Below are 144179 nucleotides of genomic sequence, written 5' to 3' on the forward strand. Positions count from 1 at the left end.
GCAGTGTGCCCAGGTGGCCAAGAAGGCCAATGGCATCCTGGGCTGGATCAGGAACAGCGTGGCCAGCAGGTCCAGGGAAGGGATTCTCCCCCTGTGCTCAGCCCTGGGGAGGCCACACCTCGAGTCCTGTGTCCAGTTCTGGGCCCCTCAGAAGGAAGGATATCGAGGTCCTGGAGCAGGTCCAAAGGAGGGCAACCAGGCTGCTGAAGGGACTCGAGCACAGATCCTATGAAGAGAGGCTGAGGGAGCTGGGGCTGTTCAGCCTGAAGAAGAGGAGGCTCAGGGGAGACCTCATCACTCTCTACAACTCCCTGAAAGGAGGTTGGAGCCAGGGGGGGGTTGGTCCCTTTTCCCAGACGACTTTCAACAAGACAAGAGGGCAGGGTCTTAAGTTGTGCCAGGGGAAGTTTAGGTTAAATATTAGAAAGAATTTCTTTACAGAAAGGGTGATCAGACATTGGAATGGGCTGCCCAGGGAAGTAGTGGATTCTCCGTGTCTGGAGATATTTAAAAAGAGACTGGATGTGGCACTCAGTGCCATGGTCTAGCAACCGCAACGGTGGTTCAAGGGTTGGACTCGATGATCTCTGAGGTCCCTTCCAACCCAGCCAATTCTGTGATTCCATGAATATCAGCATTGCTCACTGCAGTCTGCAAAAAACTTCCATGGGACAGGAGAGGCAACCACGTCAGGTCTGTGAGTTCCAGGAAACATAATTCAACAAATGTAGGATTGGATTTATAGTGTATATTATGCAAGAGAAGCAACTAATAGATTTATTTAATTACATGAGTTTTGTAAAGATAAATACAGGATTAGGTTCGTGGCATTTCCATCGATAGAAAGTTTATGATAGGAATAACAGATTTTTTAGTTGAAAGATTTCATACCAAGTTGGAAATTGTTCTGTAAAGCCAAAGCTCAGAAAAGAGTATGACCAATTTTTTTCAGACTTTATAAAAACATATTTGGTAGTTACAATGAATTCTGACACGAAACATTTTTCACTATTATATAGAGAAAAACATGGGGCTTTACAGGGCTTTACTTAATAAATACTTAGATTTATGTTTGCACAGTCATAGAAAAGTCATTTCAGCTTCCCTCAGTTTTCCCACTTGGATCCTGTTGTTATTTGAACAGCTTGAAATTTTGGCACAAACTGATAAAAGTTAGGAATTTTGTTGAATTATTCTGATAGGTTTTGACAAGAAGAATCTTTTTTCCTGCATATATGGACAATATACTTATACAAGTAGCATGAGTCCCTGCCCTCATTCAGGATCTAAAGACATTATTCTGAAGTCAATCATTGTTATTATTATGATTTTACTTGAAAATGGATCAACTATGATGACATGATATTTCATTAGGGGTATTCTTCTGTCTAAAATTGAATTTATATGGAAAATAACTTGTCTTGAAATCTTCCCATTATTGGCAACAGTAGGTGGGGAAGTCTGGTTTGCTTTCAGGATGTTGGGGGATATAACAAAGAGCAAGAGCTCTTTGGGATTAAATTTGAAACCAATAAAAAATTTCTACAGAGTATATTTGTCATTCTACACATACAAATTTAGGCAACCAGACCAAGTTAGTCAACTAGACTTTTTCTACAGTCATCAGAAAGAAATGAGTATCACCAAAAGAAACTTTTAGGAGAAAGAATCTTTGCTGCAGCACCAACTGATCAACTTTCTGATGCTGGAAGAACTCATACAAACCTGAGACCACCAGGAAACCTTCCAACAGTATTATAAAAATCAGTGTTCCTGAGATTTGTAAGTGTATATACACATATATATATATTTATTTGGGATATGTTTATGTAAATATACATATGTAAAAATAAAGTTACTTGAAAAAAAAAAAAGCTCCACAATCTTCTACTCATTCAGACTTTTATGAAAACATTATCTACAGTCTTCAAATCTTTTTATTTCTCCCCAACACCACTGCAGTGTTTTTGTGACAGGTAAAAATAAAAATCTGACAAGCAGCTTATTTTATTCACTATCAAGCAGGTTTCATTAGTTGGTACAGTTTCTTTAATACCTTATTTTTATTTATCTTCCACAGGTCACCCACTAGGTTCACTTCATATTTCTTCACTATGACATTTCCTGATTCTCTTTTAAGTAATAGGTTTAATTTGTCCACTGACAGGCAATTCATAACCAAGATAATATGCTGAAGTTGCACTAAGTAACTTGATTAGTAGAAACTTCAGTTTTTTGTGGAGATGTGGCTTAAATTATGTATGTATTTCAGTAGGTGATGAATCCCATCCAAAAACAATATCCTTTTATTAATTGATTAATTACCAGGAGAAAAATAGAGCTGAGAAAGCAATATTACACAGTCTCTCTCAATGACTAATACATTGCTTCTAAGATGCAATTTATTCCTTTAAATATAAAAATTTAGATTGCAGCTCACAGAGCATATAGAGGTTATATTAATTTTCATGTAACTACTTAAGCAAACACTGCAAACTGAGTTTATGTCAGTATTTCTGGATTTCAGAGGCATGATTCATTTTCCTGCTGCTATGAAGAAAAGTTCAAGAAGTTTGAGGTTTGTAGGACTCCAAGAACTCAAGAAATTCTCTGTTGCTGACACAGTTTTGTCCTAAGTGCATTCATCAGCCCAATTAATGAAAGTTAATACCTAAAGCAAAAGAAAAAATAATTATTATATTTGTATTTAATAGTAAATACCTACAAAAAAAATATGTCTTGGGTTATTTGGCATTTGGCTTATAGCCCTGAGTTTTGAGTATAATTATTTTAGTATGATCCAGCAGCTACCTGCTGGATGAGATGTGAGGAGATTTTTCCTCTATGCAGACTGTTCCTGCAGAAGCAATTATTTGTGGGAAATTTATCTTACCTGACTTTAATCTCTAAAGGATCAAAGATCATTGCCTAGGCTAAATTATTTGTTAGCTTTCCTGTCATCAGTGGAAGCAAATAGGTGAGGCAAAGCTCTGTTTGGATGCTGCTATATTAGATGCCTACCTTAAGAAATGAAGAATCTGTAGATACTTTTCTCTTCAGATTGCCTGTATCTAGGTGAATAAATTGCCTTTAACTTTGAGATGGCAAAAGTTCACTGTAGGACATCTTCTCTTAGAGAACAATCTGCTAACTGGAAAAATTGGCATAAATTAATATGGTAATTTATATGCCTCCCAGTTGGTCAGATGTGGACTAATGAGGACACAGAAGTACCCTTGTGATAATGGAAGTAACTTCTTGTCAGACTTTCATCAAGTATTGCTCAAGTTGCTCCCAGGCCTCCAAATTTAACACACTTGTGTATATTTAAATATTGATGGTTTTAAGGATATTTCATTCTGGGTGTAGAAAACCTCACTGTATCACAGAGTTCTTCTACTTATACAAACAATAAATATTAATTTGTTTCTTTTCAACTTCAAAGCACCTGTCAACATCCTGAAGGCAATACAAAACATACATTATTTGTGGTAAAATAATCTCTGTGAAAGAATAGCTCTGTTTATATTGTGTTAGCAAAGCAACAAAAAATACTGAGTTCTTGAAAAACATAAATAAACTACAATTCTCAGAAGGTTCTAAGGAGAATTTTTAGCAAGAAGAAAATGAAGTTTCTAGAAATGAGTGAAATGTATGAAGGAAACGTACCAGCAGTCCCTTTCCTCTCTCTGCTTTCAGTGTTATCCCTGAGCTTGGAAGACAATGGAAAGGATTTAAAATTGTTGAGTTGGAAAACAATCATCAGGCACCTTAAAACTTGTGAGGTGCATATGGCAATTTGAACTTCACATTATCCTCCAAGCCTGAGAACAAACACCATCTTCCATTGTTTAGTATTAATTTAACTGCTTCAGCACTGAGCTCAGTGCCTGAGACCCCTGTGTGTCACTACAAGCTGCTGTGTACCCTGCCTGTGCTAAAAGCCATCCTTGACTATCATTGACAAAGCAATTTTTTATGATTAATTGTGACAGGGTCACTTCTCAGAAAGTAGAGCTACTCACATCTAGTGCTTTGGGAGGCACTAAATCTGCTGTCCAGTGTAATCAATGAAATCGGGCTTGACTTTGTTTTTATAATGCTGAGATAAAGGAGTTGCTCCCCATCCCAGGAAACATATGTGGTTTGAATTCTGAGTGTCTCCTGTGTGTAAAATCATTGTACTAACGTGTGCTTTTAAGCAGCTTTCATCCTGTTAAGCAAAGGTTGCCCACTGCTCCTTTAGGACATGGTAATCATGTTCCTTACCTAATGCTGTTCCTATTTGTCCATCATTTAAACTGCTCCTACAACTGTTTCTGAGCCTGGAGTAAACCCTGGGGACACAGACACATCAGCAAAACAAGATGTTGAACCTCAGCCCCTGCCAAAACTTTGTAGGAAAGTCCAACCACTGCATCATTCTCACAGTTCCCCATATGGGGAGACTTAGCAGGTAGTAGAGACTATTTACTGTACATATTCACACAAAAAACCTGTCTTCTGATTACTTACCTTTCCCATCTCTGAAAGTTGGTGTCATGTCAAGTGTTTTCTAGCTGCGATTGCTCCTCTTTTAGCAACTAAAAATGCCTATTCCCAGTCTTGATATCTGTTACACCTGTTTACTTCTTGTAGTAATCTCCTTTTTACAAAACTACTCAGAAATGGGAACCAGCTTAACAATCTCTTTTCATGTGATTCCAGCTCCTAAAACTTTGCAGTAAGAGAACTCCAGGTGTTACAGGGACTGTTAATATGAGACAACTATAAATAGGTCTAATAATTACTATGTTTTATATCAGCAGTATTGTTTATTCTGGTCATACTAAAGATACTAATCCACATTAACACAAGGAATTTCTTTGTTAACAATCCAGAGCAGCAGAAAAGACCCCTCTCCAAATTTGATAGGAATACTATAAAATTATTTGTACTAGGAATTGTCTATAAGACAATCCACATTTCTAAAAAATATCTGACAAAAATGATATTTCTTGCTATCCCTACTATGTACATTAACTGGTTGTGAGCATCTAACAAGTAGATAATTTATCCCCCCACTGGTTTTCTATTCAGGGTTATTGTATTTCTCTTCAAGAAGGCTTTAGAAAAACTTCAATGAAGTCTTCATATCCTTCTTTATTTTTCCTGCTGCAGAAGTATTAAAGTATATTGATAATTTTATGAAGTAATGATTTGTCTTATTTCTTACTTTGGCCTCAGGATTCACCTTCCACCGATTCAGTGCATTTACTGATACATTTTCTAATCCTCCTGTGGCAAAAATCTTGTCTTTGCAAATGACAGCTGCTGAGAGATTATACCTTTTTTTTATCTCTGCTACTTTTCCCACTGTTTTTTCCCAAAAAGGACAAGCTAAGAAGTTTGCTAAGGTTTATGCTGACTTGTAAAGGTAATCTGTAAAAAACAATGATACAGCTAAATAAAAAAACATGATAAAACATGATAAAAAACAATTGATACAGCTTCAGTTAATACAATGAGTACTTTAATGCACTATAAAATAGAGACAGCACTTGGAACATGATGGGCTACTAACCTTCCATTTCAAGGATTTATCCCTACCTGACTGATGCCAGGGATATTTTTCAGAGTGAAACTGATTTAAAAAAATTTTTATTTGCTAGAATGTTGGCATATAGCATGGATGTTGGCTTAACAATATTTAACAGTCAACAGAGTGAGCCAGGCTCTCCAGCAAAGGATTGATATTCAGGAATTGCTGCTCTGCCTCAAACACAATCCAAGAAGAGTCTGTGCCTCTCCTCTAGACATAGAAGAAGGACAGAGCAAATAAATCAGATAATTTAGAAAAGCTAGGTACTTAAACGTTAGGAGGATTGACTGTCTTTATTGTATTTCAATCTGAAATAAACAACCTTGATCCTGAAAAAGTAATTTTTTTTTCCCAAAAGTTACAGTCACTGCAGTAACTGGAAGCACACTGCTGTCTGCTGGAGCTGCAGTCACTGCACCCTGCTCATACCTTACTCATGACTTTCTTTTTTACTGTAGAAGAAATTGTTTACAAAAAGAAGTCTCCCGGAACTGTTTTAGTGGTTTAAGGAGGAGAATCTGAGTCTTCCGCTTTAAAAAAAGCAAAGCTGAGGGTTTGTTGCTAGGGGGAGTGCTCTGCTTGGCTCTTGCCTGCACACCAGCAGCTGCTGAATAAGAAAACACAGGTAGGAAACGAACATTTTCCAACATTTTCCTTCAGATCTGTTTCAGTATCACTGCATCCTGAGTGTTTTCATGAAAGAGCCAATTCAATGATTCCAAAATCCTCTAAATTGTATTTCAGTTGCTTTTTGATGTAGTTATTTTTTCGTAAGAGGAGCGAGAGAAGCTTCACTGTGTTTCTGTTGCCAGTTTTAAGTGCTTTGGAAACAGTCTCCACGCAAAGAGAGAGCTTTATAGTTCTTGCATCCAGTTGTTTATTACATTTTAAAGTGCCTGCTATAGTACTTAACTTCAAGAAATGCTAGAAAATTGTTAAAAAAAGAGACCTTCTGCTATGTTGCCAATGCTCTCTATTTACATGTGCCTTTAGGAAAGACTTTAAATTTGATACATAAAGCTTGACATGAAAAAGGTTTATGTGCCAAGCAATAAAAATGCTGCCACTTCTTGGAGTGCCATTACTTTTTTCTGCTGTGAAGAGGGTCATTACATGAACCTTGCCTGCAGCAGGGAAACGTGGACATTTTCAGCTCCATCACCCTTAACCTTGGTGTGAGATACTGAGGGTCCTGGTGCTGAGGCAAATGCCCAGGTGGTTTGGGAGATTAGTGTCACATTAGTGTAAGAAAACCACTTGTTTAGGGCAAATTCAGCTAGGTAAGACTTAAAAATCCTCAAAATCCTTGGGGCTAATAGCTGGAAAGGGCTGAGCCTTGGGCAGGACATAACCATGTTGCTCCTTGGCTTCTTCCAATTTTTGAGTAGGTGTTTCCTAAGGATAAAGAGGAATATAAAGGTTACTCTTCATATTTTAGCATTTTGTGAGGCAAGTGTGCACTAGCCTGTAAATATCCAGGACAAAATATGTCTTGAGGAAACAAAAGGTGACCTGTGCAGGCCTCAGCTGGTCCTCTTCCTAGAGAATATTTATCCAGGTGCAGGAAAAGGTTGATTATTTTACTCTTCTGCATTGTTTCATGGGGATTTTGAAATCCAGAATAAATTATGCATGGGTGCAGCTACATTGGCACAAGCTTTGTGCAGGAAACAAGTGTACCTGAGGTCACTTTACCACTAAAGTGAAGCAGGACAGGAACCTGGAACCTGCAGTAATAGTAACAATGGACTGAGCCGTAAATGAAAATGCCACAAATGAAAAATATTCCTAAATGCTTGTAGTCAAAGAAAGCAACTTTCTAGCTTAAGCAAAGCTGAAGTGATTTGGTGGGTTCCATATTTGGTAGAACTGAAACCCCAACCAAGCCCAGTGCTGGAAGTGAAGGAAAAAAAGGATTGCACATCTCTGTGCAATCTCTCTGACTTCATGGACTGTAAGTGGATTGTTTTATTAAAAAAAAAAACAAAGTTACAAGAGTGCTCACACAGTGTGAACAGGCTCGCATTATTCACTATTATATGGAATTGTTAAATGAATTGATGCGTGTGTTTTTGAACCATTCCATTCTGAAAAAAACCCCACTTTTTTAAGTACTAAGGCTTTATGTGAGTGTTCAGGGTTACATGGAATGCAACTCATGAATGTTATGCACATATTATATTTCTCATGAATAACTCCTATGTTATTTGTGACAGTGAGGTCTCTGCCACCCACCAGATGAATCGTGGAGAAGAATCCCAGATGATAACCACAGAGGTTCGTATCCAGTTGGTTCAAAAATGGTGCATGAGCATTTTCCACTGAGGGTAATAGGAAACTTTTATAGATGTGCCTACAAAAAAGTGTTATCAGTAAATCAGGAGTGTTGTGAAAGCTGTTGTTAACCCTGGATCAGCCACTACCATCCTACTTCATGTAGGTTTACTTAATATTTCTATTCAAATACACTGCAACCATGGATACCATATGATGTGGACCAGATGCCTTTAATGTGTATTTTTTTCATTCTATTTCATATTGATCCAACAATCAGTTGATTCATCTTCACAGCACTGGTTAAATGTACTCTTCAGTAAGCAGCAAAAATAAGAAATTACCCCGTTTTCCTCATCAGTAGAGATGCTTTGGAAGTGACCACATTTAAACTGTGATCAGTGCCCTCAAAAAAATGTCAGAAGGGGGAAAAATAAAAAAGCAAACAAAACAAAACTTTTGTGATACACAAACTGCAAAGATGCAGCAGGATGCTTTAGAGCTGCCTGTGGACTTTAATCTTGCTAAGAAAACAGCTGTGTGTGCTAGATTCAGTTTCTATTAAGCCAGCAGCCTGCCAACAGCCTCGGTGGAACAAACTTCTCAGGAGAAAACTGTTAAAAAAACGGGTATTTTGATCAACCAGAGATGACTTCTGTGGGTGCGGGGACAGGGCCAGCCTCCACCCCACAGCGCGGCTCCCTTTCTTTCTCTCTTTGCCAAAGGAGGAGCTCCTGGATGAGGATGCTGCCCAGGTGGAAAGGCTGAGGAGGACGCTAAGAGCTCGGAGACAGAGCAGAAAGAAGGCGGTGAGCGCCGTGCCCATCTCCCCCCTCACGGTGCCCATCTCCCCCCTCACGGCCCCTCATGGCCGCGCTGCCGTAGGCCGCATGCGCAGGGGTGTGTGTGTGGGGGGGGCAGCGCGCAGGCGCTCCCCTCACCTCAGGGTCGGGGTCTCACCGGCGGCGGTTTCCATTCCCCTTCCCCCTCCTCCTCTTGCTCCTTCTCCTCATTTCCACTCACTCATACGCCATCCTTTTCCCTTTCTGCCCCTCGGCAGCTCCCGGAGGCTCTAAGTCCCACCAAGCCGCGGGCTGAGGAGACAAACGGCGGCAGCATGGCGGCAGCCCCGCCCGGCGCTGCCCCCCCGGCCCTGCGCGGTGAGTGCCTAAGGGCGGGAAGGGAGGGAAGGAAAGGGCGGACCTGCCGAAGGGGTCTGGACCCCTCAGTGGTGGCGGTGGGAGGGGAAAGGGGCAATGTGGCTTGTGTTAAGGGCTTCCACTCTGGGCGCGCCTGCAGCTGATGAGGCAGAAGTGCCGCGGGATGCATGGGGAAGGGGAGGAGCGTTGGGCTGGTCGCCCTGGGAGAGCTTCCCTCTGCTCCGCTTCTTGTTCCTGGGATTGGCGATGTCTGCCGTGTCCCAGGTCGTTTCGGAGCGTTGTGCATGCAGCCTCCGAAAGCTGTGCCCCTCCTGGGGTTTAAAGGGGAGGAGATAGTTGAATATTGGTACATAAAGCATACATAAAACAACGTTTTCCAGAGGTGTTAGTGTTGACATGGCGGCATCCGCACGTGTGTGAGGTTCCTGTGTTGCATTTGGTGGGTTATTCGTGTTTATGGTGGTGTATGGAATTACTGATTAGTTATTAGGGAATTAATAACGTGTGTGAAGTGCTCATGAAGTTGGAGAGAATCATGGAGTCAGCCTTGTTGGAAAGAACCTCTGAGATCACCAAGTCCAACTCTTGATCCCCGTGGTTCCCAGCCCATGGCACTCAGTGCCCCATTCAGTCTCTTCTTAAAAACCTCCAGGGATGGAGAATCCACCCCCTCTCTGGGCAGCCCCTTCCAGTGCCTGATCACTCTCTCTGGAAAGAATTTCTTCCTAATATCCAACCCAACCTTCCCCTGGCAGCGCTTAAGCCCATGGCCTCTTGTCTGACTGATGGAGAAGAGCCCAACCCCGCCCCTGGCTCCAACCTCCTTTCAGGGAGTTGTAGAGAGTGATGAGGTCTCCCCTGAGCCTCCTCTTCTCCAGGCTGAACACCCCCAGCTCCCTCAGCCCTTCCTCACAGGACTTGTGCTGTCCCTCACAGCCCTTCCTTCACAGCCTCCTTGCTCTTCTCTGGACCTGCTCCAGCACCCCAATATCATTCCTGAACCAGGGGTCCCAGAACTGGACACAGGACTCAACATACTCAAGAGCCCAGGAGGTGGATGGTAGTGGGAAGGTGTTGGAAGAGAATGTGTAGTGTGAAGCCAGGAAAGAATGGAGGTTGTTTGGTACTGGAAAACTGATCCTTGGTTTCTTCATTAGGTTCTGCAATATTCCAGTTAAAGGATACCCTGAATGTTGAGAACTGTACTGCATGGTTTTATGGGTTTACCTAGATAGCATGTATAAAAGAGCTAATAAAGAACAGAGTATTACATCCTTAAACCCAGATCCAGTCAAATATAGACACCCTTCACACAGTATTTCATCAGTATCAGTTTTAGAAGTAAAATATATGCATTGACCTTAAACTCATTTTAGCAAAATATGATATATTACAGACATCTACAATTTAGGGCTGTTTCTAGCTCTTTCAAGTTCTGCGTGCTTTTCTTTTGAATGGTTTTTTTTTTTGGTTTTTTTTTTGGCTCTCACTGTGCCAGCTTCAGCTAGGAAATGACAGATGGATTCCAAACAGTTTTCAGAATCAATTGGATGGGGAAATAAAAAGACACCTTCTAGGGATGATTGTTTTCTTTTACAGAAGCTCATTTTCCAAGAATAAACAGAACAGCACAGCAGTACTCTGAGAATAATACTAGCCATTAGTTCCTTTATGTGATAAATGTATTTAATATATATTATTTAAAATATTTAATATAACGGGGCTAAGTGTTTAGCTATATAACTGATTCTTGTTGCTGCTGAAATCCCTGTTCTTCTGCATATTTTTTATGATCAACTGAGAAGGACTACATGTGCTATTCTGAACAGACTATGGTTGGTTAACTTAATTACAGTATAGTTTATCCATCTGATTTTTTTTTTTTTAATTATATCTAAATTTAGAGAAAGACTGTACCTTGAGCTATCCAAATCTTTTTTTTTTTTCCTTCTAAAATCTAGTCTGACAGATTGGTCAATCGTGACACATTTCTGTCTTCTATATGTTAAGCTGTTGAATATACTGACACTGATGTGCTATTGTGCTGCCCTGTCATAATCCCATGACCACCACCCCACCATTTTGCAGGTGCCACTGAAAAAACTCTACATAGACCATTTCCTCTGCTCTCTACTCTCTTGGTTTGGCTTTATCAATTTGTCATGTCCCTCAAATACTTGGTGTATTTTATGCTAGCATAGTTTGATCATTTTCTCATTCTGGCAAGCTCACTGTGGCAAAGTTATTTTAAATCATACCCATCAACTATTTCCTCACTTAATATCAATCATATTCTTTTTTCTCCTGGTTAGTCTCTCAAGCAGTCAGTCTCTGCTATTTTTAATGTAATTAATTGGCAGAAATTTACTAATTTATTGTGATCTAATTATGTGTGTGCTTAGATGCCTAAATACCTTTTTTTTAATAGAAATTTGCTGGATGTCAGCCTGCTAGTCAGGCTGATAAATAACAGGTGCAAAAGAAGAATTGTTATACCTGAAAACTCCCATGTCCCACAGTTAATCTCTTGTGAAGCTTATTCCACTTGCCCCGTGTCACAAAGTTTTTTTCTTTATTGAAACCATAAATTACTTGGCTGCAGATCTTGGAACAAAAGTACATGTACAGAGAAACAAAGTAACAAAAAATGATTTTATGCCTTTTTTTTTTTTTCAAGGAACCACGTAATCCTGCAGTAATTGATGCACTGAATTAGTTTCACTGCAACTATTAAAATATTTTTTATGTATGGTAAGGATAATTCTTAAAGTTGTAAAATATGTTGATGTTATTTCTCCATTCCAAAAATTCTTCAATGTCAGTCACTGATGAACAAATATCTTTCTGACAGTTCTTGCCTGCATGATTTATAAACACATAGACATTATTCCATCATTCAAACCACTAATGAATGCTTTAAAGGCATTAGATTGAGGCAGACCCTGAAAATATCTCCTCAGTATGGGATTTGAATTTATTAGCTGTTACTTATCATTTCAAATATGATTTTCCAGTAATTTGCTTGTGCCCCACTCACCCCATCAGTTCATCAAAGTATTTCCTACTGGGAGATTCTTTCTTTAAGGCAGGTTCAAAAGTTGAGATGGATGCATTGAACAGGAGCCAGCAGTGTGCCCAGGTGGCCAAGAAGGCCAATGGCATCCTGGCCTGGATCAGGAACAGTGTGGCCAGCAGGTCCAGGGAAGGGATTCTGCCCCTGTGCTCAGCCCTGGTGAGGCCACAGCTTGAGTCCTGTGTCCAGTTCTGGGCCCCTCAGCTCAGGAAGGATATCGAGGTCCTGGAGCAGGTCCAAAGGAGGGCAACCAGGCTGCTGAAGGGACTCGAGCACAGATCCTATGAGGAGAGGCTGAGGGAGCTGGGGGTGTTCAGCCTGGAGAAGAGGTGGCTCAGGGGAGACCTCATCACTCTCTACAACTCCCTGAAAGGAGGTTGGAGCCAGGGGGCGGTTGGGCTCTTTTGCCAGACGACTTTCAACAAGACAAGAGGGCACGGTCTTAAGTTGTGCCAGGGGAAGTTTAGGTTTAGATATTAGAAAGAATTCCTTTACGGAGAGAGTGATCAAGCATTGGAATGGGCCGCCCAGGGAAGTAGTGGATTCTCCATCCCTGGAGATACTTCAAAAGAGACTGGATGTGGCACTCAGTGCCATGGTCTAGCAACCGCAATGGTGGTTCAAGGGTTGGACTTGATGATCTCTGAGGTCCCTTTCAACCCAGCCAATTCTATGATTCTATGATTCATTTTCCCATTTTTCACAAGAATGGGTGGGATATGCACTAAAAAACATTAAACTGGCTTGATAGATATTAATTTTAGCTAATTTAGGCTCTCTGCTGCTTGTTATTTTGCGGGGGTTTTTTACAAATAGGTTGAGTCTTTTTTGTGGAGTTGACTAGGGCTGACTTGTGCATGGTTCTGCAGCTTCCTCTTTCCCATTTCTTAAAAACAGGCACTTGCCCAGGTTTTGGAACTTGCCAGTTGTCTACCCCTTCTCAGAATCACTGACAATTCTGATATTGCTGTAGCCAGTGTGTTGATACTCTGCAATTAAGCTTTTTTATGGGCTCAGTCTGAATATTTATCTAGATTTGTTTTTTCATCAATTCTTACCCTGTATTACTTGTATGCAAAATGCAGACAGGCTTTTTTGTGTGTCCCCTCTTAGTGTCTTTCCTTAGTACTTGCTTGTTTCTGTCTCTAGGATGCCTGTGGCTAAGGAAGTGGTTAAGGGATGCTTGTTGCTTTCTCATCATTGTCTCAAGGCAGTGATACTTTGTTTCTTGTTCTTTCTTCTGAAAGTTTCCAAATAAAATGAATGCATCTGTTTATGAATCTAGGTAGTAGATTGTGTAATTTGAAAATACTAGGATTCTCCCAAATCTTTTGATATTTCTAAGCAGAATCAGTATTAGTGGGGTTAATCTTAATTTGTTTTTCTTTTCTAAATGACAGTGGACTAAGGTCATCCAAGACATTAGCTTGCACTTTAACTTTGGTATAGTAGGTAGCCTTTAAATGTTTAAGTTGTATATTCAACATACAGTATTTTCTGCTGCTAGTAAAGGTCTTGTAATAATATTGAATCAGCCATAGTGTGATATATGTTGTGTGACATTACCACTCCTAAGCCCTTACCCTTTACTGTTTTATCTCCTTTTCATGAATTTAATGCCTCATATAAGCCTGAAATCACCCTTTACTTAGACCTTGGCAAACAGTGTTCTTTCGTAAGGGCAAGGAACAAATCAGTGTTTGGCTCAAAGAACTGCCAAGTAATATAATTCTATAAGTGAAGATAACTAAAAAAAAGCTTATTTACCTAAAATGCCTTGTGTTTACAGATTAAAAGTTAAGGAGAAGGGGAAAAAAGGCCATGTACCACAAAACCCACATGTGAAAAGAGCTACAGTTTTCTCCTGCCATTCACCTTACAGTCCTTCCAATAAAAGGGCCAGTGTGTTCTCCAAGGAATGGTGGAGCTCCTTCCAAAAATAAAAGCTAGTTGCAAAAGTTTAGATGACAAGATCTGAGGATTCCATGAATAAGAAAGGATGTAAAGCATTTCTCTTTAAGAGTTGATATTGTGTATTTTAGTTAAAGCTTCAGTAAGCTCCTGAGAATTTCCAGGTGAACTTCAGGGCTCTGGTGAGACTGAAGTGGCCTGTGCAGATGAGGGGACAAGTATGTAGGTAGAATCAGTTTTATTAATGAAGAAGTGAATTAGATTTTTCAAAACAAGAAATACTTCTGTGATGAATTTCTAAACTATTAGTTATATAGAACTATGTTTTCAGCTAAAAAGATTTCTGGAGACTTCTGTAACTGTGTCTCTTTTACAGTGGTAGTGCAATCAAAGAGAGGAAGATGAGTACCTTCTCAAAGTATCATGCAGAAAAAACAATAATTGTGTTTAGTACATAAAACTGCTGGAAGTGTGCATGTAAAAATGTTTAAAGTCTTTTTTTATTTGTGTATATTAGAAGATGGGGTATATCCACTTCTTTGCATTTCTGATCCTAAGAGCATAGCTTCTCTGTAAACAACTGGAAAAACTCACTCTTAATCTGGGTATTGGGGAATACAGTAGAGTCCAGGGTGACCCTAATACTTCCTGAATCTACCTGAGGAAATAATAATCTAAGAGGATCTGGTCTGTGGAAGATAAGGGGGAAGAATGCCATCAGTCCATCAAGGGAAAAGGTGACCCTGATAAATATAGTTATCAAAGACACATTCCCATTTTAATTATGGAAGAAAAGCCTGAGCTTTTGGGGAACATCAGTTCAAAGGCTTCAACTGACAGTAATTCTCCTTTTCTGTAGCCACAAATTTATCCAAGTCAGTGTCCAAACCTGGTATTGCCCATCTATCACAACACCTGGGCACATACTGCTGATTTGAAACTCAGATTTGTATGTTTCACAGGACCAGCAGAGAATACTTGATCCTAAAAGATGTAGAATTTTGATGAGTTCTTGGGGTTGGAGGGTGGGCTGTAGAATTTGTTTGTTTTAAGTTGGTCTTAGAAGTATATATCTATCTGTCTGGGTTTAGCACTACTGCTGACAACCCTTTGACACAGACATTTCAGTCAATTTCCAGTGTATCATCTTATGCAGTCCATATTTCACCAGTTTCTCTGTAAGGGTGTTTCAGGAAATGGTGAAAACACTATCCACTGCTTTCCCTTCATCCAGTTACCCAATTACCTCATCACAGAAAGTTGTCTCAATGGTCAAGTAGAAGTTTTTCCCCTCCATAAATCCATGTTGATGACTCTCAATTTTAGCTTCTAAATACATCTGACTGGTTTCTAGGATTGTTTGCTCCATCACCTTCTTGGGCATCAAGATGAGGCTGACCAGCCTGCAGTTTGCCAGACTGCCCTTGAAGGCAGGGCTGATGTTTGCTCACTTCCAGTCCTCAGGAACCTCTCTTGATCATCACCACAGTCTTTTTAATTAATCTTTTAATCTGAGTGGCCTTGAGCTCACATGGAGCAGCTTCCTTGTCTATGTGTTTTTTACTCTTCCAGTCACACCTGTATCAGGGTTTAGAGCACATCACAATTCAGAGGTGTATTTAGGCAGCTCTGGCTAAACAGTTTATAATAAGCCAGGTACTTAACATATTTTAAATAGAAAAAAGTGTATATACACTTTACTTAAGGTGGTTCATAGTGCATAATGAAAGGGAGATCTTATGCAGCTAAAAAGCATTTAAGTGGTAGTCTAAAATTTCAAAAAATGTTTCATTCACATTTTTTCATGCAAGTTCTTTCTGTCAGAACATGGAGCTCTGGTATCTATAGTTTTGTTTCGCATAAATTTAACTTTATTTCATAATATAATTTAAATATTGCCATGTTTTCTGTGTTTCAGACTTGCCACCTGCTCCTTCTACATCAAGGACAACAGGCTTGGCAGAATCTTCTGTAAGGGAGCGAGTGAGAGAGAAACTAAAAGCAGTAAGGGTGAGAATCCTTCAGAAGATCTATTTGGTTGACTTTAGTCTTACAAGTACCACCTACTTCATTTTGCTTGCTTAGTGCTATGTGAATCTGATTTGGGATATCTGCTTTTTTATTTCTAATGCTGAAAAAAGAATTGCTTCATCAGTACAGTTATTTTCCAGTGTACATCTGTTTGGGGTTTTTTTGGTAATAATATAAAAGTTACCATGCTTTATAATTCAAATTATACAGTCATTACAAGATCCTCCTGGCTTTTTGTCAAAAATTCCTTGCACTATTCTGAAATCAATGCATTTCCTTGTAAGCTTACTGTGCTGTTTCATAAGGGGCATTAACATCTAGGTCTGTGAAATCACTTAAGCTGCTTATATAGTCAAGATTCTGTGCATAACAGAAACGTGCATAAGTTGTTGCATTCCTGGGCATTATTGTAGCTTTTGTTCTGCTATATTTCTGTTACAGCTAAGCTACTTTTTTTTGTTTCTTTAGTCAAAAACAGACACTAATTTATTGCAAAGACCAAGGCGTTTAAAAAGCCTCAGAGAAAGGAAAACAGAAGTCAAACTGGATAAACTGGTAAGAAGATGCATTAAGTCTTGTTATTCTGTTAATTAAAAAGTAAAATAAATCATAGCCTACATGTAGTCTTGAAAATCAATTTAATGTAGTTTAGTGAGATCAAAATTATATTGTTGTAGGAATTAGTAACCAGGAAAGAGCCTTCCTGATTATTGCTTTTGATATACATATTTAACAATAATTACTTGCTTTCACTATGGTATAGCCATATATGACAAACTTCTGTCATTTACAGACTGTTTCTTAAGCTGCTTTGAAGTATTTAAAAGTTACTGTAGCAGAACCACTGTACCATAGCTTTATATAAATTTGCACAGTGTAATTTTCAAAGCCTGGGTATTAACTTTAAGTCGTTGTACTGTAATGGATTACCTTCCTACTACTTTAATATAAAGTTTTGGGGTTTTTTAGTATAAGCATGTTCTTTGTTAGAAAATTAATTTTGTATTAAAACCCAGCCTGCACAGAGCTTGCACCCAGATACTTCCAGAATTCACAAAGAGATTGGTTGCCTGTAGCAAATGAGCCTCAAAGAACATGTATGCCCAGGAAATAACAGCAGGTTGCTCTAACAGTTTCTGTGGAATTCCAAACAGTATGAATTAGCCTGACTAAATTGGTTTTCTAAGGGAGAATTACCTATTCATTTTGGTTGTGAGGAGGCTTTTGGCAGTGTTTTAATATCAGTGAAAGTAATTGTTATAGTTTTCCATTATGCAGTATTATTTTTAAATGTTTGTTTTAGGAAAATGTGGAAGTTATGCCCTTAATAAGGTTGTTTATTAATTTTCTATAAAGTATACCTGAAATCTTCCATGTGTTGATTCAGTTTCCTCTGCTTATTTACACATGTAGGAATTATTGTTTTGTTGTTAAAGAAGTGGCAATCAGACTGCCAGGCTCTTAGATTTTCTTCTTGCTGTAATTATTTTGAAGTTTAGATGGAAGAGATGCAAACTTGAGAAATGCCTGAGTTCAGACCCCAAGGAGGAAAACCAGATGGGGATGTCTGATGTGTGTATTTTCTCAGGGCCTGAAGAAAGTCACTTAGAAGCACTTAAGTGAATTTGCTGAAGTAACCTCAGGAGCTGTGTTGGGACAGATGAGGATTCAGAAAGCTGGAAATGGATAATAACCACACTACCCTCCTCCCTTGAAACAGTAGAGGGGTATCAACCAGGGAGTTTTAGAGCTTCTTTGATAGAACAAATCAAGCCTGTTTAATCACAGAAGCAATGGACTCAGTTTTTTTGAGTATTACCAAATAGTTTTTTCCTGATAGCAGCAGAGGCTGTATGAGAAGCTGGCCTCAGCTCCTTGGTTCCCATCCCTGACCAGCAGTGTCTGTCAGCACCACCCTTGCTGCTGCTGCTGGCCTTGTGCTTTCTGTCAGTGCTTGAAAATAGGGAGATTTCTCTTTTCTCCCCCTTGTGGAGATGAGGATGTGGGATGGTTGTGTTGGGGAGTGGAGAAACAATGGTCTCATCAGCAGTGAAGTAAATTAACATGTATGCAATCAACCATTTCCTGATCCTCTACAGGAGAAAGAAATTAAGTGATAAATAGATAAACCCTCTTAAAATAAACACAAAATCAGTATAATTGTTACCACAGTGACTGTGTTTCTTTTTTGTTAACTTTTTGTTATAGAAATCAAGTATCTAACATTCAGCTATTCATCTTTTCTTTTATGGATCAGTAAATGTATGTTCTAAATTATATACATATTTTTATGCTGTGTGAGAATGATAAATTCAGGGCTATGCAAGAGAATGAACCTCACTTACCATCCAAAATAAGGTTTTGTGATGATGTCAAAAACCTGAAGCAAAAGTCAGCAGTAAATATCAATTCATTCATGTCAGTAATTAGTTTCATTTAAACTTTATGTGGTTAAACAAATCTGTTTGAAGAAGCAGAAATGATGTGGTCTTAAGCAGTTAAGAGAGTTTTATTTTGTTTAAAATTTACAAACAATATATGCCAGCTATTGAAGTATAGAAAGGGAACCTTTCCCCCCCCCAATAAAACACCCCCCCCAAAAAAAAACCAACCAGGTAAGGCCTTCTAGAGACAATTGCTGGATCTTAGTGTTTTCTTCTGCTTAAATAATTTCCACTGAATGCCACCAACTGGCAAAAAGTTTATGGATTAATAGAATGATAAGTGCCACAAAATGGTACAATTAATTCTTTTACTAGAGGATTCATCCTGAAGACACCTGAGGCATTCAGAAGCAAAATGATATTAGAGATTTCTCTTCACCTGGGTATTTGCATTATGGCCAGAATTTAAACTTTACCATTTTCTCATTCAGAGATTTTTTTATATTTAAAGCAATAAACTTGTTAAAAGTGATCCAGGTAATTTTTTTAAAAGACATTTTGCAATAAATATTTAATTAAATAATAGTATATCAATGGAGAAAGCTTCATGTATCATTTAAAAATTTCAATCAGCTTCATTGGTTGGGTGAGTTCTCTTTGAGATAAAATAATTACTATCCTGTAACAAGTGTCTGTATGTGCTGTTGCTCCTGTTATTAATAGAAAGACATCTTTACTCACCCTAAATCTCTAAAATGTCATGTTAAAGTATCTTTGCCTTCTTTTCTTAGGTCCAGAATGATTTTCCTTCTGCTGAAGAAGCATACAATTTTTTCACCTTCAATTTTGATCCTGAACCAGAGAATATAAAGACTGAAGCCAGGAAAAGAAACGAAGAAGAGGAGGCAGAAGAAGGATGTGTAGAAACCCTTGAGGATGAACAAGTGGAGGATAAAACAGTATGAACTATAGAATAAATGTTTATGTTTTTATTTAGACTTCTTTAGACTTCTAATGCAAAATGGCAACTTTTTTTCCTAAAATAATCTGAAAGTATGCTTTCTAAAGATACCAGTTTCATGAAATAGATGAGCTAACATGTTTGCATTTGAAACTATAGGATGAAGATGAACGCCTGGTTAAAGATAATGATTTATTCATTATAGGACAGACAGATGAGGATATTATAGTAATGAAACCTGCTGAATGTGAAAGCTACTCTGAGCAGCTGAAAAAGGAAAAAGACTTTCTCTTCATTCCCAGCATGCTAAGAGGTGTGAAGATTGTGTTTACCTGTTTTGTTCCTGCCTTTTGCATAGCATAACACCCTTTATCTGCTGAAAACTCTTGTACCAGACTGTCTCTGGCAGCAGAGTGACACTTAATTGTGATTCTCTGCTCATCCAGTCTGAAAAAATCTGACAAATGGATTAACTAGGAACATGCACACCTCAGCAGGTCACCAGCTGGTGCTAGCAAGTGAACTCAGGGCACATCAGTTGCTCTGGGGTAATTAGCTTGATTCTGTCTAAATGCAAGGTGGTTGGCTCCTCTACACACAGGTAGCTACTAAGAGTGCTTTATGTACTGTACATTAGAACTTACACTATTTCCTCACTGTGTCACATCTGCACTTTTTTCCATGTAGTAAGTTTGTCAAGGCTCATGTAAGGAATGTAAGGATTTTTGTGGTTCAAGGAGCCTTTTTCCCAAAATCTAATTTTCTAGTTGAAATAGTAAACAGTGGTCATATCTTTGCCTTCTTCCCATAGAACTGCAAAGTCTTAAAAAATTGCTGTGTAGTATTACTTGCTATTTAATATTTGAAATAGAAGAAACAAATGAGTCTCTGGGTAGTCTGTAGCAGAATGGCATCTGCACACCTTTCAGTGTGATGTCAGAATAATTGACACTGGTTGCCTCAGTTTTTTCATGTCTTATAACTTATTTCTGACTGCTTCCAGTGTGGTCCACTGTGTTCTGGTTTAAGGGATAACTTCTGTTGTAACCCTCACTACAGTCTCTCCCTATTTTGAGATTGCTGCTTTAAAAATACTGAGCCCATACACACCAGTGAAATAATCCTACAGGCAGGCTTGAAGGAATTCTACCTGCTGTTATTGGGCTGACTTTTTATGCATGTTCTGTATTTTCACAAGAGCAGCTTAAGCAAGCTAGTAACTTTAGTTCAGATTAATTTTAGTTTCCCTTTATATTGGAAAGGCTTAGAAATTCTTGTCTAGTCACTTGCTGCTGCTAAAGGGGTTTTACACTGTTGGTCAAGCAACCATTAAAACTGAACTCCACTAAGGTATTGTAAATATTTGTTTATTGGGGGAGTGTTTAAATATCTGTTTAGAAGACTTGTGCCACTTTTATGATAGATTTTTGTCAATCTGTCCTGATTAAGAAAAGGACCTTTTTTGGTTATATGTCTTCTGTCTTTTTCCTAGTTAGGAAAAATATCTCTAAGAGCATGCTTAATATGCAGTGCTATTCACTTTAGGAGTGGCATGGCCTCTTGGAGAACTAATAAACTAGAAATGCAGTTACAAGATATTTTACATGCTTTTCTATTTAATTTCTCATTAGTGCCTGCTTCTGAGAAGATACCTGAAAACATGCAGCCCAGGTACCTTGAGGATGAGGGTATTTACACAGGAGAAAGGCCATTTGTATCACAGTCTAACCAAAATATTTTAGAAAACAGAATACTCAGACAGGAGCGAGTAAGTCTTAGTTGTCCTTTTAAAAACCCTTGATTAATCACTATTTTGTTATAGTTCAGTAAATAGATGGTCATGGTAATGATGGGTGTTTCATCTTTAAAATGTTTAGCAGGATCAGCCATCAGGAAATGTGGATTTTTGTGGGAGTGTGTTCTAGCATATCCCAGGAGTCAGCACTAGACTGGGTGTTAGAGAAATATTTTGTTTTCCTGGCTCTGCCAGCAGCTTGCTGAGAAACAAATCATTTCACTTGTCTGTGCCAGAGTTTAGTTGTCCCTACAGTAAATCAGGGATAAATTTATAAATCAGGGATTTATAAATAAATCAGGTTTTTTATAAAGTGGTGTGAGAGCTAGTGGTGTTCATAAAGACTTGTGCAAGAGCTGGGCACTGTTGTTATTATTTACTGTAAGATAATAACAAAAGTAGTAATATGTGATGGATGCTTTCTGTGTCCTCTGAAGATAAAACTATTAATAGACTTGGACAAATTCACTGCTTGGACTGTAAGAGTAACTAAATACTAGTCTAGACTGGTCTAGGCACCAATAATTACTAGTCCTCTTTTCTTCCAGAATTTCTTTTCATAAGAATTATAATTTTGCAAGTTATTTCTATATAAAATAAGAAACATTGTAAAATGATGTTTTTATTTGAAGGGGAAGGAGTGGTTTGGTGATGATGGCAAAATCTTGGCATTGCCCAATCCAATTAAGCAGTCTCCTACCAGGCCTCCAATATTCTCACTGGAAGAAGGCATTGCACCAGAACTTGAGACTGTGTATACAAAGGTAGGCACATTGCATACACGTGGTTCCTGTCACCCACTGTCCCACTTCATCTGCACCAGAAAGCCTGCTCAGCTGGAGGGTTTTGTGCTAAGAACCCTGAGTACTGACTGCTTTTTGGGGTTCTGCAGTGGGTCTTTATATGTGCTTTACTTTTTTCAAATATATTCAAGTATATATTATCTTTCTGTAATTCATATTGTCATGTATATATTATGTCTCCCAAAATAACACATACAAAAGGATGAAAATTAAAGCTGGTAGAACTGGTTAAAACAATAAAGTGACAGTCCATGGCAAACTGCTTCAAGACTGAGTCACTAAGGTCTCTGAGGGGATATTCTCATGCCAAAGTTGGATGCTTCCTCTGTTACTGTGTCTGTAAAGCTGCTTGTGGTAGAAGCTGGTAGGCAGACTTGGTGATCAGGGCAGAGGTGCTCTCTGCAGCTTGGGAGAGAAATAATTGAAAAGTATGTGCATTATGTTTGTCTTACAGTGATGAAATTCCTCTGAAATAAGTGGTTTGCTCATGTAGAAAGCAAATAATTTTAAGTAATGCTGCATCAGTTCATGTCTTTTGTTTCTTTCCCTCAACCACAAGATACCTACCCTGTCAAACAGCAGTTGCAGTGTGTGCAGTCAGTACAAATCAAATTAAGTTTCAATTAAAACCATTCAGCAAGCTTTAACTGTTGTGCTTGTTAGCACTCTATTACCCCCTTGGAAAAAATGTGACTTTTTAGACTTTGCAGTGGATTGTTCCTTTGGGACACACAAGTGTTTCTGGCTGCTGCTGTTGATAGAGATTTGAATGTTGCTAGTTACAAATAAACAATTCTCAGGATCCATCCAGTATCACAGATCTGTGCAGGATGTTTCTGCATATGGGAAGAAGTTGCTGCTTAGATCCTAGTAAAAATAGGCCAAGAGAGCTTATGTTTTAAGAGCACTGTATTTATAGGGGTAGTGACATGTAAATACCCATATCACTGTTGGAAGTAAGACATTAGGGTCCTTATGAGCAGAAAAACAGTCAAAGAGTAAGGAATTAAAAAATTTTCTTTTAATTCCAGGTTATGTCATTTAACATCTTGATGAGAAACTCAGTGAGGAAGTGCAAGGTGGATTTAAGTGTTTTGTGCCCATGTATACCAGCCCTGTAAAAGAGCTACAGAACAGCTGAAGTTCCCTCTCAATCCCCCTTTTACCAGTTCTTGTGTAGTGTTCATTGCAGCTCCTTCATAGCTTAAAACTTCATCTTTTATGGTACCAGGATATTTCGGATTAATCTCTCCTGAAGAGCTGTAGGAGGGGAGCAGCAGCAGCAGACAGGAAGCACTACAACTCTTCCAGTTTCAGTACCCTGAGGATACAAGCCATGGTGGCCCTTCATTTGCAGTGTGTTGAAGCAGACTCCCTTAAGTTGTGTTGCTGAAAGGTTTCTTTAGGTTTGTTGCTATAAATTTCCCTGGTTCTAGAATGGGGAAGCAAGGAACTTATTCTCTCCTCTGCACAATCTAAGTGGTCTACAAGAAAAGCTGCTCTCTGAAAGCTGGACTCTTTCTTTCTGAGCTCAGCTCTAAGATGAAATAAAGTGACAATAAACCAACAGGTAAAAAGAGATCTATCAGAGACTTTTCTCCATTTCTTTGTCATTGTCTTCACTGCTTAGCAAAATCTGCAGTGCAGGCAGATGACTTCTTATTTCAGCCTCATATGGGCTATCAAAATTCTGTTGTGTAAAATACCTGTGGTGGCTTTATGCCACCCACTTGTCAGTAAAATAAAGATTTTATTGCAGAAGCCTTTGTGTTTAAGATTAAGTGGCTAAATGCAGGCAGTGCTAAACAGGTTATTTTCAATCACAAACTCTCTATTCTAGATAGTTTTGTCAGGGCTTTTAAATCCATTTCTTTCTTTTTTATTTTCTTTGCAGGCAATAAAAACGACAGTGGCCAACCAGTATCTTGTTGGACCTGGAGAGTCTCAGGGGCCATTTCAATTGGATATGGATATTTCTGGGCTCATATTCACCCATCATCCCTGTTTTAGCCGTGAGCATGTGCTAGCAGCTAAGCTGGCTCAGTTGTATGATCAGTATTTAGCAAGAAAACAGAAGAATCTTACTGAACTTCTCACAGGCAAGGTATTTCTGTTGTTTCATCATAGCTTACTGAGATGATGATGTGACAGTTTAAAGTATTAGCTAATTACTAAAGTAATTAGTATTTCTTCAGAGTAATTCTAGTTATATGTAACAAATAGGGGTTTGTCAGTATATAAAAAACAAAGTATTTCACCTAGGTTGCTATGTGTTGAGTGCTGAACTACACTTTTTTAGCATAATGGACTTTTTTCATCTATTTAAAATTAGCTCTGCACAGGTTCTGAGGTAAAGGGAATATAATTGTGAGGATACAATAACATTTACATAGCACTCCTTAGAGTACCCAAAATACTTCCCAGTGGATGACAGATAAGACTTTACAGAATTCTGTACAGCAGATGTGACAGACAGCAGAAGGTAATGTCTGAGAATGGAGGGAAATAAATGAAAGTTAGTTTGTTGTCCATTAACAGTAAAAGGATGCAGTGTAATTTCACCAGATCCTCAAAAATCAATGACCCATGTCCAGGTCTATATCTGTGACAGATGCTGTGTTTTAGGTGCATACTTAAAACTTTGTCACATTCTTGTGACATAGCAAAACTCTTGGCTGAACATAGACTTCCTTTTTCTGGCTCAGTTTCTGACTTGCTGGATGACCTTGGCTGGGCTCCTTACCCTCTGCATCCCATCCCTCTTCCTCCAGCTGTACACTGGAAGTCGTGGGAGTGGTTTAACAGGTGTAAATTTGTACATGAACATTTGGCATTAATCTGTTCCCATCAGAGTGCACAGGAATATTTTTAAAGCACTTTAAAAGGCTGTTAAAATCTGAAAGGATAACAACTGTTTAGAAACGTGGAGTAAATATTGTGATACAGCATAACTCTGTGTAGTAGGGCTGCTCTGTTAAAAATTAGTTTGATTATAAAGTAGATATAAATTCAGATTTTCATAGATTAAAGCTGGTGAGGATTCTCTATGCTAAAAGGGTATTATAAGGGAAAAAATAGTCATATGCAAGGTCATTTTTATATCAATGTAATGAGGGTCAGTAGGTGCTAAACAGGTACTTCTGACTTTTTGTAGAAACCATTAGGTTTTAGTTAAAATATTTCATACAGTGTCTCAAAAGAATTCTTTGGTATACTTTAGTCTGTCTTTAGTTTTCCATGAAACACTGAAATAAGACATTTGGGTTTCCCATCCCTGTATTCCATGCAACTATGTGTAGAGAGGATTTACTGAGTGTTGCCCACAATACTTTGCCAGTATCACAGGCAACTACATAACATATTTTTCATGAACAGATTTTAACAATTAGGTATTTTAATCACCTGACAGGCTCCTGACAGGCAGCTGTAAAACCTGTCTTCTCTAGCACTCATTATTTCATGGCCAGATTGTTGCAGACAGATTGCTTTTAAGCCTGAAGAAATATTCTTCTCTTTTCACCTCCCTCCCCATTGTGCCCCAGTGGACTTTTCTTTATCCATTTCTGATGCTCTTTGTAGCTTAAAATATATCACCTTGCAGTCCTCATTTTGGCAAGCTAAAGAAAATACATTTTCTATCTCATTTAGTAAACCATTCAGTCTGCCCCAGATGATACCAGTAGCTTTCCAGGGGTGCAGTTATTTTTTTTTTAATACCATTGAGTTTCATTTTGTGTTTTCAGCTCTATGCTTCCTGCATACGTTTTCTCTCCATTTTGATAGACTTGTGTACAAATATTTGCTCCCTGGTTTGTGATTTCTTTGCTTCTACTTTGGATGTGGTTGCTTTTCTCTCCTGCAGTGCTGTAAACCATTCTGGTTTCACATTCAATAATATCCTTCAGGAGATCTACAGGAACATAAATACCTAAAATTTTTGTTCCTATCCTACTGGTATTCCTTACTTTTTGCTCTTCTCCTAGCCTGTTCTTTACATTCTCTTCTCAGCCATCTATATTTTTGCATTATTCTGAACTAGGTGCCCATTTTCCACATTATTTTATTGTTTGGTGCCTGCCTTGCCTCTTGGCTTGACAGTGTGGCTTCTAAAATGCATTTCAGCTGTACCATTGTTCCCAGTTCTGTCTTGTCCTTAGAACCTTCTCTCTTCTTCCAGTGGCCACATGCAATATGTTATGTTTAAACGGTCTGCAAAGTATTCAGCTTCTGTGAGGCACTTATCAAATCCACAATCCACTCATTGATTTTATAGGGTTACCTTAGTGGCTCCTTTCTAATCCCAAAAAAACATTTTATAGAAGTTGGGTTTTTTTGGTGACTCACTTCCCTTCCACTCACTTCTCAGCTCTCAGAATGATCCCTAGGTCATTTTTCCCCCTTGCTTAGCTCTGTCACAGTGACCAAAATCAGTAAATCTCCCTCAGATATCCAGAGATCCTAATTAGAATTTCATCTTGCAGACTTAGCACCTTACAGAAATGGCAAACCCCTGTAAATACAGACTCAAAACAGTCCAGATTGTTCTGTTATTTAGTAAGTAGCACTGTCATGTCAAGGTGCATTAATTACTGTTAATTGTGGATTGGTTTTTTTTAGCTGCATGCTTTGAGGAGTGCTGTACAATGCAGCACAGAGGGTGGTGGTGCTGGTGCTCCCAGTCCTGTGGCACAACAGAGGATACCTGAATACAAAATTGAGATCAGGTAGGTATGAATTCATTAAATCATTGCTTTTTAAAACTGTGTTCCTTTTGTCCTTGCCTTGCTGGTACAGCATGTGAGTCATGTTACTTAAATTCTGCTGTAAATTGCCCTAGAAGAATTGTGAGGGCTTAAGACTGCTTCAGATGAAAAAATAACATGAAGAAAATGCAGCTTAGGCTGAAATCTTCATTCAAAAGTGGTTTAATTTGTTTGCCTTTTAGTATTTAGTAACTATTTGCTGGTGTGTTTTGCACAATTAAAATGGAGCTGCATAAAGCTCTCATAATACAAGTGACAATTTTCTGAATAGACAAAAGCCCTCTTTTTTTTCATTTTCCTCATTACACAACTGTTCTTGAGTCACTTCCCATTCTTAGGTATTTTGGCTATGTTTTTGCCAGTGGGTTAATCTAAGTAAAATGGTAGAATTCTGTTTTACAAGATTACAGTTATTGTTCTTGGACAGTAACTAGGTAGTAAAAATATATATTAGAGGTCTGGGGTTGGTAGTGAGAGTATTATTTTTGACAGATGGACAGTGTTGAGCTGTAAGTGTAAGCAGTATGGTTAAAAATTAAGTTATTTTGGAGATTTATGCCAGACAGCCTTTAACTGGTAGATACTTAATAAAAATCTGTATGTTTTTCACAACCTGAAAGTAAGCAATAAATTTATTAATTCATACAAGGAGAAGTTTAGGCTGATGTAATGAGTCACATGATAATACAATAATTTTTAAATTTTTATTTTATTTTAATAATCTCCTTTCAGCCTTGAAGTCCACATCTGCTTACACTTACACATCCACTTGTTACTCTTAAATTTGGGAATTGCTTCTGCAGATTTTTCATCCTTCAAGTACCTTGTTTTATACATTGGGCTCTGTCCAGGACATGTAGAAGTGTAAAGTGTATTATTTTATACTGAAGGACAAAGTCTACTTTACATTGAAAAAAAAAATTAGCTTTTCTTAACATTTTCTTAACAAATCTGGTAGGGACCTAGGAACAGGTGGTGAGCAGTTACCTTCCAGTACCTTGGAGACAGGAGCTGTCACCCTGGAAAGCACAAGAAGTGAAATTAAATGGTTCACTGTGGGAAGGAGCTACTTGGATTTTGGCACCAGTGCTGAGCCTTTTTTGATAGTTAATTTTAATTAATAGAAGGCAGAATGTTTCTTCTGGATATCTTGAAGTGTTTTTCTAGGTCTTGAGTGCTTTAGTTTAGTGTCATACTTAAGAATCAAGAGAAACTGAGCTGAAATCAGGATGATCAGTGTTGCATGAGTAATGTGAGATGATCTGAGTTGGGATTATCCTAGGGCTTTTCATATCTTTAATTCTTTTTGGCCACAGCTCTGTTGTTGGAAGCTATTACACATATGATGCTCAGATGGGCCTAGGAATTTTTACTGTTATGGTGTTTAATACTAACTTGGTAAAAACATCTGACCTGCCTATTCTCTTCTTAGCATTGCACTTCCCTGATGGCTCATGCAGCACACTTATGAGAAATTACAGATGTGAAGAGAGTGTAGCATGGAAAATGACATACTTGTTTCCTCCACCCCTCAGTAATGTAACTGATGTGTCCTCCTTGCTGTCTGAAGACCAGAGCTGTAGTTTCCTCATCTGTTTGAGGAAGAAATATCATCTGAATGCAGAAAACTCGGGCAAATAAAAATCATGGGGTTTTTTATTAGACATTATTTATTAGACAATTGGTTATTTATTAGTTGTGGAACCAGTCTATGCTTGTGCTGTATAGACATTTACATCAGAAGTGTGTGTTGGTCATTACAGGTGCTGTGAATAGCCCTTTTACAAAGAGATTCAAGGGTAAAAATGTGAAATACCAACTCTGAGGCAAAAAAAAAGCCCTGTTAATTCTGTGTTAAGACACTTCTAGAGCTGTCAAAGGGCTTACATTACTTCATCCCTGCAAGTGCTTTTTATTGGAGCTAGAAGCATGTTAGGTTTAAAACATAATTTGTAATGTATGATTGTGATGAGCATTACTTCATAGCAGTGTAGTTTCCTGGGCTGTTGTTTACATGAATTGGCTTTACAGTGTTTATAATGATGTACAGCTGTAACAAACAGTTCAGGAAACTGAGATCTCTTGAGAATGAACTGTAATTGGAGTCAGATTGCCCAAAATACAAGAGAGTACAGAAGGAAATCAAATCCTGCCATCTTCAACTCTGGGGTTTGTGCTCCTTGGATTTAAACCACTGCAGCCATCATTTGAAATCGAAACCCACAGCCTTGGCTTTCAGTATAGCAAGTTTTCATTGTATTACTCACTGAGTTACAGAATTCTGATTGATCTTGTGTTTCTGGATATATATTTCTAGGCAAACCAGAAGACTTCGTGATGCTGAACAAGAAAAAGACAGAATGTTGCTTAAGACCATTATAAAAGTTTGGAAACAAATTAAATCCCTCCGTGACTTTCAGAAGTTTACTAACACACCCCTGAAGCTTTATTTGAGGAAGTATGTTTTGATAACACTTTTTGTACTTCAGTTCCAGCAGTAGTTTTTTTTAATGTTAGGCAATTTGGGGATTCATTCTGATATGAAGTGTGCAAAAGATTTTGAGTAGTGTCTGGCACTGGTTGAGCCTGACATTGCTCTTTTTAAATTTGGAGAGGAAAGAAGATTAAAAGAACAAGTAACAGATGGGAATTTCTAAAGACTAATGAGTAAAGACAAAGTAATTGTCTTCATTCTGGATGGTATCTGCTTTCAACTTTTAGGGTATGCAAGTATTTTTAAATGTAACGTGCTTTTGAAACAATGAAATTAATTCATGTAGAAGTACACTTCTGTTATATATTATAGAGTTAATTGTAGCTCCTATGTTAATTTATGCAACATGTTGATAACTCCTGTTTTGAAGGGAAGAGGTTGATCAGAAATCAGATGAAAAAGCATATGAAGCAGAAATTCAGGCTGAGATAAGTGAATTACTAGAAGAATGTATGGAAGAATATGAGAAGAAAATGGAAGAGTATGAGACTGAGCTACAAGAGTGGAAATCCTGGAAAAAGACTCAGGTTTGTTTAAATAAATCAGTTTCCCCCCCTTTAGTGGAACATTGTCTTCCTGCTATTGCTTTTCAGCACTTCAACAATTTTTTCATTAAAAGTAATGAGAAGTCAGCTAATAGCCAGAATCTTCAAGAAACAGGTGTATTTTGTAAGTTGGTACTGTAAGTTTGTTGGGAAGGTAAATAAATGTTTTGTTTGAAGCACTTTGTGTTTTCGAAACACATGAATGGAATGGCATTGGCCAATCCTGAGGTAATACTATAGGAGAGAAATCCTACTTTTATGTGTGGTGATTTTGAAATCATTCAGTCATTTCCCATGCACGTTTATCACTTCTAAATGAAGAGACCAAGAGAAAAAAAGTCTGTTGTTTGAAAGAAGTTCAGAAAGAGTATTATTTTTATACACAGAGGTCGAAGAAGAAGAAGAAGAAAAAAGACATTCAAGAAGAAGAATCAGTAGAAAATGGTGACGTTGAAGAACGTGTAAAACCCATCCCACCCAAAATGGTCAATAATCTGGAAATTGAGCAGCAGGTTAGAGAAAAAGCTGACAACTGCAGAAGGAAACCTGGAGAGCCTGCTGTAATTCCTGAGCTGGTCCTGTCAGGAAGCATAACCCCAACTGAGCTCTGCCCTCGGTAAGATAGATGTTATCCTAATAACTGCTTAATTCGTTATTTTCTGATGTTATTTATTAATTGATTGGACAGTTTTAGAGACCTGTGCTCACCATTCTCCTCAGCCTAGTGATAAAACTTCTGCTTCTGAAGCTGATAAAATTTATTTTTGTTTTCAGTTCATACCTAATCCTGTACAAATTGGGCTTGGAGAATGCATGTCCACACATTCCCTTTAAACCTTCTGCTGTCCCAGTGTTCCATGAGCATCTTCATGGAACAGTGGTGTATGTAAAGAAGTTCTTTTCAGTGCAAAGTCTGTTCCACTGTCACTAGCTAGTTCTTTACATTAGGTCTGAGCTATAATCAACAAAAGGAATATAAAGAACTTCAGTAGTAAACCAGAGATTTCACTGTGGGTAAAATAAATATTTCCTTGTTTGTGTTACTTTCTGCATTTACTCATTCAGCATACATCTAGCAGATCATGGTCATTTAAGACAAGCTTTGTTTCATACTTATTCAGCAAAAGCCTCATCAAGGAATATTTCTTGGCCATTCTACTCCCAATGACTAAAAACTTCAAAATCTTAACTCAGTTTGACCTGGAGGAGTAGAATGGAATTAACAGTTGTCAAATAGTGGTCTTAAAAGTCACTCCTGTGTAGTGACATTTTTAGAAGAACACCAGCTTTAATTAGGTGATTTCTCTTTCCCCTGTAAGAATCAGATTCCCATTAAAAATAACCAAGTCATAAAAATGTTATTAAAAATTGTAAATGGCTCATTTGACATCTCTGCAGAGGAGAAGTTTTGAGACGAGAAGATGTGAAGAAACGCTCAGTGTATACAAGAGTCCTTTTCAACTCCAAAGAGGTATCAAGGACTGTTACCCGACCAATAAGCTCAGATTTCAGAGTTCACTTTGGACAGATTTTCAATTTACAGATATTCAACCTGCCAGAGAGTTTGAAACTACAGGTAGAGATTTATCTAGTAACTTTTATCTTGCACTACCTCTTTCAAAAGTTAGTATAAAATGTAATTACTCCTGTAATGCTTTTATTTTGCTCTATGTTAGAGTTGTAAAGATTGCACAACCTTTGAAAGACTCTTCATAAATGATAAGTTTCACACCCTGCCTTACTTCTCCAGTCACAATCTATCAACTTTGCTGCTACATTTTTGGTGCTTGTGCTTTATATATGTGTGTGATGCTTATAAAATTACTATTGGCTGCTTGGGGGAGATCAATTAATTGGGACATGGTTAAATATGTTAGTGAAGCAGCCTCTTAATTTTAGAAAAAGTTATTTATGTTGCAGCTAAACTTGCCAAAAAAAAAAAAAAGATTTCTGCAAGGAGATAAGAAAAAAATTAATTGCTGGTCATGTCCATAACTGCACTTGACTTCATCAACAGTACAGTTAAGTCAAATCACCACCACCACTCCTATTAAAGTATGAATTAATGAATGAATTACATGAATTTCAGAGCCAATATGATATTTTTATGAGGAACACAGTCATGATCCTACTCCTGTTAGATGACTTCTATGTTAGGTAACTTACCACTGGCAGTTCAGGGGAGGATTTTAATATCCCTTGCCTATTTCCTTTATGCAAGGCACAAATTGAAAGGGTAAAGGAATACCATTTTCTTGGGTTAAAACCATCTGAATGGAGAAGTCACTCTGAGCATGCAATTGGCCAGGAAAAAGAGAAATAGCCTGCAGTACTGCCAGAAACAGGACTGTGCCTCACCCCTCTTTTGTGGTAAGGGAGATTTAGGAGGGCAGAATCCCTCTGGAATCTTCCCATGATGCCAGTATCTATCACAAGTGGTCAAAGATTGTACCATGATGTTCTCTAAAGCCTGGAGCTTGTCATGCTCTTCCTATGTGCCTTAGAAATGTGAGGAGGTTATACTTTTAAGAAGAATTCAAGTTTTCTGCTCCTAGCTGAAATGTCTGCTGATTGGAGAGGTATTGGAAAAATAGCCAAACCAAAAGTAACCATTTACTTTCCCAAATATTGGAAAGTAAACAATACAGTTGCCTTAAATGAATTATTTCATGGTTAAATGATAGCAAAAGCTTTTGCCTGATTCCCCTTCAATGTTTTCTCAACTTCTCATGAATATATGTGTAATTTTTATGATGTCTTGTCACCATGGTCTGTTTTTTTTTCTAGATCTATGAAACAACAGGTATGAGCAGTAACACCTTGTTGGCTGAAGTGTTCATACCTGTTCCTGAGACTACAGTTCTGACAGGCAGTGCTCCTATGGAAGAAATAGAGTTCAGCAGCAACCAACGAGTGATGTTGGACCATGAAGGAGTTGGGAGTGGTAGGAAATCTCAGGTTTTTTTCAGTTCAATGTTTCTTGTTTTGCTGAAACCATGTGGCAGAACCAGGCTGGCCTAAGTTTCAGAGTGAACCCTGTTCAGTGTTTCCAGCTTCTGTAACTGAATCTTACAAAATAACCATGATTCTTAAACTTAACTGTGAAATTTTTGTATCTTGCTAGTTTTAATAATAAAAATGTGTGTTTATTATTTGACTTGTACTATTAGTGGAGCTCTACTATCTGTAGAAGTTGCTTGGGTTGTTGGTTTTTTTTATTATTGAATTAATTAGTCCTCTGATACTGCAGAGTAAGCAGATGGTGCTAATCAGTATAGCCCCAGTGATTTTGATGGCTTAAACCACTGAAGAACTAACTGGCTGTATAAGTTTATATGTAGAGTAATTATTTGTCTTCCTATTTGCTTTGTTGACATCCTGCAATACATTTTATCCATGGAACTTTAAAAAGCTAAACCAAGGAATAGATGGGAAAAGGGAAACAAGAATAGTATGTAGTAGTATATGGAAGTTGCAAGTTTATAAAATAAGTTTGAACAGCATTATGAGATAATTGACTGGCATAAATTTGCCATGTATGAAATAAAAATCAAGCTAGAGCAGAAGAATAGATAAAAAGCTGTGAAAGAAACGAATGTGCTTAAAAAATCATCAAAATAAATGTGTGTGTGATTGTCATTGAGCATGGTGCCTGCATGTACAGTTGTGTATCACAAAGCTTCAGGACTGATTTTTCAGTCATGCAGAATTTCTCTGCATTTCTCTTTCATTAATAACAGTACACTGAATCAGAAAACTAACAGAAATATTAAACAGTGTCCATCTGGGAAGGGAAGAAAAGCCTTTGGCATAGCTTTCAAGGCATAGCTTTCCCTTCCAACCCAAGTGGCAAAGCCTTTCTGTAGGTGGAATGGAATCTTTCACTCCTGTAAAGCAGCCCTTCCCCACAGCAGGCAGCAGAATCAAACTGTCATGTTTTCCTCTTTACATAAAGTTATCTGACTACTGGTTTTCAGGAAGTATTTTTAAAAACTTTTAGTCATTTTTGAATGCTTAAGTAAGCTACTTTGTGGTTTGTTTGTTTTTTTTCCCTTGATAGGTGTGTCCTTTTCATTTGAAGCTGATGGTAGCAACAAAATGACTTTAATGACCTCTGGGAAAGTATTCAATAGTGTTTCTTGGGCAGTTGGAGAAAAAGGAATCCCATTAATTCCTCCAGTATCTCAGCAAAACACAGGCATTCCAAGGTAATGTGATATGAATTCTCATTAGTTCATGAAAAAAATGTTTTAGTAGTATTTAAAAAAAAAAGTTTTCATAATCAAGAATTCTCTTAATTTTTTTCCTTAAGTTCAGATATTTTACTTTGTGCTGTAAGTCCCTGCAAACATCTTAGAATAGATACACTTTGTTGGTGAGCAGATTTTAGTTAGAAATTTTACCTTTTAGTGTATTATTTATAGGCAACATTAAAGATACACTCAAGCTGATTATTTCATTTTTTTTGTTTTCTAATAGATGATGTACATATTGTTTTCCTGTAATAGTTTTGTTAAGACCAGGAACTCCAGCTCTTACTTATCCAAAGTGCATTTGTGGGGGCTATTAGGAGACAAGCTTTACATGCCTTTTCTGTAATAAATGATAAAAAATACACTGTAAAAGCAGTAGAATTTAGTGTGGGGTCTTGACACTATTAGTGAAATCATGAGTGGAAAATTCTCATCTCATTGCAAGATAATTACTCTTTCATGGGTTTTCTCCACAGAAACCTGTTGACCTGCAGAAATGAGTATATTATTCCATTCACAACAATGGAATTTGCCCTGGGTCTGCAACCCTTTGTCCAAGGGTTTTTTGCTTTTATATGAACACAGTGAAGTGAAGGAAATGGTACATAAAATCTGATTTTTGTAAGGTCCTCAGGTAACTTCATTGTAAAGCCTGAAGGGTTTTCCCATACTCAGGAACACTGAGCAAGTACCTCTTCCAGCTGATGAGACTGGGTCAGGTTTATATTTGTTTAGAGGCTGGATGTAGGTATCCAAGTCACCCTGTTACTATTTTTTACTCAGGCTGCTGCCATCAGAGTAAGTTGCTGATCAGCATCTAAGTAACCTCCTGGCTTGAATGTGACCAAAATAGCATGAGACTAAAATATAAGGATGCATTGCCAAAGTCTAACTTTAAACTCAGCAGACTAATCACTCTAGTAAATGGTGGGAAGTTAGGTGTAAAACACTCTTCTTTGAATCACCCTCTAGAGATGAACAGCCCTCTGTGACTTTGCTTTATCAGTTGTGAAAGCTGGGGACAGATTTTCAAGGCTAAAGTTGTTTTTTGCTGCCCATTCAGCACAATTGTGATTCAGTGTGCATTTGTTAAGGACTGGTGCCTAAAGATGAAACCTTGATCTACTGCTCCTCCAGTAACTGCTGGATGTTTGGATGATTTTAAGCAAGCAGAAGAAAGTCCTGAGGTTCTTAAAGCTTTCTTGAAAATACTGATAAGGGACTCAAATTAGCACCCCTAGAGACAGAAGGGGCAAAAATCCACCTTATGTGGTATTTGGCTAATAACTTCTCCTGGTGTATTGGGTTTACCTGGCAAAGTTTTGGGGCTTCAGGGGTGGTTCTTGTGAGAACCTGAAGCCTGTCCAGCAAGTCAGTGTACAAATGGCCTCCAGAATACCTATCAGGCTCCCTTGCCTACTGTGAATACAAGAAAGTGAACAAGAGCATCCAAAGGAGGAGTGGAGCAGTGATTTGTAGTGTCAGGGAGGACCAGAAGCAGGGCTGCATGGCAAGGGAGAAGGCTGCAAGGGTGTCCCTGCACAGACAGTGCCCTTGCCAGCCTACAGCCCTAGGGGAGCTGCACAGGACAGGCAGAGCAGGGTGCTGGCAGCAGTCCCAGACATGGCCAGGGGAGAAACTGGGCCCCAGAGTCTGTCCAGACAGAGAAAGGAAGGGGGTGGAGAGCCAGGCTACAGTGCTGGTCTGAGAGAGACATCCAGGGCACAGCTAAAATACGGGATTTTGGACAGCACAAGCAAAGACTGTACATCTGTGTCCTTTTCAGGATGGATTGTCAGAACTTTGATGTTAACTTTCATGCTGTGAGGCAATTTGTCATCTTGCTTCCTGCTAGTCAGCAGCATGGAGTAGTGTAGGTGTATCATAAACATATCAGTAAGAACCTTCTTACCTTGTACAAAAATTCTGTATTTCCCCCTTTCCTTTGCAATTCATCATGCCCTCAATTGCACAGCTGCAACTAAGAACTGTAGTGGAGTTTACTACTCAGGTTGTGGGGAGCTTTTTGTTTTATTTTTTTTTTCCTCAGATTGCTTAAAATACTCTTAAAATAATGATAAATCATATGTGGCTTGGGTATAATTTCTGTCAATTCTGTCTTTTTAGTGCTTTAAAAAATATTGATGCTATTGCATCCATTGGCACATCAGGCTTAACTGACATGAAGAAACTAGCTAAGTGGGCAGCAGAAGCAAAAATTGATCCAAATGACCCCAACAATGCAGCTTTGATGCAGCTGATCATGGTAAGTAACTTTCTCAGAGCTGTAGGGCTGTTGGAGCTGTGAAATGCCTCTACCTGTACCCTTTCAGGAAACCTACATGCATTCCTGGAAAGTAGTAGCATTTATATCTGTGATGGACATACTTGTGTTAAGAAGCAAAATGTCTACTAAAAATATGATTTATTAATCCATCTAGTAGTAGGTTAATGATTTAATAATGCATGTGATTTATTAATCCATTCATTAGTATTCTAGTGGTGGAAAATAGGTGTAATGGAATATACAAACTGATTAATTTATAACTTAAAAAAACTACAGAATGAGTTTATTTCCTTAAAGTGCAGGGGTATTCCCAGAGTACATGTATGGCATTAGAGATTGCTCATTAGTGACAAATGCAGGAAAAGATTTAATATATTGTAGAAGTTGGCACTTTTCTAAAAATGAAACTGAGGAGCTGTTTACATAACTGAAGTTGTATAAGTGAATCTTCTTTTTAGAGAAGCTTCCTAGGGTTACTCTGCCATTTTACAGTTTTTCCACTCTTTAATGTTCTCTAATGTTACAAAGAATTAGAATTGTGTTGTATTCTTAAATATTATAATCTCAAATACTTTGCTAACAAAGACCTACCTTAAAACACTGAGTGTTTCAGTCTGTTTGATCCATCTCAGCTGCTTTTGCTTAAAATCAACATTCTTGCAAAATATATGTAAGAGTTACAAAAGTTACAGACTTACCACTTTGCGTGGAAAGGTTAATTTTATCTTTTTTTTATTTTAATTTAGGTTGCCACAAGTGGAGAGGCACAGGTTCCTGATTTCTTCAGATTGGAACAATTGCAGAAAGAATTCAATTTTGTTTCTGATGAGGAATTTAATAAATCAAAGAGATTCCGACTCTTGCAGCTCAGAAATGGGGAAGTGGCAGAGTTCAGAAACTACAAGCAAGTCCCCTTGTATGAACGAGAAATCAGTGAGAAAGTATTCCAGGTAGAATTTTATTTATTTATTCTTTCTTAATTGTATTTTATTTTTCTCTTTTTCGTTCTAATGTTATTTGACTTGCAGTCATGTCTGTTGGACCCTTACAGAATGCACAGCTATCCTGCTGAGTAAAACATGATCATTTTATTCCTTCCATCTTTTCCATGTAATTCTAGTCTTATTAAGATAACTCCCTTCCAAGGCAATATTTCTACAACTATAATGTGAAAAGAAAAAAGCCAAAACACTCCAGCTGCTGTAGACACATGTTTTGAGGTACTTCTTTTTTTTTTCTTTTTTTATAGAAGGTGTTTTCAAATGAAGAAAGGTAATGGAAAGATAATTCAGGCTTAGGTTATTAACTTTTGAGCCCTCTCTGTGGAGACTGCTGGAAGCAATGACTCTAATGAGAATTAAAACCTTCTTATGTTTTACTACAGCCTACGCTGCAGTTTTTTCTGGTTTAGTATATTGTTCCAATTAGCTTGCCCTGTCCTTGCCTGTTAATTACCTTACAGAAATGCAATGTGTGCATTTTTTATTTCAGTCATACTTCAGTTATTTTTAATCTCAACTCTACTATTAGTGTTAAGTCACACGTTCTCCTGTTCTTTAGCAGTTCATGTGGCTAAGGAGCATTTTAGTGTATTTATTCCTTAGCAGGACCAGTATCACATCAGCTTCTTGCAACAACTGTTTTATCCCTACTTCTTACATGAACTTGTTTGAAAAAAAAATACTTTTTTATATTTCTTTTGGTTTAGATCTTTTCTCAAATGTATGTATTAATTCAATCATGTCTGTTTTAAACACATACTTTTCCTTTTTAGATTTTAGATAAGTTTTTGTATCTTCTGGTTAAAGATATGCCACATCATGGATATACATTTCTGATCCAGTTACTGCACAGACTAACTTTGTTCATTTCGTGTTATCATTCAAAATTTAAAACCACTTTTTAAAAACTGTTATGTGGTGTGGGTTTTTTTTTTTTTCATTAAGGATAAATTAATAGTAAACCTAGTTGGGTTTTTAGATGTTTGGGAAAGAAGTCTGAAAATTCATATTGCAGTAAAGACTTCTGAAGGGATTAGTACCTGTTTATGTACCAGTCAGCCATTCAGCTCCCATTACTTGACTTTGGGATTTTTATTATTAGCTCTGCCTAAAAATTAACATTTCTGAATCAGAAGAGCTGGTTTTATTTTATTTATTTTATTTGGTTGCTAATCTGAAGTAATTCAAGAAAATTACTGTGCTGTGTTCCCCATACATCAATATTAATGAAATATTTGCTATTTTTCATGTATGTAGTAAATCACTGAATATATATCAAATCACAAACTCTAGTAAATATCTTTAGGACTACGAGAAGAGGCTGCAAGAGCAGGATGTGATTGACAGCAAAAATTACCTAGATGCACACAGAGCAGTTGTTGCCAACTATCTACAGAAGGTGAGCTGTGAAAAATACAGATCTGCCATATTTCTTTATGCTGCTTCTATACTTGGATGCTTTATTTCCATGAATACTAAAAGCTGGTTCTTCTCTAAACATGACTCACAGGTAACTTTAAATTCCAAGTTAAGCCTCACTCCTAACTGGGGTAGTGAATGTGTGGAGATTTATTAATTACTTATTTCATGTTATTGAAAAAAATGAGCATCTAATGAGCAGCCATTCTGGATATTTTTCTAGCAGTTCTGTAAATTCTTTTTTGCTGCAGTGTCCCAGAGATTTGTACTGTTTTGCAGATATTCACTGAGTTCCCTCTGCTCCTTATTTTCCTTATGCAAGCTGTGATGCTAAAAAACTTAATTATCTCCATAAAAGTGGTCCTAACCACTTATAAATCATTTAATGCAATGCAGAGTGTCTTGTCCTGCAGCCTAAGGCAGAGCTCGTATCTTCCATCACATTAACCTCTTTGTGTTATTAGAGAACATCTTCTCCCCCTTATCTTGATTTCATTTATTTTTCTACTCTGTTCATTCTACTAGGATGGCATTTTTATTTACTCCTTAGGGGAAAAAAAAATGTACAGGACTGTCCTGATTTGGTCTTGTAATTTTGCTTTCAGCTGAGTCTCTCTTCTAAGTAGCTGGATTTTGGGAAATTAACAGCAAATTTCTCAGTGTCTGCTTCTAGAACTGATAACACTCCATGTTTGTAGTTAAGGCTGCAGAATGGTCTGCAGGGCACTGGTTGTGTAACCAAGAGAAGTTTACAATTTCAGACTATTTTGGCAAAATAGCAAGTGGAAAACATGGCCACCAGTTTCTTACCAGTACTGGAAATATCAAGAATAGTTTGAAAGAATGGTTTGTGAAAGGAACCTACACTGCAAAGGGGGTTTAAATCTTCTTGTTGTGTTTGAAGAAGTGTCTGGTGGAAAGAAACTTCCCTGGAATGGTGATTTATTTAAAAGTGGTAAAAAATAAAGACTGTATATGTGGAAATTTTGTTTAGTAGCCAGCATACAAATATTTTCAGTAGGCTGGGTTTAGAAACGTACTCTTGTCTCTTCTCCCTCTCAATTCCCAGGTTCGGGAATCGGTAATTAACCGTTTCCTCATAGCAAAACATCATTTCCTTCTGCCTGACCTTGTCACTGAAGATGAGATGCCCAGCCTGGGGTAAGGGAGCTCTTTTTATTTGTTCTAAATCAAAATAATTAATGTAAAACTGTCTCTCATCTTTTTTTGCAAAGTGTATTTGTGTGACTAGCTGATGAGACCATGCGTTCAGTGCAGTATTTAAACTTCCAGTCCCTGTGTACACCTCCACCAGCAGAGACAGTGTATTCATACACAAAGTATGTCAAAACTTCTTAAACCAAAAGTTTTGGCAGAAGTAATGTGACATCATGTAATTAAGATTTAGCAGGATGCAATGTGATCTGATGAGATGAGCATTGCCCTAGCTGGTGCCAGATCAGACAAATGCCAGAGATAGGAACACTACCACTGGTTCTATAGGTGATGCTCACTTAGGGTCAGTGCATACACAGGCACTGCAAATAATGTGGAATAGATTTTTTAACAGGCATTTTCTTTATTTTACCTCTGGTGTATTTCTGTTTGCTGGATGTCATGGGATGCTGTTTACATTTATAAATGTTGCAGAGTTTGGAAGTGACTTATTTTTAAGATTATTTCTTTTGTTACTCAAGCACCTTCTTGGAATTTTTTCCAAGTTCTGTATTTGTTGATTTGGACATTTATCAGCCATCACAGCATAGGTGACTCAGTGTTGCTCACTTAAAATCTGTGTAAGTAAATAAGTTGTGAAAGATACTTATTTTTTTCTTTTATGTAGAAGTTGCTTTTGCTATAAGTGTGAGACCCTAAAAGTACACACAAAGCTTTTACTATCATCAGTATAAATCTAAACAGTCCCATCTACTGGAGATAGAGAGATTTGCTTTCTTACAAAAGAATTCATCCTGTTTTTTAGTTCATCTTTTCACATCAAGGAATGAAAAAAAATGAATGAGAATGCAAACATCTTTTGGAGATGTTTGAAAACAAACACTTGATTGATGTTTTCTTACCCTGAATGCTAATTCATATTGGGTTCTATTTGCTAATTTATGTGGCTAGTGAATTTAAAATACACCAGGATTTTATTAAATTATCTGCTTAGTGAGATACTTCAGCAACTTGTGTTATTTCAACAGCAATTACTGTGATTTTTAAATTATGTACAAGGGAATAATGGAGTTTGCATTTTTTAAGTACATTTGAGAATATCTGCAGTTAGCATCAATGATATGTAAAAATATAATCTGCTTTTTATTCTTTTCCTGGTTCTTTTTGTTTTGTTTTTCCTTGGTTCTGCTCTGCCTTGGGTTATAAGTTCTGAGGGCCCAGGGTATGTTGTGGACTATTCATTCCACTTTCTGTAGCCTGTTTTTTGTTGTACATAGCTTTGTAATTAGATTTTTTTTACCTATTCCATACAGTGGTGGTTGTAATCTGCTAGATTCCTTGTTTATAGCACTCTAGTTTAGATCTATCCTGAAACTGTAGTTTAGATCTATCCTGAAGCTTTGTCATTGTCTTATTTGTACCTTGCTTAGTTTTGGGAAAAGAACCTTTTTCTTCAAATTGAAATTATAATATCTGAAATATAAGACTGAATGGATTGTGTCATACTAAACAAAACATTTGGACATTTCATATTGTTTTGTATGGCACTAACAGGAACTTATTTCCTGTTTCTGTTAGTGCATAAGCTGCATGTGTGTCATGGGAACATGAGAATGCTGGATTCTATGCAAAAATTACTGAATATCTGTTTTATGATTATTAGGCTTTTGGGACTCAGCCTCTTTAAACTGACAGAGACAAAACGACCATTAAAGCCAAGAAGAAAAGAAAGGAAGAAGGTCACAGCACAGAACTTATCAGATGGAGACATAAAGCTGTTAGTGAACATCATTAGAGCTTATGATATTCCAGTGAGAAAATCAGCAATGAGGTAAGTTTACATCCCTGGTTCCAGTCGAGACTCAGTTTTGGGTTGCAACTGTTTTGAGGACAAATGAAGCAACTGATGTTGCAATTTAGCCATGCATGGCCTTTGATCCTCATGGTAAAGACATATATACATTTATCTTTTTAATAATAATGATAACTGCTGTTTGTAGGTTTGTAGAATAATACCATGTATTGATATCTGCTAAATTTAAGAGATGTTTTACCAAAAACTGTATTCATCTGCTTGAGAAAAAAAGCTGTCTGGAAGGTGACTTACAGCTCTGACAACACTGTAACTCTGGTTATAAATGATTGTACTTTAAGCAAGTCTGTTAGTTATACTCAGGGCAATTTTAATCCTTAATATCTTAATTAGATAAAAAACATAAGCATGAAGGAAAGCCTGTTCTTCACTGGGGGATGTAATATTTCCTTCCTAAGTGTAGCATGTTGGTGTTCTCCTTCATGAACTGTTTAAGTTACTGGGCTGAGCCTGTTTTGGCTCTGGCTAATTTTGACCATTGCCTTCAGGGACATTAAGGCACTGCCTGATGCTGTGTCCTGTAGAGGTACAGGAGTTCTGAGCAGTCTGGTTCACTTCCAGAAGCAATATATTTGTGCAGCATTCTGTCTGTCTCCCCAAATGAATATACCTTGAATTGAACTCAAAGGTGTTTTCGAGCTGATGAATTCCTGTGCACAGAATTTAGCATCTTCTGCTGTTTTATCTCTTCACTGTAAGAAAGATTCTGTTGGATTTCTGTAAATAACTTCATACTGAGAAAAGCAATTCACATTAGAACTATGTTGCCAAGAAGGAAAAAAGAAGATTTTTGCTTCATTAGCACTATGACAAAAACAACTAAAAGCCCAGTCTTTTTGCATTATGTATGATACCTTGTTTTGAGCTGCTTTCTCCATGAATAGTTATTATTTTATAATCTCTACTGTGCTGTTATTATAAAAAAGTTATGTGGAAGCACTGTAAAAATAAACATGCTAGCTTTTGTTTCACTCATGTCTTGCCAATTCTGTAATATTCATATGGGTTTAATTTTATCACAGAGGCCTTGCCTGGATACCATGAAGTCTACACCATTTATTAATTCTGTGGGGATTCATCTCCTTAAACTGAAAAACCTGTAGCTCAAGGAGATTGTACAGGAGAGGCAAAAAAAAAAGAAGTTTGGTGTTAATAAGCTTTTCAGAAAGGCACTCCAGGCACAAAGCACTCTGTTGGCACTCTGTTGGCACTCTGTTGGAATGTGGCTTACAAGAGCTATGCACTCATTATTCCTTTCTAGCATTCTTTTTCTCTTAGTTGATTTTATAAATATCTTTCCAAGGTTGAAGTCATAATATAAAAATCTCAGAAGTATTTCCAGCATTCTGTATGGTTAACACACAACAAGAGGGATTCACAGTTTGTAATGTGTTTCTCTGTTGTTGTTGCCTCTTCTAGCAAACTTCAACAACCATCCAAATCTTCAAGGTCCTTTAATGAGATGTTTGCAGCCTCTCCATCCCCTCAGAGCCCAGCTGACAGCCCACACTGGGCATTCAACCAGGTGTGTTGCAAAACCAACATTTTCTCATGTGAAGAAGTTGTGAGCATTCCTCTTTCCCACAGACAGTAAGGTTAAACCTCAGAAAAATACCTTGTTAGTGAGGCTGGCACATTTCCCACTCCTTGATCTCCAGAAAGACAGTAAAACTGCAAAAGAGTCAGAAAAGGACAATGAGGATATCAGAAATAGGGAATGGCTACTGTGCAGGGTAGGACTTTTCAGAGAGAAAGGGACTACCTGCAAGTAGAGCAGGAAGATTGTGGCAGAGAGGCACAAAATGCAGAGACTGTGGCTTGGAATAGACTGTTTACTGCTTCTTTCAGTATAAGGTTGAGGGATCCTCAAAGGAACCTGGTAGGAGATAGGTGCAAAATAAACCATAGGTTGTGATTCTTCATGCAGCAGTGAAGTAGCATTCCCAGAGAAGCTGCTTGTGTTGTGGAATAAAGAGAATTTGGAAGAGTGATCCATTGGGAGTTACAAAGCAGAAACATCATTGCAGCTTAGGGAAATCCTTCATCTGAAAACAATTAAAACCTGAAAGAAGAATAAGGGAAAATGTCATATGTGCCTGCTCTGCTCCTAGGTATGTCTCACTTCTGTCTGTCTGCTGGTGGCCATTTTCACAGCCTGAATTTTGGGCCCAGCACACTCTTATTCTAAACCAGCATGGACATTCTTATGTCTGGTGCTGAAAAAACATTTGCTGCTATTGAGAACTGTGCTTAACATCCTATTGAGTGAAGATGGAACCCCCCAAGGGACTTTTTCCCATTTTTCTTGTAATACTCCTTCAAAATCTCTGCTTCTTGGAAAGCAGGAGAAGTTCTGCATTTGAACCTAATGAAATGCTCCATTAAGGCATGCTTAATCACACCAGGGGTTTGTTGTGTCTGGTAGGGGTTTCTTATCTGGACTGGGGACCAGCTCCAGAGCTGGCCAGGATTGTAGCAGAAGGCTTCTTGGATTACAGATAAGAGGATAGGAGTGCACTTTTTTCCACTGGTGTCTGGTTCACATGTTCTATTTCAGTTTCTTTGATAAGATAGCCAGTAGGTTTCCCACTCTCAGAGGAAAAAGTGGTTTTGCTGGTGAATATAAATACATTTAGTAGTCTGAATACACATAATCTTTTGGAAATGCTGACATCTAAAATATATTTTAAAGCCTCATAAATATTTAGAAGCAATATTTAAGGCATATTGAAGTTTTATCTGGGCAGGACAAGCCTGATCCTCCACGAATATAGGTTTATTTTGCTAAATATATGAAAATGTGTAATTTAATACGTTCTGATGAATTTTTATAGGGATCTTTTTCCTTTGGTTTGATCCCTATTTACAGGTTTTAGTCCGCCCTTTCGTAGAGGTCTCTTTCCAGCGCACAGTCTGCAGGACAACAACAGCAGAAGGTCCAAACCCCAACTGGAATGAGGAGCTTGAGCTTCCATTTAGGTATGGCACAAGGAAACTCTACTAAGTCTGACTAACAATTTAATTTAAGCATGCAGAGTTCTTCAGATTTTCCTGTTCCTGTTTAAAATCACTTCTTTGGTTTGTTTCACCTTTTCAGAGCTCCCAATGGTGACTACAGCACCCACAGTTTGCAGTCAGTGACAGATGAAGTCTTCATTAATCTTTTTGATGAAGTTCTTCAGGATGCTGTAGAGGTGAGTTCAACATTGAAGGACAGTGTACATTACAGAATATTATGAGCTGGAGCTTTATTATGAGCTTGAGCTATTATGAGCTTTTTGAATTTGAGAGAATCAGATTTTTCAGAGTAATATCTTTCACCCTCTTGTGCCTCTTTGTCTTCTTACCCTCCTGTGCCTCTTTCTCCTCTTTTGTTGTTTCTTATTATACCTAGTCAATACTGCAGTGTTGCTGGAGGGAGCAATCTTTGGAGTGTGAACCTTTTTACAAATTAAGGCTGTACTTTATAATCTGCTGCTCGAGTTGAATGTGTATAGAATCTGTTTTACTGATACTTAGTGCCATTGGAGATACTAAGATTGAGAGGCAATATATGAACTGCAGTCTGAATTCTGTTCTTAATCAGAATTTTTTATTAAATTCCAGATTAATGTTCCTAGTTTCCATATTTTCTGTTCTCTATCTGTGCTCAGTCTCTTCCTGTTTTACAAGCTGCTCAGTGGAAAAAAAATCTTTTGGTTGTTTATATTAATTTTTTTGAATGAGATAAAATTGCAAATACTAGTAAAAAGAAATGGTTGTAAGCTTTTAGTGTTGGCATAACTCCTTGTGTTGAAACCATTGAAAGCTTTCCCAGTAAATTCAGCATGTACAAAACTAGCAGCACTCAACATTCTTGAAAATACAACCCAAAAAATAAATAATGCAGACATTTCACCAAGAACAGAATTCTGTCCTCAGAACTGAATTTGATGCAGAAGAAGGAAGAAAGATACAGTCTTGAAACTCAAATGTCACTCTGTCCTTTAGAGATTTTGTTGTTTTTTTTTTTTAATTATTATTTCATTTTAAATAACTTGTAGGCTGATCATACCAGATTTGGAGGCCCTGATAGGCCAATGTTTCTATTTTGCAGGGTGTCATTAGATTTTCATACTGGTTTACCTTCAAAATCTTTTTACATACAAGGAAAATATTTCATTAGAAGACCACATCTTAATTTACTTTATCTGAGAAGAACCTTGTCAGATTTTGGAGTTCTCTGTTACAGGAATTGAACCCTGAAGTGCAAGCACATTGTATCATGGACCAAGGGTGTTCTTGTTATTTGTTTACCATCTGGCATGCTGGAAAGGCATGCTAGTGACTGAGCTTACATTTATAGTGAATTATTAAACCCAAACAGAATGTGTATTAATGCCTTGATTAAATTATTGATCAAATTAAAGGAGATAAAGCTGCCTTACAAAGTTTTATGTTGGGTAACTTTCTAATAGGATGATCATGAAAGAGGAAGTGGAATCCGCACTCACGTTGAGAGACACTGGCTGGGATGTGTTAAGATCCCTTTTACTACAATTTATTTTCAAGCAAGGGTAAGTGTCAATAACTTGGAGTAAATCTCTTAAACTGGAGAATGGAAAAGGGCTGGTAATGGAATGTCAGATTTAATTATGTTTTCAGTATCCATTAGTTTATTTTTAAGGAATTATTTAAAATGTCCTTGAAATCACTGGGGTTTTTGTCAGATTTGGTGAGTATTTGTCAGTCAGTTCAACACTTTGAAAGCAGAAGAGACAGACATACTTCTGCACCACCAGTGCAGCCTGGCTTCTTCAGTAATGGGGTTAAAAGTGCAAATTCTGTAGATGGTTTTGTCAGTGGCTTTTGAGATCTCTGGTATTGCACAGCCTGGGTGAGTGAACTAGGAACAGGAATATCACTTAGGTGGTAAACTTGACCTGATTCTTTTTTCACACTTCCCATGAACCACCAGATTTTCACCTTTGCCTCTCCCAGTCTCCTCTTTCCTCTATTTTTAGAACTTTCCAAGACAAGTTTTCTTCAAGAGGTATCAACAGTTAGTCATGGGACTGATAGTAAAACAGGCAGTTCCTCATAGGGGAAAGGCATTTTTTTGTCCAGCCAACCATCCTGGACTTCTGTTAAGGAAAGTAATTTTTCAAATCAATGTTCCTATCATATTGTAATCTTGCTCTAGGGCTCTTTCCATGCAGGGCAGTTACTTTCCTGTGCAGATCAATTCAAATCACAGAAATTTCTTACTTCATTAAGATTCTGATGTCAGCTGCATACCTAATGACATTAATTTGCTCTTCTCTGGCTATATGGGGCACTTCTTAGAACATTACAGGCTTTCAGACATCCTGTGAGTCTCTCTCTGTAGAGGTCTCATTTAATTTAAGAGCAAGTGTTTCAAGTTCAGAGCTGTTTTCTTGGGCTCTCCATTTGCAAGGCATAATGGAATGTAATTATCATGGGATTCTTTTCATTGCTGAAAAGTTCTGAACAGTCTGTCTAGCCAGTGCTAGCTTGTCTAACCAGCAGAACCACTTGGTTCTGCTCAATCATTAGTAATATTCTATTTTCAGCTTGGGAGGTTGTTAAAGGAATATGGAATATAGGTGTTTGAAAGTTGTGGTGTCCTACAGAATGAAACTCATGATGTAAGTAGTAAGAAGGTCTCCTCATGAGTCTGTGGCCATCCAGTGCAGAGTCACAATGTGACCACCATTGTTAGAGGTCAACAAACAAGAAAGAACATAAAACTTTACTATTTTAGGAAATGTCCCAAGCTGAATGCATGAAATTCACTTAAGAAGTTTGTCTGCTCACATTCCTGAGAGACTTAATGGCTGAGAGACTTAGACATTTTAGCAGACTGCTTAGCATGAAAACCTATAATCCATTTTTGAGGATTACCAATATTGATGCCACCTTCTCTTCTTCAGAGACTTGATACTTCTTGTCAGAGGACCAATCTTGCTGTTGTAGTACCACAGTAGCTCCAAGATTCCTGCCAGATGCTGTCCTGCCTCTCTTTGAGGAGGTGTTGCAGTTTGTGATTATTCCATGAGCACAGTGTGAGTGCCTGCACAGATCTTCCCAGCATTAGAGATTCTTTTCCTTTGAACAGGATTTCCTACTGAATTTGAAAAGCCTGATTAGTCCAGCAGTTCTATCAGGGAGCACCTAGCAATTCAATTTCAGTAGCAAATGAGGCATTTCTTCATGCTCTCACACTGTACTGCAGCAGAAATTCTGAGTGATTTATTTAGACTTTTCTTCTCATAAAAACTTAATTTTATTCTTAAATGTTTGATGGGCCAGTCCAGTGAGTAGTGTTTATCTTCCACATCTACTGAAGATATTTCTGCTGGCAGTCATCTGAATTCTGCCCAAATCAGGTTAATCTTGCTTTTCCCTTACAGCCATGTACTTCCACTCTTGAGAGAAGAGTGCCAGAGTGTGGGGTGTGCCACCTCTTGCCTGACACAACCTTTCAGAGGGACTTTATTTTCTCTCTGTGGTGGCAGAGTGTGGTGCAAAGGGCTGGTGAGTCTACCAGAGCAACTCTGCCATGGGGAACATGGCTGAAGGGCCCAGTTCCAGTTACACCCATGAAGCACCAGCAGCTTTTGCATGGAAGGAGTCTCTGTGAGATGCTGGAGTGTCATTCCCTCATCACTCAAACACAGACAAAGGCCTGTTGGTGTGTTGCTGCCTTCAGAAGCATAGACCTGAAACCTGTAGTGAAATGAGGCAACCAGGTGCCACTAATTGCCAGGGAGTGAGCATGAGCTTGTGTCAAGCCCACCCTATTAGGCACAGGTGGGCTTGACACAAGCTCATGCTCACTCCCTGGCAATTAGTGGCACCTGGTTACCTCATTTCACTACAGAAACCTGTATTTTGTCATTTTTCCAGGGAAAGAATGCCACATGGAAATTGCTCTTTGAAAGAAAAATAATGAAAGGCTGACACTTGTTTTTTTTCCATTAAGAACTACTGTGTGTGATTTCCATTATATGAAATATTAGTGCCCATAATATGCAAGGGAGGCTGAAATCCAGTTGGAATCACTACATGTAACAACAATATTCCTCATGTTTCCCCCACAGTTAATCATAGAATCATGGAATAAGCTTGGGTTGGAAGGGACCTCTCAAGGTCACCCGGTCCAACCCCTGCAGTATCAGGGACACCCTCACCCAGATCAGGTTGCTCAGAGCCTCCTCAAGCCTCACCTTGAACATCTCCAGGGATGAGGCCTCAAGCCCCTCCCTGGGCAACCTGGGACATTTTTCCACTGCCCTCATGGGAAAGAACTTTTTCCTAACAGCCAATCCAAATCTACTCTGCTCTCATTTAAAACCATTGCCCCTGGTCCTGTCACTCCAGGGACTTGCACACTGTCCCTCTCCAGACTTCCTGGAGCCCCTTCAGGTACAGGAAGGCTGCTGTCAGATCCCCCCAGAGACACCTTTTCTGCAGGCTGAAGAATCATCATTTCATATTCTCTCATTTTATTGTTGTGTTAGTTCAGATAAATAAATCAAAGGAATAAAATATTTTAATACAAGCAGTAAGTATATTTGAGATGAAGCTTTTGCTTTTTTTGCTTCTAATGAGAAGTATTTCTCCACATTTTGTAGATTGATGGTACATTTAAGGTGGATATTCCTCCAGTTCTTCTTGGCTACAGCAAAGAGAAGAACACAGGAATTGAGAGAGGTTATGATTCCATGAGAAACCTGAGTGAGGGCTCCTACATCACCCTGTTTATTACCATTGAACCACAGCTCATTCCCGGAGAGTCAGTCAGAGAAAAGGTAACTACTAAAAGGTAACCACTAATTAATCCCATTCTTGCTTTTTTTGTTTCCAGGGGTGCAGTTTGTGAGATGCTTAGTTTATAGGACATGAATTGAAAATGTATGGAAGGACAAATTCTGAGTGTTCTGCTTCAGATTTTTAGCTCAGCTCAGTCTCACTGGTTGCACCATCAAGCTCGATGGACATGTGCATCTATGAGAAATCATAGAATCATAGAATTGACTGGGTTGGAAGGGACTTCAGAGATCATCGAGTCCAACCCTTGAACCACCGTTGCGGTTGCTAGACCATGGCACTGAGTGCCACATCCAGTCTCTTTTGAAATAGCTCCAGGGACGGAGAATCCACTACTTCCCTGGGCAGCCCATTCCAATGTCTGATCACTCTCTCTGTAAAGAAATTCTTTCTAATATCCAACCTAAATTTCCCCTGGCACAACTTGAGACCCTGCCCTCTTGTCTTGCTGAGAGTTGCCTGGGAAAAGAGACCAACCCCCCTCTGGCTCCAACCTCCTTTCAGGGAGTTGTAGAGAGTGATGAAGTCTCCCCTGAGCCTCCTCTTCTTCAGGCTGAACAGCCCCAGCTCTCTCAGCCTCTCCTCATAGGATCTGTGCTCGAGTCCCTTCACCAGCCTGGTTGCCCTCCTTTGGACCTGCTCCAGGACCTCAATCTCCTGCCTGAGCTGAGGGGCCCAGAACTGGACACAGGACTCAAGCTGTGGCCTCACCAGGGCTGAGCACAGGGGGAGAATCCCTTCCCTGGACCTGCTGGCCACGCTGTTCCTGATCCAGGCCAGGATGCCATTGGCCTTCTTGGCCACCTGGGTAACTTTGCCCAGGTATCTCATGCCTGTGTTGACAGAAAGCATATTTTCATTTATTATCTGTGAGCATATAATCTTCCCATATTCGTGTATTTGTTAACAGTGGACAAAAAGAGGGTGGTGGCAGAGCTGCAAACATAGCATTTTCTTGCCTCTGTGTTTATACAATTCAGTACAGTATTTATTATTCATGGTTTCATGCTTTCCTCCAGATCCTGAAGATAATTATTTCTAAACAGCAGCTGCTGGGGTTTGTTTTTTTTTTTAGTTATTTTACTAAACCAGAAGTGCCTTACACTACCAGCAACAATGTGTAGTTAAAATGCATGCACCACGTTTTATTTTATGTAACATTATGCAATGAATTTGAGATTCATTCAGCAAGGATGTCTGAATTCTGTGCACAAACAGCAGCAGTTCATTCTTTGCCAGTGCTTTTCTTTTCCAGTACACTGGTCACTTATTAGAGACAAGCAGGAGAGAAAACTGGAGAAAAAGGTCTATTGTAATTTATTTTTCAGAGTAAATATAAATTGTATGATGCTTTTTAAAAGGTGTTTTTCCTGTTAAATCGTAGTCTTGGTAACTACCCAGTCCTCTGTTTTCTTGCTCTCATTCAATAGTCTGGGAAGTGTTACAGTTTAGTTTAGGACTGTTGAAAATAAATTTATTAAAGTGCATTCATGGATGCCTTTTAGGGTTAATTAGTTTGAATGATAAGATTATTACTGGGACTCAAAACCATAAGTAAACTTAACAGCCTTGAAGTATCTTGAATAGATGAATTGTTTGTTCCTATTCCAAGTCATTTGAAATACTTGTGTTCTGTTTCAGGGTGATAATGCTTAATTTTAGTTTAATTTTTGATACCTCTTTTTGTTTCTTTAGCTATTTTTCCTCTCTTTCTTGCTGTCCCTCCTGAAACTCTGTATAGATGAATGAAATGCTTAAGAAGGTACAATATTAACAAACTAAATCAGTTTAGATTCCTGTTGTTCCCTGTTTTAAGATTTAGTTTCAGTTTGTGCCATTCAGCAATATTTTTGCATGTTGTGCTGTTTGATATAGTTTATTTGTCACTAATATTTGCAGTGGATTACTACAGTTAACTTAAACATCCAGAAGCTGTATATTTTGGCTGTTAATTGTGGTTGAGAAGAATCACCAATGTTTGCCTTCTCTGCTGATTTGGAGGATTAGCTCTAGGGCACAGCCCAGCTGTTCTACCTCTGGTTAGTTTGAGAAGGGTAACAAAAACCAAAGGGGTTTATTTTGAACCAAAATACTATGCAGGATGATCTTTAATTGAAATAGCCAAAGGATTCTAAGTAAATGTAAACAACTATTTTGACTGACCCTAAGACCTTGAAAAGATGATATATTAGGTGGCAAATGAGCAAATAATTGTCACTGTCATGTAACTGATGTGTCCTTTTGAAGCCAAGAGCTGCTTCTGGGAAATCTCCTCTCAAAGCATTAAAACTTCAGACAAGTCTGAATTACAAGGATTCATCTGAAAATCACTTAGACCTTCTCTGCAAATATTTTGGCACTAGGCTGGCTTGTCACAGTGTAATTTATATAACAATTACTGGGATTTTGTGCATAACCTCAACTGTGGTTTTAGTGGAGTGTGATGTGAGTCTCGTGTAGGATTAGTACTTAATGAGTTTGCCTTGGAGTTAATATGTGGTGTTACATACTCACCCCTCCACTTTTACTTGGCCATAACTTTTCAGTATATTTTTCAGTGCTCCAATAAAGCCAGGTTATAGGTGCAGATCATTATGTGCACTCAGAAGTAAATGCAATTTCCCTGAGTTTTTCCATTACCTTCACCTTCCTTCTGTGTCTGTGAGCCAAAATATACACTACAAGGAAAAGTTCAAAATGCTATTAAATAGAAAATAATTTCACACTCCCTTTCTGCACCTATAAATGGTGAAATAAGGCTGAATGCAGTAAAGATTTAAGCCCAAGCTATAAATAAAACTCGTTTTTTGTATAAATTCTACTGTCTTTTTGAAGTTTGATACCCAAGAAGATGAGAAATTGCTCCAGGCAGCAGCAAAGTATGAAGCTGAGTGTACATCAAAGTTCCCAAGCCGCCAGTGCCTAACAACTGTCATTGACCTCAATGGGAAAACAGTTTTTATTACCAGATACATCAAACCTCTGAATCCACCACAGGAGCTTCTTGATGCCACCTCAAATAGTTCTCAAACAGCAGCAGTAAGTACTTAGAAAAGGTGCTGAAGTTTCTGGAAAAATACAGATTTCAGGGTAGGTGTGTGTGCATGTAGGCACAGAACGTTTCTGTGTTTGCTGTGCTTTTTATAAAGGAATATAGAGATACAAAATAAAGTGGTAATGACTGTGTGTGGGATGCAGGAAGTCTGTCCAGGAGTCTGGAAAAGGGTGTTTGCCTTCTCTGGAAAAAAATGAGGTCTGTTTGTCAGTATTGTTCTTTAAAAGACAAAGAATTACGCCAAAACTCAGTGAGCATAAGTTATATCAATCTTTGATCAAAAATCTAAACTGAGGTAGCTGCTACTACAGTGAGGTGAGTCAGGTTTTGTCATTGATGACATCACATCTGGTGTAACACTCCTATTGTTAGTACCCATCTCATGAATGTTACCTGTGACCTGCTCTGTTTTGTTTTCTTGCAGGAACTGGTGGCTCGATACGTTGCTTTGATCCCTTTTTTGCCAGATACTGTGTCATTTGCTGGAATCTGTGATTTGTGGAGTACCTCAGATGTAAGCAGTGCATTAGACAGAAGTTCTTCATCCTCTTGCATGAGATGTAGCATCCTAGTAGCTGCTGCTTCAGGGGGGAGCTTGTACTAAATGAGCTCTTGAGATCCCTTCAGATCTGAATTGTTGTAAGGACTGTTTTTCTTTATAAACCATTTCTTTCAAAGGAGAACCAAAGCTTGAGAAAAGTTGTTCATCCTGACTTGAACCACAATTTTTCTCTTTGATAGGTTGCACTTGACTAAGAATGCTTAAGGCTTTAAGCTCTTCCTGCTTTTTTTTATTTATTATTATTTTAGTTATAAACCAATCTTAAGTAGCTACTCAGTGCTGACTGATAGAGACTTAAAACTGATCCATTGCACATAGAATAAAAACATTGCAAGTAATGTCAGCAATAAAGGGAGGTTTAGTGTTTTGTCACATACAAATAAATCTTGTTTCCTGTAGGATAACAACAGACATTAAATTAATCTGAGACACTTTGAACATCTCAGAACCTTTCTGCAAAATTCAGAGTAACTCCAGAGACAGACCTTGGTTCATGAGGTAGAATTCCAGATCTGCATCATGGATTTTCACAGCACTCACTCTTCCTCCTGCATGTAGAAGCAGTGCCCAGTAAATAAGTAGTTGCAAAGATCTGAGAGGACTCTTTTGCTCCAGAACTGTTAAGAAATGAGTGTTGAAAACACAGCTGACACCTGCTAAAACTTTTTCTTTTTTTTTACCTCATTAGCAATTTCTTTACCTTCTGGCGGGAGATGAGGAAGAACACGCTGTGCTCTTGTGTAATTATTTTCTTGGAATGGGGAAAAAAGCCTGGCTTATCATTGGAAATGCTATTCCTGAGGTAAGAGGGTTTTTTTTAGTTTGGTCTGAATATTCACTTTGATTTTCTCAAGTCTTTGGTTCCCATTAATGCATAGAATTGTTTCTTGCTGGAAGGTTTTTCTAGGAAATTACCAAAGTATTGGTGCTGCTGGAACTGATCCTTTCCAGAGAGGAACAAAAAGTTGAAAGTTTATCTTAGTATAAATATAGTTGGGTTTTTTTTTCCTGAACCTATGCATCCAGGCTTCATCTGGAAGTAGCTGTCATCCCTGCTGGTAGAGTACTTTTGGCTTTTGTAGATGCTGTGTCCATCAGTTCATGGCTGAACCAAGAGGACTTTCAGAAAATCTGTGTTTTAGGAACAGCTCAGGGCTGTGGATGTCCAGCACTGCCATGTAACAGAGACCACATTGTTACTTGGTTGAATTGCACTGAACTTTTTAAAATTCCTCCAGTTTGCCCCCAAAAGAAGTATTAATCTAATAGTAAAAGTTTAATATTCCAAACAGTACAAAGCATACTGTCTTGGTAGCCAGTTCTGAAACATCTTTCTCATACTTTTTTTTTTCTTTTCCTTCTTAGGGAGCAACTGCATATGTATTAACTTTGGAACAAGGTCGATACATAGTCTGGAATCCAAGTACTGGATGTTTTTATGGGCAGTATGATACTTTCTGCCCTTTACAAAATGTGTACTGTCTGATCAGCTCTGATAATGTAAGTGCACCCATTACTGTCACATTTCTATCCACATAAGAACTCATAATTCATTATTTTTCTTGACCTTAGGTGTCTTTTGTTCATCAGTTATGCTGCCATGATATGATTTTATTCAATCTTCATTACGTTTTCCAGCTACTTTAAATACTTAGGGTTTTTTATAATCAGCATTTAGGTGAATCCTGACATCCATTCATAGCTTTAATTACTGTTTTATTTATGTTTCCCAAGTTGGATGGCCTAAATTTACACTGCTTGGCTGAGGAATTCAGTAAAACTAATAGTGTGCAGGTGAAATGTAACTGAAAAAGGAAAAATAAAGCATAGTGGGAGGAGAGTCACTTGAGTTGCACAGGCTGAATGTTCCACCATGCAAAACAGAGCTGCCACTATAAGTCACAAAAACTGGTATTTTTCTACCTGGTGTCAAGTCCTCCTGTTTATTTGCTATAAAACACACGTAATATTAATGCCTGTTCACAATCTGGTATTTATTGTGTGGCTGGGAACCCTCAGAGGCAGCAGTGAGGAGAGGACACAACGAGCTGCAGAGCTCAGGGCAGAGCTGAGTCTGGGGGGACAGGATCCTTGGGCAGGTTCCTGCCAGCAGAATTGCTCCCCACTTGTTTTGGAACCACTGTGTCAGTGTGCACCAAAATACAGCAAACATTTGCTTTTATTTTCTGTAGTGAAAACACACCTGGAGAAGGCACCCGAAGTGCCATGCATTATAAGAAAGGCTTTTAATTATAAGAAAGGTTTTAATCTGCAGGGGTTTTAATCGAAGCACAACATTTTGGGGGAGAATTTAATACTTTAAAGCACAGTTATTTTAAAAGTGTCAGTTCTGGGGCTTTGTCTTTGAATTGGTTTGGGGTTTTCACAGAAGCAGTACTAAACCTACAGTTAAGAAAACTGTAACTTAATTAATTGCTGGAAGGAGCAGCTAAGGACTTCAGCCCTGACACCCTCCTCAGCTAAACTTGAATTACAGAGCCCAGCACCATCTTTTCAAGGCAGCTGATTCTACTCTTCATGTGACTCTGAGCAGCTGGGCTGCCAGCAGAGCCTCCCCACTTCACCTCCACCAGGGGCAGGAAAAGCTGTGCCAGGTTACAGAGCTGCCCCCAGAACTGTTACAAAGGTTACAACTCGATTGGTACATTTATTTATTAACTCCTGGTACGTTTTTGCAGCCTTAGCAGTGGTTATTTAAAGGTTGTTGTGGAAAAGAGAAGCCTACAGTGCTACTCGTGCTTCAGGCTAGGCTCAAACAGACCAAATTAAACATCTCTAAAGAACTGGAGTGCAAGAATTGGGTTCCCCTAGATGGTGAAACATTACATAGGAGCTGTGTGTGTCTGCAAGCAAGGGGAAAGGCAGAAAACATTTCTGAAAACTTAAAATACTGCCCTGGTGCAGAGTGGATAGGAGTGGAAAAGGAAATACTGGAGAAAATGAAGAGCTGCCAAGTGCAGACAGTAATTCTGTCCATACGTTGATCTCAGCCCCTATGCAGAAGTACAAGACACAGCAAACCAGGACCATCCCTCTTGCTGGGAGAATGCAAAAGCTGCACATCAGTTTTAAAACAAAATTGCCTTGTTCTGTATGAACTCACACTGCTATTGCTATAGAACTCAGGATAACATGTTCCATTCTATGTTGAATGCTAAATCAAACTTGTTTTCTTGTAGATTTGGTTTAATATGCAAGAACATGATTCTCCAGCACGGATCAGTTTTGATATCAACAAGCCAAAGTTTTGGAAATCTTTCTTTTCAAGAAGCTTGCCCTACCCTGGTCTCTACAGTGTTCAGGTATTAGATCTATTACCAACTTGATTAGAGGGATCACAGGCTTGGTGTAAAGAAGCAGAGACTGAGTTATTTGGAATTCTGAGGTTAAGTATATTTATCTAATAGCATTAGGTGTTAAAGAGATCTTCTCAGGCACTTAAAAACTGAAAAGTATTTGGTTTTGTACAGAATGAATGCACATCTGTTGTCCTCTAAATATCTACCTGGCAGCTCAGGACAACAGTGAAGTGAAGTGAATGGGACAAATCTTTAAACCAACTCTGTCCCAGGCAGTAGCTTTTTATTATAAAGTGTCACCTCTTGCCTCAGAGCCAGGAAGCCATTATTTCAAGCTGTACACCCATCCTTAGCAAACCACCAGAAAATCTTCTAGTTTAAAGTATAAGCAGTTGAAATTTACTGGGAAAAGAAAAAAAGAACAAACAAATCAATCTGGGACTACACAAACACCTCACCAATGTTGTCATTAAAATCCTAAATACTTCTCTACTAAGTAATAGATTATTTGCACATAATCATCATGCAAGTACTGTTACAGGAATGTAAACATCATCGTACCCTCAGTGTAACTCCTGCAGTGAAACTGTTGACTAGCTAGAAGAAATGGCACTTTTTTAATATTTAAACTTTTTATTTATCCTAGCCTGAAGAATTAGTTTATCAGCATTCAGACAAGGCTGCTGCAGTGGAGCTGCAGGGCAGGTAATTCTCCCTCAAGAACAAATGCTCTCAGTGCTGCTCACTAGAGGTGGAGCATCTTCTCACAATCCCCTCAAGTGCTAAATACCTGCTTTGAATACTAGGAATTGAGAATGCCCTTTTAATACAAAAGAAAAGCAGAAGCTTTTTAAAATTCTCTCTCTTAATATAAATTACCAGAAAAAAAAAGGGCTGCACAAGCCCCTGGCCTCCCACTGTTACTGAACATGGAGGCACCACCCAGCTCTGCTGCCATAACCTGTGCTGCATGTGTTAAGGGAGAGGAGGTGTCCAGTAAATACCAGCATTGTAATAATCAGTGTATTATTGCAGGATTGAAAAAATATTAAAAGAGAAGATTATGGAATGGAGGCCAAGGCATCTCACTCGTTGGAACAGATACTGTACCTCTACCCTGAGAAACTTTTTGCCCCTGCTGGAACAAAACCAAGGCAAAGATGTGGAAGATGATCATCAGGCAGAGCTACAAAAACAGCTGGGAGATTACAGGGTACATTGTAAACATTTATATATGGCTTGTGCACAGAAGCAGGACACCAAAACTCATGGGTTTAGTATCACACTACTCAGTGGCAGAGTGTTTTAAGCTATCTATTTCCTCTACAACAAATATAAATTACAAAAGCTTTTATAACAAAGATAAACCAGTGCAGTGTTTACAGAGTGAAGGAGTGATGATCTATCTGACTTCATTTGTAACTCCTGAAGATTTTTCTTTTACTGAACGAAAAGATAAATTGGCTGCACTCTTCTTGTAGTATTGCTGCACAACAGCAGTTTCTACCTCCAGTACATAAATACTGCACATGATGAGGGGTTGGTGGGTGCCTTAGCTCTCACGTCTGGCCAGGAAGAACCTGCACTGCTGCTAAGTTGTGCTACACAGAGTTCTTTTACAGGTGCAGAAGCCCCCATAGCAATGTGCTCTACTTCAGTGTTCTGCTCTGCTCTTTAAAGATGAAGAAAAATTACTGAAGTGCATTGCAACCACCACTGTATTCAGGTGTTCTCCTTCCAGGCTGTTCTAAAGGTTAGGTCCTTCTCTCTTCTGTTACCACTCACATGGTAACAATACTCCACAACTATGGAAATTTTCAGAATGAGGTTTCAATTCCAGTTGGACCTGAAATGTATTATGGGCAGCAGACAGCTGCCACCTTAAATCCCCAGCCAGTGCAGACAGGAGAACACAATGAATTAAAATGAGTTAAGCAGCAGAAAAGCTGCAAAGTTATGCTGTATGTCTGCAGTAATAACTTCATCCCACTGACCTTCTAGGTATCTTAACTTAGAACTTAATCCAAACTATAGAGGAAAAAATTCAGCAGCTTGCCAGGAGCTCTTATTAAATAGGAAGGTGGTATTAAAATACAAAATAGGATTTTTATTGCATCTCCTCAGGCCAGCAAATAGGAAAAAAAAATTTACATGCACAGTAAAACAGATTTTTAAAGCTCTGTATTTAGTCAGGTGCCTTTACCTTTTCTTCTTACCTCATTTGTTTTTTCCTGTTTCTCCCAGGTCTCTGGATTCCCTATCCACAGGCCATTTTCTGAAGTTGGCCCTTTGATAGAAGCTGTGCACAGCACAGGAGTTCACGCCATCAGTGCTTCCAACGTGGAATTTGCTCTGGCTGTGTATATCCACCCCTACCCCCAAAATGTTCTCTCTGTATGGATTTATGTGGCTTCACTTGTACGAAACAGGTAGCAGGGGCCAGTCAGGGTACTTCAAGAAATTCCCTTGTTAAGGGTAAATTTAACAGATTTCTCAAGCTGCTGATTTTTAGCTACCCCACCTCAGAACCTGGGTTGGAGTAGCTGCAAACATAGGTGCTGGATTCACCTTACAGCCACTGAAAATACATTTTACAGCTAAGGAAGGGGCCAACAGCTTAAAATTAATTAAAGAGTTGATTTTTATACAGAATCTTATAGCTCCCAGTGGGACAGGTGTCCACTCTGACACTGCAGAGTAGAAAGGCACTTTGCCCACCTTCTTTTTAGGTGCAACTTGGTTCCTGGAATCATCCCTTCAAGCCTGTTTTTAGCTAGTAAGTTTATTTTGCCTACAAACCTTCTTTAAAGACACTGTCATTGTTACACCTGTTTTCTAGTACCTGAGTTTCTGAACAAAGACCAAGTCTTTATACCCATGAATAAATTCCATGCACCAGAAAGTCATGAGTGAAGGCCACACTTTAATTTTTAAAGAAGCTGCTGGTCCTTCACATGTAGAATGCCAGTACCATTTAGAGGTGTAAGACAACATTTTCTTTAAAAGATAAAGATGAAACACTTAATAAATATTTGTATCAAAACCTAAGTGGAAACTCCTTAATTTTGAGCAACAAAATGATTCCATTACTCTGTAGTACAAGATCCTCATCTTCATGTTACCCAACATGATTATTAAAATAATCAAAATAATTGGTTTCAAAAAATCAAAATCACTTATTATAGGTGTTAACTCTTAATGCTGACATAAAAATACATATCCTTTTTTCCTGCAGTTACCTTACTCATTAAACTCTTCCAAAGAGGAAGGTGGGTTGAGCTTAGGAAAGATGTTTATCAGAACTTACCCAAGTGAAGATTGCTCTCGACTTTAATTCCAAACTCCACTTAGTCCATCTCATAAATTCTAGGCAAAATCTTTGGTTTGGAGCCTGCAGCTGCCCCCACAGGTTCCCTCTGAGTTAACCTTGAGCAGCCAACTCTGCACCAGCTCTACATCCCCCAGTATTTTTCTTACCCTACTATTCCTCAGTATTAGGGGCAGCAAGATAGTACCAAAACTTGCAGTTTAGTGTTGCCTGCAAGTGGACTTCCCAGACACCAAGAATCTTGAAAGCTCATACTCACCTCAGCTGCAGTCCTAAGTAAATAGTACTCAAAAGAATTGATCTAATTAATAGAAAATATAAAAATTACTAGTGTGACATTGTCAGGATTCAGAACTAGGCAGTATGGGGGAAAAAAAAACATTGTCTGCATGTCCTACAAAGGCTGCCACCTTCCCCTCCTCTGCCCAAGAGAAAACCAAGCTGCAATTACACCACTGGACCCAGTGGCCAACTCAGGCTGCAATACTCCAGCCTTGCAGTGGGTTCTTTTCCATCCCATCCCACCCCACACACACTCACACACCACTTGCACATTACTCACATCTCTTCTTCGCCCAACAATGGGTTCTCTGCCTCTTTCCACAGATTTCATATGAAAGCAAACTAAATGCCCTGGAAACTCTTTTTAAAAGTGCATCTTAACACAGTCCTGGGAAGAAAGAAATTAAAACAACACACACACTGCAAGGTTCACAGCCCTGCAACCACCACCCCACCTGCCCACCCCATCTCTGCAGCCTCCTGGAACTCTACTCCTGGACAGTTCACCTTAAAAGCATAAATATTCAGTTGCTACAGAGATTGTTTTTTTTATTGGTGGGAATGTTTTATTTGAGTATGTCTTTCAAGCCCAAATACAAAACCAAATGCAAAAGGAAGGTGGGAGTTTCCCTAATTTTGCAATATAAAGAACAACTTCGGGATGAGAGGAAAGGGGAAGAAACAAGGCTCCTAAAGATGGAGAGGTGTTACCCAAATGCAAACAGTACATCTCAAATTCTCTGCAGAGCTTTATCTTGTACTTACGGATTCAAAAAAAAAAAAAAAACCATTCACTTAACACAAAATAATCCAGTAAAGTATATTTAAGTGCCAAACTTGAAAGAAAGCGGCATTTAAAAAGGAAAAAAAAACCAAAAAGAATTCTGAATGTTTTTCCCATCTTCCCCAAATCAAGTGAAACAAAAACCCCCAACACCCTTCAAACCAAAAACGAGATTTTTGTGAGATTGTTACAACACTGTACAGTACACACAAGAGTTTGAAGTTGTGAGCAGGGTCAGGCTAGTATAACAGATCTCACTCCAAGGATTGTTAACACAAGATGCAAACTGTAAGTAAAGTGCATGAGAGGAAGGCTGCTCAGCTAAATGAAGTTGGCTGAAAGAGCAGAGGGCAGCGCTCACTCGCCAGAGCGGCAGCAGGCCCGAAAACCACACTGCAAATTCTGGCATCCACTGGCGGTTTCAGCATGAGGACCTGCACAAAAACAGAACAGATGTGAAAAGAAGAAAAGGCCATTTATTTAGCTTCACAGTTCTCGTAACCTGGTGACTCAGAAAATGTCTCTTTTTAAAAAAAAACAAAACAAGTCTACACACTTCATTCAGCACTGGGACGGCTGAGACAGTGCCAGGACTTTCAGAATGTGAAAACCTCAGGTGGAACAGAGGTTTTTTCTAAGATATTTTTGCTCTGCTAGCTCAGTCCCACACAGGTAACATATTCCAAGTGACACAGATTTAACACGAGCAACACTAAATGAGGAGCAAGTTTAAGCAAGCTCTCACAGCTACCTTTCAGAATTGAGGTGTATTTTCATAATGCATCTTAAACTCTGATTTTTTAAATTGAGATGATGAGTTCATGACATTAGCAAAGAAACCATGATCTCTAGAAATACTTCTTCTAGAACAAAAGCAGTTTTAGTCTGGAAGGGTTTTTTTCTCCATGAACACATCCTGGCTGCCTGGACCTCGTGTATTCTGAACAGAAATTCAAAAACTAAAGAGGAAAAATCACCTGGAGTATCAGTGCAGTTATCAGAAGCCATAAGGATATAAAAACTTGTCCTTCAAAAAGAAAGAAGTTACGAGCACAGTCAGTGTAAACCAATACTGTAATTCTACCCACCTCCACTTACCTTCACTTACTGAAATCCCTTTAATTTGAAATGTTAAAGTGATCATGAAATAAAAAAACATTACATTTATCAGTACAGAATTTTTATTTCCTGCAGCCACATGCCTGCTTCAGAGACACAAAAAAACTGACATTCAGGTTGACTGAACTCTGGCACACAACAAACTGGATATGGGTTGCTGCATTAACTAAAACTGGCTGGTAAAGACCTCACCAGGACCAACCAGATTTCTCCCCTTAGTATTGGAGGCAAATACAATATTTAAAAAGTTTTCTCAATACATTAAAAAAACTGGCAGAATAATGTAATGAACTAGGGCACTATGCTATGTCTGGCTTGCTTTTTCCCCTTAAAACAGTAACTTAAAGTTGTAATTCAATTACTTTCCAAGAACCTGGTGTCTGGGAAACAGCTTTCTGCTCCATGCCACGTGCAGACGTGCAATTCCCTACAAGGTAATTAAGTTAACACGCACGAGACTGAATAAAACAAACCTGAAGCTATAACAAAGGACAATGGTTACAGAAGGCAAAAGAGCAAACTTTTCATTTGTCATGAAAAACTCCATTTTCCTTTTCAAATGTTTTTATTCACCTGAACTAAAGTTTTGATCCTCCAAAGTCACTTACGAGCTAGGGTTTGAAAGCTTCTTCGTAAATGGTGTAAAAAGGAGCCCGGTGCTTCTGAGCAGCTGGGTTAGCAGAGCATGTTCTGTGCAGCAGCATTTTCCAAGTCGTAGCTGACCTTCCTCAGCCTTGCCACAGCTAAGCAGCACATCAGGAATGTTTGGAGCAACTCTCACATCTCTACTGTAAAGCTCTTGATGACAAAAATGTGCAGAACCACAACATCCCAAAGAAGGGAGCACTCAGTGTACTTCAATTTTGGTTTTCATCCTTTTCTTGCTCATTTTAACAATGTTCTTCCTCACGCTTAGAAATGGAACATAAAAACTACTTATCTAGGTCTGACCAATGCTCCTGTCAAGCCCTACCTGGCTGCAGCCCTGGTGTTTAATCTGGGAGAACACACAAGCCTACCACACATGCCTTCTGTATCTCCCCAAGCATCCCTAGCCTGTAGTAGGGACATTCATGACCATTCCCTTTGGGATTTGTTTAACCTCTTTTTAAAACTGGTTTAGTGCTTCCACAGTTCCCTACAGGGCCAAGTTCCACAAATTTACTATGCTGTGTGTCTGCTTTAAATCAGTCACCTACACCCTTTGCCTGCTGTTGCTGAGCTCAGTTTAGGAAGAATATCAAGGTCCTGGAGCAGGTCCAAAGGAGGGCAACCAGGCTGGTGAAGGGACTCGAGCACAGACCCTATGAGGAGAGGCTGAGGGAGCTGGGGACATTCAGCCTGGAGAAGAGGAGGTTCAGGGGAGACCTCATCACTCTCTCCAACTCCCTGAAAGGAGGTTGGAGCCAGGGGGGGGTTGGTCTCTTTTCCCAGGTAACTCTCAGCAAGACAAGAGGGCAGGGTCTCAAGTTGTGCCAGGGGAGGTTTAGGTTGGAGATTAGAAAGAATTTCTTTACGGAAAGAGTGATCAGACATTGGAATGGGCTGCCCAGGGAAGTAGTGGATTCTCCATCCCTGGAGATACTTAAAAAGAGACTGGATGTGGCACTCAGTGCCATGGGCTGGGAACTGCAGTGGTAGTGGATCAAGGGTTGGACCTGATGATCTCTGAGGTCCCTTCCAACCCAGCCAGTTCTATGATTCTGAATTTTGAGAGCTGCTGTTGCACATCCACCTCATCTGCTGCTTTGTCAGTTCTCTGAGCAGTCACCTCCCTTTCAGCCTTCTCATTCCCAGATGGCAACACTGCAAGACAGCTGCTCAGCTCCCTAACTCTTCAGTAGATCTCTTCTGGCCATCTTCTCTGTGACATACACTCCTCAAGATGGGGAGACCCAAACAGCATGCAGTACTCCAAATGTGAGTGCCCCAAGGCTTCCAGGACCATGCAGCAACACCCTCAACCTTGTTCTCAACACCCTGACAAGATACAACATTTGTGGCTTTTTTTGGATTGCTGCTGCAAACAGGAAAGATCTCAGAATTAGCACCCACAGCTCTCTGATGTCTCCACATTGCAACTGCCAGCTGGGAATTCAATCTCATGCCATCACAGTTTGATTATTCCCAACCACCCAGACACATAACCATACATACAGCTATATCCAAGGGTTGTAAGAAGTCCTTCTGGAAATCTTCAGCACCAGTACTGCTACTTGAGGCAGCTCAGTCACCTTGGAATGGCTGTGTGCATTCCTTACACCACGACAGCAATGGAAATGCTGAATGGGACTGATCACAAGACAGAACTCTCAGCAGGGGGAATGGGAAGGGAAATGTCACCTCCATTCCTGCCAACCCTCAGTGGCCATTAAGCCCTGCCCTTTTTTCCTGTTCTTTAACCAGCTTGAAGTTCAAACCAGTCAGAGCAACTTAAAAATCAGAACTAAGGAAATTACAGCATCTGAAAAATTCAGAATCTTCCCTAATTTATAGGCACTTAATTAAATACAGATTACATTAATGACACCAAAGTGAAAAATTACATTTCTTCCTATGCTTCATTTTTTTCCCATGGTCTCATCACTAACTTCCCTCATAGCCTCTGATGAAATTAAATATCCAGGGTTCAAACCTGAACCCCCACAACCCTGTATTCTTCCTTAGCATGGACAGATAATTCCCATCATTTGAAGGGCATTTTATGCTCTTACTATAATAAGGTTTGTTTTAACAGCAAGGCTATTTGGTTATGACTCATTTATATTTTGACACAGCAACTGATCTTTATCACAAGTCATTTATCTCTATAAATGCCCCAGCCCTCCTTAGCTTATTCTTTCTACATCTGATACAGGTAACAGAATTGAAATTACTTTGCTTTTGATACCCACAGAGATCAATTTTTGTTTGCCTTGCTTGAGTAAGTACAACTGACTTTTGGGCTACACCTCTTCACCTTCCTCATCTCCCATTTTCCCACACTTTGCTCCCAACCTCACTGGGACTGGACTTTGTTTTCAAACTACCCCTGTTTAAATCTGAACAACCTCTTTAATCTTGCCTAAAATACTCTCTCCTATGCTCTTTAGACTTTATATACAAGGTCTTCAGTCCCTCTCCCTTCACTGATGCAACATGGCAGCTGTATAACAGTTTCTTTGATATTCTAAGGTCATATCAGACCTTAAAGTGGGGCTGGGTCACTTTTAGAAGGGCCCCTTCTCTTTCTACTGACTGTGAAGATCCAGTGAGTGCTAGCAGTGAAGTGCCTAAAATAAATGTGTCTTGGGATAGTTCACCTGGGAAAACAAAGTTAATTAGATTCTCACCTAGCTTGCTGCTGTCTATGTTACTGGTTTAGTTACCTCTAAACTGGATTATTGTAATTCTTTTCATATGCACATCTGGTTACTCAGATGCTTCAGGTGACCCAGAACAGAGGTCTCAGTGTTCTCAAATAAAGTACATCCAACTTGCCTTCCAATGTAAGAAAGGGGGACAGCTATTTGGTTACTCCATTTCATTACATGTATTAATGAAACAAAAATTAGTTAAAATTTCCTAGGAAGAAATGAGCCATTTCACCAAGAACACAACAACCCAGACCAAGACCACAGTGGAAGAGCCACTCCAGCCAGGACAACTGGCTGCCACCACCATGTCCCTTTAGCCACCTGTTCCAGCTCCTGCCTGTGCCAACAGAAACATGAAATATTCCTGTGGTCTGCAGCAAGGTGGATCCCTGACCTGACCCATCTGGGAAAAGATGTTTAGCAAGGAGCCACACAAAGACTATTGCTGGTTTCAGAAAGGCAGTAAGAATGAGCTGGGAGGAACCCAAGACAGCCAAAACCAGCAAGAGGCTCCATCATCACCACTGGATACTGTATTTGATGGCAATGTAGCAAAATTAACACATTACAAGAGAATAATTAAAAAAAAAAAAAGTGATTAAATTAAGCAGTAGCTTTAAAAAAACAGATAAAGGTAATCCTAAATTCAAGTCTGAGTCTACTAAATGCTATCCTTTCTCAGGCTTCAGTAAAGTTACACTTACAGATCTGTATGAGGGCACTGTTATCCATAAAACTTAGAGAGACCAAAATGATGAAGTCTAACAACAATTAATTCCTGTATGAATTTGCACCCAGGAGTCCATAAATCTTACAAGAAATTGCAAAGTCTTGGCTCTGTTGCTGTAAGACAGAGCAAACTATGACCAATGAATTTCTAAATGCCAGAAGAAAAAGGTGAATCAGAAACACCACAACTTGATTTATTTCACTAATGCCCTATTTCTTTAATTACAGCTGAGGTCTCCATCATTAAAGAACTCTAGAGACTGAATCCTACTTGAAAACTGCAAAGAGCAGCTGCTGCAGAAATTGGGGAGCCCCACATTTCTCCACACCAGGCTTTAAAATTGAGAATATAATGAGATTGAACACAGCCAGTGAGCAACTGTGAACCTGTAAATGTGAACCTCATACATTAAGCTCTTCTCAGCTCATTTGATTTACAATCCAATGTGGTTTAGACATTGATTAAAATCAGCAATTAGAAGGTGTGTACCACGTCAGGTGTGCTTTCAGCTGCAGCTGAGGGCTATCTTACCCCAAATGTTCAGTGTTGAGCAAAACACAGGTGGTGATCCCAAACCGGAGTCAGCAAACCAAGAACTGAGGTCATATTAATGGTAAAGAAACAGAAAATAAAACTGGAAGTGTGTGCAAATTCATGGTCTCTGCTTATAAAAACTGCACCATGGTACAATTGTGCAAGAAGAGTCAGTGACTCAGACTCAACCATGGCTATTTAGTCATAGCTGCTCTATCCTTTTAGTTTTTATCTGCTGAAGAGGTAGAGCAGCTATGGGTAAGCCAGCACTTGCAATGAAAACCTCAAAATTCCCTACCCAACAAGTCCAGCAAGCCTTCCAGAAAGAAAAAAAAAAAAATTAATCCAAAGGGCCTTTGATAGGTTTATAGGTAAAAATATTGAAAATAGGCTGTGGGTGAAAGCCCTTCTATGTCACCATTCAACAAAGCAGTATCTTTATTATTCAAAGATGGGTGAATTCCATGCTGTTTACTCCCCTTTTTGTTCTGCTAGACTGATGTGTTTTCCAACAAGATCCCAGAATGTATCTCCTTCCCTGACAACAATCCCTGATGAGCTGATGGGCAAAGAAAATAATTATTCTCTACATGCTTACAGACCATTAATCTTTGTGCAGCAATTAATAACACAATCAATTGGTGCAAACAGACAAACCAACAGCTTCAGCTATGGATTGATTTTATTGCTTTTTCTACAGTTACTTTAGAAATACCAATTGATGCAGAAATAGTTGAAGCTGTCAAGAGAAATCCCACTGCCCGGAGAGTGGAATGGGGCACTAGTTTCACACTGAATAACTTTATCCAGTGATGTCTGAGTGAAATACAAAGAGCAGTAACCTAATAAAACTGCAGGGGATTCAGTTATTAAAGGTTATTTCCCATTTGAGAATTTTGCTAGGAACCCCTGTAAGGTTTTATTTACTTTCTTCTCAATGAAAACAGTCACAAACTTCTGAGATGCTACTTTTTTTTCAATAGATTTGAGAAGTCAGATGCTTACAGCCTCACTCTCCTGTTGATTTCTCTCTACAGGAGCAAGTGTTCATCCAAGGGCATGCATGACCCTTCACAGAAGCAAGCAGGGTTTATAGGCTCACAATTTCCAGCACACAGGAGAAGCAAGAAAATAAACACAAGAAGATCATGGCAACTTTACAGAATAATCCCAAAAATGTATCCTGATTAAATATTTCTTGAGAGTGCTATGGAACAGACAAGCTTTAAGGTGGTGTGCTCACACAAGAGGCTCTGGCTTTTTAAGCTACTAAGATGGCACAGTATATTTTAGGAACAAGGAGAGACACACAGATGTCTGAAGTCAAACCAGAACATCAAGCCTGGTATTACTCACAGAAGTGAAAACAGGAAAACCAGCAAGGAATCAGATGTAAAAGGAAAAAGTTTTTAAATGATCTCTGAAGGCATCTTTAAACGTAACACAATGCAGGAAGGAGAGTTAGTGAATGATTTTTAAAAAGCAATCTTAAAATGTTCAGGTTGAAATGCTGGGTTTTTTAAAGCTGTAGTAAGGGTGGGATGGAAGGAAATAACAAAAAGCATGAGTCTCAAAAGAAGGGGAAAAAAAAAAAAAAGCCAAACCACCAGTGCCAAAAAAGTGCATGAAGTTGATGTTGATTTAACCCTTCCCCTTCTAATATTAGGATCCAATCCAAGTGCATCATCTCATATCCCCTTCAATGGACTGAATACCCAAATGTCAGATTTACTTGTAGAACCAAAACTCTGGCACCCTCTACCCTTGCTGTAGCTGCATCTCAATAGAGATGTAAATTACCAAGCAGACCACCAGGGAATATAATTAAAATTCACCCATAATTAGCTCTTATGGTCCTGTGAACTCAGTTATTATCCTCTTTTCCTTTCTATGGCACTTACCTGTTTTCTATTGATACAGGGAATAAAAGTCACACCATGGTTTCCACCTCTAAAGCTACAACTGCTTACTGCTAACAGACTGAATTCCTGGGTGGTCAATGACCCTGGAAAGAGGTGCACTGTAATTCTATTTTATGCATTCATCCTGACCCTTCCCCAGCTCAGATACACCCTTAACTGACTCAAGGAAAACCAGGAAAAATGAAATTACATTTCCCATAAGGACACATAATGCTAGGATCAAAAATATCCTGGATCCCACCTACTTCAATATGGGAAGTTTGGATGGAAAAACACATCATTCCTTTCCTAAAAATCCCCATCTTGGTACCAATCTAATGAAGCCTCTGTCTGAAGATACAACCATAGAGAAAAACACAACTACATGGTTTGCAGGGAAGATACAAGTGGAGAGAAACAAGCGTTGGGAGAGCAAGTGTGTATTAGCTACAGGGAGACTTTCTAGCCCCTGTGCTACACAAAATGATGGGATACATGGATTAAAAATGCTTTCAGTAGGTAATACAGAACTGTACTACTGACTAGCAAAAAACCCAACAGAACAAATTAGGGAAAACTGACTTAGTAGCTGTTATTTCGTAATTCATCTGTGAAACTCAGTGCCAAGAAACAAAACAAAACAAAAAGTTGGATTTTGGTGGTTTTTTGGTTCTTCTAATTTTTGTTTTGTCCCTAAAACCAACCATCACAACCCAGAAAGCCATCACATCTTCATAAAAAGCCATTACCGTTAATGTTGTCACAGTAGTAAAAGTGTTCATCATTCAGGGAAGGGCATGAAGAAACCAACTCCTGCAGGCCTGCACCAGTTACAGTCAGACACCCCGAGAGGTTCAGGTGTTCCAGATGTGGCAGTCCTCCTCCCAGAGTCAATGCCCTGTGAAACAGACAGAGGAGGTGTCAGAGCCCACACAGTGTTCCACTGCCTCACCAAGCCGAGGGCTTGATTGCATCTCCTAACAAAAAAACTACACTGCACAGAAATGATGCAGTTTTAAAGCTGGAATATCACACCCTGTAAAGGGGATCACCCCTGAAGCTGTGGTAACAGACCTGAAAAAAATGAACTGATTTCTACAGAAATTAACAATTCCTTCTGACAGACTTAAATAGCAAATGAGTTTATTTATAAATGACTCCAGAGATGACCAAGTATTTCAAACTACCAGGATACTCTTCTCCAAAACACTACTCATTTTGACAACCCTTCCAAGGTGAAGTATATTTTTTTTCAAGCCACCCTGAAAACTCTCAAGTTTGATACACTGCACTTAAGTTTACCTGTTTAACTGTTGAAATTATTTGGGAATCCAAGATTGTTAATCCCTAGGACTGAGAACAGAGCCTCTCTCTGGCAACACATCACCTTATTACTCAAGTGCAATTTTCTATCTTTCCTTTGAGTACAAGGGAGCTTGGCTGCTGCTGCATCAGCCTCATGGATGTGTCACACCTGAGCAGTCAGTGTGTCAGGCTGATGGCCTCTCCATCAGCTCAGAGGGCCACCAGCACAAGCTCCATCACAAAGAAGCTCACCCAGGTTAAAAAAAAGAACAAAAACACCAGGCCTGAATCACCAAGCTACAGATCCAAACCCAGAGATAAAACTGGAAATGCCTTCAGCTCATCACTGTACAGCTTCCTCCTGTCAGCTGCTGACCACAAAACCAGGTTTGAGTTAACAACTTTTCTGTTAAATAAGATGGCAAACATTTCTCTTGGGAGGTTTCATTCCCTCTCCTTAAAAACTCTTAGCTCTTATTTGTCTTTTATCCAAAAAGCAACAATGAGAAACTGGCAACACAGCTTCCAATGACCAAATCTCCCTTTGGTCACAGATGACCAGAGCAATAACATGCACACCACACACAGCTTGACCAAACCAGCACCAAACCAAACTTAACCACTCCCAGTCCACTCTCCCACTTGAACAGCAAGAAGCTCAAACACAAAGCACAACTCTCTGAAGCTCACTCTCAGCAAGACTAACAGTGGGGAGTGAAAGTGTCAGAAAAAATCACTGCAGGAGGCACCTGAGCAGCTGGAACTTCTGAACATCAAATGGGAATGAAGCCTCCAGAGAGACAAGTACAGTACAGGTAGGCATGAAGTTCTCCCTCTCCAAGAAGCTTTAATTAGCCCTAAAGTACTGCAGCACACCTGAGCACTAAGTACTTCAGATTCATCCCATTTTGATTTTTATTCCACTATAAAACACAAATCACATTTTTCTGACACAGTCTCAATGGCAAATACTATCCAACACAGGGCATTTTCTAACCCTCTTGAAGCCATCTCAAAGCTCAAGTCATCTTCCAACTATTTTTCCTCCTCCTTTGTCACATGATGTTGTGTTTAACATGATGCAAAATTATTATGATGCACATGCAAAATTAAGAGAATCACATTTAGGTTGGAAAAGACCCTTGAGATCATAAATTTCAACTGTAATCCTTAAAATACCAAGTCCACCATTAAACCATGTCCCTAAGCACCATATCTACACTTTTCAGTGCCTCCAGGGATGGTGACTCAACCCCTACACTCCCCTGGGCAGTCTGTTCCAGTGCCTGACAACCCTTCTGGTGAAGAAATTCTTCCTAATTCTAATTCTTCCTAATCCCCAAACTCATGTTCAGCCAACTGCTGGCCAGCACACCCAGGTCCTGTTCCTCAGGGCAGCTTTCTGGCCACTCTTCCCCAAACCTGTAGCATTGGAGGGGGGGTTGTGACCCAAGTGTAGGAGACAGCACTTGGCACTGTTGGACCTTATACAGTTGGCCTTATTGACCCATCCTGTCCATAAATCCTCTCATTATTCAGAAAGATTGTATGGCATATTATTCCAGTTTTATAAAGTTGGAGGCTTAATGAAAAGCATAATGGAAAAATCAGTGAATCATAAGAATTTCCTAAAAAGGAATCACTGAAGATCAAATCTAAAAGTATTAATACTGCCTAGAACAACAAAGTCACAAAAACACTTGATTTCAGAGGATAAGTCTAAAATATTTTTTTTTAATTCCCCCCCAAAACTCTAGAGAAATGTTAAGTCTGGTGCTATAAATATTTAAGATGCAAAGACCACTTTCAACTTACCAAAGTAATAATGGAACTTTCTTCAGTACAAATGTTTCTACCAAAACTAGGCAGAGTCACCCTGGAGTGAGCCATCAAATAAAACCAGAAGAAAAAAAAAGTACTGCAGCAAAATAGCTCAAAAAAATGTCTCCTCACCTGAGAGCTCGGTCTGTGATCTGGTAACACCCAGACAGACTGAGAAACTGAAGAACTCGTGCAGTCTCTTCATCTGTTTTTTCACTCCCAGAGTATGCAGAGTCTTTTTTCTCTGACTGCTTAGTCCTTGTTGGTTTTTTACACAGTGCAGAGGACTCTGGAAGTGCTTGAATAGTTCTTAGTGCTGTCCCAGCACAACAGAAGGAGTGACCGCAGTAAATCAAGTCAGTAGAAGCACAGTGCTGCTGCCACCCTCTAGTCCTTAATCCATAAATGTCTCTATTGTAGCAAGATGCAGAACAATTAACAGGGGATGTTGGTTCCATAAGACAAAACCCTTCCACATTTCTGTGTCTCCACTCTGCAGCATCCTCAATGTCAGCTAAATCCTCTGCATCCAGCATCCACACGTATGCAGGACTGAAGTCTTCAGAGCTGTCAGGTTTAGTCCAGTGCTGAGCACCCTCTCCTGCTTCAATGAGGTTTTCGTTGTTGATTTCATGCAAACAATTATACTTCTTGTTGGAGTGCAGAGGGATCTCTCTGTTTTTCCACAAAGTCTTGGCATTCCTGTTCCTGCAGCTTTTCAGGATGCCTCTGATAGGGTGAGTTGAGACAATACCCAGTGCTCTGGAAACTCTCTCTATAGCCACATCTGTGATTTTTTCACATCCAGACAGATCCAGGTGGCGGAGATTCTGACAACAGCCAACTGAAGCCCAACTGAAATCAGGAAAAAAAAATAAATTGGGATGGTTGGTTGGTGGTATGGGGTTTGTTTTGTGTTTAGAAACAGGTGTTATGGCTAAGTACACAAAAGAAAATTTGGTAGGGAAAATATTTCACAGAACATTTAAAGAAAAATCACTGGCTACATTTGAGACCCCAACTGCTGCATTTATGCCTAGAAAGATTATGTCTAAAAAAAATGTGAAATCAATCATAAATCAGTAACAACCTGCATTTCTTCCCATATATGACAAGATTTAAAACAAGCCCAAGTTTGACAAAGACAGAAAAGAAGCCCAAATTTGCCACACACTGAACAAGATCAGGTTGCAAACACCAAATACATTTGTGACAATCGTTTCCAACAACAACTTCTGTTGTGTACAGTGAAGTTACCAAGAGCTATTTAAGTTACTAGACACCACTTTTAACTTCCCGGAAGGCTAAAAATAAATTAACTTACTGAGCTAGCAAATTTCATTCCAAAAACAAACAAACAAAACATCTGAGAATGTCTGAATTTCTAGTATTTGAGTTTTGTCAAGCTGCTAGATCATACAGCCTCCATTTCCTTCAGAAAGAACAGCTGGATTCTGAAATACATCCTATGTACAGTATCAATTATTCCAGAACAGTTATTAAAGATAATGCAATCAGATTTTTATATTCACACAAACTCTACCCCTTCAAGCCTTATCTTTTTTAGCTGAAATAGAAATTTCATCTACAGTAATGTCATTACATTATTAGCTATAAAACTATATATATGTTTTAAATGACCTTTACTTTTCCAGTTAATGTTAACTATAATTTACTTTCTCTAACTGATAATTTCTATTTATAGCAAGCCAAACTCACTCTTTGAGTTACAGCAATACCTGAGGAACAGCAAATAATGTAAATTTTACTACAGATTGGAAAAGCTCACAAAGACTGTAAGGCTTTCACTTCAACTAAAACTTTTTACAGACACTGCAGTGTTGTCACCAGCATCCCTGTTGGTAACATTTTCTGTGCTAGCACATAGCATTTCAAAGCACATTATGATGGGTTCCAGCTCTGCATCCATGCACCATCCCACTGACATCCATGAAATTTCTACAGGCTTCAGTAAAATCTAGGAATCCAGTTACTACATCTACACCTTAGCACTTTCCCCACCATTTGATCACTGCCTTAAATAGCAGTATTCCAAACCTGGAATTCCAGCTGTACTGGAGCAAGAACTACTCCAACTGAGTGACTGTGCAAAATCTGTGCACAATTTGAAGTTTCTAATAAGGACAAAACACAATTATTGTCATGGATAGCTACAGACTGATAGCTACTGCATATCCAATAGTGAACACACAGCATTTTAAATGGCCATAACAAAAAGTTAAATGCTACTTTCATTCATCTGTTACTCTGGTTGAGTTCTCACGTGTGAATCCTCAATGCAACCTCCCTATTTATCTCTTTATTGGGAGTGGATTAAGACACATTTGAATAGTTCCCCCCCCTCAAAAAGCAGATTATTTTTTAAAAGAAACAATTGTTATCAAACCTTCCAAATGCAGAGTCTGAAATATCAGTTTGAGTGAGATCCAAATATTCCAAGTTGGGGCAAAGCTCCAAGATCTGTCTAACCTAGAAAAGGAAAGGAAAATAATCAGTAAAGGTATCACAGCCAATAAGGCTGAGTATCAAGAGACAAAATATGAATTAACATTCTCTTGAGCTGCAACTCATTTTCACTACACGAGTGGATTAACATTAGCAACATTAGTTATTAATTAAGAGGCTGGCAGCCACAATTATTAAATGCCAGTTAGAAACTACATACCATTTTGCTAGACACTGCAGAACTGTAGGCCAACACTAATGTCTTCACTGAGGAGCCCACATGAGGGAGGACATTATGAATTAAGCCATGAAGTAAACGTTTTTCCATTTGTGCTATGTTAATGGCAAGTGAATCTTCAGCTGCTTCTTCTGCAAAAGAGAAACAAAGTGTAAGACTTAAAATATGCTGTGAGCCACTTGAAATTCACGTTACCATCTTGAATCAAACAAGCCAGCAGGAAATAAGCTTTAAATGGCATAAGTTTCAGAAAGTATCTTATAGGGGTGAACTGTAGCTCGAAATAAAGTCACACAAAAAAACTGCTTGTCTTTCTGATAGCACTGAAAAGTTTAACTCAAACACCAAGAAAAAGCAGTAAGTTTTAACAGAAAAATCATCATTAAATGACTTGGAGAAATATTTACTACATGTTATGCACTGCTCAGGGCTCTGTGGGGCAGCTGTTTCCACCATCTTGCTTATACATTGCAATACTACCTGACAGGGCACTTTGTACCCAGACCTCTTCTACCTGCACACCTTTGATCTCTCCCAGATTAATTACTTAAGCTCATTAAAACCATCTGCTTCTTTCCCATTCCCCCATTTTTTCACTCAGCTGGAAGTCACAATGAGATGATGATGAGGAAAGAGAGCACTCACTTTAGGAACCTTTGTAAGGAGTTGCTACGTAGAACTTCAAGTATTTTTTACTGCAAAAGTCTACTTGATTTAGGAAGCATTTAATCTAGACAGAACATGTCTTATTGCACTTGTCTTTAATGATATCATTTATAATAAAATTTGTAATTTAAACTGATTTTACAGTAAAAAAATCCATTTCATAAACTTTTTTCTTCTAGCTGTCTTTTCAGGAAAAAATAAAATAACCAGTATCAGAGTATACCTACCAGATTCATCTATGTCAGCATCTTCATCCCATTCCTGGAAAGCACGACTTTCATCTTTTCTATTTTTCACCCATTCCTCATCAGGTTCTGTCTCAAGATCTGCTGCAGGACCACTGTACCAATCACCTGCTCACCCCCCAACCCAGAAAAAGAAGGGAAGGAAAAAGAAAAAATTATAAAAGAAAAAAAAATTAAGCTTCTTGTCACTGCAGAAAAAAAGCAATTATATTCACACAGTTTTCTTTGGAGATTGACCATAAAAAGTAAGAATAGATTGTGAGGATATGTTAGAACTTCACTTGTTTTACACTTCAATTCTGCAGTTAGGTCTGAACCATAAGACAGACCTCTCACAAGAAAAAATACTAGTCAGGAACTAATGAAATATATAACCTTTACCTCTACCTAGTAACTTAATGAAATAAAAATATTATCCACACAAGTGTAGCAACAGCTTTTATAATTCAAAACTTCTAGATTCTTAAATCATAATTAATATGTTCTATTAGTGAATGTACTTGTTACCATTTATACAGGCAAACAAACCGTAGTAAAAGTAATCAACTGTTTTTATACAGGAGCTACCCCTGAGTTACAACCACAACTTTTAGTTTCTTAGCTCTGTAAGACGGGATGTGTATTCTGGGGATTCTTAACATTTAACTGAATTTCAGGGCACTATCCTTGCCACAAGGATCCACCCTTCCATGAGGCTCAGCTCTCAGGCTCACTGTACATGACAGCCTTTAGTAAAAGGTTCTCTGCCACAAACTGAGAAGTTCTGATAATTAACACACTTTTAGAGGAAGAATTAAATTTCACTTACCTCTGGCCCAACGAACAGGGTAAAGATGTTTCCAGAGAGATCCAGTTTTAGCCAGCTGTGACCATTCAGTGCTTACTTGGCTACACTGACACAACTCTTGGGGATTAAGGTAACTGAAAATGGTCAGCATCACTTCAGGAGGAAGATTGGTAATATTTGTGGTGAGTCCTGTTACTTCAGTTTCTGAAACACAGAAAGTTTATGTTAAAGTGAGGCACATTCTCATAGCTTTACATAATAATAATAATGGAATTCCCCCTTTGACTGGGGCAATAAAAAAACAGTGTCTGAAAAAATTTTAAACAACTGTTTGGCAAAAGAGCTGCAAAAAAAGAAAAACATAGGTATCACTTTGGCTTTAAAAAACATTCACTGTAATACAACCTTAAACAAAACAGAACAAAATCAGCTAAGTTTTCTGCTTTCCAGTTTCTCAGCTGAGTAGCTTTTTCCAATCGTTGACCATCCCAGAGTCAAAAAAGCAGCAGATAGAAGTACATTCCTACTCAACCACAAGATGAAAGTATTATCTGCTATAAATGAAATGCTCTTTAAAAGTCCCTTATGTCACAGGCAACACATATTTTTGCCACATTCCCAGAAAATGGTACTAGCACACAGAACCCACCATCTAGGACCACTCTCGACTGGAAAACAGCAAGAAGTCCACACCTACCTCTTTGTAATTGTCTCATACTTTATTTCTAGCTTTAACTCAGAGTACAGACAATTAATTTTAACTTCTGAATGGTGACAAGCTATTCAAGTTGGAAGGAAATCCTAAATATCAGGTTAGAGACTAAAATTTTTACTTCTGTAATTAGTATTTCAATGGACAGCAATAGGAACCATCTCCAACAGCTCTCCCTTACTGCATAAGTACAAAGAGAACTACAAATGATATGAAAAAATAATTTCAGAATTTCAGCTAGTCATTTTTTTTTCTGTGTTAAATTAATTTTTAATGCTTTGTTTAAAGGCAACTTACTTGAGAAAAAAAGTATTTCTAAAATAGTTTTGAGGAGTCCTTAGAAGTAGCGGGTTACACAAACTAGTAGGGATTTGCTTTTAAAGTTAGGACACAAAGTGCATAATACTTTAAAGTGAGATCAGGTTTCTTCTTGCAAGGAAAGAAGCTTCAAAAGTGAACATAATTTAAACCTTACCTATTGCTACTTCAAAAAATAAAGTTAAATAAAGTTTCACTTGACAAATCGATATATTTATTTGCACACCTGGCAAACCACTGCAGGCAACCACAGAGAATTTCTAAATGCAGTAAGACTGCCCAGGACTCCAAGCTGTGTTATTTTCTTCCATTTTTAAAGAAGATATGCAGGACACATACTTCCTTCTCCCTGATGTCTAGAAAATAACCACTGCTGAATTCCAGCTGTCCCAAAACCGCTATTCCAGCTGGACTTCACAGCAAGTAATGCTGTAAGGCTACTTCTGTCACACTCATCTGTTCAGACCCAATGGTACTTCACACCATGGACCATGATATTTTCTGAAGGCTGCACCTGCAGGGCAGAAAATGACCAGCTTGGTAGTTCAGAGCAGTCAAGTTTCATTAAAAAAAAATAAAAACCTGATTACAGAGTATTTTTCCTAATGAGAGCACCATATCTTATCAAAACCACCACATCAGTCAATGAGGGACTGCTCTGCTTATCAGTCTTACACCCCAGTATTACACTTCCTGTACATTAATTCCTCTTCTTTGGGCCATCAACTCTTCTTTATTAGTTAAGATTGAAAACTGTAAACATGGACCTCTTCAGCTGCTTCAACTGTCATAGAACAAGCCTGAAGTGCATTTCAGAAGTCATCCACTTATTGTAAGGAAAGGTAAAGAGGTGAATGAAAATGAAATATCCACTTTCAGAACCCCCATTTCACCTGACCTGCTCACATGCTGCACAGATTCATTCCCTTGCATCACTCCACACACAGAGTTGCTTCCTTTCCAGTTCCTGAGCAGCCCCCCAAAAGACAAGTAGTGAAGCAGGAGAAGGCCAGTTGCTTTTAATTTGAAATATTGTCAGTTGGTTAACTATCCTGTTTTATTAAACCATCAACAGAAAAGCCTATGAAGCAGTTCAGAAAACCAATAATTAAATGCAGGATCTCCAAACAGAAAATTCCATTTCAGTGGCTGTATAAAATCAGAAGTTAATTCTAACTTCTCCACCTGTTTATTATATCAAATATAATAGAGAGGGAAGGGAGAGGAAGAAGGTAGGTAATAGGTAAACAGTGAAGTCCTGTCTATATTAAAACCTGCCAAGAAGCCTGAAGTAAACAGTAGTTCCTGAAGTTTCAAAACTGGTTTGAAGAAATTCCCAATTCTCAATTTACAACTGTATCTGACAGTACATAACTTCAGGTGTGTCACTGGTGTGACATTTTAGATAAAAGCTGCAGTTTGAAAATTACTCTAATGAGATACTTCACCTTGATCTGCCTTCTCATCCACAGAATACTTAAAGACCTTCTGAAGCTCTTCTGCTTGATTCCATTTGCTAAGACCTTTGAATTCTGCAGCCTCCTTCTGTGAGCAGTGCTGTGCAATTACTTTCTTCTTAATATCTTTCAGTTCTTCATAAGTAAAGTATTCCATCAACATTGGCTGAAAAACCTAGAGGAAAAGAACAGGGGAAAAAACCAAGTCTGATGCTGATGAAGATAGTCAATAATGCTACACAGACCTCCCAACACAGTAATTCCTGTTTCAATTTCTCTCCAAGTAAAACATGTCATATGTTAAATGAATATTAAGGACAGGACCATGGAAGTCTTGAGTTCCAACCCTCTGTTTGCTAAAAGATCATAGTTCCAGACAAGTTTTTGAACTGTGTCCTTCAAAAGAAAAGGGAAGCAATTAAAGTTGCTTCAACTATGCAACTCACTGAGGTACTCACACAGAAGGCAAAGTGGCAAGGAAGAAAAACATGAGAGAAGACTTCTCTTGGACCAACTTTGGCAGATCTACTCTCTCCAACAGATGCTTCCCAGTTTTTGGATACCCATAAATCACTAGACTGGCAGTACTAGTCTACGCTTCAAATATAGGTCAGAGGCTTACTGGGAGTGTCAGTTTGAGTCATAAAGCACCAGTTTCCAGGACTTCTTTTTCCTTTAAGTTTTGTTATACACCCCCTTAAATAACTACCTGCTGCAGACAACATCTGGCCCCAGTGGACTACTGTTAACAATTTTTGAGAAAGGACCAGAGTTTCATCCTAAATTTTCAATATATTCCCTGTTCCAGAATGCGTCACTTTGCAGTCACAGCCACAGAACAATTACACCACAGTCCTGAATGCCAACTGGCCTAGTAATAAAAACACAGAATTGTGAAAAAAATTAACCTCTAAGCCCTTTGTCTCTATTCAATCATCCCAACTCCCCCCAAAAATATCAGCATGGTATCTAAGGATAGTTTTTACCTACCTCTTCTTCCTCTTTCATATGAGGAAGGAAATCCCTGGTAAAGGCTTCCAATCTCTCTTTGAGCTGTTTCGCATAGTTCAGCTGCTCATATTCATTCTGAGAAGCAAGCAAAGATAAATTAACTATTATCTAATCCTGTCCATTCATTCAAGGGATGAACTGTTAAATAAACCAGTATTTCAAAGTAAAGCCCATTATGTCTTCCCCATGCCTGCAGCATGTTTGCTCTATTTCACGGTAAGAATGTGTTCACTAACAAAGTTTCATGACAAGCTGACAGTCTGTACTGACCTGTTAGTAGGCAGAACAAAGTATTCCCTTCCTGCCTGATTCCAATTTATTTTGTTATGAAGTATAAATTAACTTGTCTAATCACATTTCTGCTTTGGAGCAAAGACTGAAGTCTGCCAATCTACAGTCTCACCCGAAGTTCAAAGTAGTAACAGACTAAGATAAGGATCTGCATAAGAATTATTATAGGATAAAGCAGTTCCACTACACCTTTTCACTGCAAACATTTCACATTAATAATTCTACAATTCTAGCTTCCAAATTATAATCAGAATTTAGTCACACACACTCTAGACATCTTTATAAAGACTCATTTCCAAAGAAAAGATGGAACTGACTTTTAAATGCTAAAAGTTAGACCAACCTCATCTGTCCCTTTGTTACCTTGTTCTATAATGCCAGTAATGAGAAACTGGTTCTGAAGTCTGCCCAGTAATTGCAACATACTGAAGTTCCTCATAGCTCTTACAGTAAATGTTCTCATTTTCAAACTTGTACAGCATCAAGAAACCCTGACTATTACAGAAAGAAAGACTGGAGCCATCAGCTTAAATTAAATTAACCACACTATCAAAAAAACCTAACATTTAATGTATATAAAGAGAACTAGAGAAATCTATTTTTTCAGACTTCAGCTAAGTAACAGAACAACACCAGCACCTTATCAGAGAAGGGATAGCATTAAGTCAAACATTAATTTCCTCCTCTTCTTTCCTTTCCTTCATTTTCCATTTCATTAATGGGAACTAAACAGATTCTAAAGTTTGATATGCACAGGGAAAAAAAAAAGTATTTGCAGGATTCTCAGCCTTAAGCAGTGAAATGGAATCAACTGCATATTTACTATTTTCTTACTGAAAATATGGACAACTTATACTAGAAATGAGATGTCAAATTATTACTGGAGACAACAGTTCTTAAGAGTGTAGTAAGGGGGAGTTGAGTTGGGTACCCCAGAAGAACACAGCACAATTCAAATAAGATTTTACTGGAGAGGAAGTTAACAACTTTAAGTTGAGAAAAAGCCAGCTGGATAAATAACATTTATAGTTCCTTGAGGACTGGAACATTAACAACATTACTGAGTAACAGATTACTGGAAGGAGTACATGACTCACTAACAGAATAAAACAATGCCTTTACGTATGGTAATCATCTCCACTTGTGACAAAAATACAATGCCATGTGCCACAAAAAGAAGATACTTTGGGTTTCCTTGCAAATTAATAAAAACCATTACTTCTACAGTCAGGAAATGTTCTGACCAATTAGCAGAGCCTTCTTCATATTTGAAAATCCCCTGCTGTCTTTCCAAAACACCTCCAATTATGCAGTGAGGGACATCTGTCACAAATACACTAGTAAAAATTCTTTTCAGAGGTAATTTAATAACTCTGATGAATGGCAAAAGAATTTCATGACTATATCAAGCAACCACAGACGTTTCTTCTTCCTCCTTAGTTTATTTGTAGAGAGTATCAAGCAAAGTTGAGGCAAACCAATGCTTTGCAAGCTTTGCTTAGGACACGACCCCTTTTTATAGTCTACTTACCTTGACATTCTTCAAGCCTTTCTCAAAGAGGCTGAGCATCTCTGATAGTTTGTTGTCTGAGTGCACATTGTACACTGTCCTGCTGCGTTGCTGAAGCAAACCAATGATACACTCATTTTCAATCTGCTCATGCATTTTAAATTCCTTGAATGTGGCATAAAGAGACTGCAGAAGGGCCCGAAAATCATTGTTGTTGGAAAAGTTGGTCTTGGAAAGCTAGGAGAAAGAAAAAGTTCACTATAAAACTCAATGAAAAACATGTCAAGTTAAATACTTAAACTTAAGTATTAGGTGCCTGTTACTCAGTGCTCCCATTACTTAAAAAGCTTAAAACAGGAAAAAAATATAATTCAGTTTGCAATTCAAGCAATTCACTTCAAAGAGATAAGAAAATAAAGAGTATTTAAAACTTTTCCTTTCAATCTTGAAGCACAACAGATAAAACATTAGAGATTCATGTGCATAGATAGGAATACACAAACTAGTGTGTGCCATGCTCCTGAGGAAAAGGACTTGGAGGTGCCAGCTGGCAAAAAATGTAACATGAGCTGTCAGTGGCCACTTGCAGCCCAGAAAGCCAACTGTGTCTTGGTCTGCATCAAGGGAAATGTGGCCAGCAGCTCAATTCTCCACCTCTGGCTCCCCTCTCATGAGACCCCATCTGCAGGACTGGGGCCTCAACATTTGTGGGTCCCCCAACACAGGAACGTGGAGCTCTTGGAACTATAAAAACCACTCAAGCTTGTTTTGAAACTTTAAAAAAAATTCATTATGCATGATTGGTTCACGTATGTATTTCCTCTTGCAGTTCATTAAACCAGTAAGCCACACTCAAATTCTGCTAACTCCCCAAAATAAGTTAACAGAACAGTTTCACAATAATGTTGTGCTTTCTGAATGAGGTTTAAGTAAATGGAATTTATTGCACAGTTCTCTAATTTCCAGAGGCTGCTATTGAACTCCATTTCTCACCACAGGCTTTGAAGACAAAAAAAAAATGAACCTAAATCAATTGCAACAACAGAAGTTCTACAATGTATGCAATAATGGATAAAGTATATGTCTAATTAGACAAAGGCTGACTGCAACTGCCTCATTCCACATGAATGAACACAGCTTAAGAAAACAGCAAAGCAGTATGATAACTTTTGTAAGGAAGATCATCCTTGAGAGAACAATGCAGTTATTGCATTAGCTTTAAGGCGACAGTAAAATCAAAGTTGCATTTAAGGAACATAAAACCAATCTTGTGAAACCTTGAGATAAACAAATGTAGAAATTTCCTAGTAGAAATCAAAGCAATCTCCCCAGCCTGGCATGTAACTGAAAGGCTTGGACACTTTCTCAATAGTCCATAGAAAGAAGGCACTACCACAGGCCCCTGAGCATACCTTTAGGGACATACTATCCACAAGGAACACTGAGTCCTACCAAGTGAATATAAACTGTATTAGCTGTTAGAAAAGGGTTCTAATGGAGTGAGAACAAATCAAAACAAAAAAAAAATCTAGGTAAAACATGACCATTTTTATATGCATACAGTCACCACTAGCAACATTATATTTTAAGACTCTTTTCCTTTGGTGAATGTAGAAATGTAGTATTTTTTCCATTCCTCTGTTTTAGCCCATGTACAGCTCAAGAATCATAGCCTACAGCACTATAAGAGAGCAAGCATTCTAAAAATAAGAATATTTTAATTTAATTAAGAACACAAGCCACTGGAGTATTTACAAGTGTTTTGGATCACGAAGATTCCAGAATCTAAGGGTTTTCCTGGGACTGGGATTCTGAGACACACACTTCCATACGTACTTCTATACATCAAAATTAACCCTATTTGCCTAAGACTTTTTTTTTAAACAGCAAACAAAAAAGAACCAAATGCACTTATTCATCCTGACACTGCATTACCACTTCCCAGCAACCACTGGCGGTGCAACTGAAACACGCTGGACATCTGCCAAGTGCTTATGCAACTCCAAGTCAGCCTTACATGTTGTACATGGGAGCAAAATATGGCCATTATGAAAGAAAAATGAAGAAAAATAAAGAAAAAAATTAATAATAACAATAACAATACTACTACTACTAATAGTAATAATTTACTTAGCCTCAGCAGAAATAGAAAATCAGGCAAAATAAAGAGATTTTCCCCCCCTCCCTCAGTTCTTTTAGAGCAACTACTGATAGGTCATAAAAACTGTTGTGTTTGTGATGCACTGTAGTAGGATTTGAGGCATGAATTGTGATGTACGTGCCACGAGACCGTGGCTCTGAACACCGTTTCATTCCTGTGCTAAGCTCAGAGACTGCAGTTCACAGAGCAAGGGTACCATAAACTACAGGCATAGTTTTTCCACAGAGAAACACGAGTCTAAACAAGCACAGGAGAAGGGTGCAGAAATGAGCATCTCTCACCTCCAGCCATTCGGAATTCAGACCTAATTCATGGTAAAGTTTGGTTTCTGAAGTAGTATTCCTCTTGATCAAGGACTGTCCCAAAATAGTTCATTATACCCATAAAGAAACACCTCAGTCAGTCCCCAAAGTCCCTTTTCCCCAATAATCCAATTTTCTCTCAAATTCTTGGCATTTTGATTGATGTAAGAACACACATAAGGCTTCTGAAGTGTGTAACAGGAAAGCTACTGTTGGGTAGCTGTTGGGTGTGAAAAAACTTTTACTTTGCTGTTGGGTGTGAAAAAATTAAAAAACTCACAAAATTGGTTTTTTGGTTTTGACACAAAATAGTATCTTCTCAGCTTCCTGACTCAAAATGTTTCAACACTCCAACTTCTGTTGAACCCATAAATCTAAAAGAAAAATAATCCATTTGTAGATGCAATTTAAGAATTCCTGCTCTAGATGTTATAGAAGCCATAACAGCATGAAACACTTGCATATTTGCCTCTGCCACTGAGGTCTCCAGCAGATATCCAAGGGATTAGGAACTACAGAGAGGATATTGAAGTTTAATGACTGTGCTCAAATCAGCAATTGGTACATTAAAAAGGTCAGCTAAAGCTGAGGAAAACTGGCTTTTCAGAGGACAGGTAGCCTAGCAACAAAGTCACTTGGTCAGATCTGTAATTTCATTACCAGGACTGATGAAGTCTCATGATGGGGGACCAAGACTATAAACAGGCAGCAGCTGCTTCACTCCAAGGCCCACTTTTCACCAGGTCTACACATGGAAAACTAGTGCAGTAGTTTTCCAAACTTGGACAGAGAATCCAAGAGAATAGCAATGGGGAGGAAATGGATTGCATTATGGATATTTGCTGACTGGTAAAAAACACAAAGCACAGGGCATGGGTGATCCCTGAGCAGGCGTACAGCACCCAGCACTAACCCAATTATCACAGCCACAGGTATCAGGAGCTACCTGGGAGCTTTCTGGATTTCTGAAGACATTAAACAACTAAGTTACAACACAGCTGTTTTTCTATTTGAAATGCAAACTTAAGGAGCAACCACAGAAGAAAAAGTCAGGGTGCCTTTTAAAGGCTCATGAAAGTTCAGAATTATATAAAATCCCAACAGCCTGAGCAAGAGGCCAAACAGGAGTCAGTCACTGCAAATTCTGTCTGAAGCACATAGGCTGATGTAGGTGTACTAAAAAGTAGACAGGAGCTGTTAAACTCAGAGTTATTATTTATTAAAAACCAAAGAAAACCAAAGAGCCAAATAACCACATTAACACCACACATCAACTTTATTTCATCAGTGATCCAAGGGCCTCTCTGGTGCCAAGCAGTGAAGGTCACAAAATCATAGAATGGTTTGAGCTGGAAGGGACCTTAAAGATCATCCAGTTCCAAACCCTCTGCATGGGCAGGGACACCTCCCACATCCAAGCCCCATCCAACCTGGCCCTGAACACATCCAGGAATGAGGCATCCACAACTTCTTCAGGCAACCTGTGCCAGTGTCTCACCACCCTCACACTAAAGAATCTCTTCCTGATGTCTAACCTAAGTCTTCCCTCTTCCAACTTAAAGCCATTACCCCCTGTTCTGCCATTGATTAAAAAAAATCCAGTAATTCCATTCTTCCTTGTTCCTTTGTTGAGGAAAAAAAGTAAATAAACAAATCACTTGAGGTTTAAAAAAAGATGCCCAGCAAATGATGCAATTATAAAAAGCTATGCTTGAAAAATCTTTGTAGTTCAGAAAATGATTTACCAGTTTAGGTGAATGTCTGAACTACAACAGAGCAGTTAACACAGTGAGATGAATGTAAGCTATGTGTAAACTAGTATCAGGATTATTAAGAAGTAGATGAATGTATAAAGATACAACAAACACCCTTACATTAAGCTATCATTTTGTTTTAGTGCTTCAAGAACACAAGGACAATACTGGCAAAACTAACAGTAACTGCTGTTTATACAGTGCTTTGTGTTCATTCAACTGAAGGTAAATCTACATTTAATTCTTGCATCTCCCTCATGCCTTTAGTGCTTTCACAAAAAAAGAAACTTTCTGGCAGATGAAGACAGGTATTCCTATCCAAAATGTTGCAACTAAATAGGAAAGCACAAGACTGTTAATTAAATCACTAAAAAAAAACCCAAAGAAAACCCCAGAATTAGTAGGTTTCTGGAAGCATTTTACACGTGTGCCAATATGGAAAAATGTCTGCCTAGAAGAAGAGAAAATTAATTCTCCAGGAATGTCAGTTTACTAACAGTAAACTTGGACAGTTCTTTCATAAATATTTATGCCAAAAATACATTTAATAACTGGAAAGGTTTGCTTCTTCCTTAAAAACATCCAAGCATACAACTAACCAGCAAGGAGAAAGTAGCAAACAGGAAATATCAAGAAAAAGAAGTATGCAGCTCTTATCAGACTAGCACAGCAATAGGTGAAAAAAACCCACCCAAAACCAAAAAACAAAACAACAAAAACAAAACAAACCAACAATAGCTACTAGTCAGCTACAACTTTTAAATCTTACATTTTTAGATATTGTAATTTCACATACACATAGCACTAAAATTGAAAGGTCAGGAACTTGGACTCTGCAGAAATATATCTCAATTATATGAGCAAGAAAATGGAAGAAAAATGGCCGTTGTAAGGAGTGCCTGAGTCAACACCAACAGAATGGAGTTTCACGTTATGCTTCATCTGCTGTAATTTAGAGGATGAGGGAAGAAACATCCAGAAGCAGCAGCCCTGCCCCTGCTTCCAGCTGTACATTCCTCCTACTTCCCTTGGAATATGCTCTAGCAATTACACAGCTGCATTTAGGGTACTGATTCAGTAAGAAGTTTTGCCTTTTTTAGTGGCTTCATTTTTCACCCATTCAGTGTGCCAGTCTGACTGACAGCCAGCAGTGACACCTACTTCCAGGGAAGGTCTTACTTAGGAATCCACAACAAGAAGTTGTTATTAAGAGTTTATATTCTTCCCAAGGCAGAAGTGTAGTGCCAAGATAGCCCAGAAAAAAACAATGACTGTCCTCTCATAGTGTCACCTGCTTCTTGGTTTGTTCTTTTATGTAGAAGTATAGAAGGTGAACAGTAAAAGTATTAGCTAAACTATTCCATGCTTCAGCAGTTTTGGATTCATGAGGGCTTAAATCAGAGGAGTCATACAGGTTTTTTGCTCTGGGTGTTTTCTTGGCTGTGGGTCAACACAAAATGATAATATTGAGTACAGCAGTCGGGAAGGACAGGATCTGACAGAACTCAACAAGAAATCCAGAACTTTCAAATGCTCATCTGTCATCTTCTCAATATAATCCAGTCTTCTAGGTAATCTCATCAGTTGTTTTGCAGCCTGAGGAAAATCTTGAAGTAGTTTGGTTTTGGTTTTCTTCTTTTTGAAAGGCAAAACCAAAACAACAAACACTGTATTAACTCAAAGATTAAGAGATTAAGACAGAAAAAATTTTCATTTTCAAAGAGCACAGGCAACAGGGCAGGTAAAATCTTGTACTCTGTATTTTGAAACATAGAGGGAGGCCAAGCTGATAAAGACAATCACAGAGGAGGTAGAAACAAACTGCTGTATTTCCCTTTTTTTGGAGTCTTTGATATAATTTGCTTTCACTACATACACAGTTAACACTATCTAATCAACACCTGTAGGTGATTTTTTTAGTCATGAAGGGCTTTTTACAAAGAGACACATAGGACTGACTGTACCAAGATCTTCAGTGATGTAATTGTTGTGTCAGATCCCCTTGGGGACTGTAGCAAAAAGCAGAGCTCAGGAAGCACCAGTAAAAATCAGCTGAGCCTCCTCCACCATGTCATCTCCACTAGTGCAGGTCTACCAGGGATGAAGGGACACAAGCTGCCACTGGGTCTGCTGGAATAAACCCAACAAAACATTTAAGAAAAATCTAAGGATATGAAAGAAAAGATCCTCAAATGAAAACTCAGTGAACGCCTGCAATGATGCTGTTATTTAGGTATCTCTATCACAGCATTTCTCATACACATTCTAGAATTTCCTTTTTGGCCTTTTGGCCTTCTGTCAGGATGTATCTACAGTCCCAAGAGTAAAACAACTGCAGCCTCTGGGCTCCTCTCCACTCTCCCACTGCAGTAAATAGCAAGCTACAAACAGCAAAAGACGTGTGCAGCAGTTCCACTGCAATTTCCTTACACAGCTGATGGTAGGCACTGGAAAAATTCACCATTCCAGCCTAATTCACTTTGGGCACTAACTGCAAAAACAAATAAAAAGCCAAGCCTCTCAAGAATCCCAACTGACCAAAGAATTAAATTCTATTTAATCAGCTAAAGCATACCCTAGGATAGCTGCATAAAACGAGTATGAACGCTGATAAACACTAATTACAGTCTCCAGGGTTTTAGAAGGTACCCCTTTATTATTTTTTGAACCACAGAGTAGAAGAGAATAAATTATTGTTGCTTAAAGCAGAGAAGGGCACAGGTGGGTTACTACAGCTCTCCAGAGCAGGCTGGAGGAAAGGACAAAAGGTCAGTGGAACATGCAAAGGATCAACAGAAAACTTTTCCTACAGCTGGGACAGCAAAAATATGTGCTAAGCAATTACTTGGAAAAAACACTTCTACAGTGTCTGGCTGAAGAAAATACACTCTGATTTTTCTTATGAAGATAAAAGAGAGACACAAAAGGGCAAAGCAGCTCATAGGTAAGAAAAAAAATAGGTGTTTTGCTAGACAAAAAAATGAAGAAACAGTCAGAAGGTTTGAGGTGGCAACAAAAGATAAAAGCACCATGAAGAAGGGAGCAAAGCTGCTGTGCGGGTCTGAAGAGCCTCACGTAAAACTCCAAACATGTTTTATCATTACTGTCCTCCATTTCAGACATCCTTTGACTCTTTAGTTTAAATACATTTACTTTTAAATGTAGATATTTAAAACACACTGTCCAGATTCATCTTCAAAATACTCTTCTGCATAAAAAAGGAATTCAAAGGTGTTATTTCCCAATAGGTAGAACAAGAAGTTATTGAACTATTCAGCATCCAGAAGCTAAGATGGAAAGCCAATTGGCAGAGTCCCTGATGAAATACTCAGAGGCAAGGACAGTAAATTGCTCATCTGCTTCTGGATGCTAATGAGGAGGGAAGGAATTTCTTTCCATTTTCTGCCTGCAGGGATAGTGTAGCCCATCGTTTGCAGACTTATTAACACCAAGCCTCCTAAGTAGCTGTTTATTCATTCTAAACATAGGTGAAGAATGTTAAACATGCTACAGAATGTTAATTGCTAATAACCAGATACTATGAATTTCTAATTCAACAGACACATATCTGAAGCAGAGACAGAAAATTAAGGACAGTGTACCAAAAGACAGAAAAGGTATTTCAAAAGCAGAACTGATATTTGTTGATTAGATACAGGACACTTATCTTCAAGAAACACTTATCTTCTATTCAAGGACACCAAGAAAGAAAAACACTTGATTTTCTCTTTCAAAGCCAGAATGTTGATTATTTGTCTATTTTTTTAAGTCCTCCTGGCTGCCATGAGAAGTGTAACAATAATATGGACACCTAATTCCCTGCCCACTGCTTTACAACGTCAATTCAACTTAATTGAGCAGTATTTTTCACTCCTGAAATGGTTCATCTGCAATACCCTCACTGTAAGAGCATCACAAATTTAACACATGAAAGCAATTAATTCTCTTCATCACAGGTCAAAGCTTGCAAGGAACAGAAACAACTGAACCACAACTGAAGGCTATTAAAACAGACACCAAAGTGCAAGAGAAATGCAAGATATCAAAAGAAACCATTACTGGGAAATAAAGAGAGGAACTTTTATGCCGTATTTAAGTTTTGAAAAAAAATCCTTCAAAAATCACCAAGAATTTAACAGTGCAGGTAAGTAGAACAGAACAGCATTGAGACAAGAAGCAAACAGACCTAAGGTCACAGAAAAAGAGGAAAAAAATCTATGTGTACTTATATAAAAGAAGAAGAGGGATACTCTAAGACAACTGTTTAAGAGGAAAGGCAGAGATGACAACAGCAGAATTAAATGTCTTTGCTCAAGTTTTCATAAGGAAGTTAATTAGGAAAAATATTTATGTAGATTAATTTTTAACAAGGAGTCAGAAGTATAGGCTAGAAAAGAAAAATACTAGTTAAATATTTATACATGTTCAATGTATTCAAGTCAGCAGAACATGACAAAATTGATCTTTATTTCCTGGAAGAACCAGCCAGAGTAATTGCTGAACCATAAGAAATAACTGCAGAGATCTTTTACAGAAAGGTGAGATCAGAGAAGACTGAAGTCCGGCAAAAAGAATGTAAATGTTTTTGATCAAAAACCCAAACGTTTCACAATAAAGCTGAGCTATTAAAGCAGCTGTTTACTTCTACAATAGTTAAGCCCTGTTCCCTCCTCTCATGCCTTCAACCTGGTTCTGGAGCTTGTCTGACTTCTTATTGAGCCAGTTCAGTGAATCACTTTTCGCTTCAGTGTGCTAGATGCCAGATGAACATCAAGGGGTCATGCAAGCACAGAGGATATCATCAGCAATTAACCCTTCAAGCAGCAGATAATTATTAGATCTACTCAGTCACAGTGTGAATTCTCACGCTAGTTTTGAGAGGCGGGCAGAAACACACGAGAAAAGTCATCAGTCATGGGTAGCTCCATTAGAGTGTTCAGAACAGGACCACTTTTCCTAGTCCTTTCTGAGAGCAGCCAAAATTTCCTGAGTAAGTCCATAACACAAAGATCTGAAAACATACTCTTTAGCTGCAGTAACTCCACAAGATAGCAGGAAGCTTGAAAACCTGTAGAGCAATACCAAGTGTTTTTTCTCTGGAGAAGACCCAGCCAAAATTTAACTGCAGAGTGTATCTAGACCAGAGTCTGCTACTTGAGCAGCCCTGATCTTGAAGCTAATGAAGTAACAACTGGCCAGCTCAGATTTGTTTGAAAGCAAGAATCTGATTTCCTTTTGATAAGATAATCAAACTAAAGAGGAACATGAGACTTAGTACAGGGCACATATCTAACGTTTTTGATACTTTTTTGCCTTACAGCAGACTAATACATTCTACAGGAAATTGTAGGGAAGCTCAAGCACTTGCAAATGGTGCTCTCAAGCTGTAGCTACCAATGTTTCCCATCAAACCACAACACACTATCAGCTGAAATTTGTGCTGCCTCCTGACAGATAGGAAACTTTCAGCCACAGCTGGGAAATCAGGAAAGCTGGGAATGTCAGTGGTGCATCCTCCACTGCAGGAAACAAGAACATAATGCAACAATGTCTTTGCTGGACACGTTGACTTGGCTAAGTGCATACTTCTGAACACATGACAGTAGTTTAATGCCGAATATGAAAGGAAATTTGAGTATCAGCCCTCAGAGAAGCACAGAATTGTAGAGAAGCACAAAGCAAGCATGTATGCTGCTGTTAAAAAAAAAAAAAAAAGCAACAAAACAACAAACTCTGCAAAATAACACATCCAAAACACATCTGCTCTACTCAACATTAGCAGTTTCCCGTTTTGCACAACAAGATTTCAGTAAAACACAAGATATAATTAGGCTGAGGTTTCACACTAGTTTAAACCCATGTAGTTGGTGGCTGTCACGGTCCCACCCTCTGCCTCACACTGGCTCCACTACCCATCTGACCAGGGCTTGCTGAAAAACCACCCTGCTTCTGGAGAAAGATGTTTTTTTCTGCCAGCTTTGAGTCTCTCTGAGTAACTTTAAGTTCTGATGGGAGCCAGGAAGGCACACAATCCTAACAGCAGCAGTCAGATAGCTACAACTGTTGGAGGAAGGCAGCTGAGTCCTGGCAAAACCAACAAGTGCACTGAGGTACGGACCCAGATGGCGAAGTAGAATGAATCAGTTTGCTTAGGCCAGGAGAGAGAGAACCAAGATGGAGGAGCATGGCTATAGTCAGAAAATAAGCAGAAGATCTTTCTGAAAATGCAGAAAGGTTCACTAGAGATAGGAAAACAGAATCTGCTCTATTTGTAGCAAAGATGACGTAAGGCATTAGGGGAAGCATTTTAGCTATAAAGCCTGCCTGCTGTAGCACTCCACTACCTACACAGAGATACAGGGCTCAAAGAATCAGAGCAGGCAACAGATTTGACAACTTTGTGGGCAGAATTTTAGTTATTCTCATGATCCAAGCCCAGGGCACTGGGTACAACACAGGTAAAACTGCCATTTAAGAATACAGCAAACACACGGCAAAATCTCTGCCAGTAAAAAAAGGATAGCTTCTTATCCTTCTTAAAAAAGAAGGATAACTTTATTAATGCACCAAACATCTTAAACGTCCACTTCACTGATCGGTCTTGCATCAAGTCCTGGATGAAAAAAATAAACTGAGTCTTTCTATCCTAAAAGGACACACTTTACCTATCAGATACATCTGTTCCCCTGAAAAGCATGGCATAGATGTACCCATTTCACCCTTGCTAACACCACACAGAATTTATTAAATTCAGCCCCCTGATAGTAACTGTATTGGAGTGCACAGGAAACATGAGGATTAGCAAGTAACATCTAACTCAGAAAATTAAACACCCTTTAAGACCCTTCAGGAACAAACTAAATTTCTAAAGAGCATAGCTTCACAGATTATAATTGCCATGTAAGCAGATGAGTCTTATCAGTTATAGCATCTAAATCACACAAGAAAATCAAACACAGTTCAGAGAGTTTTTTCTGATGCAACACTGGTATTACTCTAATACAAAGGTCACAGGTCAGACCATCTGCAAGTTCACAGGGTGAAAAGATGCAAAACTGAATACTTTTTTTAAAATTCCATTCATTAATATTTGTATTCTTAAAGGAAAGGGAAGTAAGCAAACTTCCATACATTTAATTTTAATTATTTTAATTTTTTTTTTAGGAAATGAGATATGCTAACTGCAAACTGGGTCACATTTGCCAATATTTAGGAAAATCAAGCATTCCTGCCCAAGCAGTTTCACTTTTATCAAGTCATGGTAAATTTGGCCTGAACTTTGTGGGAGGCTCAATAAAAGTGACAGAAATGCCTCACTGGAATAAAACCCAAGTAACTAAGTTTCTGTAGATTCACACAAAACCTGTTCAGCTGCAGTCAGCAATTCAGTAATACTGTTACAGGGAGTCAGGAGCAGAGGAGTTTCAGGTGTTTGTTTCCTTTTATATAAAATCCACTTTTAAGGCATCAGCAAGTTTCATGCCACTAAAAAGTAAACATAAAGTTAACTGCCAACACACTAAGAGGTTAAAGGAAAGTGAAAATACCCCATATCTCATCTAATTCCCCCTCCAGACCCTCTGCTCAGCCTGTTTAATTAACTAACCCAGCAAAACACTTCTCACTTTTTCTTCACCCATTAGCAAACTGAACAGACCCACCCGAAGGGACCTGGTGAGCCCCAGAGCAATACAAGGTGGCCTGTGGCAAACAGGGAAAGGAAGCACAAACTCCCCTATCTTTTAGCACCAGTAAGCTACTAGTAAGCTATGAGACTGTCTCTCATGGAACTTCACCCTCTTATTAAATGCCTGTTAGCCAGCTTGGTTCTCCAAATACCCACTTATGCCCAGAGATGGGAGGCATCACTTTCCGAGTGCTGTCTTTTAGGTATTACCCTGAAACCCTTCCATCACAACCCAAGCTGCTGATGCGAAGTTTGCCTCTCAGGTGACTCATCAGCCTTAGTTACCGACTACCCTGCAGCAAGAATAAAAACTACTTTTGTCCACCAGTAAAAACTATATATGCGTTGAAATAATTAAAAACAACCTACCTAGGGTTATCTTTAGCCTCCTCGCCGCTTAATTTAACAATTAAGTTAACCTACTCACCGCTTAATTTAACAAAAACCGACGGGGTTTGCTGCTCTCCTCAGCACCTCCGGGACCCCGGGCCACCCACTCCTAAGCCCGCTGCACCCAACCTCAGTGCCCAGGCAGCAAATCCAGGGGGGGGAATGGGAGAAGGGACGAGCCCCGGTGCTCCCCTTCCCCCGGGCCCGAAGAGAGGGAAGGCGGGCGGAAGGCGTGGTGCCCGCTCCTGGAAGCTGCGGAGAACGAGCGGGACACCCACCCCGGCGAGGAGAACCCCGAGCCGGGCCTGAAGGGCGCGGCGAGGAAGGCGGCATCACCATCCCCGCCACCTTCAAGCGGGAAAGGAACCGGAGAGCCCGGGAGCTCCCTCAGCAGCGCTAAGGAGAAGTTACCGGCGGGGCCGGGTCTGCTGACAGCCGCGCACTCCCAAACCCTCCTTCTCTCCCGCCTGCCTGCCTGCCGGCCGGCCAGAGGCAGAGAGGAAGCAGCCCCCACGCGTTACCTTATCGCAGTAGAGCCCTACGAGCTGCTTCATCCGCCAGTGGGGAGCCGAGAAGACATCCACCTCCTCGGGGAAGGGAGCCATGTTGTCCCCATAGAGCCGCGCCGCGCCCGGCGCTGGCGGCGCTGACGGCGGCGGCAACACCCGCCCCGCGCATGCGCAGTTGGGCCCCGCCCCTCCCCCGCGGGGAGCGGCGTGAGGCGGGGAAAGGGGAAGATGGCGGCGGCGCTGAGGGTGTCCTGAGGGGGGGATGTGAAAGGCACCCGGGGCTCGGGCTGTAGGAAGGGAGGGTTCACCCCTTTCCTCCCCGAGGTGTTGCGGAGCTGCCCCGGGGTTGAGAAGCCGGGCTGCAAAATGTCACGGTTGGGGAGGAGAGGCGAGGCCGAGCTGGAGGGGAGGGGCTCCTGGTGCGTCGTAGCCGTCTCCATTCTCCCCGAGTCACCTTGTAGGCCGTGGGCTCCGTTTTTCTGCATTTAATTGATAATCCGAAGGAATTGCAGGTTGCGTTGTGAAAGGGAGTGATGGAAACTCTCAGAGGAGATGACGACGAATAATAAAGGGTGTCTGCCAAGGAGGTGTTTTCATGAGGAGGTGTATGTCCCAGGCTGGGCTGCAGTGGGGAATCTGCACGCAGTTTTCTGCAGCATTTCTGATGGCCAAGCAGAGAGAAATCTTGAGTTACTCTTAGCATCTGAGACAAAAGGAGCAGAACCACCAGCCTTTGGTATTCATCCACCCAGGCAACGTTTCAGAAATGGTTGGAATGGCTGCCAGAATTGAGTTTACACATCGGTTTGACAAAAGGTGTGACAGTCACCCAGCATGGCAACGTGTGGTAAATGTCCCCAAAAAATCCACTGTAAAAACTCATACAAGCAGCAGACCTTTCTTTCTGAAAACTATTACAGTAAAAAAAAATTGTTGCAAATACTAAAAAGATTAAGATCTGGCTAATTTATAGATGTAGGCAGTGAATTGTTGCCAGATTGAAATATTCCAAGCAAAAGCACATTATTTTTAGTCCAGCATTCCTTGATGTAATGCTTGGGAATGAAATGTGAAATTATTGCTGGTAGTAGACAGTGAATTGAGAAGGAGGGATAACGAAGTGAGGGTTTTCTAGCTCACGATGTGCTCAATAATCTTTTTATCTCTTTATCTAAGGAAATGAGGCTTAAGCAATTGAGGTGTTGGGTGTTTCCTTTTACATTCGTCCTTTTCAGCCTCCAAGGACTCCTGAACACCATGACCTGCTTAATTGTATTTGCCAATATGTACCAATCTTGGAAGGTTAAATTTGTGCCAGTTCAGGGAAAACAAACAAAACAAAACAAAAACCCAAACCAAACAAGAAACAGTTCCACAATGAGGGAAGAAAATCAAAGCAGGGGTGGTTTGCAGCTGGGCAGGCAGCACATGGTTGCATTTACTGCTCGGCTGGTAAGCACAGCCCTGGCTTTGGGCTTGTGCATTCCTTGCATAGAGGGTGTATCCTGGTGTGTAAAGGAGTGGCTGAGACTTTGGGTCTCTGCTTTAGGTAGATGAATTGTGCACTGAAGACACAAAGCTTCAAGAAACTCTGTTGAAGTTCTTTGCCCACAGAGGAACTCGTTAATACCAACAATTCCAAGGTGAGATTTCCAGGCCAAAAGCATGAAGTTGGGCAGATTTGGGGTTATTCTGCCAGCAATCCATGGCTGAGTTGTAATAGGGGATTAATAATGTTCCCACCTGCTACACCTTCTGCTGAAAGTTACCACTCCCATCTGGTATTAAAAACAAGAAAGAACATGTCTGTTCTCATCTTCCTGGGCTTCAGGATATAAACAGACTGAAGTTCATGGCTGTTTGAGTTACTCTTTAAGTTTGTGAGCTAGAGATCTCCAGAACAGATATGCTGCCAATTTCACTGACTGCTTCATGGGCAATAACCTCTTCTAGGAGAGAGGAACAGTGATCTTCATCCAGCATGAATTGCCAGAGCTTGAGAGCAAAAATGGACAGCTAGGTTGTGGCAGTTAAATCCAATACTTGGAGTGCCTAACAATGGGATTAAAATACAGAATTTTTCTTGTACAAATAATGGGAAGATTTCGTTGGTATCTACAAGAAATTTATACAGGGAGAAGATTACTGAGGGTAGAGTCTTCATTAATGTGACAGGAAAAGACATAAGGAGATCCAGTTACTGAAAGCTAAAGGTAGACAAGTCCAGGCCAAAGTGAAGCTGTGACTCTCAAAGCTATCACACCACTGGAACAATTTTTGTCTGGAAGTGTGTTTGTTGAGCCATCATGCAAAGATTTAAATCAAAACTAAAAATAACTTAGAAATGGCTGTGCTGAATGAGATCATGAGGTCTGTCTGGTCCGAAGTTGTTTTTGGAAGTTGCCTCTGAGGAAAGAGAGCTCCACAGGAGATGAGGTAAAATTCCAGCAGTTGTTGGATTTACTTTCATTTGCTCTGGGATGTTGTCTTATTTTTGGAGAACACCACTGAGCAGGACCTACATCTTCTTTGTGAAGTCAGTGAGTTCTAACCTGGTGGGTCCTTGGAGAAAAGCCTTTTCAAAACTTCATCTTTATGTCTTTTTGGTTTAGACTGTCCATTTTAAGCAGGAATTTTATTTAGTCTTGGTGCTAAAATTGGTGACAATGTCTGCCCTTTTCTATGTAGAAAATCACATCAGTGCTGCATCTGGTTTCTCTTAGCCCTGAAATTACTGACCCAAATTTGGTGGCAGCAAAGTTGATAATAAAACAAAATAAATAAATCATTGACTCATGTTGGTTATCACGCTCTCTAATCCTAAACCCCAAGTAGTCACTAATAATAATTTGATTAACATACTTATGTCCTACCACCCTGTCCCTCTTTCAGAGAGGTTAGAAGGAGAAGCAGGGAGAAAAAAGCATCAGAGTAGTAAGTGAAGTACAGCATTTCTACATCAAATAGAGCACAATATTACACATGGATTTCTGGCTAAATCTGGCTTTCCTGAAGACTCTGCTGCAAGTCACAAGCCAACTGCTGATCTTTCTATCACATTTGCAGAAGTCCATCACCAGCTGTTTGCTCAGTGGTTAGCAAGATTTTGCCTCCAGCAAAATTCATCAGCTGAGTAGCAGTGCATCAATGGAAGCCTGACACTGTATAAATAATAAAGAGATACATTCACAAAGAAATGATCACAAATAAAGAGATGCATTCAAAGCATGGAAACTACTTAATAGAGAAAGGACCATCATATTCCTCAGTAATGTGAGTTCACAAGCAAAATAAGCTTGAAATTTTTTTTTTTTTTTAAAAGAAAAAAAGTAGTGGGGCTGTGTTTGCAATAGTGTGTACCACAGAATATTCACACTGAATATTAGATTAATTGATGTTGTTTGATGATCTAACAAAGTACTTATAGTAAAGAAGTTGGAGGGAGAGGGAGAGTAAGCAGAAGTTACAGAGATTCTTCAGTGCAGAGGAAACACATCTTAATCTTTTTGGGTCTTGTTACAACTGATTCCTGCTTCCAAGGAGGTTTTATAAATGCAGAAGTCTTTAACTGTTGCTGTCAGTATCCAGAGGAGAGGTAGAAAAAGAATTAACCAAAACCAGAGTTGATCCAAGCTCACCTGAGATTTTGGGTACTCAAGCAATCATTGCTATGCAATTATGCTTTACCTACATAGTTAATTATTATTACTTTTTGATCTTGATGTGTATTTCAGTAAATTTTAGCCACTAGAGAAATATTTGGAAAACAAGATATACAGTCCTTTTAAAATTAAAAGAAAATAACTTAAAATATGTTGCATGCAAGTGTTTGTGATGTTTTAGGAACATACAAGTATAGCAATGAGAATTAAGAGAACATAAATGTTGAAGTAGTGTTTTTTTCCTCCCTTTCCTGAAGTACACTGTAATTCTGCCCGGTTATCACCAGGTGGCAATGTCATGAGCGTAAAAGTCTCGTTTTTCTGAAGAGGGCAACAAGTTAGACACGAGGAAGTGATGTATTTATCCCTGTGCTGCAATCGTTCCAGGAAACAGTTATATTGCAGTTCCCAGCAAGATTCAGATTTCCGTCTAACTTTGTCTCTGGTGGACAGATCTATAGCCAATATTACAACTATTAAATGTCAAGCTTCCAGTTTTCCATTTAAATTATATAATTTAAATCTCTTTTCTTCATTTCCCTCCCCCTCCTTCTCTGTTTTAAGAACGTGACTTGTCAAGAATTCGTGATGAAGAGCCCTTTTTTGTCCCTCCTGCTTGTCTCCATCCTGATTATAAACAGCTGCTCAGAAGTGCAGGGAAGGAAATGGAAAGGTGAAGGTACAACAAAAAACCTGGAAAGTATTGTCACTGGAAGATGCTATGAGTATATTAGACTTGTGAATCCTGCTGTTGGGTAAGTTTTTGCTTGTCTGTATTGTTTTTATTATCATCAAAATTGTTATAAATCAGAAACCTGATGTTTTGCTTATAGCCATGAAAGTGATCCTTTGGAAGCCAATGTATTTGTAGATGTCTGGAAGCAGAAAAAAAAATGCTCCTTGATGCGTTTCATGTTAATAAAAGTAGTGTAATCAAGGCAAGAGTTTTACCTTCTGCTTTTTATTTCACATTTCTCCTCCCCTAGTGCCCCTAGTGTTCTGTAAGGAGGACACAACACAGATGTGGTTGGGATGGTATTTCTAAAGTACCAAAAATGACAATGCTCCTGGGAGTACCAGCTTTATTTTGCATGCCTTATGTGTCAGGTCATATAAGAGGAAAAGCAGCACACTTTAAAACTGTCTGGTGGTACTGAGACTGTTTAATTCATCCAACTGAAAAATCAAGTAGGAATCAAGTGCTGAAGTATGATTCTCCATGATCTTTCAGTGTGTTAATTACACAGAACTGGACATAAGACACATTTTGCTCAAAAGACCCCTTTTTCCCCCTCTTCCTTAAACTGTCTGGGCTTTCATAAAAAAGAAAAAAACTAAGGACAGTCTCCCAGAGTTCAGTTCTTTATTCTGCCACTAAATCTTTTCCTGATAGTTTGAAAAGGTATTTGCAGAGGGGACCTGGCTGGGTTCCTGCAGCCATAAACCCTGTCAGATTATGTTGCACAATGTCTGCAAATATGACCTCCATCCCCCAACCTTTGCATTTTCAGTTCCTGATACAAAACAGGAAGATACAGGACTGAAAACAGGTTCATGGCTTTTAACAAAGGTAAAACAATGTGTTTCTTCCTAATAACATTTTTAATTAATCAAAAACATTCTGGTTCAAGTGCCTCATGAAAGAAAATCATCATCCTAATGCCAGTGACATGGAATGAAAATTTCAGCTGAACATTTTGAGTTTGGCAAATTTATAAACACATCACAGTGGAAAGTGCCACTAAACTGCAACTGTAGATTTCAACACAGCTACAAGATAATATTTTATATAAACTGCTAAAACTGAAGTGATTTAAGAACTGTGTAGTTATATGAAGTCTGCTTTTCCACTAGGCTCTAGATAGGTAATTCTTGTTGCACTTAGGAGAAGTTACTTCATTTATATCTGAATCAGGACATGACTAAATAATACAATACACTGAAATGAGCAGCAGAAAGGATTGTTATTGTGGAAATTTAAATTAATCATTAACTGATTTGGGCTTTTAGCAATGTAAATACAGTCTTCTTGAAAGTATTTCTGTCTCACATTCATGACAGATTTGTGGTGTAATTAATTCCTGTGAAATATTAACAATTCTACATTTGAGAAGTCTTAACACATTGATTGAAGTATGCTTACTCAGAACAGTATGAAACCAGGCTGGACATCTGAGCCCTAAGGCTTGGGATGGCATTAGAAAAAGAAGAGATGCACAATTAATTTCACATGATGTAGTTTTTATTCTTTCCCTTATATCTATAAGCAAATAGTGTAATATAAATTAAACAGAAAATTCATATTGCATGGGTCCAAAACAGATATTCTAATTATATATAACCCTTTCTGTTTATTGTCTGTCTCTTAATTGCCCCCACCCTAGCTTTTACATAGCCACCTGGATAGGTTTTGTTTCTGAATGTATGTGCAATTAAGAGTAATTTTTTAAAATACTTTCCTAACAGGACAGAAGCTAGCAAAGCATGACTTTACCCTGCAACATTCCCAAACCATAAGGATGTTTGTAGAAACATTAGAAAACCTTTCCTTTATGGTAAAACTGAGCATGCAAAATGACAGTTATAGAGGCATTTTACAAAATGTTGCTGTCATGTAACAGTGAGGGATTTGAGTGAAAATCACATTTGAGTTTTTCTAATAGCAGTATGCTGTATTAGACAAATATTATTGTAGCACATTCCTCCCCAGATTCCTTTGTTGGTAGTATATACTGGAAGCTTGGAAGCTTGGAAAACATTTTTTTTTTTAACTGACTAATTATGAAATAAATGACTTACCAACATCTATGAAGATTGGAAGCAATATTCCTGAACTACAGTTCTCCCCTACTCTGTAGTTTCAAAAAGTATTTTTGCCAGCTAAGAAATTTTGAGTAACAGCAGAAATCTTGATGAGAAGACATAAAGAAAAAAAAATGCAGTAAGTGAATTAACCAGAAAATTACTGCTGGATTCAAATGTCAAGAAAGCTTTTTTAAAGAGTTTAGCTGATCACAGTTTTCAAGTACTAGCATGAGGGAGTGCTTAGAGCAGACAGCTCTTTATCAGAATGAGACATAAGTATATACAGTTGTCAGAAGCTGAAATTTAACAGTTTGAAATCAGAAATAGGATGGAAATCCCCTTTCTAGCAAGTAAAGCTATTTAAATGTTGTAACTCTTGATCAAGGGTTCATGTGGCATTACTGAAGATATTCAGATCAAGATCCCATATTTGCTCGTGATATATTAGGTAGCTTTTTTTAAGTAGTTGTTGGAAGCAATCCTGATTCCAAAAGCTGTTGGAATCTGTGGTCTGCTTCCTGCATGGGAGCTGCACGGCTCCTCACAATGTCACTTTATCTGTGACATTCAGCATCACAGAGCAGCTCCTTAAGAATGTCAGGAGGAGAAGAAACAAAAGAAACCTTGGTGTCTGTGGATGGCATTAAATGAGCAACACACTCATTGAGTAATAGCAGTTAGGTTTAGTTACTGGGGCTACTGATGTTGAAGCTACAGCCTTGCAATTACTTGTAATTACTGCAGTAATTACAGCTGAAAAGAGGTTGCAGTGAGGTGGGTGCTGTGCTGCCTAATTCTCTCAAGTAAATAATGATAGGACTTCAGGAAATGATTTGAAGTTGTGCCAAGGGAGATTTAAACTAGAGATTAGGAAGAATTTCTTTATGAGAGGATAGGTAGGCACTGGAAGGGGCTTCCCAGGGGGGTGGTATTCAAAAACCCTGTAGATGAGGCACTTCAGGACATGCTCTGGTGAGATGGTGTTTTTTTTCCTGGGTTGGTAGTTGGGCTGGGTGATCTCAGAGGTCTCTTCCAGCTGTGATAATTCTGTGCTTCTGTGAATGCTGCATGCACATAAAATACATTATTCTGTTCTGCAATGTGTTCCCAGCATAGACATTGCCACAGCCTGTGTGGGGAAGGAACTACAGGAAAGTGGTGAAATTGGCAATTTCCTTTTTAATTACTACAGGCAGGTCCAAAGCTGTGACAGATCCAGAGAGTTCAGACACTTCCATGCCTAGAATGTCCATGGGTGTCCATGGGTGATTATTGTCCCTAGGACAGAGCTGGCAGAAGGGAACTGTCAAAGTACACAGCCTAACATCTTATTTCCACCCCATATTCCACATGATCAGTTTAAATGTTGAAGAGGATTCATGTAGCTGCTACACAGTGATAGTAAACTGTACCTGCTAAGATACTTGTTGAATTACTATGTATTTCTAATACCACACTGCTATTTTCATTGCTGCTGCTTCCTTATCTGCTTCTGTTACCAGTCAGGAAAAGACAAAACCTGTAAGTTCTTCCTGGGTTGCAAGTTTTCTACCACCCTCACTTCATTTTTCTATCTTATCCTTGTGAGTTTTTTAATTTGGGACTTTGAAGAAGTTTGGAACAAATGTCTTTCTTCCTTTGATTTGAAAAAAAAAAATTCTGCTGTTTGTTTCAATGATTACAGTGAGAAGAACTGTTCAGAGATATGGGAGGCATTTAAAAATGCTTTTATCAACAAGGATCCTTGCAGCATTCTCCCTAAGGACTATGAGTTATACATCAACCTGTCATTGCACACAATTCCACCTAACAAGGTAATGATTATTAAAGTTATGTTAACAGTACTGTGACATCCAGCAGATTTTCCATCACACAGTTCAAAACTGACTAAGAGTCATTCTGTGGCTTACTCATGATTCATCATCTTTGGCCTGTCTGTAGTTTACAAGCTTGATTGCATTTTCCAGTGTGTTTGGCTGCATTTATTTTATGCAGCAACTTCTCTATTTTGCTTCTACAAAGATCCCCCAATTTTCCTGTCATGCCAGGAACTCTGTTGTCGTCCCTGAACCTCCGCTTCTTCTTTAGCTCAAAGCTCTGCTGGCAAAGCTCTGTGCCTGCTGTCATCTTTTGCTTTCACTCCTCACAGCCAAGTCCCAGGGCAATGGCACATTAAACATTGACATGTTAAACAAACAAGCAGATATTAGAGCAGGACAATGCTTTATGCTAGCAAGCAATAAGGGCTTGAGGCTCTGGCAATTACAGAAAAGTGTGGAAGTACAAAAACCACAGCTTTTCATGCCCTCATAACCCATCAGAACCTGTGCTGTGGCCTTCCCTAAGAGGTTGTGCTTTAAAGCAGTTTTTCTTCTAGCATAATTATTCCTTATCTCTAACTGATAGAAACTAACCCAACAAAGCTTGCTGTCAACATAGCTTAATTTATGAAGGAGTTTTACAAACACTGAAATAACAGCTAGATGGATGATTTTTTCACACTGTAAGCCAACATAGTGGTGTGACAGAATTATGGTAAGATACACCTGGCTTATAAATATTTCTCTTTTCTTTTTTCTCCCTTTTTTAAAATCTGTCTGCTGCCCATTCTCATCAAGGTACGAGTGCACCTCAAGCCTGTAGTGATCAGATTTTGTGCTGCTGTGAAAAAACCAACTGTGTTCCTCTTAAGAGAGAGCTTAAATTTCTGGTTATTAGCTTGAGTTTGAAAGGAATACCAAAATCTGTTTTAAACTTTTCAACACTGCATAATCTCATTGTGTCCGTTCTCAAGTGATGGTTCATTTTGTCTGTTTTTTGTTTGGTTTTTTTTTCCCCTTTTTTGCACAGTCTCTCTTCTGGGAAAATAATCAGCTGCTAGTCAGTAGCTTTGCTGGTAGAGGCCGTCGCTTCATGTCTGTGGCTGAGACTTTGTTTGGCTTCTTTGGAGACCTTCTAAACTGGTGTGGGCAGGCAAACAGCACTGGTAAGCTGATGGGAGTTATATTAAATATCTGTAAAACCATAATGGAGACCAACTGCTCTGTTCTGGAGGAGCTAATTTTGCTCTTCCCCCAGGAAAAATCAGGGATAGCTTCACTGTCTCATTCTCTTCTGTTTTGTGGGAATTATCAACACTGTAGTCAGGGAACAAACAGTAAAATCCAAACAGAGGATAAACCTCCTTCTCAGTCCTCTGAACAGGGAGTTCCTGTTTCAGCCAAACTATTTGATCCACAGAATGTTTCTGTTTTTATAAACTGCAGAGGATGGAAAATGATAGGAAAAAAATACAATTGTCAGGCTTGTTGTATGAGACCATCTTGTCTGTTAACCCAAATTATTCTATGATTCCATCATTGTATGTTCGGTGAGTAATACAGGAATATAGTTAGTTGCTTTCTAAGGTAACATTTTATGGTCATTGCCATCTGTCTAATAACACAAATCAAATGTCTTCCCACAGAACTGGACTATGAATCCTGCCCTACTACAGAGGAATGTGAAAACAATGCACTGGAGTCTTTCTGGAGGATAGCATCAGCCACAGTAAATAGTGCATTAGTCCTGAGTGTACATTAATGAGTGTGTTCTGGGTAATTCAGGAAAACATTGCCTGATCAAAACAGATTTCAGTCTGTAACTGTGCCAAATTATTTCCTCTAATAAAAATACACTTTTTTAGAGTGAGTGCAGTTGTTTCAGCAAGAGGAACCTAACTTTCACCTTAACTTACTTAATCATGTAGTAAAATTCTTCTAGCTCTATTAATATATATTAATAATACAGTAAGTACAACAAGCACACTATTTTTTTTGCTGAATACATGTCCTAAGTGACATGTGACAGCCTTGATGGACACCCTTTGTTCACAGATCAAACCCAAGAGGTTGCCAAAATGCTTTCTTCCTATATTTGAGAAAATAGTTGGAGAATATACAGAGAATTAATGCATTGGCTAATTAGTTCTTCTCCTTTCTACTGCAGTGACTTGGTAGAGTGATAGTTTGGTTTTATTATCACAACTCTGGTGTTCTTTGTGGAAAATTCATTCCTTATTCATTGTTGCTTGCAATACAATAATACTAAATCATCTGGTAAATCTGTAAGATGAGTTCTGAAAAAAAACTTGTTATGTATTTCAGTATGCACAGCACAGTTCTGGGGTGATACATGTCTTGTTGAATGGCTCTGCAGTTGGAGGAGCTTATCCAGTGCCAGGGTAAGAAAACTGACTTAGTTATTTGTACAATAATGCCTGATGCCTAATAAAAAAAAAAGGTCAAGCAGTTGTTTGGGTCTTCTGCTGCATGGGAAGGGTGGCTGGAAGAGCCTGTTGCATCAAAGTCTGCTGAGTTGTGTGAACGACTGCTAATTGTCCCCAGCTGTCAGAAATAACATGAAATGGATTCAAACAATCCTTTTGATTCCTCTCTTTTGCAAACTGCTGTGGCAAGCAGGATAAAGGCTCTTTGAAAACATCCTTCAAGTCAGCCAAAATGCTGTGGCAAAATGCATATGTCTTAAAAAAGATGAGTGGTACAAAATGTCTGTTGAGCTGCATCTCCAAGGAGAGCACATCTATACTACAAGGAACATGAAAACAAAACTTCTGATGAAATGTCTTTGACATTTGAGGACATTCAGAATGTGAATCAGCTTTTTTCTGCTCTGCTTGTAATCAGAAGGTATAAATGTTAAACTGAGCAAGCCCATTTCCTACAACATGAACAGAGCCTTGAATAATGCAAAGGGAAAAAAGTTTATTTCTTTTTTGTGCTCTTTATGGTTCTAAAAATTTGTTTCTTAAATCAGTTTTTTTGCAGATTATGAAGTACCTAATCTCCAGAAAGACAAAATCTCAAAAATTGTCATCTGGGTTGTGGATGATATTGAAGGACCAGATAGGTAAGTCAGGTCTTCCAAAAAATCAATTTATCTTTTTTGGATCTGTCTTTGAAATTTCATCTTAGCTTTTTATTTTACTGTAATTGCATAGCAATTAAACTAAGAATATTTTAGGTGCTTTCACTACCACAGAAATCACACTTTGCCATTCCCAAAGAGTATAGAATTACCAGAATTAGACAAGATATAAATAAATTCTAATATTATGTCTGGAGTCCACTCTTACCTAGAGGGGTGTAGGTGTGTATCAGATCTTCAGTGAAAATATAGCACATGCAGGTTTACTAAGAGAAGAGTCAATCTGAATTTCAGATCAAATGTTGACATGAAATATTTCTTTTGTCTTGCCATATGCATTATTTTAATTTTCACCTTTCTCAACTGTTTGAAAATTAGTAGAAGCAATAAACTACCACCAGAGGGCTCATCTTCTCTCAGTACTTAATCTAATAATAAAAATGTCTTATATGCCTGTTAATCTACTTTAAAAGAAAAAATAAATAAAACCAAATGAATAAACAAATCAAAACAGATTACTCCAGACAGAGCAGCCTGTTGGTAAATAGCTCAAGACCAAGTGACAATTTCAACAGAACACAGTGGAAAACAGGCTCTGAAGTAATACAAGTGAAATTATCAGGCCATAAATTATGCTTGGTTTGGGATTGATCAAAGGAAGAATTAGATAGTGTCTTAATTATAGCTTTTGTGGGGATCACTGCAAATGGACATAGATGAATCAGGGGTGGAGGAATAGAGGAATAGGGTTTTACCCCAACCATCTGCAGTGCCCCTGCAGCTGATTATGTGGCACTTCATTGGTCTTAAAACCACCTTGTCTGAAAAGAACCAGAAAAATGGACAAAAACGTCACCATATCCAGCACTGGTGGCTGAATCCCTGGTGTGACCTGCTTTTTCAGCAATGTGAGGCTTGTGTGCTTGCTCCTCAGTTGCATCCACTCATTTTGTGCCATTTCCCCTTCACATCTCAGATATCTCTTTGCTTCTCTTTCATTCAGTTTTGGCATGGGGAACTCAGACCACAAATTTCACCATAGTCCTGTGGAGCTGTGGAATTTTCAGCCTTTAAATCAAAGAATATGAGCTCACCTTTGCAAAAATTGCCCTTATTACAAAGAAAAATTAAGACAAGTGCTGAATCTTAGTTTATCTTTCCATTTGTGCTTGTCTGGATGCATATGAATATTTGTGTATTTTTTATTAATTGCTTTTTACAGTTATTTTGTTGTCCCCCTTATGATTTCTTTAGAGTCATGAGTTTTTAGTGGCCAATGAATAAGTAGCAAGCTGGTGCAAGTTTTAAAGATCTCAGTAATTTAAGTGCTATGCTAAACTTTCTTTTGCTATTTGGACCACAAATGAAAAAAACCACATCCTAGACACAGAAGCTGGGTTTAGGATTATTTCTGTGGTTTTTTTCTCTCTCCTTTTTCTGTTTTTCTGTATTCAAGAGAGAGTAAAACTTCTAACAACAAGAGTAATTCTAATTTATTGTAACCAACTTACTCTTCAAAGACAGATAGCATCAACTTCAGCACCACCTAAATAGCTGCCAAAGAATATTACAAATGAATCACTTATTATTTTACAACTTTATTTAGTTCTTTTTCTGTTTGTCTAGTGGAATATTAAAGGTGGGAATATTGGTTGATAGAACCTGCAAATGCTGCAGTGGCTGAAGTGAATCTTCAGTCTGAAAACTGAGTATAAAATGTTAAGCAACCATAAAGCAAATGAAATATTTTAAATGGCAATGTACACCAGTTTTCTGTAGGTGTTAAGGAATATAGGGGGGCAAAGTAATGGGGATTTACTTTACAGTGGGGATTTACTTTACTATCCATCAAGTGAGGTGAAAGGAAAATTAGATAATGAAAGATTTGCAATGATAATAGAATCCTTTCTCACAGGGAATCCTGTGGAACTCATACTGTAAAGATATTAGAAGACAGACTGAAAACCCTTGGTTTTGATGTCACCTGCACTGACAATTACAAGTAAGTGAAAATCCTTCATTAATTATCATGTATTTCCACTAACACCTCAACTATTTTAAATTATTTCTTACCTTCTAATACTTAAGAGACATTAATATTGTGTTTTCAGCAAGAGAATGGTATGTTGGAGGGGTGATGTCACATATTTCAGGCTTGTCATTTTTCATCAATGAATTGAGAAAAAAATACAGTGTATCATAGAATTGCATAATTAAGGGGATCTTTGTACTTACCCCCTGTCAGACTCAGATGATGACCTCGTGTATTCCACTTCACTGAAAAGTCTTTCTTTGGATTGAAAAATCTAACAACAGTTTAAAAGACAATTGAATTTCTGCAGAATTACTGTCACAGCTCTGGTTATTCACAGTAGATTGTAAGATAAATATAACTGAAGGCAAAATTTAGGCATGATAATACTGTTTAATTGGTTTTCATTTGTCTTCCTCAGTTATCTGCCTGAAAGCTGCTAAATAAAGTTATATCTTCACAGGTCTGTAATGCTCTTACTCTGCCTGGATTACCCTGATGATTCTAAGTGTACCCTTTCATCGTAAGTAAAAGAAGTTCAGCCCATCCCAAGTGTCATTACAACCAAATAAATAATCCAGAAGTCATCAGTTCAATGGATTCCACCTCTGCCTCCTATTATGTATCACCCTCATGCACTACACAGTATTCTTGAATTTACTACTTGGTGTATTGATTAAGCAGTTTCTGTCTACAAATTGTACACAATGGTCTGTGAGCACCTGCTGTTCAAAGTTAGGTGTTAATCAGTTCTCATCAATGCCTCAGTCACACTGTATTCATCACTGCTGGGATGAATGGAGTCTGTAAATATCTGTGTGCTGCTGCAAATTCTTATTACAAATTTGGAATTGTTTTCATTAATATTCTTCCTTGCATAATGAAAGTGTAGGTGGTCAAATAGCAAAGATCTAAAGGACATTTCTCAAACTTTTGGTTCCAAGTTTTGAGGAAGTTTTCTTTTCATCTCCTGTTTTGTGTACAAACCCAATTTCTATAGTTTAATGTATTTATTTTGGACCAGTGGGTTATCTGCAGAGAATACAGCTTACTTCTAAGATACAACTTTCTTCATTAGCAAGCATCACTCCCAGACTAGGTTTTAATAGTTTCCCTTCCTATCAATATTTTTCTTTATTATAGGAAGAGGATAAAATTAATTTACTACATATTCTGATGAATTTACAGTAAAGATGATTTTCCTCAGTTGTCTAAGACTCTTAATCTGCATGATGTTGCATGTATAGGTACACATAAGGAACTTGAGCATCTGAATATGAAAACTTTCTCACAGTTTGGAAAGATGCAGAATATGTAGATGCATAAAAAGCTGTTCTCTAGTTACATCATCTTTATTCATAATCCATATATTTGGCCACAACCAACCTCCTACTGTCCCTTCTGCCCTAATTCAAGCACCTGCAAATCTGGGTATTAATAGCCATGTAGTACTGCAATGATAATTTCTTCTAGAAAAACCTGATTTGCTGTCCCTGGCTATGGCAGCAGTGAGGTGTGACTCCTGCTTGGCTGCCTCTGGGTGTGTGGCAGTAGTGCTTCATGCAATGGAGAAAAGGTGGTGTATATCACTTTCTGTATGCATATAATGAGTTTTTAATACACCCTTACAGAGAAAATAAGTATTCTCTGGTCACTGAAAGCTTTTCCTCATCTTGTCACATGACAGCACTTCTTCTTACATCCAGATTACATCCCAGCACCACACTATAAATGGATGATGAAAACAGTGGCATTTTAGATATCACTGATAGCTCCAGACTCCTTTTGGGTAGTAGATCATGGAGCAGGCTCCCAGCCCTGTTAAGGCATTTGTTTGGCACTGGATACCACTTGCATGGTTGGTTTCCTTGCTGTATGTCATTCCAGTAAGTGGTAAGGCTTTTGGTTATGTGTCCAAAGAAAATGGAGTTGTCCCATGCAGGATGTCAGCTGTGAACATGGTGACAATGTTAACAAACTGGATGAAGAAGCACTTAACAGGACTTTGAAAAAAGACAATAATCTGAACTCTTAACAGAAGATTTTTTTCTCTTCTCCCAGGTTTTAAACCATTTTCCTCAAAATTTTGTGATGTGGGTACATTCCTCAGCTGAGGGAACCTGGATGAGGAGGCTTTTGGAAACCATTAATGTCTTTTTCCTTTCACCTAAGGGATGCTCTTACCAGTTCTCCAGTATTTCCACATAAAGCTTGCAGTATGTAAGCAGGGGAGCAGCCACCCCTTCCTTTCCATCCGTGCTGGTACTTAACACAATCACTGGCATATTCTCAGCACCACTCTCACACTCTCGTGGGGTGAATTCTAAGCCACTCAGTTCTTCTCATCCTCCTTAGAAGTTTTCTTGATTCTTTCCTTCCTGAAGCTTCTATTTCCCCCCCTGTATGCATGGCAATGTGATGGCTTTGGTTCACTTCATGTCTGTGCTATCCCTAATCAAGGCAGAGCTTCCCACTCTGAATGCTCTCCTTGCCTCTCCCTAAAATTCAAGTAGCCAAAATACTTCCAGCCAATGACTACTTATGCTCTTCCCCAGATCACTGACTTCTCTGCAATAAATAACACCACTGAAATCAGCTGCCCTTTCAGAAACAGCCTTAAGCAGCTGTATACAAATGGTTTGATGATTATCGTCTAGATCTGTTTTCTCTGTGGATAGACAGTGCATTAACCCCCAGGAGGACAGTTTGGTCAGTAGTGCTATCACCAGTAGCACTGGGAAAAGCTTTGGGAAAAGCTGTTGGGAAAAGCTTTGAGTGTGTGTGCTCAGTGTACACTCAGTGCTGGTATTTCCATAACAAATAGTGAGTGCAGGCATGCAGGAGCTGGTGCATCCCCTCTCACAGTAGCCACTTGCAGTAACAAGGCTGATGGTTGGCTTCTCAGCCTTCAAAGAATAATGTCCAGAGGCCAAAATCATCAGAGCTGTGCAAGTGACTTGTTTTTTTTTTTTTGTCATCACCCCAACTCCTGTTACCTGGTCAAGCCAAAGGGCTGTATTAGGACAGCACAGAGGTGGCCCAGGAGGTGCTGAGTTGTACCTTGGGCTTCTTGGGTAGTGACAGAGCCCCTTAACTCCTCTTCAATCTTGAGCCATGTTCCCACTGAGTCTAAATTTGGACAAGCATCACTCCCAAAGTAGGTTTTAATAGTTTCCCTTCCTATCAATAGTTTTCTTTTTTATAGGAAGAGGATAAAATTAATTTACTACATATTCTGATGAATTTACAGTAAAGATGATTGTCCATACTGATGTTTGAACTTGTAAGTAAAAAAACACCCACTAGATGGCAGAGATGGCTTATAAACAGGAGCCAAAAGGAAGCCAGATGCAACCCATTAGTTGTATTTATTACATTGTTGGAATGTCAGGGAGACTTAGGAAGGGATCTAGATACTGTATAAAGTGCCGTAAAAATAAAGACCTCTGGGAACACTGCTGTCCAGAAGAGCTCTATATAATGTCAAGCATAAGGCCAGAGACAGTAAATTGATGTGGAGAGATGAGGAGGCTCAGATATTACATATGAAGAAGTGTTTCCAGGCTGTGTACAGATACCTTGTCTATAAAATCATGACAGCCAAAGGGAGTCTGGTGATGAGCTCTCATAAAGAAACTTCTAGCTTAGCACTTGGACTGCAAACTTCATCCCTGGCAACAGCCCCCTGGTATTTAAAAGAATCCCAACTCAGCTCTGGGCTGTGAACATCCTGTTTGTTTTCTTTTCTTCAGATCTGCACCAGCAGCACAAAGAGGACCTGTATCTTCAGACAGAGGAGGCAGCTGGAACAAGCTCATGTTTGTTTCTTTTGCAAGCTTTTTGTTCAGATTTGCTTTAGTGTACTAAGTTAAAAAACTGAATCCATATTCTCTGTTTGCCTTTGCTGGCTAAAATATGGCTTCAACTAATTTCTAACTGCAGTGTCATCCTAGTCCTGGGACTGGTATTAAACCTGCATATTAAAACTCTGAATACTTCTATCAAGGTACCAGCTACTACTAGTATCAAAAATTATTCTGCTGCTTCTAGCAAACATCATCCTTCATTTCCTTTTCTTAAACAGAAGAAATGCATTGATATTTATTTTTATCCTTATCCAGAAGTAAGCATGTTTCAGAAAGGAAAGTGCAAACATGCCTGTCATACATCTCCCACACAGCCTACTTGCTCGTAAAACCAACCCTAGCATTTGGCCCTGGAAAATAACTGTCTGATTATCATGTTTTGGGAAGGGGAAATAGGAATTCAGATGGGAGAGAGCTTAGATTGCTCACTTGGTACAAGAAACAGCAGGTGAGACAGTGGAAGAATGAAACAAATTTTCATAAGTGGTTCAGTATGCTCCAAGCTTACCTGAAACCTATCAGACAGTGAGATTCTGGCTTGCACAGTATTTTACCCCAAAATACTGATTGCTTTATCATCTGCACAGTTGCTCTTCAGGTGGCTGCTTCCTGGCCACTGGATAGCTGACAATCAGGAATATTAGGTCCAGAAATTTCCACAGGCTTTTCACCATGATGTGGTGGTTGATCACCATGGGGTGTTTTATGGCATATCAAATTCAGATGAGAAGCTGCCAAGTCAGACATCTGCCTTCTTCCAGTGAACTCACTTAGCATGCTGCAGAAATATTCTGAGGAGGCAGCAGATGCCATCTTGAAGGTCTCTTGCATTCCATCTCTGAATTATCTAAATGTTCCAGCTTGATGCTCCACTAACTCTCCAAGACATCCAGCTACCAAGATGACACGTAAATCTTTGGGGAAAAAAACAGTAGTACTTCTAGGAAATAGCATTACATAAAGTTTTGTTGCACATTCTCTGTTAGTTTCTGTAATACTTATTTGTGTTTGTATTAGCTGGTTGTCAGGAAACTGGAAACTGGAAACTGGAACAGGATTGCTCCCATTACCTCAGTGCATCTGATTTAGGGCTCCATGGTAGATCTACATCCTTCCAGTCTCTTGTACAACTGCATCATCTTGTATGTTTGAAAGATAAAATGTAATGTTGTTAATTGTGTGGCTTCCATTCCTGTAATAATCTTTGATTTAATTTTAATGCAAACCCCTTTATATTACACACATAGTTGTATTTGCTTGGGTCACAGCTGGGTCTAAGCTCCAGCTTGAAGGATTTTTGTGTCTGTTTCAGGCACTTGCAAAAGTATTGAAATTAAAAGTTACAAACCTTTGAAAATCTGGGCTGGATTAACACCTCAAAATCGTTCCTTGCTTTTGATTAGTTCCTTCAACATCCTCCTCATTTTTATTGCTTGTTTGATGATGTCCTTAAAAGCAGCTACCAGAATATTGAGAGGTGTTTGTTCCATAGACCAAGCAAGTTTGATCAATCTTCTACATGTACCCAGCAGATCACATCATGGCACATTTTGGATCACAGGCTGTAGAAATCATACAAATGAAGCTCAGAGCTATGTGTCCAAGCCATCAGTTGGTACAGTGCTGTCCTCCCAGTTGGCCTATGTATATATTATGTATATTATAGAGTCTGTAGGATTCAGAGAATAGCTTAGTACCATTAACAAGCTATATGCCTTTTAGGAAACTTCCATCCACAAGCCAAGCATCCCAGTTGGCCACCTCTTGTTTACTAGCCTAGGAAAGCTTTCCAGCCTCTGGGAATCCACTCCAAGGGTGCACTCAGTCAGTGCTATCATTACTTATGATACCAAACAGACTGTTAGAAGTGCTAAATAATTCTACTTTGTGGGGGAAAAAAAAAGTAAAATACAAAGTAGGATAGATATGATTTAAATCATTTGAGGTTATTTACTGCCTAACCTTATATCATGAACATCACACTCAGAAACCTCTTGCAGTGTTTTCTTATTTCTAATGTTCATGCCTCTTATCCCATTATTTCAACTTGGTAGCAAAGACAGTAATTTTTTTTCTTCCTGTATCTTTTGAATCAGGTGTCTTAGACTTGATGGAAAAGCTTGGAAAGATCTGTAAAGATTTTTAGCTAACCAACGAGTATAGCAGGGAAAAACTAAGAAGGCAAAGTTTTAGCTACATAAACTTCCTGAGACCTTAAATGTAGCAAATTTCAAGCTGAGTGCGGATTGTTTGTGCTGAGTTTATTATAATGGTTTTAACATGAGTGGAAGAACATTGTGACTACATCTCAGAAGTAGAGGAGCAGAAGTGTCAGCAAAACAAGAAACAATAAGGTCATTTGTTACTGCAGGAGGGAGGAAGAGACATCAACACAAGGTTGTGAGCTAGAGAATCTCTTAAATGCCTCTCTTTTTTATTTCTACATCTACAAAGTTTGTGAACAGTGCTACTTATGTGGTGAGAATCTGCTAGGTATGAGAGTGGGCCAGATATACCTGTGCTCTGTCTTGAAGAGTTGGTGAATGTTCTGATTAGCAATGTCTCATGTAACAGCTGTGCCAAAAGTGGAGAAATCCTAATGTCCAAAAGGCATCTGCCCTTCTCTGTAAACTCTGTAAACTGGTAATGTTCAGCAGGGTGCTTCAAATCTACATCCAAAATGTTTCTGTCATTCAGTACTGCAAAACCAGCTGTCTCTGGACCTGTATTCAAGGAAGAAAATGTTTGATATAGAAGCATTCTGTGTATCATTTTGAATCCAGCTGGATGCCACAATGCTGTGCAGATTTGTTAACATCCACCTACTTGTGGCAAGCATGATATACAAGAGCATTACAGGGTGCTGTGCCTTTCTGCAGACAGACCTGTGGAAGCTCCTTCTATTTCCTGTCTGCCCATTTTGTGGACCACTTAAGAACTCAGTTATGTCACACTCTTCATTCCTATCTAGAAGTAAATATAGTCTTCTCTTCTGCTAACCTAATTTGTTTTTTTTCTGCTGCATGTGTTCCACTGTATCTGACAAAAGCCATGATTCAGAGTAATTCCTTTTGTTCAGCATGTATATGCATGCATATCTATACATCTGTTCATCCCTGCTCTGCCTCCTTCTACATGTAAACTCTCAAGTGCTCTGTAGCAAGAAGTTATGAGAATAAAGCAAGGACAACTTGGTCACCTCTCTGCCCTTCTTCTGCTGGTGTTTATTTTTGTCATATTGGCCTGGATGTGATATGCAGATGACACAACTGTGTTTCCCATCTGCGATCTCAAATGTGGTGAAACTGGAACTGAAAGCTTAAGATGTTGTGCAGTACCAATAGTTCAAAGAAAGGTAACTCTCAATACTTTTCTTTTCAATTGGATTAGCTAGAACTAATCCTGATGTTTTCTGCTTCAACATCAGAATGGGTAAAGTGCAAGAAAGGTGCTTTTAGCAGAGCCAAGAAGTTTGGCTTAAAATAGTTCAGTATGGAGAGACACAGTATCTTAATTTAGCCAAATTTTAGGGTGGCTCAAGCACTTTACAAGTGTTCTTGATTTTCAGGTTTTGCTTAATTCCAGATTCCACCCAGTCTAAACTTACTTGCCATTTTATTTAAGAGGTGAAGAATACAGTCTGCCAGATTTTATTTATAACCTATGGGTGTCTGATTGCCTAGAGTTTCCTGTGAATTCTGGAGAGAAGTTCAGAGGGGATTTCCATTCCCTTGCTGTAGCAGCACAGTTCCAGTGCAGCGAGAGGGAACTGGAGCCTGGAGCCTATCTGTGTGGCACATAAGTACCCTCATAGTGTGAAGAAAATTATGATGTTGGAAGTTTATAGAAGGAAGATGAAGGAGGAAAGTATAATACACATTTCCTTTCACTAGCAAACAGTGAAGTAATTACTTATCCTTTACTTGTGGCCATTTGATTAGGAATATCTCTGCACTCTGTAAGCAGTGAGTGCACACAGAGAAGGGTCCTCCAGAACTTTATGTCTGAAATAACTTGGGTGATACCATTAGTTAAAATAATTTTCAATTAAATAGTTTTTGAATCCACTGTGTTTGCCTTGGCATCTCATAGTGATTACCCCTGATATAATCTGGTATCAGGTGCTAATGAGGGCTTGGATAAATAATTATCAAGGGATGTGATGCATTGCAGGTAGAAACCAGAATTATAGGAGAGGAATTTCATAAATGCTGAACCACAAAAATACAGAAAGACTATTTTATTTTATTTTTTTAATTTTCATTAGCAATGGAAGTCACAGGAGGCTCAGACTTTCCAAGTCTTGAAGTCACAAGAGCAGTGCTAAGAAAATCACAAGTAAATGCTACACCAAATCAGGGTGTAGGCATAGAAAAGTTCTTAGGTCACACTGTGCCATTTTGCAGCAAGTGAAGAGGGAAATCAGCAGAAATAAATATTTAATGGACACTTTAATCTTTCAATATCAAATTCCAGCTGTAGGACATGCTGGGCTGTTATGCTTCATTCTTACTTTTCCCTTTGTTTTAATGAAAGGTGCTATAAAATCTGGAATCCCTATTTCCACAAGCAGAATGAATGCTCTGGGCTTTCACCCTGAACTTTTGTTCACCACTGGCCATTAGGATGGTGTTAAATTAAAAAAAAAAAAACAAAAAACTGCTGGTATAATGTGACAAGTAAAGCACATGGCATGTATCATGCAAAAAGAAGTTAGGGACACTAAGCATAACCAATAAACTTGGAAGCCACAGCATCAAATTCTGGACAAATATTTATGCACATGTAAACAAAAGCATATTTTAGATAATTGGCAACAGGAATGATCTTTTTTTTCAAATTTCTTGTTTTGTGGCCTTTGAACCATCATAGCTCCCACTGGTGGCATATCCCCATTAGGGGAATATCTACCCCACATTGCTCTTTTAGGAGAAACTTTGCTATTTACACACTCCTGGACTTGCAGAGCATACTTCTCTCTCAAGTTTGTTTCCTTGGCTGCCTCAGTGGGATGGGAGCCTGCTTGGTGTTTCCTTTCAGAATGTGTGAGCAGCATAATAATTAGGACTGGCCAGAAACCAGGCATTCAATTGCATGAAACTTGGTGAGGTTACTGCATTTGCTTTTCCTCTGCACTACAACTAAACCTTGAAAAATGTTTTGCCAAAAATAAAAGAAGAAATCACAGCAAGATTATAGGTTGTACCTTTGAATAGCTCTTAGTTAGCTGCAAACTCTGACAGGTCTGAAATAAAAAACATTTTCTTCATATCCCAAGTCGTGCTGAATGCATGATTCATTAAACCTGGGTCAATCTCTCTGCAGATCAGTGCTTTATACACCACACCCCTAAAAGTGTTTTTTAAGATTTGTCTAGGACATCTTTGTATGATGCTATGATTCTCTGGCACGTCTAAATGGAAAGACATAGAAAAAAAATTAAAAAAAAAAGGTGAAGGAGGTAGAGAAGAATGAAGCAACCTGATCCCTCAGACTGTTCTGGAGCTGCTCCACGGTTTGTGTCCCCACTCCACCTCCTTCCCCACCTGCAGTGTTTGGGTGTAGGGGATCTCCTGGCACGTTGCCTTGCTCCATGAGAAGATCAGTGCAGAAACCCCAGCTGTGACTTTTGTTTTGTCAAAAAGTCACCAGAGCACCCGGGCTGAGCTAGCAAGTGGGAACTGCAGAATGCCAAAAAAGCAGAAGCAGTGACAGCAGGAAGTTCTTCAGGCAGCAGCAAAGCTCAGGGAGCATTTGAAGACGTGCCAAGCACTCCCAGAGGAGAGGAAAGAGCAGATGGCCTGACACTCAAGGGAGCCAGCAAAGGAAACACACTCAGAACTAGGAGGAAGAAGCTTGGTCCAACAGGGGAGAACTTTTTGGATCCATTGAGATCTTTGTTTGTAATAAGCAAAGGAGAAAATGAGGCATTAGTGTCTGTAGCCCTGCCTGACACTGAACAGCAGAGCCAGTGCTGTCCTGGCTCCAGCTGCCTCTGAGTGTGGAGCAGCAAGCAAGGCAAGGAGAAAGAAATGAGGCTTTTGCACATCTCTCTTCCCATACCCCCTCCTCCTTTCCTGGACATCAGTTTTAAATGCACACCCCATCCTAAGGCTCCAAAACTGCAGTGGAGTTTGAAACATCTGAGCTGGAGGACAGATGCCATGGCTTGCAAGAAAGATCTGGGTCCATCTATATTCTTGTCAGTCTGTCTCACCAGATGCTTGGCCCTGCTGAAATGATCTGACTGCCCATAAATCACATCCTGGAAACAAACACCTTAAAATCTAGTCATTCCAGGGGCATTTCAGCAGAGCAATGGAATGCTAATGGAAAAAGCAGGCCAATAATTTAGGGATTTTAAACTCGTTTGTGGGCCCTGAAGACCTCTCATCCCTTATGGTATCACCTGCTGTGAGCTTGTAGAGGACTGGAGCTAGTTTTATATGTGGTGTTAGGAGTTGCCTGATCTGAAAGGTTTTTAGAACAATTAACATATATACAGTGAAAAAAACCTTTCAAAACATTACTAAATCATTACTTAAAGAAAAAGGAAACTAAGCAAACAGGCATAAATATCCATAGAAAGACAAACAAGCCTTGCCTATCCAGGAAATCAGAATGGTTTGGAAGGCTAATTTCCTGATGAGGACAATTTAGCACTTGCTGATAGAAGATTTCTCCTCCATAGCATAGCACAGTGTTTGATGAGAGGAAAAGACACTGAGCTTCCTTTATTTCTCTAGTTGTGAGCTCACATTTGAAAGTAAGGGCACTTGGAGGGACAGAACAGGGTGGGTCAGAGCCTGTATTCTTGAACTGAAGGGAACTGAAGAGGTCACAACCATTTCTGCCTTATTGAATTCCTTACAGAAATAATTTGGGGAAAAAAATTAAAAATTATTTGATCCTCACACAGCCATGCTGTAACTTTACAACAGCTTCCCTTAATCTTCTCTATTTATTTAAAAAATATCATCTCAGAGGAAGTATTTCTTAAAATATTTTAGTAATGTCTGGTGGAAATACTGTAAAGGCCTGAACATCACCACTCCCCATGGGACACTTGTGTATGCTAGAGAGGGACTTTTTACAAGGGTGTGTAGTGATAGGACAAAGCAGAAGGGTTTCAATAGAGGGTAGATTTAAATTAGGGAATAGGAGGAAATTCTTTAGTGTGAGGTTGGTGAGACCCTGAAACATGTTGCCCAGGGAAGTTGTGGATGCTTCATGCCTGGAAGCGTTCAAGGCCTGGTTGGATGAAACTTGGAGGAACCTGGGCTTGGTGTCCCTGCTCATGAAGGGGAGTTGGAATTTCTCCTTTGATGTTTATTGTCCCCTTGGGGTCAGACCTACTAGGCCCCTGGAAAAGCCACAGTCATTCAGTAACAAATATTTCTGTCACATTGAACTGGCTGAATCTGCCATTCTTGTTTGTGTTTGCCTTCACAAGGCCATTTCTCAACATTTCCTAAGCCTTAATTTCTGACTAATTGTCTGTTCTGATCATATAATTCCCCATCCTCCTGCTTAAGATCTAGAAATGGGTCAGTGACTCCACAGGTTTTGAGAAAACCACTATCAGGTGAATGAGTCCCTAACAAAAGAGTGAAGCCCCACTCCTCCCCTGCACCAGGTCACTGAGAGACAACCCAGTCAGCACTAGTGCCCAGCATTGGGCTGCTGTGTCCTGCAAAGTGATTTTGCATGGATAAAGACAAAGCACAGAAGTGGGGCTAAGGCAGAGGGCTGCTGAAGATGGAAAGAACATCTTGGGGGGGTAGGGAGAGGGGAACTCCCTGAGTGTCCCAGTTTAACGCTGGGCTGGCAGGTAACCGAGTAACAGATGCTCTCTATTAATCCCCCTTTTCTAAAGAAAGGAGAAAGAATAAAAGAGAGAGGCTTATGGGTTGGAAACTAAACTACACAGCTTTAATGGAATAGTAATGATAAAAAGGAAAAAAATCACTAAATATATACAAATATACAGAAAAATGATACAACCTTCCTCTCCCCTTTCCCTCAGTAACGCTCACGTCACTCCCAGGGCAGCCCTGGGAAAGTCCAGGCTGGAATCCTGGGGTCAGCAGCAGTTGGGAGCTGGAGGCAGGAACACATGGATTCAGGCTGGAATGGATTAGGACCACAGGCAGATAAATGGATGGAATCCTCCCAGGATGCTGAAATAAACAGGGACAGCGGAAAAAAGCAGGGAAGGGCAAGAAGGAATGGGTTTGACCCTTGTGAGCCCTCAAATTTATACTGAGTATGACGTGTATGGGATGGAATACTCTGCTTAGTCAATTTTGGTCATTTATCTTGTCCACTCGTCCCTACAGGAGGGTTGCAGATGTGACCTTTTTACTCCTTTTCTCTTTCCGGAGCACAAGATGTTCCTCAGAACTGAGCAGTGGCCTTGGTTCTGGATAACATTCTCCAGCTGTAACTATAAACATCAAGCAATATCAGTCCCAGAAGCAGACACTGACTGAAAAACTTGCTGTTAATTTCAGCAGTACAGCTATTTACAAGAGACTTAGCTGAAAGCAAAATTACAAGACAGAAAATTAACTTCATCCTGGCCCAAACCAGGAGCAACCCAAGGATGTCCACCAGGCATTGTTCCATGTCTGACTGAGCTTATCCCAATTTCTGATCTGATGGGTGACAGACAGGAGGACCAGTCCACCCAGTAACTCACATAGGAACCAAATGGCTTTGTGCTGGTGGCCTTTAGACATGCTCCCCCCTGCCCCTCAGCAGCATCACTGTTGTCTTTAAGAAGCAGGAGGCAAAACAGATGGGGGAGGAGGACTGGTGTGAGTGTGTGCATGCACAGGTAGGTTTTGTCTTGAACCAAGACTCCTCATTTCAGATGTTGCCTTGTCACGTGCTGCCTTGGTGGCTTTTTCTGGCTCTACAGTCCAAAACTGGTGCATCAGCCTCTGGATGCAGCAGTCCAAAACTGGTGCATCAGCTTCTGGATGCAGTGCAGCATGAAAAATTTCATGTGTGTTCTTCTTCACATCATTTACCCAAAAAGACAAAACGTTGTCATCCTTGCTAGGTTTTATCTGTCTTGTTTTTTCCTTTCTTTCCTTATCCCCTCAGCTTTCCACCCAAGTGGTGAGATGAGGAGCGGCCGCACCGCTTGCAGCCAGGAGTCCCTGCAGGGTGATGGAAAGGTCAGTGACAAAGCTCCATGATGCAGCAATGACATCTGGTCCTCCCACACTCTCCTCATGTGTGAGAACACACAGGAAAAACACAGCAGATTCTGGCTGAGCAAGCAGAACATCTTATTGAGAGGAGACGGGGATGGAGTCAGCACGGGCTGAGCTAGCACTCTCTTTCCCCACCTAAACCCCTCAGCAGTGCATGACACAAAGTGAATAATGCCTTCCACATGGAAAAACAGCCTGCTCACAATTGACAGAGCTGAGAGACAGAAAGCCCCAGCAGCCTGTAGCGAGCAAACAGCAAATAAATGACTCAGGGGTACTTTTCTCCAGGATAATTCTCTGCACTCCAAGTCCGGATTGACCCCGTTACCAGAAGGACCTGGTATCACCTGCAGCACTCAGAGGAGGACCTATGCTTGAAGCAGCATGGATGATTTTTGAAGTTTCAAGGAGTGGTTAACCCTCAAAATGTACCATCAGCATGGAGCAGTGGGTGTGCATCCACAGGTAGATGCAGCAATAATGCTGGTGGTCATGGTGTGTCCCCTGCCCAAGTGACAGCATCTGCAGCAGCAGATAATGGCAATGGTCCCTCTGCATAACTCTTGTCCTTCCTAGGGATAAACAGATCATGAGAACATATCCTCATTTACAGCAGAATTAATATTAAAGTGGTCACACATCCAACAAATACAGAGTGCAAAGTCAGTTGTTTGAAGAATATCAGTATCTGGGCAATTTCACACCTCTTTCCATTCTATAACTCCTAAACACAAAGATTCCAGAGGTCTAATGGTGTTACCATTAGGACCAAAAATCCCAGGTGTTTAAACATGGGTGTATTAACAAGTTCAGGAATGCCCATTAGAGACTCAGGAAGCAATGAAGACATTATCCTTTTTTCCAACAAATTAGTTCAAAGGCACCTCCTCACCCAAAACCAGTAGCAGTGAATCAATGCATATGCACACAGAGAGCATTTTTACTTTTCAGAACTGCTCCACAACTAATTTCTCCACAACTTTGGGGGATAAATGGAAGATGGGTCTTAGAAACCTGGAAGTATCAGACCTTGTAGACTTGAAAAGCCGCAAATGTGCAAAATACAAAGGTAAAAAATGCAAATTCATGCATCTTTAAACTCAGCAATCAGTGTTACATCTACATTAGTGATTGCTTCAGTGAACTATTTAGCCATAGATCAGGTAGAAACTAAATCACCATTCAAAGGAGACAACATTTTGACAGAACAGACCAAAGTTATGCAGCAAATGCAGCAAACTTGAGTCCCTCAGAGGAACCAAAGTCTATCTGTCCTCTTGCCATGTAATTTAAGTCAGGGCAGTGTGTTGCTGTGTGCCAGCACAGCCCTGCACACATACAAACCACACAGGAAAAGCAGAAAAGGCTTCTGAACTTTTGAACAGCTTTTTTGTGCAGTGAGGCAGGGAGAAAAAAAAGCACCTGCTCTCCTTTCACAGCACTGAGAAAATGCTGAAGACATGAAAACCAGAAAGATGATGTATAGTTGAGTAGTAGATCAGATGGCAATGGTCTGAAAGCCATTAACCTTCTTAACCAGGTAGATTTTATACTGCACCTGCAGTTAATAACATCAATATACTGCTATTTACCACAGCACTTTGCATCACTGCTTGTGTAGAACCCTCAGCCCCCCTGGGATGGATGCTTCATCATGAGTCATGTTTACAAATGAAAGGTGGCCTATGCAATCATTGGCTTGTCTGTTCCTGCATCTTTTAGCCACTTCACTCCTCAAACATTGTGAATTTATCTGCCAGTTTCAACCAAAGTCTAGTGGGCTGGGTTGCAGAACTGTTCTGCCTGTCTTACTCATACATTTCCATCTCATTGTGAAGGTGCCTGCTTAGACAGAGTGTGCACCACTGGGAAAGTTCCCACACTGCCCTATTCTGAGATTAACCCCCCCTAATATCTGATACTCAGAGTTTTAACACACAATGAAGCATTTTCTCATCAGAAATAATCTTAAATAATTCACAGGAGAAGATAATGTAGTGCAGAACTTTCTGTCGAGTAACAACAACGTGAGCAAAACAACAACACCAGAAGAGAAGTGGGTAACTACAACCAGCTGAGCAAACAGGATTTGGGGGCTGGAAGGGAATGCTTGTGCTCAGATCATCTCCAGACAGCTCACTTGGAAAACAGAAAATAACAATTTGTTCCCAGCAGCAGACATGGGCTTTGCAGAAGGCACAAATGGGACATGTTTTGTGTCCTTCAGATGGCCACCAGCATAACCTCAGAGTTAAAGCATCGTTGTCCATCAGTCTCTTTGCCTTCCTGTAGCTCTAGGGTGGATGCCATGGGGAAACCAAAGCAATTTATGGGTCATATCACTGTCCTGTGTCCTGCCCAGAGCACAGCCCTCAGGGAAATCTCACCTTAATGCAGGCAGAGGAGTTGAAAGGAGAGCAGAATGGGATGCCCAGGCACCAAGTTACAAATAGATTTTTGGCAGTAGCTGGTGTGTGGGATGGGATGGCACACAGCTCTTCACAGCTGTCACTTTGTACTACCTGGGTTCTTTATCCCATTTGTCAGTTTTATTTTCAGTGTTCATCTCAAACTTTCTCTCAGTGTTAAGGCATCATCTACCCTATGAAATTAGGAAGTGATGAAAAGAGGAGAACCACTGCTATTCCAACAAAAGCCAGGAAAGAGATAATTTCTACAACTATTATAACAGCTTCTGCTCTTTTTAGTTCAAGCTCTTTCACTGATATATTCTCCTGAGGTGAGAATGAGAATATATGTATATATATGAACATATGTAGAATATATGAGAATATATGTAGAATATATTTGACAGGTGTCTAGAGGATTGGGAGGGATTAGGGGCACTATCAATATTGTGGAATTCTTGCAAGTCAGTGCATTATATTAATTAAAATGAGTCTTCCTGACTCCCAGGACTGTGTAATGCTTGAAATAGCATTTTTTTCCTGTCATATGGACAAATTAATTGCTACTATAACTGAGCTCACTTTCACTTAAGGTGAAGGTGCTGTTGTCATTTATTTCCACAGGATCTCTGGCCACACAGTACATTTGGATGAGAAACAGAGGCCAGTGAGGAATGGCCAAAAAACAGGCAAACCATGAAATATTTCCAAACATTTCCAGAGTTTCCTAGAAGCACTGGAAAGATGCACCACATGTATTTTCTTACCTATGTTTGCAGGGTGCTGTTGTCTTGGCCAGGTTCAGCCCCACCTGCTGCATACCTGCATTTTTCAACAATTTCTCCCATCAAGGTTTTTTTGTGCCCCCACCCCAGCCATTTCATAGGTGCCAGAGCTATTTACATTTGATGAACAGTGAAATAGAACAGGATAAATCCAAACATTTGAGTGACCAGACCTTGTGAATGGTTGGGGTGGGGAGGAGTGGTTTTTTATCCCTAAGAAAAGCAGTGGGAATTAGCTGTTTTTCGCTTATAATATTCCTAGGAGTATGCAAGCAGGCTGATAAAGGATGCATAATAGAAGTCCATTTTTATGGCAGTCCCCTGCTGTAATTCATGGTATCAAAGCAGTGCCTGGCAATTATGTGTGTGAAGTCTTCTGATCTTTTAGACCCACTTTAATCACCTCTCCCAAAGATTTGGTGTAAATGTTGGAAGAGGAGTAGACACACCTTGATAAGAGCAGGACTAGTTTAGACTTACTGTATGGAAAATTCACGAAGCTTAGAGGGCCACAAATGCTGGCTATCAATATATTAGACATGGTGCTTTTAAAAACTGCCCTTTTCCTTCTAGAAGGCAGAAATAACCACCAGCAAACTAGTTCAAGAAGGACACAGAACCATGAGCGCTTCACCACAATCTCAAGGGAGTCCTGAATTTCCAATTTCTTAATGTGCTATTGAGGGTACTGAATTCCTGTGGAATAAACTCAGCTTGAGGACATCTTCTGCCTGGGAAAATTGCTTAGGAAACCCAGCTCACCCCCCAGACCTAAGGGAACACAAAACCCTTGTCAAACACTGCTTGTCACCTCCCTTCGTCCTTCCTCATTTCCTCTTCTGTGCTCCCCTCCTGTTCAGGGAATACTGTTTCACCCCTTCTTCCCTAAGGCACCATCATCATCTTACTTACACCTCTCATGGAAATACTCCTGGGCCAGAATATTTGCAAGGAACGAGTTCCTGCTCATGTTTATACCAGAAAAGAAACTACCACCTTCTGAGCCATTTGGAGTATGTGCCTTTACCTTCCTGCTGCCCCCTCCACTTTGCTTCTCCCATTTACTCATCCTGGTGAGGCTGCCAAGGCTCCCTGAAAAGAGTCTTGACATTTACTTGTCTGACATGCCTTATGAAGTTTTGGAGGTGTTACAAAACCAGCACTGAGGACACCCTTCCAGAACCACTGAGCCTGAATGTCCTTCATTTAATTTATTCCCAAGGAGTCAGTGTCATGTGTGAACAGAAGAGAAATGTGTTCTCCCACCAGCTTACTGAAAAACAGTGTTTACTAAAATTGAAAACTTTAAAATCCTGCTATTTCACTATTCCACTCCAAAAGGAGCCCTCAGATTTCCTGAAGATGGGTATCTTCCATTCCCAGAGCAAGCAGAGATGGCAGCTTTACTGCATAAACTGGTTAGGCTAACTATTTTTATTTTTTTTTTCCAACCTGGTATACACTCAGTTAATGGAACTGAAGAACAGGACGCTGAAAACACACAGGAACAAGCATTGAGGCACAAACAAGCCAAAGTCAATAATCTCTCTTGTGTATAATAAAAGATCCCAACATTCAACTGTGAATACCTTGTGTTCATATTTAGAGGATGATAACAAGGAAGAAATGAAGAAAAAACATTGCAGCCTGCCAAGGCAAAACCTGCACCCTCACTGAAAGGATTATGGGGGAAAATGACCTTTCTGAGCTAATTCTCACTGGATTGTCTTATATGGAGCTTTTTGCTGTTTTAGCAGAACCTGTGATGGACACCACTGAGGGGACACAGCATCATGAAGAGAGAGAACACTCTTATCTCTCTTATGAAGGGATGATACTGCTAGAAAGAGATACAGAACAGAGTATTTCAGACAAAAGGGACCCACAATGATCATCCAGTGCAACTGCCCTGACACAGCCCTGACTTCAGCCTGATACACCCTGAACTGAAACTTCAGTTCTGGGGGAACCCTCCCAAAATCTGAAGCATTTCCCAGAAAGCAGGATCAGCAGATTTGCTTAACACATTGCTTACCAGTCAGGCCTTAGGGCTGAGCCCAGCTTTTCTCAGGTCTTTCAGAACTGCCTGGTCCTAATTGAGGTATGTCCCAAAATGCCCCTTTTCAGTGTCAAACAGTTAAAGATGGAAAGAAAATCATTAACAGTTTATTAACAATTGATAGCTGGTGTTATTCTGACATGGCACAGCTGCTTTGGTTTAGGTGTTGAGATTTCAGTCTTAGCTGATGTTGGCTTTAGCCTGAGGAAGCAGAATTGTCCCGTTTCGAGAGGGCAATAAGGAACAGACTTCCCTCTTCCAGAGAACACTTAATGCTTCTTCAGACGACTTCAGGAAGCCTCAAACGCCCACAATTTACACGCTAGCCTTAAAAATCCATGTGACAGCTAATCAAAGCCCATTTGCTTCACCCCAAACGCCCCATTACCTCATTTACATTTTTATGCCTACTGCAAAGTTCTTAATTGCTTAATTGCAGTTAAAATCCAATTTATTGACTGAAGACAGACCGGGGTCATTTGAATAGAGTTTTTACTCCCGGGTTAGCTGGAGCACTGTCTCCTCAGTGGGGACAAACTCTCTTTGGGGTGTGTGTGGGGGATATTTACAACTCATTTCCTCAAATCGCCTTTCGGGAGATACCGCTGAGAACTCCGCAAACTTCCAACTCGGGGAGTGCCGAGTAGAAAGCAAACAGAAAGCGAAGGCTTCCTCCTTCCCTTGCCCAGCTCCTAAAACCCATTTCGGGGCTTTCACAACGATTGAATTGGCTCCAGCCCCATGGGAACAGGGCGGTGGGAAGCAGTCCCGGTCCGTCCCCCCCCACCCCGGAGCAGAGCAGAGGCGGGAGGGGGGGTTCAGCCCGACCTCCCGGGGCTGGGCTGGGGGCGGCGGGGGGGGGGAGGTGCTGGGTGACACTCTAGGATGTTATTAGAATGTTATTTTGCCTTTGGGCAGGGTGAGCAGTTGCTGCTGCTCTTCAGGCAGCCCCGGCAGGATGCCTTTCCAGCAGGGTTCTGCTCGCAGCCGGCAGAGAACCGTCCTGCTGCTGGGGATGGTGGTCCTGCTGGTCGCCCTGGTTGTCGCCGTCGTGCTGGCCTCCCTCCTGACTCACAGGAAGCAAGGGGACGGTCCCCAAATGCTGAAGTGGAAGGACAGAGGGACCACTAAGAACCTGCAAGAGGTCATCTTGGGAAGATGCTACAACTACGTCCTGGCGCGGCACCCGGAGCTGGGGTGAGTCGAGGTCCTGGTTTGTGCACCAGGTGCAGCGAGTGAAAAGGGATGGGGATCACCTGGCTGCGGTGATACTATCAGGTTTGTGGCAGGGGGGAAGCTGGGGAGTATGGCCCTTGATCTGTTAAAAAAAAAAAAATCAAACTCAGACCACTTGTGCCCAACTGGCTTTTTTTTTTTTTTCCTTTTTTTTTTTTTCTTTTTTTTTTTTTTTTTTTTTTTAAGGAAGTTGCCTGCAGACCCACTGTAATTGATACTAATCCTAGGTCAAAGGTCAACCATAAATAACATTTTGCCACTTCCTTAAAGCCAGGTAGAATAAATGCTAACAGGTTTGAGTGCGTGGAGGTGAAAGCTGTAATGCCAGTCTGCCAAAAATCCTGTAACCAGAACTACAGAGGAGGGAGGGGAAGGAAAAGCAGAGATTTACAAGAAGGACAAAAATGTTAGAAGAGCATTGAGAAATATCTTGGGGTTAACCAAACCAGATGTTTTTATCATGTAGGGAAGACTTTGCAATGAGCTTCGCAGCTTGCACAGAGGGGGACAGATGGGTGGCAGTGCCAGCATGGACAGTCCTAGACAAAACCTTCACACAGTGCTTGGCTCTGCTCAGCCCATCACAGCAGGTAGTGTCTTGAACCCAGGTCTGCAATAGCATATTGGGGCTGATTTGCTGATTTTCTGATGCCTGGACCCTTGAGGAAAAGCAGAGTGTATAAGGAGAGTATAAGAAGTGCCTCAGGTCCCCTGCAGGTACTGGGGACACTCAGTTCCCCAGAAAAGGATCCAGAACAGGATCCAGAACAGCCAGAGACTTTTAGCTGGGACCAGCCCATCACTTATGTGGTTTTATGTCCACAAGCCCCTTGGTTTTATGTCCTCAGTAACCCTCTGGCAGACATCTCCAGCACTCAGGCTGAGCAGTCCTGTACCCTGGCCACATGGATGGTTTTTGTCATAAAAAAAAGACTGTTTTCACCTCTCCTGATGTTGAGCTGATGTTAAGAAGAATGTACATATTTTGAGTGCATTTGGGCTTCTCTCAGCCTTGAATGTCCAGTGCTGTGTGAAAAAAGCTGATTTGCAGCATTTGAAGGGAAATGGGCAAATGGAAAATCCTGGCCTGAGTGCAGAGAGTGAAGTTTGCACCACCCATGAAACACCCAAGTGGGTTTAATGAAGGGAAGGTTTTTTTCTTACAATTAAAATTTAAAAGCTCCTGAAGCAGAATCGTGTGCAGGTTTCTAAAAGCACACATCAATTTAATGAAGAAGTATACACTGAATATTTAAATCTGAAATGATAAACCTAGCAGCCTTTTTGACTTATGATTGTTGTGTTCAGATTAGGGTGCTTGAAGATCTGAAAAGCACTTTTGTGTGAATATGTGTCAAGTTAATTACATGTTTGTGTTCATCTACAGCACAATCTGAATCTGACCTGGGAATATTTGTTTAATCAATTCCTTCAAGGGCAATTTTTTAGCACCTCACAAACACATGACTGCAAGGTTTCTAAAAAGGCTGTTTTTACTACACCCAACACTTCATACTACTCATAATCTAACAGTGTTTAATGGCTCCCTGGCTGTCAGCTCACTTTCTTCCAGATGAAATTACTTTGGTACAGTAGGAACCATTTTTGCTTTGTTTTATTTAATTTAAGAGGAAAATTTATCTGAGACAGAGAGCACTGAAAGAGGAAAAAAAAAACCAAAACAAACACTCTTTTACCTGTACCTGAAATATTCAATTTAGGAGGATCCTGAACAGAGAATTAAACATAGGTGATTTTCTGGGAATCCAACCTGAGATTCCTTCTTTCTGACTCTGCCAAAGAACGGTCAAAACCAAAGCACCTCTGTGGCTGAGACTTTCTGATGATAAAGTGAGTGCCTTTAGGACACCTCAGAGAGCCCTGGATCTTTCATCCTGTGCTCTTTTGCTATTTCATCAGTAATGTAGGCCCTTGGATCTTGCATCATGTCAGATCTTGGCTTTACTTCATCAAAGAGAAGGAGTAGGAACAGGGAGCTGCAGGAACTCAGGCAGGATTGTGAGTGGAGCAAACTGTGTCCTGTGCTCAGGTGGGATTCTTTTTGCCAATATTCTCACCTCAGGAACTTCACTGCCTTGGTCAGAAATCTTTTAATTTCCTCATAAATTTTTCCATAATCTGTTTTTACCCTTTAATCTTAACATCATCCCACGTGTTTGTTTGGAAAGCTCTGCTTTCAGCAAACTTGCATTTCTTCATAGTGTTAGCAGAGCCACTAAGTTCCAGCTTTGACACTATTTTTTTTTTTTAAATTACCACTTATTCTCCTGCAGTAATGTGACTATTAACTGAATTTTAGAGTGCTTTAGCATCAAGATGTTCAAGCTCTGTATTGAACCTGCTTGCTGAAGATCTTTCATACAGCACCTGCTGGTAATAATTCTGTTTCACTGCCTGTGTGCAATACAATCCTGGGTTTAATTTCTGCTGCTGGCTGGGTGACTCTTATCATTTGTGCAGATACAGTTCCTTGAGTTAGTCTTGCTGTACAGAGCTGTCATTGTGCCAAAGACACAAGCAGGAAATCCCAAATGCTTCAAAATATGCATTTTCAATATTTTCTTGATTTTTTTAGGGAAAAAAAGGAAGCAGCCAAGCAGCAGGTTGTAGGGGGTTCATTCCCTGCACACCCAGTTGCACATCTAGATACAGACATTAAAGAATTGTATTTCTTTTTGGGTTTCTTGGAAAACACTGGCTGCTGCCAGAAGACAGAACTGAAGCAAATTTGTCACAGATCAGTAGTTTTAATTTGTTTCTTCTTATTATTTTTCCAATATTAACAAAACTTGCTTGTTCTGCTGTTACTCATCTTGCAAAAATCCCATGCTCACCAGCCGTGGCCTTTTAGGACGTGTTGTATGAATAAAGGACAAAGGCAATTGGGGTTAAAAGGAGGGATTTGACCTCAAATCGTTTCGCCTTCACTTTTCCCATTTACGGGAACTCCCTCTTGTGGCTAAAGGAACACTCCCAAGTCCCATGCTCCCGTTTCCATGAAATGCAGGCTGCAGTTTCCAAGAATTGATCCCTCCTCCCAACAGAGGAGGGACGTGAGATGGGGTTCCCAGTTCCAGGTGATCCGAGGGCTGGAGCATCTCTGCTGGGAGGAGAGGTTGGGAGAGTTGGGATTGGTCAGCCTGGGGAAGAAAAGGCTCCAGGGAGACCTTACAGCATCCTTCCAGTGCCTGAAAGAGCCTCAGGAAACCTGAGAAGAGGCTTTTTCCAAGGGCATGTTGAGAGAAAAAAAGGGGGAATGGTTTTAAATTGAAAGAGGGTAGATTTAGCTTATGTGAAGAAATTCTTTAGTGTGATGGCAGTGAGACAGTGGCACAGGATGCCTGAGGAAGCTTTGGATGCCCCATTCCTGGAAGTGTCCAAGTCCAGGTTGGATGGGGCTTGGAGCAACCTGGGCTGGTGGGAGGTGTCCCTGCCCATGCAGGGGGTTGGGACTGGATGAGCTTTAAGGTCCCTTCCAACCCAAACCATTCTGTGATTCAGAGCAGTTTTGGTGACCCAATCACTTACCCATTCCTTGGAGGATTTTTTTTTTCTGGTTTTTCATGTTGATGATTGCTAGAGAAGAACAGGTGATGAGTGATGTAGCATGAAACCTGTTGCTACAAGGTTAAATGCTTTAATTGTCCTCTTTACCAAGTCTGAATCCATAGGCTCAGGTCAGATAGGATTGGCACTTTGTGACCTAGGGAAGGAGAGGGGAAGACACATTATCTGAAAGAAAATCATAGTTATTGATCCCCAAAACACAAATACTGCTGTTTTTTTGTTTATTTTTAATTATTATTACTTTGTTGGGTTTTTGTTGTTGTTGTTTGGTTGGTTAGTTGGGTTTTGTTTAATTTAGAAATAAACTTATATTTGCAGCTCAAGAGGTTTTTAATTCCCAGATAATGACTATACCTCCCCCTCAGATCTTCAGGTACTTCTCAGTCTCTGCCTCCCTCCAGCTGAATATTGAAAATATCTGTCAGTGAGAGCACCAAGGATACAGACAGGGAGCCAGCTCAGTAACATGTGTGTCTCTCAGGCCCAGCAATCCCTCTGCATCTGACTATTGGAACAGGTTGGCCAGGGAGGTGGTGGAGTCACCATCCCTGGAGCTATTAAAAAAAAAAAAAAAAAAAAAAAAGGTAGATGTGGCACTTTGGGGGATGATTTAGTGGTTAAGGTGGTGTAGGACTGATGGTTGGACTCAATGATCTTGAGGGTCCTTTCCAGCCATGATGATTCTATGATTTAATGAGTAAGCAGTGCAGAAACCCAGAGATGAAGATGCAAAGTGTGGAACTTCAACACTTGTTCATACAACCTGGTAGGGACACATACCTAGATATCCCCCTTGAACACAATTGGAGCTGCTAATGTTGTTTTCCTACTAAGGAAATTCCATTTGTAACAAATGTTAACAGTTTATAGTTCCCTGGAATTTATTAGAAGTTGGTATTTTCCATTCCTCTGGAGCCTGTAGAGAGGGAGAAACATTTAGTCAGAAAGAACATTCAGAACACGACTTTGCATGAGATACTGCTGCCTTCTCAGCATGATTTCTTCCAGAAAGAAAGCTGGGATTTGGTGTGTGCTCACTTTTCCATTTTATCTCCATGCTTTGCTAAGCATTTTTAGTGTAATTTCCTTGTATTCACTGATTGTTAACACCAAGCATGGCACTGAACAACACTGAACACCATTTGATTCGGTGTCACAATAATTTTAGCTCCATTTGCTCCAACTTATTTGAGATTTGGAGTTTCATAACAAAAATACACCTTACATGAGACAAACTGACTCAGTCTGAAGAACTGAGTACGGGGTTACTGCCTAATTGCAATGCAATAGCAGCCCTATAGAGTGCACTGCAGACTTCTAAAGCTGCTCAATTCCATACACATCAAGCTGCAAAAGCATTTAGCTTTTTTATTTCTAAAAATACGTGTACTGAAATAATTGAGTTTTTACGACTGTTGCACCATCTCTTTTGGTTTCAGAGGGAAAAAAAAAAAAAAAAGGCTTTATTTACACTCTCTGTCTGCAAGGAAGGATGTGGGATCCTGCAGGGCAGCTGAACATCAGCCACCAATGTGCCCTTGTGGCAAAGGTCAGTGGTGGCTTGGGAGGTGATCTTCATCCATTCCCCTACACATTTAGAGTTCTGGGTCCAGTTTTGCCCCCCCAGTACAAAGGAGTCACTGACATATTTGGAGCATGTCTAGGGAAGTGCCAAAAAGATGATAAAGGGTTTGAAGTGCACCCAGCACCTTGTACTCCTTTTTCCAGACCTTTAGACTCCTTACTCTGATGGGAATTCAATTGATTTGCCTCCAAGCAATTTTTCCAGAAGTCATCTGTCTCTGAGGCAGTTTTGGATCTCTGTCTCTATCCCCAGTCAGTGCCTCCAATGCTTTCTTTACTGGCTTTTGAACTGTTTCATTATCAGAGAGCAATACATCCAAACTTGAGCTGCCAAAAAAATCCAACAATGTCATTCTCATATTGAAAACAAGTCAGTTCCCATGAATGTAACAGTGGCAGGCACTCTGCAATAATTAAACTAAGTGGGTAGTGAGAGACTGGTGCTCATTGAAGACATTGAGATTGACAGCTCTTATATGATTTTTTTTTCCCTTCATCCTTTCCCAGGGTCATTTTTCCCCTCCCTGTTATCAGGCAGCAGTCTCCTCAAGCCCTCAGTGATGACAGTCTGTTGGCTGACCTCTCTTCACTCACTTGGGGCTGATTTTTAGCACCAAGATTCCTGCTGGGAGATGCTAGGATAAGGAGCAAAGAGCAGCTCTGCCCTATGACCTGACCCATTTTCCTGCTCAGTCCCCCTGGACATGGATGGAGCCATCATCACCCAAGAACTTCACACCTTTGAGGTTGTCCTAAGCTACTGATCCCAAGAATTCCCTTCTCCCACCAGATGGCAGCGTTTTCCTTGTGTTCCTTGTGTTCCTTGTGTTCATCTCTAACCTCCTGATGGAGTTGACCACAGAGAAATCCCAACTCCAGATGCCAGGGCTGGGGCCTGGCAACAGCTCCATGAAAAAGCCACTCCCGAGCAGCAATGAGACATGGCAAGAAGATCTGGTCAGCAGAAGGAAAATTAAAAAAATAAATAAATAAAAATAATGAAATATTTAGAGTGAAAAAGTAGCAAAAGGATTCTGGGTTACAGAGGGTTTCCCCTTCAAATTACTGAATAAATGTTTTTTCACCATATCGAGACATAGCTACTCATAAGCTGGCATGAAAAAATGAGTTGCATATGGATGTATAAATTGCACCACTGCACAAAGCCCATCACAATGTACCTAAAAGAAGCAGATAAACCCTCCTGCAGGCTAAGATGGGGCTGTTAGTAAGATTGCTGCTCCATTTAGATTCATTGACAGGCAATCTGCTGCTCCAACATCTGCTCTTCCACAGGTGAAGATGATGCCTTAGGCTCCTACCTGGGTCTGAACTGGTTTTATGCCTTTGTGGAACTTTGTTATAACCACAGATTTCTCACTGACTTTTTAAAGATACAGATTTCTGAGCTCTTAGGTGCCTACCTATCTGCATTACTATTTTGGCTAAGGGTGGTAGCAGATGAGAAGGGGATTTTTTTTACAAATTGCAGCTGGTGGTGAGGTTTGGTCCCTGCAAAGGCCAGGTACAGAAAGGGCTCTGGGGATTGCTTCCATCTCCAGCTTCAGAGGCCACAATTAAAACCCCATCGTGGCCTTAAACATTGTCATAATTTAGAAAAAAAAATCAGAGCCTTGGAAAAGCTGCTGTCAACTTCAAAGAGACCACATCTCACCAGGGAAATTGTCTTTGCCTGGTACAGTGATTTGAACAATGATGGGCAGAGTTGACTGAGCTCTCCAGAACAAAGCCTGGAAGTCATTTTTGCTTGGAAATTTAAAGTGGGTCCTGCAGTTGAAGTATGTCTCTCAAAATTTTGATTAAAAAACCTAGAGGGAACACAGCCCAGGGAAATGCTGCCCTTCTGAAGGAGTTTTGAGCATCCAGTGTCTGGTGCTGAACTGAAAACAAGACATTGTCTGGGGTGTAAATGAAATCTTCAGGGCTGAAGCTCATCCTTGATGTAAGAATTAAATCGATTTAAATTGGGGATGAATTTGCTCTGTCATGTTCAGTTAAAGAAAAATAAAATAAAATTATGGAGTAGAAGAAAGAAAAGATCTGTATCAATAGTGGTTTCTGAGGTAGCTTGATGCCATCCTCCTCCTTCAAGTCAAAGGATGCTCTTTCAAGGTTAGCCACACCAATGTACATTTGAGATCATGATACAGAAGTTTTTCTAATACCACATTAAAGTCTGGCTGCCAGGATAGCATATTCTTGGCCCCAGCTTACATCTGATAGATTAATGTGCTGTTCTTAAAAATGGTGAATTGATAGAAATTCTCAAATTCATTGGAAAATGCAACTTCTACCCTAATGTAATGACAAATGCTGGATATGCTTTGCAGTGTATATCATACCAATTAAGTCAGTTTCAACTGGGGATGCTGCCCCTGTTGAGATGTTTTTAGTATCTGATGTCAGCCCAGTGCTGAAGTGAAAACAAAACATTGTCCACTGTGTAACTGAAGTAGCATCAGGGAAGTTCTGCACTCCTCCTTTCCAGAGAAAAGGTGATGTGTTCAGTTCCTGAATTTGCAGCAGCTTTCACAGTGTTCCTTCTAGTCTGTTAGTTATTATTTCACATTTGCCACCATTCCCCAAACTTTATTCACTTTAAAAAAAAAAAAAAAAAGAAGTTTGAAAAAATTAAACAAAATCAGAATATATTTATTTTGTATGCCATTGAATTTAAGATTCTGTAGCAGAATAAAAGGCCTTAAGTATTTCAGCATAAACATAAAGACATAAGCATAAAGACAGCCTCAGAGGAAGAACTCCACTAGGAATAAAGATATGAGGTTGCAGATATGATGCTCTGTTAATATGCAACCCAAAACATACAAACAAAACCCAAAGAAGACCACATGAGCCCCACAGCAGCGTGGTACATAACCATATTCACCATGGGCTCCTGGATCTGAATTAGAGGAATTTAATTAACTGGAAAACTGGTGATCATTTTCTCCCCCTCCTTCCTGTAAACCAACAGAGAAAAAAGAATGAGCCCATTCTGTGACTCCCAATTTCCCCAGAAGAAGCTGGGAGCAGCTTTAAGAGTACAGTTCTTTTCTCAGGCATATTTTTGGCAGGGCAGGTGTGCTTGTTTCAACCTGAAACTCTTCTTGCTGGAATGTTCTTAGCATACCAAGTGCCAGGAAACTCCTCACATTGTTTTCAGGAGGCACAGAGCCCTTTCCTCTGCTCCCTGTGAGTTGGATGCTGCACACAAATATTTTCTTGGAAAAGGGGCAGGTGAAACTTTATTAAAAGTGTCTGCCTCAACAGTGAGGCTGGAAAGTGTGGTCTGTCTCTAACATAGCTTAAGAAGTCTTCTCACTGCTTATTTTTTCATACATCAACCAGAACCACAGCTCTGTGTGGCTGGTTAATCTCTTTGAGATGTGAGGCAAAACCTGAATTTCATCAGAGAAAACAACTTTCCCATGGCAAATCAATTAATTTTTTTTGGTTCAGTTGTAAAAACACACGCAGTGAGAGGTGAGGGCAGTGAAAACTGAATACTGCTTAGCTTTTTAGTGTGATTTTTTTTACACTGAAGATCTGTACTTTGATTTCTAACTTAAGGTTAAAGTCGCCCAGTTTCTACCAAAGCCCATCTTCATTCTCTGTGGTACAACCAGAGGCACCACAGCAGGTACCAGCTGGAGAAAAGCTTCCCACAATTTGAAGGCTGAGCCCTTCAACCTAGCTCTGCCAGGATGATGGATAAATCCTTCTTCTCTCAGATAGAAGTGACATCCATGCACAACATCAAGGGCTGAGCTTGAAATGCTGGAAAACTGGTGCTTTTTTTTTGCCAAGATAGCAGGATCATGAGTCCCCTGGGTGGTTGTGGCTTCTCATGGCCATGACTTGAGCCCACAGCAGCAAAACTTTGTGCTGTGTCTGTCACTTCTGGCTCTGCTGTGGGAACCACACACACAAAAAAAAGCATATTATACCTTGAAAAATATTTTGTCGTTTAAGACCAAGCTTAAAAAACTTTGCAATATGAAAAGATAAATGACCTGGTGATCATCTGTCACCTGTAGCTGTTTTAAGACTGTTATATATAAAATGTATATATATATATAATTATATATAAAATGTATATATGTAAAAGATAGCAGGAATAACTTAAAAAAAAAAAAAAAAAGCCCTGAGCCCTGCCAGGAGAGCAAATGCTTTGACAGATTGGAAACTGAGAGACATATAAATCTCTCTGAGATGTACCCATGCTCACAGCCAAGCCCTACAAATTCTCTTTATGATGCAAAGCAAAGGGGACTGCTGCCCATTCTGTAATGTCACCCCTACATCAGCAGGATCCCTCTCCTTGGGCTGATTCACTGTGGTCAGGTTGTAATTCAGTGTTGCAGGGAAAGTTATTTACCCTTTCCATTTCTCTAAATTAAGAGCTGAAGGTGGGAGGATGGTCTCTGGGGGTTCCTTACACAGCTTGCAGCCAGAGACAAACTCTTCCAGGAGAAAATTTAATACACCCAGGTTAAATTCTGCTCAGTAAAACTCCCTGACATGACAGAACCCCAGCAAAGCAATGACTGCAGCATCTGCACTTTGGGTTCTTATTTCCACAGTGACTCAAAATGCATTTAGGCTCCTGGGTAAAAGGCAAAAGCCCTGTTAAAAATCATCATTATTTTTACTAATTGCTTGCCTGGAGGTAAATTCCGTTCATGTAAACAAAAAGGGTGTTCATATAAACAACAAAAAAGGTTCATATAACCTTCATAAAGGTTTCATATATATATATAAAAAAAAAATCTTCCCCAGCAATGGGAGATGAGGGCACATCTGCCACAGACCCTTCACCCAGGAGGACTAGGAGAAGCTGGGACCTCCAGAGGTCCCAGTGACCTCCCAGTAACCAATGTCATGTACATCATGCAGCTGAGTTTGTTCCAGCAAGAATAATGACAGCAGGGAAGGCAAGCCAGGGACATTGTATGGGGGTTGCCTGGTCCTTCCCAGTAGGATACTGGTCCAAGCCCCAGTCGTGTGTCTGATGGAGGCATTCCCTCTGCTGCTCAAATGAGCACACAGCAGAAGGCATGAACACACTCAGTAGTAGGACTGGGATCTCACAGCTGTAGTGAAGTTTAATTTGTGAAATATTTTAAAATCCTCAATGAATTTGGTTTCCTAATCCCCTGGAGGACTATTTTTAAGAGTAAACAAATGCCACGTTCCCCGTGTTATTGGAGTACCCACTGGTAACAAAGCTGAGGATGTGTGTCTGTCACATCCTAATCGATCACTGCTGCTTTTATTTATCCTACTTGGAAGTCAGCAGATGCTCCACACAAGACCAAGTCCATTCCTCAAATGGTTTGTAGTGGGAACACACTGGGAGATGATTGCAAACAGGGAAGAAGCAGTGGCTGAGTCCCAGGCTGTCTGAGTAGCTCCATTCAGACACACAGACAGCAGGAAAATGCAATCAGCTTTTAAAATTTGCATAAAAACGGGGAAGAGAAGGATGGGGAAAACACTGCACCCATGGGGGACAGCCTTCAAAGCACACACTAGACAGACAATAACCATAAATTATCTTAAGAAATTTTTTAGTCATTACTCCAAGAAGTAGTGAGCTGTCCCCATCATCATTATAGGCTGCAGCTGCAGGAAGGAAGCAAGGTATTATTATTTCAGTACAGAGATCCAAGTGCTTGCCAGCACTGTGCAACAGATTTCCCCCAGGTAGTAGGAAGGGAGCCCTGATTCCATCAGCAGAGATGTGCTTTATATCCTTGCCTGATGAAGCAGCATCTGAAGAAACAAGTGTAGGCTGGGGATGCTAGGGCTGTGCCATGGCATGAAGCAGTTCCCCCCAGTAAATGTGGTGGAATTCCTCTGATTCATGGCCCTGGGAGCAAAAAGGTCAGATCCTGTTACAGGGTGGAGCAACAAAAGAAGACTGAAAAAAAAAACCAACATTGGAGACCAAGCATCTGATCTTGATCTTGGTCAGACTTGTGCAAATCAGCTGCTGCTCCAGTAAAGTCAATAGATAGAAAGCAGCATGTAAAGGAAAATAAATCAGGTCCAATACATCCAGACCTTTGGGGGTTTTTTAAGATATTATTTCTGTAGGGTCAAACATTCCACAGGGAGACACATGGCCAGATACCTGGCTCACTGGACCTAAAGATGTAGTATCTTTCAGCCATACTTTTAAATTGTTCAAGCTACATTCTGCCACAATTGCTTCTCATGATCTGGTTTCAATAATCATAGAATCATAGAATCATAGAATTGGCTGGGTTGGAAGGGACCTCAGAGATCATCAAGTCCAACCCTTGAACCACCGTTGCGGTTGCTAGACCATGGCACTGAGTGCCACATCCAGTCTCTTTTGAAATATCTCCAGGGATGGAGAATCCACTACTTCCCTGGGCAGCCCATTCCAATGTCTGATCACTCTTTCCGTAAAGAAATTCTTTCTCATGTCCAACCTAAACCTCCCCCGGCACAACTTGAGACCCTGCCCTCTTGTCTTGCTGAGAGTTGCCTGGGAAAAGAGACCAACCCCCCCCTGGCTCCAACCTCCTTTCAGGGAGTTGGAGAGAGTGATGAGGTCTCCCCTGAGCCTCCTCTTCTCCAGGCTGAACACCCCCAGCTCCCTCAGCCTCTTCTCATAGGGTCTGTGCTCGAGTCCCTTCACCAGCCTGGTTGCCCTCCTTTGGACCTGCTCCAGGACCTCGATATCCTTCCTAAACTGAGGGGCCCAGAACTGGACACAGGACTCAAGGTGTGGCCTGACCAGGGCTGAGCACAGGGGCAGAATCACTTCCTTGGACCTGCTGGCGACGAATCATGAAATTGATCTTCTGGCCATGTGGTATCATGCTCTAAAGATAGAGGGCATTCAGATATTGCAGTTCTCAGTAATTTAAAATGCAGGAGAGAGAGAATGATGTTTTAGAACTGCTCATTCCTCAGTTTATACTCAGTTTCCGGAAGATCCTCTTTTTTTGTAATGGACAAGTGTATTTTGGTGCCTGAGCATAGTTAGAACTCTTTTAAAATCTGATCCATAGTGTTTCACCATAACAGGAGATACTTTCCCAGTGATAAATCCTCATAAATACTAATTCACTATGTTTCAATCTTTTGGCAGAGATAAGGATTGCCTAAAAATATGGGAAACATTGAAGCATGCCTTCATGTACAAGAATCCCTGTAATATCACAACAGAAGATTATCAGCCTTTAATGGAGCTAGGAAGTCATCCCATCCCCTGTAACAAGGTAACAGCACAATGCCTGGGGGGCTGCCTGAGGAGGGATGCTGTGGGATTCATGTCTGTACTTGGGGTGATGCCTTCTATGGACTCAGATTATGGACTGGTCCATAGGGGTGTCTGTAAATTGATAAGGATATTTGGCTCTTGCTGCAACAGCATTTTCACCTTTGGGCCCCAGTGACCTTGGTCATTCTCTATCCCTGGAGAACATCCCTGTGTAAGGTTTGGTTCATGACAGTGGTTGTGCTGGTAAAGTGGCAGGGATGTCCCTGTTCCCTGAGCACACAGCTCTGTGAGGAGCATCCTGTCATGCTGTTAGAGGGATACTGCTTTCAAATGGCACTTCCAAATACAGGGGTACTGCTTCCAAAAATCACTCAGTTCAAAAGCACACAACAGTTAGGTCTATATCCTATGAGAAGTAGCCAATGGCTTTCTTTCAAAATGCTTCAGAGGCTGAATAAGTCCATTTAAGGGTTGGACTCGATGATCTCTGAGGTCCCTTTCAACCCAGCCAATTCTATAATTCTATGATTTCCATCAAAAACAACCACCCCAAAAGATTTTGGAAGTGGGAACATGGGGTGCAGAAATAAGAGCTGATCCACTAATGTGACTTACAGCATTTCAATAAAAACTAAAACTCCTTTGTTATCATTAAAGCTTTTTCTCCAGGAACATTTCCTGACCAGCTCTAGTATAAATATCACTTATTAGATTTTGTACCTTGTTTCACAGTCCCTGTTTTGGAGCAAGACAAATGACCTCGTCCATCGTTACACAAAATCCAACCAGAATTTCCTCACCTTGGAGGACACTTTGTTGGGTTACATGGCTGATAGGGTTTCATGGTGTGGAGACCCCTCTGACCCAGGTAATAAGTGCTATTTATTTGCAAACCAAATATGAACCCCTGGAATTCCCTATTGCTCTTTCCTCTTGCATAGCTAGACCTAAACACACTAATTTTCATCTATTCTTTTCCTGTCAATTAGTTCAATGCCTTAACCATATTTCTTTCCCATGTTAGAGAAAACTGAATATATTCTGAATATATTCTCAGGTAAATTAAAAACTATAACTTTAGCTCTTAGTAAAAAACCAAGTTGCTGCTTGGACTAATGCACATGTAAATTAATTTCCCTCTTTTTTTGTTTTTTCCACATGTAACCTTCTTGCTTTGGTAGCAAATGGCAGATCTTTTTCCCATCATTAATCAGCTCTCAAGGCCATGTTAACATTGCAACAATATTGACTCTGACCTTAGCTATTCTATAAATGTCATTTCTTCTCAGGGATCAACTATGAGTCTTGTCCAAAACGAAGTGAATGTGAGAGCAACCCTAGCTCTGTCTTCTGGAAAATGGCATCCAAGATGGTAAGATCTGGAGTAAATCTCCCCAAATCCAAGAATGCAGGAAGGCACTAAGTTCCTGACACTGCCAAAAATGGGATTTTGCAAATTGGGCTTAAAATATGGAATAGTGAAAATTCACATGAGCTTTAGCTTTGAGTGCTAAAACCCAGGGCTTTGGAAACTTGTATTTCCAAGGTCTTTTACTTTCTGTACAAAACTCAATGCCACTGAAGTTCAGGCATTCCTATTTGTGGGCAGAATCTGTGTGCCAGTGTCTTGAATGACACTTGGCAGACAGCTAGAACTTTGTAAATAATACTTAAAATAACAATAATCACCACCATAATTAATGGATAGGAATAAAAGTACATGTAAAAAAATCCATTTTAGCATGCTTATATCAGGAGCAGTGCCCACAATGCCATGGAAGTTTGCCAGGCAGATGAGAGTCCCCTTGCACCTTTCCAGCACATCCTCCCACCATGGCATCTGGCAGGGATCCTGGGATGTCCCCACCCATAGACACATGCCAGCTCCTGTCACATGAATGAGACCCTGATAGTCCAAGTTAAACCAAGTAGTCCTGGCTGTGTTCAAGCAGCACTTTACAGAACAAATCTTCCAGAAAAACAAAACAAAACAAAACAAAAAACCAGCTCTCCTGTATCAGCTTGATTTGACATGAATCTCAAGACTTCACCCTCAGTATGACTAATAGTAGATGACTTTTTAGGTGGAAAACAAGCATTGCTATATGTTTCAGCTTTCCTGTGTGTAAGAAAAAGCCTTCTTACCATAAAATGAATGGTTTTGTGGGTGAAGTAGTGTATATAAACTTTTCCAAGCTCAAAATGATTTTGATGTACTCATTAATCCCTTCATTACAGAGTCTGGGAGGGTTAAACCACCATGGTCAGATTTGCTCAACTGCAAGCTTTCTAGCCTGAAGAAATGTAATATCTCCTAAGAGTCATGCTTATTACTTGAGGAAGTGACATCCAGTCAGATTTCCCTGCTGTACAACACTTTTGCCACAGCCTTTAGAGGCTTTTCTGCATGTCATATCCTGTTAAAATATTGGCCAAATCTCAGTCACCACTTCCAACATTTCTGATGGCATTAAAGAAGTTACAATAATTTCTACTAACATGGCACTTCGTGTAGTGTCAGAGTGTAATGTCCATTTGTTTTACTCAGTTTGCAGAAGCAGCTTGTGGTGTGGTCCAGGTGATGCTCAATGGATCAATAGAAGCTGGAGCTTTCAGAAACAGCAGGTATTTACCCAGCTCACTACCATCCATGTTTCTGTGGGCCTGCATGCTGGTGAACAGGGCTTTGCCAGTAAAATCCCAGTGCAAAAGGGATTTTAGAGAACTCCTGGAGAGGTCTAAACCATTGGCTGTTTGTAGAGAAACAAGATAAACCAGGTGCCTCGAGTTGCCAAGGAGTGGGTGTGAGTCCACCTGTGCCTGGTTAGGGCAGGCCCCCTATTACCAGGGGGCCAATAAAGGTGGGACACACACCCACAGAGGGGAAGCTCACTCTGGTGCAAGGCAGGGAGAGGCCAGCAGCTCGTAGAGCCTCAGGAGCAAGAAAGGCTCCTCCTGCTACAGCTGTTGAAGAGGTGAATCACTTAACTCCTTCTACACTGTGACTGCAATGTAAATCCTCCTGAGTGCATGTGGGTAGGATGTCCAGGATGCTATCACTGCACAAAGTCACCTTAAATTACAGTTCATCTACATTTGTACATTATATTTATTCACATCAATGACAAATTTCTGACTGCTCACAGAGCTGACTCGATTTTCCCCCTCCAGACTGTGTTTCTTTGGGTTAGCCATCTGAAGTGCAGTCTTGAATAATAAGATGTTGGTGGGGAGAACAGCAGTGTTCATTCCCCTTGCACCAAAACAGTAGCCAATAAACCAAACAGGAGAAAAGGCACTAGAGATGGAAAAACTTCAGCTTGTTTCAGTCTGAAGCCAGTTGCAAAAGTTCTTTTGAAACTGAAATAAAAATGGGAAGAAAATCTTTTATCAGAAGGTAACTAAGTAGTCTGAAAATCCATTGGCAAGAAAACATTTTTTCTCTGAGAACAATAGCAGCCCTAACTCTTATTTGAGGAGCATACTTGGTACATCTGGCTTAGCTAACTAAGAATGTTTTGGTTTTTTGTGTCCCGTTCTTGCAGCATCTTTGGCAGCATTGAGATCTTTAACCTAAATCCAGATAAAGTCTCTGCAGTACACATTTGGGTCATGCATGACATTGGTGGACCTCAAAGGTAAGGCACCCCAGGACTAAGGGATGGATGATGTGGAGAAGGCAGCCAGTGCAGCTCAGCTCTGACAAGTATTTTAGTGTTGGGTTTGGGGGTTTTTTTCATGATTTTTTTCTTTTTGGTGGGTTTTTTTGGTGGTTTTTTGTCGTTGTTGTTTTTTTGGTTGTTTTGTTTGTTTGTTTGTTTTTTGTAGCTAGTGCTGAACAGTTATAGCAAAGTCACAATGACATTTTCTTTGCTTTCAAGAGGTCTTGGGTCCTTTAAGTTCCTCCCAACCCTTCTGAGCTCTCTACAGGCTCTTATTATGGATGCAGCACTGAAGTCACATATCAGGCTATGTTTGCCAGGTTCAACAGCTGGAAAATGCTTTTCCACAGGAACAGTATCACTCTGATTGCCAGAACCATTTTTGATAAGATAATTTCTAATGCTGAAACAAGTTTCCCAGGGAGGCTCTGGGATCTCCAGTAGTGGACCAAGGATTGGACTTGATGATCTCTGAGGTCCCTTCCAACCCAACCAATTCTATGACCTGTGAGCACAATCAAAACTCAACTGGCAGCCTGTATTGGTTGGACTGGATGAGCTCAGACAGTCCCTTCCAACCTAAATTACTCTGTGATTTTTCAATAAAAACTGATGGAATTACTGATACCTGGGCAGTGATCGTGGCTCACATCTGAGCCTTCCTGAGTGACCTTTCTCAGTCCATTCACACTCCCTTGCAGAGCTGTCACATTTCAAGCACTGAGCCTAAGGTCTTTAACCTTATCTTCAGATCCATCCCTGGGGTTCCCATGGTTACAAGGCACTGCCAAGTTTTCTCCTGTCCCTAAGGACCTCAGACACCAGAGGCAGCAGCTGTGATGCTG

General features: G+C 39.6%; 4 protein-coding genes across 7 annotated transcripts in view; 3 read left to right on the forward strand and 1 right to left on the reverse strand.

Annotated features, from left to right (window-relative positions):
- The first annotated feature begins 7805 nt into the window (after positions 1–7805).
- On the forward strand, positions 7806–59535 carry CC2D2A (coiled-coil and C2 domain containing 2A). The gene is made up of 35 exons (XM_030449698.1): positions 7806–7858; positions 8581–8664; positions 8916–9015; positions 15918–16009; positions 16499–16585; positions 19206–19373; positions 19535–19688; positions 21007–21143; positions 21803–21934; positions 23868–24077; positions 26591–26697; positions 29054–29194; positions 29601–29757; positions 30162–30391; positions 31174–31351; positions 32563–32719; positions 33836–33983; positions 36156–36294; positions 37062–37265; positions 38623–38715; positions 39805–39896; positions 41575–41742; positions 43204–43309; positions 44654–44763; positions 44882–44978; positions 46242–46340; positions 49422–49598; positions 52453–52656; positions 53097–53186; positions 53923–54036; positions 54600–54734; positions 56435–56557; positions 57201–57259; positions 57590–57767; positions 58799–59535. The coding sequence occupies exons 1-35, from the start codon at positions 7820–7822 to the stop codon at positions 58985–58987; spliced, it is 4698 nt and encodes a 1565-aa protein (XP_030305558.1). The 5' UTR covers positions 7806–7819; the 3' UTR covers positions 58988–59535.
- A 1172-nt stretch (positions 59536–60707) lies between these two features.
- FBXL5 (F-box and leucine rich repeat protein 5) lies at positions 60708–94396 on the reverse strand. Of its 3 annotated transcripts, none has more exons than XM_030449639.1 (12): positions 94231–94378; positions 81437–81652; positions 79594–79689; positions 78595–78778; positions 76138–76320; positions 75312–75437; positions 74401–74549; positions 74122–74204; positions 71847–72569; positions 69338–69486; positions 61926–61975; positions 60717–61382 (listed from the first exon to the last, which is right to left on the reverse strand). In XM_030449639.1, exons 1-12 carry the CDS (start codon positions 94312–94314, stop codon positions 61266–61268), a joined length of 2160 nt encoding a protein of 719 aa, XP_030305499.1. In that variant the 5' UTR covers positions 94315–94378; the 3' UTR covers positions 60717–61265. The 3 variants fall into 3 exon arrangements, with proteins under 3 accessions (XP_030305500.1, XP_030305499.1, XP_030305501.1); XM_030449641.1 differs by lacking the exon at positions 94231–94378 and adding an exon at positions 93747–94009; XM_030449640.1 differs by lacking the exon at positions 61926–61975 and having other exon boundaries at positions 60708–61382; positions 94231–94396.
- A 3861-nt stretch (positions 94397–98257) lies between these two features.
- On the forward strand, positions 98258–112899 carry BST1 (bone marrow stromal cell antigen 1). 2 transcript variants are annotated; one of them, XM_008495509.2, is made up of 9 exons: positions 98258–98635; positions 102370–102499; positions 103536–103671; positions 104152–104234; positions 104831–104907; positions 105501–105593; positions 107527–107613; positions 108107–108166; positions 111396–112899. In XM_008495509.2, exons 1-9 carry the CDS (start codon positions 98469–98471, stop codon positions 111508–111510), a joined length of 948 nt encoding a protein of 315 aa, XP_008493731.1. In that variant the 5' UTR covers positions 98258–98468; the 3' UTR covers positions 111511–112899. The 2 variants fall into 2 exon arrangements, with proteins under 2 accessions (XP_008493731.1, XP_030305676.1); XM_030449816.1 differs by lacking the exon at positions 111396–112899 and adding an exon at positions 109705–110230 and having other exon boundaries at positions 98259–98635.
- Positions 112900–126675: 13776 nt separating this feature from the next.
- The window catches only part of CD38 (CD38 molecule), a 22952-nt gene continuing 5448 nt past the window's right edge, over positions 126676–144179 (forward strand). The window contains exons 1-7 of the mRNA XM_008495519.2: positions 126676–126756; positions 126904–127182; positions 139541–139670; positions 140405–140540; positions 140962–141044; positions 142221–142297; positions 143218–143310. Of these exons, the coding sequence (XP_008493741.2) occupies positions 126944–127182; positions 139541–139670; positions 140405–140540; positions 140962–141044; positions 142221–142297; positions 143218–143310 (758 nt within the window). The 5' untranslated portion in view covers positions 126676–126756; positions 126904–126943. The remainder of the gene's footprint in view (positions 126757–126903; positions 127183–139540; positions 139671–140404; positions 140541–140961; positions 141045–142220; positions 142298–143217; positions 143311–144179) is intronic.

The sequence above is a fragment of the Calypte anna genome, chromosome 4A, assembly GCF_003957555.1.
Source record: "Calypte anna isolate BGI_N300 chromosome 4A, bCalAnn1_v1.p, whole genome shotgun sequence".
Classification (NCBI taxonomy): Eukaryota; Metazoa; Chordata; class Aves; order Apodiformes; family Trochilidae; genus Calypte; species Calypte anna.

Excerpts from the sequence above, each read along its gene's own strand:
- FBXL5 (XM_030449639.1), bottom strand. The coding sequence starts at position 94,314 with ATGGCTCCCTTCCCCGAGGAGGTGGATGTCTTCTCGGCTCCCCACTGG. Across the intron at positions 81,653-94,230 it reads TAGGGCTCTACTGCGATAAG|CTTTCCAAGACCAACTTTTC; the intron begins GTAACGCGTGGG and ends TCTTTCTCCTAG. Across the intron at positions 78,779-79,593 it reads ATATGAAAGAGGAAGAAGAG|GTTTTTCAGCCAATGTTGAT; the intron begins GTAGGTAAAAAC and ends CTTTTCCTCTAG.
- CC2D2A (XM_030449698.1), top strand. The coding sequence starts at position 7,820 with ATGAATCGTGGAGAAGAATCCCAGATGATAACCACAGAG. Across the intron at positions 21,144-21,802 it reads GAATACTCAGACAGGAGCGA|GGGAAGGAGTGGTTTGGTGA; the intron begins GTAAGTCTTAGT and ends TTTTATTTGAAG. Across the intron at positions 57,768-58,798 it reads AACAGCTGGGAGATTACAGG|GTCTCTGGATTCCCTATCCA; the intron begins GTACATTGTAAA and ends TGTTTCTCCCAG.
- BST1 (XM_008495509.2), top strand. The coding sequence starts at position 98,469 with ATGAAGAGCCCTTTTTTGTCCCTCCTGCTTGTCTCCATCCTGATTATA. Across the intron at positions 104,235-104,830 it reads GGAGGATAGCATCAGCCACA|TATGCACAGCACAGTTCTGG; the intron begins GTAAATAGTGCA and ends TATGTATTTCAG. Across the intron at positions 107,614-108,106 it reads ACCTGCACTGACAATTACAA|GTCTGTAATGCTCTTACTCT; the intron begins GTAAGTGAAAAT and ends ATATCTTCACAG.